Source organism: Pan troglodytes, chromosome 18 (genome assembly GCF_028858775.2).
Source record: "Pan troglodytes isolate AG18354 chromosome 18, NHGRI_mPanTro3-v2.0_pri, whole genome shotgun sequence".
NCBI classification, from domain to species: domain Eukaryota; kingdom Metazoa; phylum Chordata; class Mammalia; order Primates; family Hominidae; genus Pan; species Pan troglodytes.
Window position 1 is genome coordinate 55,993,847 of NC_072416.2, and position 112,904 is coordinate 56,106,750.

The following is a 112,904-nucleotide window of genomic DNA, read 5'->3' on the forward strand; positions in this document are numbered from 1 at the left end:
CCTGTGGGCAGCTGGCAAGCATGGACCCAGATCAGGATAAATAGCTACCAAGCTAGAAATCTACCTGCATAGGACTTCTCGTCCTGAAACCTGGGGCTTCAGGGACCCACAGACCTCCTGAAATCATGTACAGAATCATGTGTCCACTTTGGGACTGCACTTGGGAAGCCACTGGCAGAGCCGCCTGGAGTGTCAGAGCCACATTCTGTGCCACCCAGTGTCCCCTCCAAATGACAACTCAGAGAAGAGCTGGACTTGCCCAGGGCTCACAGCAGGGATGCTAGAATCCTGGCCTGGGAGAGGTGGGCCAGCCAGAGAACCCCAGCAGACATGCTGAAGCCTGCCAGATGGCATCAAGTGACTGGGGTGTTTTTCCTGGCCCTGCTTCCTTGTATGACTGGGCAAGTCCCTGCCAGAATACAGCCCAGTGAACACTAAAGAGCTTTGCCTGGGCCAGGCCCTTTGCTGGTGCTGGGAGGACACAGACAAGATGCCCTCCCTGCCTTTGAAGTGCTTCCAGCCCAGCAGGCCCAGCCAATCAGAACCTGAAAGTAGAGGTGATCACATGAGTACACACATAGACCATGTTCTCCCAGCCCAAACCCCATGAATGGCAACCCACACCAGCAATTTAATTAAAGCTTCTTGCCCACTGATTGTAAATTTAATCCTGATTTCAATAATATAAATATATTATAAAATATATAAATATAAATATGTATATGTATATATGTAATAATATATATTTATATAAAATATAAATATAAAAAATGTGTGCCTAAGAATAAAGGAAATGCAGAGTAGATAAGCATAAATGAGTCTGCTTTCACGTACAATTTCTATTTTTAAGTGGAAGGCAATGCATTAACCAGCTTGCAGGCCCCATGAGATGGGTAATTTTACACCCATTTTACAGGTGATGAAATGGACTCAGGAAGGTTAAGTGGCTGGCCCAAGATCTGGTGATTGGCAGAGCTAAGAATTGAAGCTGGCCTGCCTAAGCCCCCCATCCCCATCCCCCGCCTGTGGCCACCAGGCTCTACTGCCTGCCTGCTACCGGACAGATCCAAACCAAGAATGGGGAAGAAACCAAAGGGGGCTTCCTGGGGGTGGGGGCATCTGACCAGGGCTTAGAGGGAGGATAGGACGTCCCATCAGAAAGCTCTCTTGGGGCCGGGCAGGCTGGCTCACACCTGTAATCCCAGCACTTTGGGAGGCCAAGCGGGCGGACCACCTGAGACCAGGAGTTCGAGGCCAGCCTGGCCAACATGGCAAAACCCCATCTCTACTAAAAATACAAAAATTAGCTGGATGTGGTGGTGCACACCTGTAATCCCAGCTACTCTAGAGGCTGAGGCAGGAGAATCACTTGAACCCAGGAGCCAGAGGTTACAGTGAGCCGAGATCGAGCCACTGCACTCCAGCCTGGGCAACAGAGCAAGACTCCATCTAAAAACAAACAAACAAACAAACAAAAACAAGAAAGCTCTCTTGGAGTTGCTGGCAGTGGCAGAATCTGCAGGTTGAGAATCCCACCCGGAGGCCAAAGGCCAGAGGCTGAGAGATGGAAAGCAGCCCATCCCCTCCCAGATGGGGCCATTGTGTCCCAACATGTTGACACCCCCTCTCAGTCTCCAGGGACTCTTGGCTCATCAGAGTATCAGAGCCACATTCTGTGCCACCCAGTGTCCCCTCCAAATGACAACTCAGAGAAGAGCTGGACTTGCCCAGGGCTCACAGCAGGGATGCTAGAGTCCTAGATCACATCAGAAATCTTCCCAGCAGCCATGGCCTTGGGGACAGTCCAGCCTCCATGGCCTCACCTCTAGGCCTTCCGGGGCCTGACCCCAATCCACTACGGTGGCCCTTTATCCCAACATGAAGCCCCCTACAGCCTCCTTGCAGTTCCAGAGGCTCTGGGCTTCTGTCTGCCTCCAACCTTTGTTCAGAGCCTTCCTCTCACCAGAAATACTTTCCCCCACCTCTTCCTACCCAAATCCCACCCTGCGTTCCAGGCAGGCTACTCTCAAGTCCTCCCTTCTCCCCCCAACTCTTCTCTCAAATCACAAAAACAAGGACCATAGCTGTTCTCACGGGCTAACTCATGCCCTCTGGCCCACCCTGGGCTCATTCACTGGCTCTTTTTATTCTAACTGGACCTGGGGCTCAGGAATGGGGCCTGTGGTCTCTTCCAGAACCAACACACCAATCAGGACTAAATTATTAACTACTACAGAGTTATAGCAGTGTCGATTACAAAGTCACCTGCAAAATGATGTCCTAACCCAGGGCCTGGGGCTGGCAATGGGGAGGTTCAGGGATAGGGTGAGGGTCCAAGCTGCGGGCAGGGGTGGGGTAGGGGTCAGGGAGAACTCGTGAACATCATATTTTGTACTAGATATCAGCAGTTTTGACATTTTTTGACTGTACCTTTTGATTCACAAAAACCTCAAAACCGTCTCACCTGAAGTTCGTGCCTTGTGCCCTGTAGCACCTGCTCAGTGCCTGGCAAACAGTAGGTGCTCAGTAATGCTTGTGGATGAACAAAGGCAGGAAGGCAGACCCAGGGTGGGGATGGAGAGACACACAATAAAGAAGGAGCCCTCCCCTTGGCTCCATTTCATGGCCCTGAGGAAGACTGTGTATTCTGGCTGGAATCTTTGTAGATGAGAAAATCAGTAGTGGCCAAGGCTTTTCTAGGAAGCACCACCTTCAAGGAACCAAGAAGCCACCTGCTTGAGGATCGGATGTGGAGCTCATGGGAGAGTCTGGCCCTCCTTAGGCTGGGGGGCCTAGGGCCTTTGTGGCGCTGCTTCTGTCCATCTGGGAAGATGGAGCACAGTGGGCTTTAATTCTTCAAGGAGTTGAGAGGGGGCCAGAGGGGTTGGCCACGCCATCTGCCTGCTGCTGAAGAGCTTTCCTACTGCCCTGCCCAGCCCTGGACTGGTCCAGGCCATTGTTCCCGGCTTTCTGGCCAGTAAAGAGTGAGCAGGAGCTCTGCATGGCTCAGACCCCACTGCCTCTCCTTCACCCGTGTGCAGGTACCAGGCTCACCTGGCTAACCCCCACAATTCCAGGCCGCTTTCGTCACTGGGTGGCTGTGAACAAACCCTGGACCTCTTAAGCATCTGCCTCGCCCCCTTATAAGTATGGAGTGAGGCTCAGACCTGCTGGCGGATGGGAAAAGGCTTCTGAACAGTGCATGGCAGGCAGGTGGGAGGGCTGACTCTCAGATGGGAGGGGTGGGCTGGCTTGCTCTTGCCTCTGACCTCCCAGCGCTACAGTCCTTCTGGGTGGTTACTATATGCCAAACATGTCACACAGATCATTCCACTGTGCCCTTACCCTAAACCTCAGAAGAGAGCACTATTGACTCCATTCCACCGATGAGGACATTGAGGTTCAGAGAGCTCCAATGGAACCAGTGAGTGGAGACGCGGGACTCTAGCCAGGGCTGCCTGTGGTGCTCTGAACCAGGACACCGCACTCAGTCTACTATGGTTCACGAGTACAGGTTCCACCCCCAGAAAGCGGCATCCTCTCCCCCGTCCCCTGCAGGGCCAAGCATAGAGCAGAAACAGTGCATGGTGGGAGTTTGGAAAAGCTGTCAGGATGATGGGCTTCCTAGGAACATCCCCTTTGGGGGGCCCAGCCTGCCCTGGCACCAGCTTCTAGGACCCAGGAGAATGGCCCCCTCCCCTTCCCACCCCTGGTGTCTCTTTCACTAGCCAGGGGGAATGACTACCTCCCAAAGACGAGGCTGTGTCAGTCTCTCCCTCCTCCTTCCTTCTTCTTCCCAGCCCTAGCCCTCATCCAGATGTCACCCTCATCCTAAAGCACCACACTTCCCATCCTCCCAGTGGTTGAGCCAAAAGGAATGATTAGCCAGAGGCTAAAGATATAACACTAGTTTATACTCCTAGTCACGACATCTGAAGCTCCCCTTTAAGATGCTATGCTTGGCTGGGTGCAGTGGCCTGTAATCCCAGCACTTTGGGAGGCTGAGGCGGGTGGATCACTTGAGGTCAGGAGTTCAAGACCAGCCCAGCCAACATGGTGAAAACCTGTCTCTACTAAAAATACAAAAATCAGCCAGGCATGGTGGCATGTGCCTGTAGTTCCAGCTACTCAGGAGGCTGAGACAGGAGAATCACTTGACCCTGGGAGGCGGAGGTTGAAGTGAGCTGAGATTGCGCCACTGCACTCCAGCCTGGGTGACAGAGTGAGACACGGTCTCAAACAAGCAAACAAAAAAATGCTATGCTGTAAGTGAAGGAGACACTCATCAGGTTTGGGACACAGGAAATTGGCCATCCTGTAGGTCAGCATTCCTGGGCCGGTTGGTGGGAGAAGTACCTGTATGACCAGGTGCAGTGAGCAGCTGCTTAAGCCGGTTTGTGCTGTTTCTGCCACTTACAACCAAGAGAGGCTAGTCGGAGATACCAGAGGGGAGCAGGCTGGAGGCCAGGAGGGGCAGGGAAGGGAAAATGGGCCATGGGTTGATCCTGGCGCCTTCCCAGAATCAGAGCACCAGGCCTGCTTCAGATGGGGAAATGAGGCCTGAGAGGGGCAGACAGAGGCCTTAGGCCATGTGTTACCAAAGGGCCCGGCCCTGAACCCGAACATCTGGGCTCCCAGACCAGGGACCCATTGGCTGCCCTGGTTTAGGCCCAGGCTGGAGCCTAGAGGCTGAGGACCTGGTGGGAGGTGTAGGAACCCCACTGCTTTGTGAGGTGGGTAGGGGTGGGGACAAAGGAAGAAGCCACTGCAGGCTCCATGTGAGCTCAGCCATGTCCAGCCAGGGCCCCTCCTGCCCTGGCCCATGCATGCTGTCACTCACTCACAAGGGACAACCTGCGGCAGTAATTATAAAGCCCCACACACACGCTAGCACTTTCCAGGGGCCTCTCAGGATGGGTGGGTTTTGCCTAGGTCACATGGCGAGAAAGCAAGCTGGGACTTGAGCCTGGCACGGAACCAAGGCCCCGGGCATCCTCTTCCTGGGAGGTAGAAGCCTGTGGGAAGGAACCACATGGTTTCTCAAGGGCAGGTTCCTCCCGTGACCACCCAGAGGGAAGAAGAGGAGCATGGGGACTGGGTCACATCTCGGTCCCCTGGCCTTTCGCACCTTCTGTACCCAGCTTTCGGGCCACCTGCAGTGTGGGCAGCTCCTTGTCCTTTTAACTCAGGGCAAGGGGCCCCTGCTGACCACTTTCACTGGCTCTCAGGTGCCCGGGCCTGGGAGGCTGTTTTTCCCTCTCTCTCCCCTACCCCTATCCCCACCTTTGAGCAACAGACAGAGCCTGAGTTGCAGCTGGGCCACGGGGGCAGAGACGGGGTGCAGGAGGAAAGGTGTGCTGGAGGGGCTCAGGTGGGAGGCAGCTGGGCTGACCATGCAGAAGGGTCACTGTGTGACAGGGTGGGTGGTCGTGGGGTGACAGCAAGTCCTCCCCCTCCTCTGGGGCAGGGCCGGGCTGGCTGCATCTGCTGCTGCTACAGGCAGGCCCTTGGTTTTCCATCGGGGCTGAGCAAGCTCTCATGCTCACCAGGCCCAGTGCCTGGCTTCCAGGCTTCCATGAGCTGCTGCTCTCTCACAGGTCAGCTCCCACTTCGGGGGCTGTGGTTAAAGCCAATGGAAGTGAGGAGGCCTCAGGCTCATTCCTGAAAGTCCCAGGTGTCCTGGAGTTGGCACTGTCAGCATCTTCAAGCATCCCCACCAGGGACTCTCTATAGGGCTCTATTTAATTCTCACAACAACCAAGCAAGGCAAGGTGAACCTCCCCATTTTACAGATGAGGCAACTGAGTCCCAAAGAGGTTCCCAAGGCCACACAGCCAGAACGTTCAAAGCTCAGGATTCAAACCCAGCCCTATGCCCCAGTCTCCAAGCCGCCACTCGGGCCTGTGCCCCTCTCTGCCTCTCCATGTCCATCGTTCCCCTGTGGAAGAAGGAGCAGAACAAGCAGTGCAGTGGTCTGTGACGGTCAATGTCTTTACTTCTAAAGCATACATTGGACTCACTATATATTAACATCAAAAGTGGCTACCTAAAATGGAGTCATTCTTTTTAAAAATCCAAATCCTCACATTTTTATATAAGATCCAAAATGACATGAAATTAAACTCTACAATGTTATGAATAGTATAACAAACTGCTTTCAGAAAGCAAAATGAAAGGAAAAGAATTAGCAGTTGGGACGGTTGTAGGCCTGGGTTCCATGTCTTTTGAGGCATTGTGACAGAGAGCCAGCACCGAGGGGAAGGACCAGCCCCTCCCTGTGGCCACAGGAAGGAACTCAGTCAGACAGAGGAGGTGGGCGTGGCTGGTCAGCCTTCTTACGGTGACAGAGAAGCATGGTGGCATCTCCCTGCCCCTCGGGGCCCTTGGTGTGCCCACTGATTAGTCTTCTTTCAAGACCAGGGAGGGGTGGGGCTGGAAGAGGGCAGGGGATAGAGCAGGGTTCAAAATGATTATTTTAATAATAAAGGTCCTTCTGGGCTTCCTAAGGAGGGCTGTAGCCACCCAGCGATGTTGGTCAACTCCATCCGCCAGGTCCCCTGCAGGCTTCCTTAACCCACTTGCTCTTTCTGCTCCCTATGACTGGGATACCCTCTGCTTCATGAGCCTCATGGGCAGCCAGAGACCTAGGGGGACTCTAGGAGGACCCAAAGGACCCTCTAGCCTTTGAAGTAGCTGGATGTTGTCCAGAACATCTTGGCTGTACCAGACCCCTGGGGTCCAGGCCAGCAGCCACATTGATGTAGGGAGGGTACTGGGGGGGTCCCCACCCTGGCCTAGTCTTGGCTCTGCAGCAGGACTGGGGTGAGCTGACTGGGGCTGTGCCCCAAGCCCCTGACGCTTTGGTTCACACAATTCAGGGGAGGACACTTGTTTGCATCTGCTGGGGAGATCCTAGGCCTGGTCCTGCTTCCTCCCAGCCTCAGGTGGGCTAACGATCCCTGCCTTTCACACCAGCAGTTCTGTCTGCTGAGAGCACGGCACATTCCCCACCACACCTAGGAACCCCACTACAAAGGTGGGAGGGGCGCTTCCAAAACCAGAGGATTTGCCCTTAGCAGAGACAGGCTGCTTTTCCTCCTGTCCCCAAGGATGGCACTGTCCCTTGGCTGAGGGTGTCACACGAACTTCTCAGCTTCCCCCTTCCCCCTGGGCCCACTGGTCTCCAGGCAGACCCAGCCCCAAGACCCACCCTGCACATCTCCCCTGCCAGAAACCTGGGGACACGTCTCCCCTGGCTAGAGCAGACGGAGAGGGCTGTGACTCACCCTCTGCCCTCCCAGTCCCCAGGACTACGTCTTAAAGCTGGCCTTCTCCCCCACACGGCAATTGATGCCTTACACCTAGCCCACCTCTGGGGCCCCAGCCCCACCATGAGCCTCCGCTTTCCTAACCTATGTGGCTGCTAGCTTGAAAGATATGGGAAGGCTGGGCTGGCATCACACCCTCCTTAGGGCAGGGAGAAGCCACTTGACTTCCAGCCTGGCTCCAGTGCCCCGGAAATAAGGGGGGGGGCTGATGGCTCTCAAGAAAGCGAATCTTGTCATGGGAAAGAGGTTTGTGGAATCAGGATGGGCCACAGCAATCTGGCTGCCCGCACTGCCCGCTGGTGCCAGGAGTACGAGCAGCACACCCTCTCCCTGCCTCATACCCCTGCGTCCTCACTCCCGAGGTCTCAGAACACCGAGCTGGGTGGGGCCCTTGGTGCAAGGCAGCTGTGAGGAGCTAGGCTGCGCGAGGCCTGCTGGGCCCACGGCGCCGACTCAGGTCAGGCTGGTAGGGGCCACAGCCGCGGAGTCAGGGCAGGCAGGCGGCTACCTGGTAGGCGCCCTCCGCTGCCGCGGCGGCGGCACTGTGCTGCGCGCTGTGCTCCTGCAACAAGGCCACGTCTAGGAAGCGCTCCCCGCACCATACACACTTGAACTGCTGCTCGCGGGCGTGCACGCCCTGGTGCTTGTTGAGATGCTCCCGCTGCTTGAAGGCCTTGTCGCAGTTGGGGCACTTGTAGGGCTTCTCGCCTGTGTGTACCCGCCGGTGCCGCTGCAGGTCTGACGCGTACTTGAAGCGTTTCTCGCAGTCTGGGCACTTTAGTGGCTTCTCGCGGGCCGGATCGCAGCGGTGCTGCACGAACTCGGAAGAGGAGAAGAAGCGGCGTTCGCAAAGCGTGCAGCGCAGGGGCTTCTCTGCCGCCGCACAGTGGGCCAGCTGGTGCTTCTGCAGGGCCGACGCGCGCTTGTAGGCCTTGTTGCACACAGGGCACTTGAAGGGCCGCTCGGCCGCGCCGGGCAGGCACTTGTGCCGCAGCAGCTCGGCAGATTGGTCAAAGCCTTTCTGGCACACGGGGCACTTGAAGAGAGTCTCGAGGGTGTGCACGTGCTGGTGGTAGAGCAGGTGGCTGGGCTGCCCAAAGCCCTTCTCACATAGGCCGCATTTGAAGGGCTCCTCGGTCTTGTGAGTGCGCCGGTGGCGCATCAGTGCGTACTGCTGCTTGAAGCCCATGGGGCACAGGTCGCACTTGAAGGGCCGCTCGGCGCTGTGTGTGCGCTCATGCTGCCGCAGGTCCGAGGGCCGCTTGAAGGCCTTCTGGCACTCGCCGCAGCGGAAGGGCCGCTCCCCACTTGGCGTGCACGGGTGCTGCAGCAGCTCCGACGACTCCTTGAAATGCAACTCGCACACGTTGCAGCGGAACAGGTGGTGCTCGCCCGAGTGCGCGTACATGTGGCGCACCAGGTGAGAGCGGTGTTTGAAGGTCTTCTCGCAGACTGCGCACTTGTAGGGCCGCTCGGAGCTGTGCGTGCGCTTGTGGTGCACCAGGTGCGACGACTGGCTGAAGCTTTTGTCACACAGCGTGCACTTGTAGGGCTTCTCACCGGTGTGGATCCGCTCATGCCGAGAGAGCTCCGACAGGTGCTTGAAGGGCTTTTGGCAGATGGGGCAGCTGTAGGGCTTGTCGGCCTGTTCAGCAGGGGTGACAGTGGAAGGCGCGGGTGCTGCGGGAAGCGACGGGGCGGCTGTGGTGGCCGGCTCCGCTGCCTCAGCTGGCTTGTAGGTCTTTTCACAGATGGAACACTTCACCAGGCCACTGTGGGAGCTGTGGTGCTGTGCCAGTGAGGTGAGTAGTGAGAAGCCCATCTTGCAGACCCCACAGACGAAGGGCTTCTGCTCAGCCTGCACGCACTGGTGCTCCAGCAGGTCAGTGGCCTGGTGGAAGATCTTGAGACACTGTGTGCACTGGAATGAGCGGTCATGGCCCGCCAGACACTGGTGCTCATGCGGACTGGACAGGTGCGCCAGGTCGTGACCACACACGCCACATTTGGGGCCTGGCTCTCCTGCTGCCTGCAGGGGTGCGTGTTGTGGGGGCTGCAGGCCGGGGTCTGGCTGCAGGAGGATGCCATAGACGGCACAGCCCAGGGGGTTCTCCGCCGTGCCCGGAGGCAGCGTGTGCTCTGCCAGGGCTGGCGGTGGCTCTGCATGGTGCTGAGGCTGCGGTGGCTGTGGCTGCTGCGGCTGCGTCTGTGGCGGCTGTTGCCAGCTTTCCGACATGCTTGGGAAGATGAAACAGGGTTTGGAGAGTAATGGCTTCAGTTTCCCGCTTCACGTGACCCAATCCAGAGAGAGAAGCTGCCCGATCACAGAGATGGACAAGGACCTCAGACAAGGCACAGAAGAGGGGCTGGTCAGACAGCCCGAGTCAGTAACCAAGCGGACAGACTACAAGGCTCTGCCTACAGGACATGGGGGCTCTTCAAGGGAGGGTCCCAGCAGTGCCGGGGAGACTCTGCCTTCCCCAGTGATCCGTTCTGTAGAGAAGAGAGAAAGTATAAGCTCGAGGAAGGAACAAGCAGCAGTTTCCTGGGCCCTCTCCCTGTCCTGCCCGCACTCACCACACCATCACAAACCACACATCGGGGAAGGCAGAGGTGCTCAGGGCTGCAGGACTCCTCCCTTCTTAGGCAATCAGAGAGGTCTGCAGCCAGCTCAGCTCCTCCAGGCAGAGGAAATGGCAGCGGCCTCCACCCCCACCCACCTCAGTGCCCCGCCCCTGGGCCAGGACATCCCAGCCTCCACAAGTCCCCTCCAGCTTCCTGCCAACCCTTTAGCTGAGACTCACAGGTGAGAGTCCAGGGTTATCTGCCTACAATACAGAATCCTCCTTAAGGCCCACGGCTCCTCTCTTGTTGCTACCCTGAGTCTCAATACGGGCCACACCACTTAGAGCTAAGGAGGCCAGACCTCCCAGGTCTGAGAGCCCAGTGGCAAATGGCCTCTGACAGTCAATATTTAGGACAACTACGTGGAATCAAGGACCATTTCAAAAACTCTCACCTATGAGGGACTGACCACACCCCTTCAACTATCCCTGACCACAGGCCCATTCTCTCTCCGCGTGACAGGATGGGTGGCCCTACAGGAACCAGAGCCCATAGGTGATGGGGGCTAGATGAGAGGGCCACAGAACCACCCAGGCTTGATGTCCACACAGCAGAACTTCCTCACTCTGGTTCTCTCCCAGAACTCACACACACACACACACACAAAGTCCTAAATCCTCTGAATCTCATAGTGTCAAGGCCTGCAGGAAAATGTAAGAAACTGCCCTGGTCTGCCTTGGCAATGCAGGATGCAGCATGCTAACCATAGAGCATTTCTCATCACCTCTCTAGAGACAACTCCATTCCCTTACTCCAAGCGTATAAAGTTCTGGGTAATTGTTGGAAGGTAAAGCCCACCCAGCCCAGGCAAATCTCTAACTCACCACTTTGTGGCAGCATAAGGTAATGCCAGCGAGAGGGAGGAACTTTCAGAGTCAGATGCAACCCACTTCCAGGTTCCCAGCTCATCTGCCTCTTACATTTAAAAGTTTGTAAGTTTTCTCCTGAGCAGAGGAAGAAGGAAGGAGAAGCCTTCACAGGACAGTCTGGCCTCTAACTGCTCTGCCAAAGAAATGTAAGAGTCAGGCTAAAAGCTGTCATCCTCAGCATCTTCCGGAAGGGAGGGAGGAGAGGAGCGGCTGCTCTGGGTGGAGGCAGCAGGTTGCTTGAGCAAGCAGGTACCACTCTAAGCCTTCTCGGGACAGAGAGGGGGAAGGTGGGCTTCTCTGAGCGCCTGTCGGTCCGCTGTGCCAACCTACTGTTTTGTTTGCTTTTTCTGGCATGAATGGCTGTCAGACAGTGTCCCCTGGCTTGGTCTGCAGCACCCCCTGCCCACCCTGGCCCTCCTGCAGCAAGGTGCAGCCAGGAAGCCTCTGTGATCACTCCGCAAAGGGGAGAGAGGAGGCAAGGAGAGGCAGGGGAGGCCCCCCACCTGCGCCCCACCCCGTCTCTTCCTCCTCCCTGAGAAACCGAATGAAAGCCGATCACCTCCCGCCGGCCCTGCCTGCAGGCCCAGCTGGGCTGCGTCCTGTCAGCCCTCGTCCGGGATGGCCCGGCCGCTGCGACCCGAGGGCGAGCCCCGAGGGCGGCCGGGCTGGAGAAAGGCCCCAGGGCTACAGGCCGGGCCCAGGAAGCGGCTGCGCCTCGAGGCCCGGCCTGGGCCGCCCAGAAGCTCAAGAGGCCGCTAGGTCGCGGCGGAGGGGCGCGGGGGGGCGGCCGGGCCGGCAGAGGAAGGGGTGCGGCGGGCGCGGGGGTGGCCCCCAGATGCGGCCCCGGGCGCCCCGCCGCTCACCTGCTCCAGGCCGCCTGCAGGGCAGGCGCGGGGCGAGCGGCGACCAGCTGCTCTCTCGGCCGCCCCTTTATTCCGGCTCCATCCGCGGCGGCGCGGCCTACGCGCGCTGCCAATCCCCGGCCTCGCGTAGCGGCTGCGGCCGGACCGGGGGCGGGGGACGGGCTAGCGGCGGCCGGAACGGAGGAAGCGACGCGCGCTGCCGGAGTAGCGGGGCCGGGGCGAGGAGCGCCGGGAGGGCGGGCGGACGGACCGATGGCCTTGCGGAGACGGGCGGACGGGCGGGCGGCGCGGGGGCCAGGGAGGCGGGGCCGGGGGAGGAGCGGCATCCCGGGCGGCGGCGGCGAATGCGGGAGGAGCGGGCGGCGCGGAGCGAGGCCGCCCCCTGCCGGGGACCCCGTGGCCGGGCCAGGTCGGACAAGCCGGGTGCTCCGGGCGGTTTTCGAGTCGCCAGGCCTGGGCGCCTCGACTAACCGAGGAAGGGCGCTCTGCTTCCGGCCACCCCGCTCGGGCTTAGGGGAGGGGGCTCCGGGTGACCGCCCTCGGCCCGGCTCTGCGCAGGAGAGGAGGGGCCTCCTAGAGGCTCTGGTCTGCCACAGTTGATCCGCCCCTAACTGCTCAGCTTGGCTTTTAGGGGCTTGGACTTTGGGCTGGTTTGAGGAGGGGGCTCCAGGACCTCTGATCCTGGCCGGGCTCGGGGCAGGCAGGGGTCTCCGCTGGGTCTAGTGCGCTGACCCGGGACTGTCGTGTCTCGTATGTCTGGTCCCGGGTGGCTGCAGACAGAGCAGCGGGCAGAAAGGTGAGGGCCCTGAGCGATATGTGAAATGGGTACACGAAGGCTGGGGAGGTCCCAGCGGGGTGCCGGGAGGCTGCAGGTGACCAGATCCGCGTGTGCAGCCGGCAGGCAGCGTGGAGTCGGTGGGCTGAATCTTCACCACTGTCCTGCCGGGTTCCGCCCCTCCCGGCTCCGCCCGGAGGCGGTGCCAGCCCAGGCCCCGCCCCTGGGAGGGCGCTTCCGGCACAGCGGAACTCCGGGTGCCGGTTGAGGTTGCTGGTGGACCTGCTCTGGTGGTCTTGGATGAGGCCCCATGAGCGCGGCGCCCCTGGTGGGCTACAGCAGCAGCGGCTCCGAGGATGAGTCCGAGGACGGGATGCGGACCAGGCCGGGGGATGGGAGCCACCGTCGGTGAGGAGTGAGGAAGTCTCTCCGGAGGGCGCGCGCATTCACCCTAGAGCCAGACGGGACCCGAATGTCTGGGGGTGGAGTGGGGAGGGAGGATGCGGGGCGGCTCTGGGAAGGAAAAGGGGACGCAGGAAGAAAGGAGGATCCAGAAGATATACCCTCCCCCGACCCCAGACAAAGCTCCAGAGTGGCCCCACCTGGCTAGGGCCAAGTTGGGAGGCCAGACCTGGGTTCGGGTCCAGCCTCGCGCTGGCCCACTCTATCGCCTGGCACACATCCCTGTACCATCCTAGGTCCGTTTCCTGATTTGAATACAATTGCGATAGTAATACTTGCTAAAGCGCACTGAGCACCCACTCCCTGCCAGGCTGGGGTCTGGTAATTCAGTGGTGAACAAAACCGTCGGCCTTACTTCCTGGGGCTTAGATTCTTAAATGCTAGGCCTTATCTTTGCTGAGTGCTTTACAAGCAGTAGCTCAGTTGATCCCACAATTGCTCTATCAGGTAGACATATACTTTCGGATGAGGCATTTGAGGCCCAGAAAGGGGACATGACTTGCCCAAGGTCATAGAGCTAGAAAGTGCTACTCCAGCTGCAGCCTGTCCAGCTTGGAAATGTGACCCCTGAACCACATTGTTGCATGCCCTGTTGTTTCCCATGGGGACCTTGTGCCCCAGAGTTGGAGACCCCAATGAGACAATACTGGAGAAACAATTTTGCTATCTAGAAGCTGCTTCCAGCACCAGGCTGGAAACACACACTCAGAGCCACCATATATAAGGGGTTACAACTTTTGTGGTATACACAAAGGTAGAGAATGCTAACAGGATAAATGTACTCATTTTTCTTTTTTTCTTTTGCAGTGGCCACAGCCCCCTTCCCAGGCAGAGATTTCCAGTACCTGACAGTGTGCTGAACATGTTCCCGGGCACCGAGGAGGGGCCTGAAGATGACAGCACAAAACACGGGGGACGGGTGCGCACCTTCCCCCACGAGCGAGGCAACTGGGCCACCCACGTCTATGTACCATGTGAGTGATGTGTGAAAGGCAAGTTGCCAAGACCCACAGACCCGTAGGTGCCTCATGAAGGGCAGAATCTGGCCCCAACTAGAAGGAAGAAACCAGAAACCTCTAACACTGGTGGTGGGAAAGTCATTGACTTAGCAGAGAAAGAGCAGGTTTCAAGAACTGGGGATTTTTCTGTCATCTTGGTTTTGAATTCGTAGCCTAAAATATGTATTAACTCTGGGTATAATATTCTCCCTGTTCACGAGGAGGTGACTAAAGGAGAATCTGGAGCAGGGTGTCAAGGTCATGCCAGGCACTTTATTTCTGAGAGGGCCCTGGGTACGCTGGGTGTGCAAGGTTCAAATCCCACCCTAGCTCTGATCAGCAGGTGGCAGACAAAAAATGCCCAGGCTTCAGAGTCAGACCTCACTCTGCTGCCCACTACTCTGAGTGCCCTTTATAAGATACTAGACTTCTCAGAGCTTCAGTTTCTTCAAATCTAAAATGGGGGTAGCACTGGCTAGGCCAGGTGGCTCACACCTATAGTCCCAGCACTTTGGGAAGCGGAGGCAGGCAGATCACTTGAGCCCAGGCGTTTGAGACCAGCCTCGGCAACAGGTAGAAACCCTGTTTCTACCAAAAATACAAAAAAATTAGCCAGGTGTGGTGGCACACGCCTATGGTTCCCACTACTTGAGAGGCTGAGGTAGGTGGATTGACTGACCCTGGGAGGTAGAGACTGTGGTGTGCCAAGATCGCTCCACTGCACTCCAGCCTGGGTGACAGAGTGAGACTCCATCTCAAATAAAATAAAATAAAAATCAATAAATAGATAAAATGGGGAGAGTAGTAATACCAGTCTTCTAGGACTTTCATGAAGATTAAATCAGATAATCTATGTTAAGTTCTTAGCAAAGTACACAGAGTAAGTTTAGGTCTTGAAACCTCCATTTCCCCATCTGCACAAGGAGTATGAGATGATTCTCTCTGCTGCCTATCCACCAGGGGATTTGGGCAAATTGAATAGGATGCTGGGTGTGAGAAGACTCTGGTGTTTTTTTGTTTGTTTGTTTGTTTTTTGAGACGGAATTTCGCTCTTGTCGCCCAGCTGGAGTGTAATGGTGCGATCTCGGCTCACTGCAACCTGCACCTCCCGGGTTCAAGCGATTCTCCTGCCTCAACCTCCCAAATAGCTGGGATTACAGGTGCCCACCACCACGCCTGGCTTATTTTTGTATTTTTAGTAGAGACAGTGTTTAACCATGTTGGCCAGGCTGGTCTCGAACTGCTGACCTTAGGTGATCCACCCGCTTCGGCCTCCCAAAGTGTTGGGATTACAGGCGTGAGCCACCACGCCCGGCTGAGAAGACTCTGTTAATCATGCAGCTGCAGTCACATATTTGGTAAAAAAACAAATAATATGTGAACATACAAGGGTGGTCATTGTGGTGTTCTTTGTGAAAAATTGGAATCATGCTAAATGTCTATCAATAGTAGACTGATTAGAGAAATGCTAATCTATTCTGATTAATAGATTACTATGGAGCTATAATAATGAACTTGACTTCTCTATACTGAGGGGAAAGATGTCCAACATGTAATGTTATATGTAGAAACTAGCTCCAGAACTGTTTAAATGGTATACTCTCTCTTTTTTTTAAACAAATAAGATATATAAATTAGTATATGCATATGGAAATAGGCACCAAAGTTTAACAGTCTTTATCTCTAGAGGAGTTGGTGTTGAAAGTGGGTATATGCCCCTAGGGGAGAGGTCAAGATGATCCCATACTTTAGGATGTAGGAGAAAATTGTTAGAACTTTTAAATGTATTTCTTTTTATCTCATCTTTTTAGATTTCTGTTTTTGAGAGTGCACATTTTATAACAGTTTTACAGAGTAGCACACACTTGTAATTTATAAATATATTTTTATTAGCATATACGTACAAACTTGTTTTACTAATGGGCTGTGTGATCACAGTAGTTTAGAGACCATTGCTTTAGGTGACAGAATTTCAGGGGCTTCTGCTTTTTCCTTTGCATTTTTTAAAACATTTTTTTGTCTTAATAGACTTAATTTATTTGTTTGTTTGAGACAGAGTCTTGCTCTGTCGCCCAGGCTGGAGTGCAGTGGCACAATCTTGGCTAACTGCTATCTCTGCCTTCCAGGTTCAAGCGATTCTCCTGCCTCAGCCTCCTGAGTAGCTGGGACTACAGGCACGCACCACCATGCCCAGCTAATTTTTTGTATTTTAGTGGAGATGGGGTTTCACCATGTTGCCCAGGCTGGTCTCAAACTCCTGAGTTCAGCCAATCCACCCACCTCAGCCTCCCAAAGTGCTAGGATTACAGGCATCAGCCATCGTGCCCAGCCTCAACCTTATTCTTTAAAGTAGTTTTAGATTCACAGCAAAATTGAGCAGAAGGTACAGAGATTTCCTCTATACCCCGTGCCCCCACACAGGTGTAGTCTCTCTTTTTATCAATTACCCCCCACCAGATTGGTACATTTGTCACAATTGATGAACCTACATTGACACATCATAATCACCTAAAGTCCATAGTTTACATTAGGATTCACTCTTGGTGTTGTATATTCTGTGAGTTTGGGCAATACTATAAAGACATGCGTCCACCATTATAGGACCATGCAAAGTAGTTCCACTGCCCTAAGAATCCTCTGTGCCCTGCCTATTCATCCTTCCCTCCTTTTAACTCGTGGCAGCCACTGCTCTGTTTACCGTGGCGGCAGTTTTGCCTTTTCCAGAATGTCATATGTTTAGAAGCATACAGTATGTAGCATTTTCAGATTGGCTTCGTTCACTTAGTAAGATGCATTTAAGGTTCCTCCATGTCTCGTCATGGCTTGATAGCTCACTTGTTTTTATTGCTGAATAATATTCCATTGTCTGGAAGTACCACAGTTTATTCATTCACTTACTGAAGGACATTTTGATTGCTTCCAAATTTTGGAAATTATGAATAAAGCAATCAAAACAGTGTGGTATTGATGAACAAATAGATGAATGGAACAGAATTGAGAACCCAGAAATAGACCCACATCATAATACAGATATCCATGTGTGGGTTTTTGTATAGACATAAGTTTTTTTTGTTTTGTTACATCATAATACAGATATCCATGTGTGGGTTTTTGTATAGACATAAGTTTTTTTTGTTTTGTTTTGTTTTGTTTGAGACGGAGTCTCACTCTGTCGCCCAGGCTGGAGTGCAGTGGCACGATCTCAGCTCACCACAACCTCCGCCTCCCAGGTTCAAGCAACTCCTCTGCCTCAGCCTCCCAAGCAGCTGGGACCACAGGCGCGCACCACCACGCCTGGCTAATTTTTGTATTTTTAGTAGAGATGCTGTTTCACCATATTGGCCAGGCTGGTCTCGAACTCCTGACCTCGTGATCCACCCACCTTGGCCTCCCAAAGTGCTGAGAGTACAGGCGTGAGCCACCACACCTGGCCTGGACATTAACTCCTTTGGGCAAAAACCAAGGAATGTAATTGCTGGATTTTATGATAAGAGTATGTTTAGTTTTGTAAGAAGCCACCAAACTGTCTTCAACAGTGGTTGTACCATTTTGCTTCCCATCAGCAAAGAATAAGAGTACCTGTTGCTCCACATCCTCACCAGCATTTGGTATTGACAGTGTTCTGGAGTTTAGCCATTCTAATAGGTGTGTAGTAATATGTCACTGTTGTCTGTTAATTTGCATTTCCCTGATGACATATGATCCAGATCATCTTTTCAATGCTTTTTGCCATCTGTGTATCTTCCTCAGTGAGGTGTCTGTTAAGGTCTTTTGCCCACTTTTTAATCATTTTTGTTTATTAATATTAGTCATTTTTGTTTATTAATAAATTTTAATCATTTTTGTTTATTTAATATTATGATGTGGGTCTAATATTGGGTCTTAAAATATTGAGTTTTAAGAGTTCTTTATATTTGAAATAATAGTCCTTTATCAGATACGTCTTTTGCAAATACATTTTTTTCCCAGCCAGTCGCTTGTCTTTTCATTCTCTTGACGTTGTCCTTCACAGAGCAGAAGTTTTTAAGTTTAATGAAGTCCAGCTTATCAATTATTTCTTTCATGGATCTTGCCTTTGGTGTCATATCTAAAAAGTTGTCACCAAACCCAAGATCATCTACATTTTTCTCCTATGTTATCTTTCAGGAATCTTACAGTTTTGCATTTTACATTTAGTTCTGTGTCCATTTTGAGTTAATTTTTGTGAAAGGTGGAAGGTCTGTGTCTAGATTGCTTTTCTTATATATGGATATCCAGTTATTCCAGCACCATTGGTTGAAAAGACTCTCCTTTTCACATTGTATTGCTTTTGCTCCTTTGCCAAAGATCGGTTGACTGTATTGATGTGGGTCTATTTCTGGGTTCTCAATTCTGTTCCATTCATCTATTTGTTCACCAATACCATTGGTGAACTGTTTTGATTGCTGTAACTTTACATAGTTAAGTCTCAAAGTTGGGTAGTTTCAGTCCTCCAACTTTGTTCTTCTCCTTCAGTAGTGTGTTGACTATTCTGGGTTTTTTGGGGGGTTTTTTTTAGAGATAGGGTCTCACTATATTGCCCAAGCTGGTCTTGAATTCCTGGGCTCAAGCAATCCTCTGGCCTCAGCCTCCCAAAGTGCTTGGATTACAGGGATGAGCCACAGCACTTGGCCTGTTTTGGTTTTTTACCTCTCCATGTACACCTTAGAATCCGTTTGTCAGTATCACAAAATAACTTGCTGAGATTTTGACTGGGATTGTATTGAATCTGTAGATCAAATTGGGAGGAACTGACATCTTTACAATATTGAATCTTTCTGTCTATAAACATAGAATATCTTGTAGGGTCCAGCCCCACTGGGTCGGTGGGTTTTCTCCCCGTGTGCGGAGACGAGAGATTGTAGAAATAAAGACACAAGACAAAGAGATAAGAGAAAAGACAGCTGGGCCCGGGGGACCACTACCACCAAGACACAGAGACCGGTAGTGGCCTCGAATGCCAGGCTGCGCTGATATTTATTGGATACAAGACAAAGGGTCAGGGTAAGGAGTGTGAGCCATCTCCAATGATTGACAAGGTTACGTGAGTCACGCCACTTGGACGGGGGCCCTTGCCTGCCTGGCAGCTGAGGCAGAGAGAGAGAGGGAGAGAGAGAGGACAGCTTACGCCATTATTTCTGCATATCAGAGACTTTTAGTACTTTCACTAATTTTGCTACTGCTAGCTAAAAGGCAGAGCCAGGTGTACAGGTGTGAAGGCAGACTAGGAGCATGACCACTGAAGCACAGCATCACAGGGAGATGGTTAGGCCTCCGGATAACTGCGGGCGGGCCTAACTGATGTTAGGCCCTCCACAAGAGGTGGAGGAGCAGAGTCTTCTCTAAACTCCCCTGGGGAAAGGGAGACTCCCTTTCCCGGTCTGCTAAGTAGCGGGTGTTTTCCCTTGGCACTGACGCTACTGCTAGACCACGGTCCGCTTGGCAACGGGCATCTTCCCAGACGCTGGCATTACTGCTAGACCAAGGAGCCCTCTGGTGGCCCTGTCCGGGCATGACAGAGGGCTCGCACTCTTGTCTTCTGGTCACTTCTCACTGTGTCCCCTCAGCTCCTATCTCTGTATGGCCTGGTTTTTCCTAGGTTATGATTATAGAGCGAGGATTATTATAATATTGGAATAAAGAGTAATTGCTACAAACTAATGATTAATGATATTCATATATAATCATGTCTATGATCTAGATCTAGTATAACTCTTGTTGTTTTATATATTTTATTATACTGGAACAACTCGTGCCCTCGGTCTCTTGCCTCGGCACCTGGATGGCTTGCCACCCACAACATCTCTCCACTTACTTAGTTCTTCTTTGATTTCTTTCATCAGAGTTTTATAGTTTTCCTCATATAGATCTTATACTTATTTTGTTAGATTTATACTTAAGTATTTCATTTTGCTGGTGGTGCTAAGGTAAACCCTGTATCTTTAATTTCAAATCCTACTTGTTCGTTGCTGGTGTATAGGAAAGCAAATATACAGAAGTTGACTTTTGTATGTTAACTTTGTACACTGCAACCTTGCTATATCATTTATTACTTCCAGGAAATTTTTTTTGTTAGTTCTTTTGGATTTTCTCCGTAGACAATCATGTCATCTATGAAGAAAAACACGCTGGGTGTGGTGGCTCACACCTGTAATCCCAGCACTTTGGGAGGTCAAGGTGGACAGATTACCTGAGGTTGGGAGTTCAAGACCAGCCTGACCAACATGGAGAAACCCCATTTCTACTAAAAATACAAAATTAGCCAGCCGTGGTGGGACATGCCTGTAGTCCCAGCTACTTGGGAGGCTGAGGTAGGAGAATCACTTGAACCCAGGAGGCAATGGTTGCAGTGAGCCAAGATTGCACCATTGCACTCCGGCCTGGTCAACAAGAGCGAAACCTCGTTTCAAAAAAAAAAAAAAAAAAAAAAACGGACACAGTGGCTCACACCTGTAATCCCAGCACTTTGGGAGGCCAAGGCGGGCAGATCACAAGGTCAGGAGTTCAAGACCAGCCTGGCCAACATGGCGAAACCCCATCTCTACTAAAAATACAAAAATTAGCTGGGCATGGTGGCGCATGCCTGTAATCCCAGCTACTCAGAAGGCTGAGGCAGGAGAATTGCTTGAACCCAGGAGGTGGAGGTTGCAGTGAGCGGAGAGTGCACCACTGCACTCCAGCCTGGGCAACAGAGCAAGACTCTGTCTTGGGGAAAAAAAAAAGAAAAACAGGCTTATTTCTTCTTTGCCAATCTGTATACCTTTTATTTCCTTTTCTTGTCTTATTGCATTAGCTAGGACTTCCAGTATGAGTTGAAAAGCAATAGTGAGAGGAGGCATCATTACCTTGTTCCTGATCTTAATGGGAAAGCTTTGGAGTTTCCTATCAGTTAGCTATAGGTATTTTTAGACATTCTCTATCAAGTTAACAAAGTTCCCCTCTATTCCTAGTTTTCTGAGAGTTTTTATCTTGAACGGGCATTGGATTTTGTCAAATACTTTTTCTGTATTTATTGATAGGATCATTTGATTTTTCTCCTTTAGCCTATTGATTGGATGGATTACATTAATTGATTTTTGAATGTTGAGCCTGCTTTGAATACCTGGGATAAATCCCATTTAGTTGTGGAGCATTATTCTCTTTATATGTTGTTGTATTCAATTTGCTAATATTTTCTTGAAAATCTTGCATCTCTGTCCATGAGAGATATGGGTCTGTAGTTTTCTCGTAATGTCTTTTTCTGGTATTGGTATGAGGATAATGCTGGCCTCGTGGAATAAGTCAGGAAGTATTCTCTCTGCTTTTGTCTTCTGAAAGATTATAGATAATTGGTTTAATTTTTTCCTTAAATGTTTGGTGGGATTCTCTAGTGAACCGAACCCATCTGGGCCTGGTGCCTTCTGTTTTGGAAGGTAATTTTTGTTTGTTTGTTTGTTTTTCGGAGACAGAGTCTCACTCTGTTGCCCAGGATGGAGTGCACTGGCATGATCTCGGCTCACTGCAACCTCTGCCTCCCAGGTTCAAGCTATTCTCCTGCCTCAGCCTCATGAGTAGCTGGGATTACAGGCACCTACCACCACGCCTGGCTAATTTTTGTATTTTTAGTAAAGACACAGTTTCGCCATGTTGGCCAGGCTGTTCTCAAACTCCTGACCTCCGGTGAACCACCCGCCTTGGCCTCCCAAAGTGCTGGGATGACAGGTGTGAGCCACAGAGCCCAGCCGGAAGGTAATTATTTATTTATTCAGGCTGGGTGCAGTGGCTCACGCCTGTCATCCAGCACTTTGGGAGGCCAACACGGGCAGATTGCCTGAGTTTGAGACCAGCCTGGGCAACATGGTGAAACCCTGTCTTTACTAAAAAAATACAAAAAAATTAGCCATGCTTGGTGGCGGGTGCCTGTTAATCCCAGCTACTCGGGAGACTGAGGCAGGAGAATCGCTTGAACCTGGGAGGTGGAGGTTGCAGTGAACCGAGATTGCACCACCGTACTCCATCCTGGGCAAAAGAGTGAGACTCTGTCTCAAAAAAATAATAATAATAATTCAATTTGTTTAATAGATTTAGGCATATTTAGATTATTTCTTCTTTTGTGAGTTTTAGCAGATCGGGTCTTTCAAGGAATTGTTCCAGTTCATCTAGGTTATCAAATTTGTGGACATAAAGTTATTCATAGTATTCTTTGATTATCCTTTTATTATCCATGGGATCTGTAATGATGTCCCATCTTTCATTCCTGATTTTAGTAATTTGTGTGCCCTCTCTATTTTTCTTAGTTAGCCTGGCTAGAAACTTGTTGATTTACTGATCTTTTCAAACAACCAGCTTTTGGTTTTATTGATTTTCTTTATTGATTTCTTGTCTTCAATTTTATTGATTTCTGCTCTAATTTTAATTATTTCTTTACTTCTGCTTACTTTGGATTAAATTTGCTGTTGTTTTTCTACTTTCCTAAGATGAAACTCAGATGATTGACTTTAGATCTTTTTCTTTTTCTTTTTTTTTTTGTGAGGGAGCCTCGATCTGTCACCCAAGCTGGAGTACAGTGGCGCAATCTCAGCTCACTGCAACTTCCGCCTCCCAGGTTCAAGTGGTTCTCCTGTCTCAGCCTCCCAAGTAGCCAGGACTATAGGCACGCACCACCGTGCCCAGTTATTTTTGTATTTTTAGTAGAGACGGGGTGTCACCATATTGGTCAGGCTGGTCTCGAACTCCTGACCTCCAGTGATCCACCTGCCTCAGCCTCCCAAAGTGCTGGAATTACAGGCATGAGCCACCATACCCGGCCTAGATCTTCTTTTCTAATATATGCATTTGATGCTATAAATATTCTTCTAAGCACCTTTTGCTGCATTCCACAAGTTTTGATAAGTTATGTTTTCATTTTTATTTTGTTCAAAATATTTATAAAGTTTTCTGGAGATTTCTTCTTTGATCCGTGTGTTATTTAGAAGTGTGTTGTTTAATCTCCAAGTATTTTGGGGATTTCTGTTATAGACTTTTAGTCTAATTTCATTGTGGCCTGAGATCAGACATTGTATGGTTTCTAGTCTTTTATATTTAAGGGGTTCTGATGCTTACTATTTTTCTTCAGATTGTATTTTTGCCCTTTAGTATGTCTTGTAATTTTTCCTCGATAGCTGGACATGAAGTACTATGTAAAAGGAACTGTGGTAAACAGGCCTGTATGAATGTGGTGGTGAGGTGGTGGGGGACAAGAATCCTTCTGTAGTCCTATGATTGAGTGTCAATCTTTTGGTGAGCCGGTTCTTCTGGACTGGGAACTTCCCACACGCTTCTCAGAATTTTCCCCCTCCTAGGTGGGACAGGATGGCCAGAAGGTGCTGCAGTTTGGTATTTCACTTCCCCCAGGTCAGTTAAGAGTCTGATAAAACACTTTCAGGTTAGGCTGTAATTCAGTAAGTTTCTCCTGAGGGTAGACCTTGTTAAGAAAAACTGGAGGCTGGGCGCAGTGGCTCACGCCTGTAATCCCAGCACTTTGGGAGGCCGAGGCAGGCGGATCACGAGGTCAGGAGATCGAGACCATCCTGGCTAACACGGTGAAACCCCGTGTCTACTAAAAATACAAAAAAAAATATTATCCAGGCGTGATGGCGGGCGCCCGTAGTCCCAGCTACTCGGGAGGCTGAGGCAGGAGAATGGCGTGAACCCGGGAAACGGAGCTTGCAGTGAGCCGAGATTGCACCACTGCACTCCAGCCTGGGCGACAGAGCAAGACTCCTTCTCAAAAAAAAAAAAATAATAATAAATAAATAAATAAATAAATAAATGAAAATAAAATTATATTAGAAGACATAGACATAGGCTGCTGTCCAAGTAATTTTCTCCCCAAACCCAGAGTAATAAGGACCTCCCTCTGCCTTCTGGGCTTCTTCATTCAGCCATGGCACCTTGGCTGAGAGAACGGCCCGCCCTCTTTACTCCTCCCCTCCAGATGAAGCCAAGGAGGAGTTCCTGGATCTGCTTGATGTGTTGCTGCCCCATGCCCAGACATATGTCCCCCGGCTGGTAAGGATGGAGGCGTTCCACCTCAGCCTGTCCCAGAGTGTGGTTCTGCGCCACCACTGGATCCTCCCCTTCGTGCAGGCTCTGAAAGCCCGTATGACCTCCTTCCACAGGTGAGTGCTTCTTCCCTCTGCCTCTCCGCTCCCTCCCCTCCAAGGCTTCTCCTCCTCTCCTGAGCTACTGCGGGCATTACCCCAGCAGGCAGGCAGACCTAAAGATAGAACACGGCCCCTCTCCTGGGGCTGCCTGCTCTACTTCTCATCCTCCGTGACCTTGGGCATGCCGTGGAAGCTCTTGACACCCCTGATGCCGTATCTGCTCTGTAGGAAAAGCCAGCTGTTTTTCTGTAAGCTCTTGCTCAGTACTTCCAGCACTTCTGTGACCAGATGTGTCGAGTTTTTTTCCACACCAACAAATTATCCAACTCTCCAGACACCCACTGGGTGTCCTATAATCGAACTCAATTCTGACACTAATAACCCAGGGTTAGTGCAGACTTCATAGGTTAAGGACTCAGTCCCACAAGACTGTGCTCCATGTCAGACACCATCTGCAGTGTTGAGCTCTCAGGTTACCCACAACATCTGTCTGATTTCACTACAAATCAGAGGTTCTGTGGACCCTCTCCTCAGGTTTGATCATTTGCTAGAATGGCTCACAGAATTCAGGCAAACAGTCCACTTACTAGGTCGCCAGTTTATTACAAAGGATATGTTAAAGGATACACATGAACAGCCAGATGAAGAGATAGGTAGGGTGAGGTCTGGAAGGGTCCCGAGCATGGGAGCTTCTGACCCTGTGGAGTTGGGAGTGAGCCACCCTCCCAGCACATGGGTGCGTTCTTATTCACCAAGGGAAGCTCCTCAAACCCTGTAGTTCCAAATTTTTACGGAGGCTTCATCACATAGGCATGATGGATTATTAACTCAGTCTCTAGCTTCCCTCCCATACCAGGAGGGTAGGGGGTGGGGCTGAAAGTTCCCAGCTTCTAATCATGCCTTGCTCTTTCTGTGATCAGCCCCCATCCAGGACCTCATTGCCTCATTGGAACCAAAGATGCCCCTGTCACCCAGGAAATTCCAAAGGATTTAGGAGCTCTGTGTCAGGAGCCAGGATCACAGACCAGATAATAGAACAAAAGATGCTCCTAGCACCCCTGCTGCTTAGGAAATGACACAGGTTTTAGGATCTCTGTGTCAGGAACTGGAGGCTGAGACCAACACATATGTTATCATTTCACAGTGATAGGTCAAACAGGTCATGGTAATGGTGGGAGCTACCTCACTGGGGGCCTATGGGGGTGAAAGGAGATCATGGGTGCCCTCAGCACACCACTTGGGTGAAGGGTTAGTACCAGACCCCACTTCTGGTTTTAAGTCTGCCAGCCTGGGGCTTTTTTTTTCCCCTTACCTATTGGATTATTTCATAACTCTTTTCCTACCAGAAATGCATCTCCTGCTAGACTGGTCCAGATCAAAACCCTGCTCTTTCACTGAGGCTCTCCCGGTTGGCATATCCTGCAGAATCCCCCCGTCCAGAGATCAGTCAGTCCTGTGGTTGTTTCACAGGTGACCCCTCTGTCCAGAGATCAGTCGGTCCTGTGGTTGTTTCACAGGTGACCCCTCCGTCCAGAGATCAGTTGGTCCTGTGGTTCTTTACCCCTGGTGGTCATTTCACTCACCCTCATATGCAGTCATTCCTGTGTCCATCTTCCTTCCTGGAGCCCACGTTCCTCCAGGCCAGGACTGTGGCTTCTCTCTGAATTGCCCCACAGCTTTTTTCCAAGTGCTCTGCTCACAGTAGACATCAAATAGATGCTTGTTGAGTCATGGAGCGGGAATGAGGGAGCCCAGAGAATAGCTTTCTGGATCCTCTACTGTTGATACTAGAAGGAGCCTAAGAAGCCACCCAGCTGATGGTTTTCTGACCCTGCCTTTATTAGCAGAGCCTTTTTTCAAATGAGGTGTTGCACAAAAGCCTGATGTGTGGCTGTGTAACACAGAAATAAACAGTCTTCTAGCCAAAGCCCCGTTCCCACAGTTCAGGGGGCCATAGGCCCAGGAATTCCATAGGATGTCACTGCCCAACTAGGAAACTGCTCAGTTAGCTGAACCCCTTCTGAGGGCCAGAGGAGGACAGGATTTGTCCCAATCCAGACACTTGGCCAGGGAATAAGGGCTGAAACTCATCTCTCAACCTAGTCCAGCCCTCCCCCTCTTTGGATTGTCATTATCAAGTTGATTGATTGTATATTATCAGGACTCTCTTAACCACAGGTGCCAGAAGCCCAACCCAAAGTGGCTTAAACCAAAGAGAAATTTATAGGCTGGTATAACTAAAAGATTCAGAGGTAGCACTGGCTCATGCATGAGTGGACTGGGGTGACAAGATATCAGATGGCACCTGACTGTCACCACCACAGGCAGACTGTTCACCATCTCAGCTCTGTCCCCTTCCTTTGTCACAATGACGAAGCCACCGCATCTCCCGGCTAATGGTGTACCAGCCTGGAAAGACAGCCTCCCTCTCTGATTGGCTTCAGCACAAGTCACAGGAATGACTGCCTGGTCTGACCCGTCTCCTGTGTGCTTTCTTTGGGAGTAAACAGTTAACAGGCCCTTCCCCCTTTCACAGAGAGTGCTTCCCTTATCCTGCGGAAGCTCTGCCCCTGGATAAAGGAGGAGAGCGGCTATGTTAGTGCTGATGACTGGCACACTGCACTTGTGCTAGGAAGACAGCATGAACTGCACCCCTCCAGGGAAGTCACGGCCTGGGCTCCCCTGCGTACAGTGGTTCCTTAACTGGGCACGAGTCCCTTGCTGGGACTTAGGAAAACTCTGCCTAAAGTCCATTGCAAGAAATACTGATCCCTGTGGGATGTATATGTGGCTGGTTCCCTTGCTCACTGAGAGACTAGAAAACAGCACCTGGACCCCTGGGCTGGTTCCCTCTGAGGAAAGGATCTGTGTCATGAGTGAAGCCCGGGCAGGTGTGGTCTGTTCAACTTTGATCATCTGGTTGAGCCTAAGGTGACCAAGAGTGGGCGGTGCACCCCTGATTCTGTTGCTGTGACTGAGGAAATGCTAAGCTCTGTTTGGCCAGGCCTGGGCAGCCTGCCTCTGGAGTAGGGGTGGAGAGCCATCCTGCAACACGAGGTTACCAGGAGAAGGAGTTTTGGTTGGGCACAGACATCCAGTGTCCACTCCAGGATGTTTGGGAGACACCTTGAGAACTCTTCCTAAAAGCTGCACTTAACCAAGCTCCTGGTGGTTCTGTGATCCCTTACGTTTTCTCCAGAGGCAGAGAGTTGGCTGACTGACTTTTGCCCTTGGGCAGATTGTGAGGCTCTACCCAGCATGCTGGTATATTATGTTCCCTCAGATGGGGGTGAGACCCTTGGCCTGGGGCTGTAAAATGATCTGTTTCTGTGAGGAGACTTTCCATGGTGAGATTGCTAGTGTCTCAGAGAATAAAGGACAGAACCAGTCCAAGTCAAAGCACTTACCTAGCTGAGCCTGACTCTTCCCGTGTTATTGATCTGAGGGGTGGGTGGGTTGGGGCATCTGTCTCGACTTCACACCAACAGACCTATTCCCCTCACGAAAGCGTCATAGGTGACAACAAGGACTCTGGAAACAGGCAGACTGACTGTTCCAATCCTGGCTCACCAAATTCAGCTTCACCATGCCTCTGTTTCTTTGTCTGTAAAATGGGCATAATTGTAGGCCTGCTCACAGAGTTGTGTGAGGATTCGAGAAACAGAGTGTGCAAAGGCTTGAGCTCAGCCCTGACACACGAAGAAATGTTGTCGTGATTGCTTAGATGAAATCGGAGTCATCTATTTTAAAAACTGCAAGAAATGAATCAGCTGTTAAGTGGTCCATTATCACCTACTTGATCAATAAGGCTTCCTCAGTTCCCATCAGTGAAGTTGAGATAGTCTCAAATTGTTTATCGAAATGAACTGCTATTAACAAAGTAAAATTTTTACTAGCACCTGGATGATGTTGTGTGTTACTCGGGCTGGGTGATTTTAAGGTCTTGTCCAGCTCTAATGTTTAAGGTTCAGTATACCACCTGCATAATGGGGTGATAATATGAAGTGCAAAATGAGTTAACTATATTTTCAAAGTGCTGTTTTTTTTTAACATAAGCTATTTTTTCTGCTTTTTTCTTACGATTTTTCCTGAAATACGGTCTTCTAAATTTCAGATTCTTCTTTACTGCCAACCAGGTAAAGATTTACACCAATCAAGAGAAAACCAGGTGGGTCCTCCCAACCCCCAATCACCATCAGAGGAAGATTCTTTGGTGCAAAAATTGAGTGCTTTGTTTCTGGACTTGTTTGTGCCATTTTTTGTTTGCTTTTAACCAACTCTATGACTATAAAGGCAGCTATCCCCAAATCTGAACCTTTCTTTAAGAAAAATAACTGGGAGATCCCAGGCACAGTAGCACATGCCTGTAATTCCAGCACTTTGGGAGGCTGAAGCAGGTGGATAGCTTGAGCTCAGGAGTTCCAGACCAGCCTGGGCAACATGGCCAAACCCTGTCTCTATGAAAACTACAAAAATTAGCTGAGCATGGTAGTGTGTGCCTGTAGTTCCAGCTACTTGGGAGGCTGAGATGGGAGGATCGCTTGAGCCCTGGAGGTCGAGGCTGCAGTGAGCCAAGATTGCACCACTGCACTCCAGCCTGGGCAACAGAGTGAGACCCTGTCTCAAAAAAATAAAAGGCCAGGTGCAGTGGCTCACGCTTGTAATCCCAGCACTTTGAGAGGCCAAGGTGGGCAGATCACCTGAGGTCAGGAGTTCAAGACCAGCCTGCCTGACATGGCGAAACCCCGTCTCTACTAAAAATACAAAAAATTAGCTGGGTGTGGTGGCAGGCGCCTGTAATCCCAGCTACTCGAGAGGCTGAGGCAGGAGAATCGCTTGAACCCTAGAGGAGGAGGTTGCAGTGAGCCAAGATCACGCCACTGCACTCTATCCTGGGTGACAAGAGTGAAACTCTGTCTCAAAAATAAATAAATAAATAAATAAATAATGACTGGAGGAGCATGTAGGGGGGTGGTGCCCAGAGATTGAGAGAAGCATCTTGGTTTAGTGAAAACCTGTGAAAGTCAGAAAACCTGTTTCTGCCCAGCTCCATCCCAGTTGTGGTGTTTAGTCCGTGTCTTCATCTCTGTGACCTTTCATTTTCACACTGGCACACGCCTCCCAACATCCACTGTTGGGCAGTTGTAAGGCTCAAATGAGCCCCAAGGCCTTTGAAAAGTTAAAAGTATTAAAGTGTTAGATGAACATAAGAAGAAATGATTATCCTGCCTTCAAAGCGAGCCTCCCTGTCTGATGCACTCACTGGGCCACCTTCTCTGAGCACTTCTGAAAGGGGCCTCATTTATTCGTTCATTTATTCCATGCTGCACAAGTTTGTTAAGCACCCACTTGTGCCAGGCATTTGCTGTACACTAAGGATTCATCAGTGAAGAGGTAGACACAGCCCCTGCTCTTTTCAATCTCATATTCAGAGGGGAGACAGATAATAAACAAGTAATGAGAGTGTTTGTTAATAACTGTGGTGTGATATGATGGTCAGGAGTGGGTAGTCCAGGAGGGTACCAGGGAAGTGGCCAGGGAGATGGCATTTGATGGTGACCTGAGAATGAGAAGCCAGCCTTGGGAAGAGCTGTTGCAAGAGCTTCAAGCAGAGGACATAGCAAACTAAGTGACTCCGAGGCAGGGAAGATTTCAGCATGTTTGAGGAGGCCAGTGAGGCAGACCCCAGAAAGCACGAGGGAGAATGATAGGAGATGAGATGGGTAGGGTTAGCCCATCCAGGGGCTGCAAGCTCAAGTAAGGAGTTTGAATTTTCAGTATAATGGAAGCCATTGGAGGGATTTCAACAGAGGAGAGGCATGACCTGATCTATATCTGGGGATGTCAGTCTGGCTAGTGGTGTGTCTGTGGCCATGGAGTCTGGGGGCAAGATAGAAGGGAGCAAGAGTGGATGCAGGGAAACCAGAGAGGAGCCAGGTGTCATTGTCCAGGTGAGGGACCATTGGTGGCCTAGATTAGGGTGATGGCCATGGAAGACCAAGAGGTGGACGCATTGGAGATACACTAGAGGCAGAAGCAACCAAATTACCAATGGGTTGGATTTATGTGAAGCAAGGGGAAGACGAACATTGATTCCTGGGTTTGAGGCTAGAACAACTGGCCCCGTTTTCTGTGATAAGAGACACTGGTGGGATGAAAAGCAAAAGTTCTGCTTTGTACCTGTTTGTTTGTACCTGCTAGGTTTTGCTGTCTATTGGACCCCTAGGTGGAAATGTCACATATACAACTGGGTGTTCAGGAGAGGGACCAGCTGGAGATAGAAATGTGGGCAGTGTTGGCCTGTGTGGGAAGTGGGGCTGGGTGAGATCAGCCTCCTGGAGAGTGCAGATGGAGAAGATCCAGTGATCTTCACCACGGGGAGGCTGGAGAGGAGAGAGGGTGGCAGAGGACACTGAACCGGGAGACAGGAGGCAGGATTAAACCAGGACTGCGTGGCAGGTGATGTCTTGGGAGCCAAGAGAGAAAAGGGTTTCAAGGAGGGAAGAGTCCACTGTGTGAGATACTGCTGGGTGCGTACAAGGCGGACAGCGAAGTGTCCCTTGGATTTGGTAATGTGGAGGTTGTTGGCAACTTTGACAAGAGGACTCCCAGCAAAGTGGGTTGAAGATGGGAGGTGAGAAAGAAATAGTGATGGTGGACAAATCGTCTTTTTGAGAAGTTTCACTGAGAATGGGATGGGGACGTGCTGAAACCGTGGGTTCAGGGGAGAGTTTTTAAAGATGAGAGAGCATGCCTGAGTGCTTGTGGGAGGCGTGGCAGATGCCTGGGAGCAAAGTCCTCGAGAAGAGGCCTCCTTGAGGACAGGAGTCGTTTGCAATTGGAATGATGATGGAGAATGGGGGTGCAGAAGCTTCTGGGTTTGTGACTAGGCAGTGGTGGGTGAAGGCGTTCCTGGAAGGGTTATTAGATCCAGAGAAGGGAGGAGAGCTGTGTGGGTGAGAACTGGGAAAGGAAGATTTACAGACAGAGAATCTGAGGACTGAGAGAGTTGGCTCATGGAGCAGGAAAGCGAGTGTACCAGGGAGACGGTGAGACCCACGGCCCAGGCCTCTTGGCCTTCTGCCTGGCTCCTGCTCGGCTGCGCAGATGGCTGTGTTCTCAGAGGCTACATCTCATGCCTGCGTTGTCTTCCTCTCCCCAGGACCTTTATTGGGCTTGAGGTCACTTCAGGGCATGCCCAGTTCCTGGACCTGGTTTCAGAGGTGGACAGAGTCATGGAGGAATTCAACCTCACCACTTTCTACCAGGTAATGAATGGGGCTGCTGCTTCTCCATTGACCCATTTCTAACGAGAATAAAACTGTCTTTAAAGAAGCCCTCGTAAGAGGCAAACCGAAGACCCTTCAGAACCTCCCGTGTCAGTGCTCCGAATGCCAGCCTTCTGAGGATGCACACCTCGGGAGGTGAGGGCTTTGAGGTGTAGTCAGATGCAGCCCACCCAAAGTCCAACATTTCTTAGAAATCTTGCTTTATATCCTAAATACGCCCGAGATTTGTACCTTCTGCTCCATAATGTTCCCATGTTGTTTTCACATTTTTTAAGTAGATGTCCCTAATAATTTTTGGTCAGATTGACCCTCAGAGAAGAGTTGTAGCTTCACACACCTTCCTGCACCTTGCCCAGGCCCTCCAAGGGCACTTGGACTCTAAGTCGACTATCAGGGCTTTGAAGGGCCATTCATTTTATTTGATATATGTTTTTAAACCGTGCTGAGGGAGATAAGTATGAATTTGAATGGAGACAATTATTGTTGCTTCAAAACTTGAGACTTTGGGGATTTTGTTCATGTCATCTGAAAAGTATGGTGTATACTGGAATGTCCTAGATCAGAATAGAGGGTGGATTTTCTTTCACGTCACAGATGTAATGACCCTCTATGATACTTCAGGGAAAGCCTCTGTGAATACGACTGTCTTAGCTCAGGCTGTCATAACAAAATACCATAGACTGGGTGGCCTAAATAACAGAAATTTATTTTTGCACAGTTCTGGAGGCTAGAAGTCCAAGATCAAGGTGACAGCATGGTTGATGTCTTTTTTTTTTTTTTTTTTTTTTGGAGACAGAGTCTTACTCTGTCGCCCATGCTGGAGTGCAGTGGCGCAATCTCAGCTCCCTGCAACCTCCGCCTCCCAGGTTCAAGCAATGCTGCCTCAGTCTCCCAAGTGGCTGGGACCACATGTGTACAACACCACGCCCAGCTAATTTTTGTATTTTTAGTAGAGACGGGGTTTCACCATGTTGGCCAGGCTGGTCTCAAACTCCTGACCTCAGGTGATCTGCCTGCCTTGGCCTCTCAAAGTGCTAGGATTACAGGTGTGAGCCACTGCACCCGGCCAAGCGTGGTTGGTTTCTGGTGAGGGTTCTTCCTGGCTTATAGATGGCCACCTTCACATGGCGGGGCAGGGGTTGGGGGCTACAGAGAGAGAGAGCAGTGCCCAAGCTCTCTGTGATTAAAGGGCACTAATCATGAGGGTCCTGCCCTCGTGGCCTCATCTAACCCTAATTACCCCTCAAAGGCCCCATCTTTACATACTATCACATTGGGGGTTAGGGCTACATGAATTTGGGGGAGGTGACACGATTCAGTCCATAGCAAGGACCAGTCCTGTGCTGTTTTGTCTGTCTGTGGAGGGTGCTTGGGATCAACACTGAGTATCTTGTCTCCCACTGGGCAGGCCAGGGATCCAGCAGGGATGTCACGACAGCTCTGTCACAGACCTGCTGTGATGGCAGGGCCTGCCAAGGCGTCCGGGTGACTGCCTGCCTCTCGTTTCCCTCCCCAGGATCCTTCTTTCCACCTCAGCCTGGCCTGGTGTGTGGGTGATGCACGTCTCCAGCTGGAGGGGCAGTGCCTGCAGGAACTACAGGTGAATTTCCAGGGCGGGAGCACAGAGGGCGCTGAACTCCAGAAATGACAGGACAGATGCTGGAGAGGGGGAGGATGAGGCACCCAAACCTGAATCCCTGGGAAACAAATGACATGGCAGGAGACCCCAACCCCTTCCCTTGTGACTCAAGGTGTGGCCCCTGGACCAGCAGCTTCAGTGTCACCTGAAGCTTATTAACAATACAGATCTTTGCCCCCACCCCCACCAAGACCTAAGAAATCAGAATTACATTTTAACAAGATCTCTGGGGATTTGTGTGCACATTACAGTTCTAGGGAGCACTGCCCTAGAACACTGATCTGCGAGGAGGCTGCAGGCTTTCCCTGAAGTCCTAGCCACTTGCCCAGAGGTCAGAGGCTTGGGCCTGGCACTGAAAATGGGTGAAATGTACCAGGGGTAAGGAACATCCAGCCCCCAGAGTCTATCAAATTTTGATAAGTAGCTGAAAGATTCCACTTTCCCGTCTGCGCCCTTGGAGGAGAACCAGCAAGTTACATGAAGTGGTAAGCGGCGGCTGATACTCCAGCCCTGGATGGGGAGACAGTAGGGAGCGTGGCCATGCGGGAAGATTGGCCTAGAGTTGCCAGCACTTCTGCTTCATAAGAGAAGCCAGAAACCTAGATTTTTACATGTAATCTGTCAGTTTTCAAATGTCAGCAACTAATTTGGATGTTTAAAAAACATTTTGCAAGCCAAACCAAACATGTGCAGGCTGGATGCAGCTGTGGTCCCTCGTTAAGGAGCCACCTTGCTCTTGGCCTGATGTTGCTGGCGGTGGCAAAGAGCTCTAGTTTGGGCTCCGGCAGACCTGGGTCCCAGGCCTGGTTTTATTGGTTTCTGTGATCCAGGGCTCTGAGCATCTGTGTCCTCTTCTGTAAAGTTGAGATGATAGGACCAACCTCAGAGATTACAGAAGTGATCAGACAAGATCACCAATGCAGAGCCTGGAGCCTGCAGCCTCAGCCTCGCCCAGCCTCTGAATTTGGGTGAGCTGGTTTTGTTTGCAGTGCCCTGTGGGTCCCAGATGCCCCTTAATGTGACTGTCCTCCCCTGGCTGCTGTTTTAAGGCAATCGTGGATGGGTTTGAAGATGCTGAGGTGCTGCTGCGCGTGCACACTGAGCAAGTCCGCTGCAAGTCTGGGAACAAGTTCTTCTCGATGCCTTTGAAGTGAGCACCAGAGGCCTTCCTCCTCCAGGGCCCTCTGCAAACCAGGCTGAGATGGAGGAACCTGCTAAAATCGATGGAGATGCTTCTAGCCTCCCAGTAGGAGGCCCCAGCCATGCCTTCAACCTGGCAGGAGGTGTAGCCACTCCTCATCCTCCCTGAGTGCTGATATTCTCTCTCTCTCTCTTTCTCTTCCTCTTCTTTCTCTCTCTTCTCCTCTCTTTCTCTCCTCTCTTCCTCTCCTCTCTCTTCCTCTCTTCTCTCTTCCTCTCCTCTCCTCTCTTCCCCTCCTGTCTCTCCTCCCCTCCTCTCTCTCTTCCTCTCCTCTCTCTTCCTCTCCTCTCTCTCTTCCTCTCCTCTCTCTACCCCTCCTGTCTCTCCTCCCCTCCTCTCTTCCTCTCCTCTCTCTCTTCCTCTCCTCTCTTCCCTTCCTGTCTCTCTTCCCCTCCTCTCTCTCTTCCTGTCCTCTATCTCTTCCCCTCCTCTATCTCTTCCTCTCCTCTCTCTCTTCCTCTCCTCTCTCTCTTCCTCTCCTCTCTCTCTTCCTCTCCTCTCTCTCTTCCTCTCCTCTCTCTCTCTCCCTTTCTTCTCTCTCTCCTGTCTCGGCTGTTGTGGGTTGCAGGTTGGGCGCTGCTGTTGTGGTCCTTCCCAGAAACTGCCAGTAGAGGGCAGCCTGGGCATCCTAATGCTTACTCTGGTTGTTACACAAAGAAAATATTGGGGTCACTGGCGAGCCCACCCACACTCACCAGAATCTCCACCGTAGTCCCCCTAACAAACAGCCCTTCACTTCCTCTCCCACTTCAGCAATTTGTATTTTGATGCCATTGGCCTCAGATCAGAGTGTTTTAAATCATCACGCCCTGGCTTATCCCTGGTCAAGCCAGGACACGGGGTGCTTCAGTGGGTCTGTCACCCTCTCTCCTTGAAGCATGTTGCTTTTATTTATTTACTTTTACTCTCACCCTGCTCCTGTACCAGCAGGGGCCACTTCAAAGCCAAGGTACAGGGTGATAACTTGTGGTCCAGCATCAGTTTTCTCCACTTCTTTCTCCCACTCACCCCCAGCAAGGTGCCTGGGGAGACTTGAGCAGATGTTTCATTTTGGCCTGGCCAGTGGCTGAAAGCCAGGCCTCCAATGCACTGTGACCTCTGGCTTCCCCAGCAGCTTTCCCAGAGAGGCAGAGGGGCCTTCCACAGCCCGGGTTCTCCTGCTGCCTCCTGCCTGCTGCAGCTGCAGGCATTCTGAGGGGCAACGTGGAGGAAGGGCCAGGGATGCATGGGATTTTAATTTTTTCATCACACCTTCCCCGTGGCAAAGAAACAGTCAGTCCTCTTCAGGTGTCTTCTGGATTTCTGGTGATGGACAGAGAAATCTTTTTACAGTTTTAAATTATGTTCAACAAATAAAAATTGCATTTTTTATTTTGGATCTTTTTTGGACTACTTGTATTTAACCCAGTGAAAAGATGACTGTCACCTTCCCCTACCCTGTCCAGCTGTGTCTCACAGTTTGGGAGGATTCTTGGAAGTCTCTGCTGTGACTTCCAAGATGGCCTTGAGAGGCATTAATGATGCTTCAGTAAAATAAGGGTAGAGAGGGGTCACCCAGCCTGCCAGGTGTACACACAGAGTTCTCACATAGCACATCTAGCCTGGAGCTAGGTGGCAGGGGTCACCACCCTCATCCCTCACCCACATAGGCAGACATTGAAGCCTTATACTGCTGTGACACTGAGCACTTCCCAGAACCTTCTCGTGTCTTCCTCCCAGTATCCCCTGAAAGGTAAACAGGGTGGGAATGTCTAGTCCTCTGTTACAAGAACAGGTTAAGTGACTTGCTTGCATGAGAAATAGGGCCGTACTCAGCCCTAACCTCAGGTCCTGTGCTGGGGTGGCCCTGATCCAGCCCTGCACACCACCTCGTGGTCAGGCCTGGCATCTGGGTGGGGACATAGGGCTTCAGGGAAAGGTGTGGGGAGAGGGGCCTGTTGCCCAGTCTCCCATGGTGGCCCCTGCAACCCCACCTTTCCTGAAAGGGGCAGCCTCCCAGCCACTGCACTGAAAGACACAGGCACATTCTGTGCCTTGTTCCTGCTCCCCACTGCATTGATCTGCTGACTCCGACTCATCATTAGTCTGGTTCTTCTGGAGAGGAGGAGGATGCCGGGCATACTTTCTGGCTTGCAAGCAACATGGCAACTCTGGCTGTGCAGCCTGCACTTAACTGACACCTGCCCTGTGCCAGGCCCTGAACTGGGCACTTGGTGAACCAGACTAGGTCTACCCTCTGGGTGCTCACAGCAGGGCTGAGCAGGCAGGGAGCACAGAGAAGAATCCCCATCCTCAACATGGTACTTCCCCAGACTTGGGTACTGGCTCCTATTGGGAGGGGGGCAGGTGTGAGGTAGGGCCTCCATCAACAAGCCCAGGAAGAGGGACTGGGCCATTCCCCTGGGGGAGGATGTGGCTGGGGAGTCTGTCTGTGCTGAGGATGGAATTTGAGTGCAGCAACTTTGAGAAATGGGCCAAGATCAATAACTGGCTCCTCAATGGAGAATGGAAGGTGGCAATGGAGGAAGGAAGCAGGAGTCTCGCTGAGGGGGAGGGGTGGGCAGGCTGGGCCTGAGGAGGAGGCTGGCGGCAGGAGCTTGGCGGGCACCCAGACACTGAGTGTGCCTCTGGAGCAGAGTAAGCCCGTTGAGCGAGCGCTCCCGCTGACAGTGCAGAAGCAGCCGGGGCTCTTCCATAACAGGAGATTCTCCATAAGAGGAGAAACATGGGAGACAACTCTGGAGACAGAGGGAAGACCAGAGAAGGCTGCGGTCCCCCCCAGGCAGGCTGGCCCAAAGAAATGCTCTTGATGAGGATTTTATCACACCAGGGAGAGTACAAAATCAACACATCTGGCCTCGGTGTCCTCAGATGTTCCCCGCAGGGCAGGGAAATCATCTCACGCCTGTTTGGCTGATTTCCACCTGGCACTCTCCAGCGCCTCTCCAGACCACCCCAGCTTTGTTTCCAAGGGAGAGGGAAATTACCTTGGCTTGTTTGTTTATTCCTTGTCTTGGCACCAAGAGTCCCAAGGCCTGCTTCACCTTTGATGGTGGGTCGGGTGGGTGCATCGCCCGAGGGGCCCCTGGAGGGGAGAGCTGGGGGAGGGGGTGTCCTGGGCCTAGTTCCATCCCACAGCTACTTTCCTTCACTGAACAGGAGACCTCCCCTACGACCTCAGAACTCTCCTTTTGCAAATGAGGAAACAAACCCAAAGAGGGGAATAACTTGCTCGGATTGCCCAGTAAATTACAGCTGAGGCAAAAAACCCAGGGACCTGGCTTCTGATCCAGAGCTTTTTACAATCCCTCACACCACATCGGGACCTCTAAATGAAACTGCTCTGAAACACCATGTCTGGGCTTTCATTCAAAAGACCAAGAAAAAAAGGTGTGTGGTGGTGGGCGGGGGTGTCAGGGCATAGATGAAACGGTATTGGCAAAATATGGATAAGGTTTAAAGCTACTTGATGGCAGGGCTGCAGTTCACACATCTCAGTCCCACTGACTAGTCCTTTCGGGCTTTGGGTGCTGTCCAGACCCAGTAGAAACCCAGCTATCTTGGGTTGGATGTAGATGCAAATCCACCTTGGACTCCCAAAGTACCTATAGGAGCCAGAACCAATAATTGGGAGCTTCAAGATCTGGTCACAGGGGATGTCATTTCCTTAAGGCATTATTGGATCCCAAGAGAGGAACCTCCAACAGAGAGAAAATCACCAGACTTGACCGACCCAGGCCTCAAAGAACGTTGCTCCACTCATTCCTGGGCTCCTCTCACTAACAGCTAGCCCCTTAAACCCCAACTTTTTTTTTCTTTTTTTCTTTTTTTCTTTTTTTCTGAGACAGTGTCTCGCTCTGACAGCCGGGTTGAAGGGCAGCGGCATGATCATAGCTCACTGCATCCTCAACCTCCTGGGTTCAAGTGATCCTCCCACCTCAGCCTCCCAAGTAGCTGGGCTTACAGACGTACACCACCACACCTGGCTAATTTTTGTATTCTTTGTACAGATGGGGTCTTGTCATGTTGCCCAGGCTGGTCTTGAACTCCTGGGCTAAAGCAATCCTCCCACTTCGGTCTCCCAAAGTGCTGGGATTACAGGCTTGAGCCACTTTACCTAGCCCCAAACTTTTTAAAATTGGCTAATCGGGACTAAATATCATGAAAGAGTGCAACGTGGTCGGTTAAACAAGGACAACCCCGTTGTCCGTGTCTGAAGACCACTGCACATTTCCCAAAAGCAAATTTCGAAGTGGAGAATTTAGAAACCCACTTCCCAGATGAAGGATCCCACAGAGAAGTGAGTCCGTGGAAATGATAAAATTGCCCGGTTCCTTTCTCTAAACTCCGACTTCCTTTCCCCAAGGACATCCCAGGAGGGTTCAAACGCGCCCTCTCTAAGGCACTCTGCCAGGTCTCCTGATTTCCAGTTTCCGGGAGGTGAGGCCGGCTAGGGTGCCCCGAGGGCCTGCTCTAGAGAAAACCGCCCTCAGGTGAGGACGGCTTCCATTTCCGGGTCTGAAGATAAGGAATAGCTTATCTTCGGTCTCCGCCCTCCTGCCTGCAACCCTCACCCACTGACCACGCCGGCCAGTCCGCCGCGCCAGGGCTGCCCTTGGCCTGGTCCCCGGGTCTCGGTGGACCTTCGACCCGGGCCTCCCAGCTCTGGCCTCCTGCATCCACCCCGCCCCGACCTCAAGCTGCTTCCGGAATAGAATGAAATCCAGCTCGTTAAGCTTCGCGGGGAGGTGTGTCCACCCGCCCCGCGCCGACTCCGGCCGCACTGTCGCACTTCACTCGCACCAGCCAGTGGCCAAAGTGCTTGGGCACCTATTGCGCCAGGCCAGGAACCGGAAGCCTTACCTCGCCCTCACCCCAACTCTTTGCCCCACGTTCCCGATAAGAACATGGAGGCTCGGAGAGATTAATTTGCCCACGTGCAAGCGGCAGCTAAGGGGCGGACGCGGAACTTGAACCGTGTCCCTCCTAAACCTGCCCCTTGTCCGCCGCAACGCGCCCTCGACGCGCACAAAACCCTCACTTTGCTACTGAGGAAAGTTATTCAATGGCCAGAGACACCCTGCGGCTTTTGAAAAGAGGTTTCAGGCTGACAAATATCCATATATATATACATATATATATATATACACACACACACACACACATATATATATATCTATATATAAGCCTAAAACGACTCTTTGATCCCTCCCCTAAGACCTCCTTCCCGTCCGCCTAGGCCTCGGTATCCCCCACCAGGTATGAGAAGGAGGAGTCTTCATTCTTCCCAGGCGGGGAGACCACGCCTTCCCTGCCTCCTCCCTCCGCGGGGGGTCGCGTTGGAGGTCACCCCCGCCCCCTAGGCGCTGGGTTGGGAGTGACGCGGGGTGGGCTGGAGAGGTTTCCTGCCGTCTGGGAAGCGTAAACGGACCGCCCACCTGTCGGGCCTCGGCCGCCCGCACCTGCTTGTGAGAAGCCTGCGGCTGGGGCACCGCCCCCGGTCCCCGCCCGGGTCCGCGCACTGGGAGCACACTGGCCCTTTAAGAGCGCGGCGGCCGCGGCGCGCGGGGAGGAGGGCTGGGAGCGCCCGGAGCCGCGCTGAACTCGCCGGGGACGTCGGGCGCCCGCTCCTTGGCTGGCTGGCTCGCTCGCTCTCTCGCTCGCTCTCTCGGGTCGGCTCCCTGCGCCTCCTCCCGGGACTGCTTGGGGACCCGGGCCCGGTCGGGCGCGGCGGCGAGCAGAATCCCCGTGCAGGAGGCGCGCGCTCCGGGCAGCGCCCGGCCCCGGGCATGGACAGAGGGAGCTGGGCGCGCAGGGGGCGCCGCGGGACCGGGCGGCCGGAGCGCTGAGCCAGACAAAGGCTCCGGAGTTGCGCTCGCTCTCGGGAGCCGGGCCCCAGGCGCTGGGCGCCGAGGCTGCGGAACCTCGCCGGGGGCAGCTCCGGCCGGCCCCCTTTCCCGCCGGCTGGTTCCGAGCTCCTGGACCTGCCCTGCCCGCTTCTCCTCGGGCTTGGGAATTTGCCGAGGCGACCTAGGCGGCTCCGGCGGGGACCGGGAGCCCGAGGTCCGCGGCGCGCCTGCCGGGCCAGGAGCCAGGGAGCGTCGCAAGTTTCCAAGGCGCGTGCGAGGATCCGGCGTGCAGTGTTCCGAGCTGGGCTGGGCGCCGAGAGCATGGGCAGCGACCGGAGCGCGCCCGGACGGCCGGGCTGGACGGGCAGCGTCCTCGGCGACCGGGAGGAGGCGGCGCGGCCGCGACTGCTGCCGCTGCTCCTGGTGCTTCTGGGCTGCCTGGGCCTTGGCGTAGCGGCCGAAGACGCGGAGGTCCATGCCGAGGTAAGACCCCCGCCCTGCCCTTTGGCTGCGGGCTGGGGGCTTGGAGGGAGAGGCGCCACGTCCGCAGGCTGGGACTTGGAGGTGGAGGGAGCGGAGACGCGCCCCCTGTTCTGGGCCGTGGCGGGGAAGAAAGCGGACTTGGCAGTCTGCCCCTCCCCAGCTCGCCCTCTGCAGCGCACCTCTTCCCAAACCCTGGAGGGCGCAGGGCCTCGCTCCTCCCCGCTACTCCTACAGCCCTGTTCTGGGCACTGAGCCCCCACCCCGACCCCCTTACATTCAGCCTGTGTCCCGGGAGCCGCTTCCGCCGCCCCCAGCCCTTGCCTCCCCTCCTTCCTTCCCTCCAGGGCAGCCGATTCCTCGAGAGCCCGGCTGGCGCGCAGTGGCGCTCTTTGCGAGTGGGGAGGGGGCTGCTCTCGGGGACAGCCACAGGCGGAGCAGGAGCTGGGCGGCTGGGCAACTGCGCTCCTGCCCAGGTGGCCTCCCGTCTGGGTGATACCGAGCCGCGCACGGCGGGCCGGGATGGAGGCGGGGGGATGGGTGCAAACAGCTGAGGCAGCGGACTCGGGTTGCGGGGGCGCTTTGGCGACTTTCTGCGCTCTTGCGAGGAAGCCTAGGCACGCCCGGGCGGGGTCCTAAGGACGGACCCTGCCTCCCACAGCGCTTCCTCCCAACAGCGCCCCTACGCCGAAGCCCTGGATTGGAGAGGGTGGACCCCGCGCCTCTCTTCGCTAGGAGCCCGCTTGGCGTCCCTCCTGGGGCCCCGCTCTGGATGGGTCCCGCGGGTGACCAGGCGCGACATCCCGGCTAGAGCCGAGTCCAGCCAGCGCCCCAGCTCCATGGTGTCTCCCGAGCGAGGACACCGAAGGCGCCAGCTTTCTTGCCCCAGAGCAAGAGCAGGGTCCACTCTTCCCCGACTTCTAAGACCTGCGCCCTGCCCCAGATAGGCGGGGAGAGGAATTGGGCGGGGAGTAGGGAGAAAGAACCACCCCGGAGCCGCTTCTGAACGGTGCTCAGGCCTTGGTGCCCTTGGGCTGCCCGGGCTGCGGGCCTGAGCGCCGTTTCTATTTGCAGCTGGGCTGGTGCTCCCTCCCTGGCCCACGGCGGCTTTCCCACCTCTCCGGGCTGCCTGGGAGATTTTTCCGATGGAAGCTTGCCCTTCCCCGCCCTACTTTAATAAAAGCATAGAGGAAGGGCAGGGAATTCCTCCTGGGCTCGAGTTACACCTCCCAGCCATTTCCCCACCTGCTCTGCCCTCCCTCCCTGGCCTGGCCAGGGAGAGCTGAAGGAGGAGCCAGGCCCTGGTGGGAGGCAGGATAGGAGCCCCGCCCCGACCCAGTCTGGCCACCCTCCCCCACCCCATTCACACAGGCAGGAGGAGCTTTAGGGGGCTCCTGTTGGTGAGGATTATCCCTCAGCCTGTGACCCAAGTACTGGGCGGAGAGTGCCATTTGGGCCCACCTGCCACTCTGGGCTGGAGTGCCAAAGAATTTCAAGTCACAGTCCCACCATTGAGTTTCTAATCTACTTAGGGATGGCGTCTATACATAGGAAGCAGTGATGGAATTCAATGGCCGTGCATTGCTAATGGCATCCTAGCTGGCCAGGAGCTCAGGGGTGCAGGGACCTGTAGTTGGAGGGGCTTCACTCTCTCTCTCTTCTGCTTTTCCAGTTCCATCTCACCCCTACCCCAACTCCCCAGCTCAGGGAGTGCCCACAGCTCGATGCCGCCAGGGAAGAAGCCATGGTTGCATTATCACAAACCGTGCTCCTGATCTGGAGGTTGTGACTGTCCTGGAGCCCTACTCCTGGGGAAACACTTGGGTTGGACCTGGGCAGTGACTGGAAGAGACCCCGGAAGGTTTAAGGAGCCTTGAATGTTGGCAGCCATGCAGATAGAGGGCTAGAGACAGGTGGAGTGTCCCAGCTCCTACAGTTGGCTTTGGGTACAGGCTGCTTCTAGGGTCCCATCAGGTCTGGCCACATGTGGGCCCAAAGAGTCAAATGGCCTCAGCAGCCAGCCCATCTGCCGGGGGCTGTGGCCTCAGACTCCTGGGCCTGGCCTACACCCTGTGTTGAGCCTCCCTTCCTTGGAGAAGGGCTGGCTCTCTCATCCTCACCCCAGCATCCACACAGCCTCAGGCCTCCAGTAGGGTCACGGCTGGGACCTTCTCAGAGCAGCTTGGCAGTTGAGCCAAGGCCAGGCTCTCTCCACTTCCTCTCTTCCCTCCCAGGGTGGAAGCCACAGGACTTTCACAAGGCTGAGACATCAAGGAGCCTGGCATGTGCTAGGAACTGACAAACACCTGCAACCTGCCAGGCCCTAGCCCACTACTGAGCTGCCATGTCCTATCCCACATTCTCCCTTGGATGTCCAATCCCAGTCTGTAGCCATTCCGGGCCAGATCCCCACCTGGCTGAGGTGCTCACTGTTGTTCCTGCCCTGCAGGGCTGAGAGTCTCCAGGTTCAGCAGGGGAGCTCTTACCTCACCTGCCTCCCCCTACCCCCTCCTCCCAGGCACAATTCAGGTCCTCAGCCTGCTCTGTGGAGGTGACTCAGGCTGCCAGAGTTCACAGGGGTGGTGCCACCACCACCAAAACAGATCCACCCGCCTTTCCTGAACAGGCCCACGAGTATCTTCCTAGCCCCTACCCAGCCACTGAGTAGATCAGGCAGCGGGGGTGGGGGCGTTGGGAGGGGGTCAGCGTGAATTACCATTTTGACCTTCAGGTGAGCCACAGTCTTGGGCTTCCTGCACTTCAGTCTCTACTAGCACTTCCATCCTGGCTCCGGGGGGGCCCCACTGGTCCCCTCTTTCTTTTAAACAGAGCAAAACTACAGATGCCATCTGTGCCCACCAGCTAAGAAAAGGGAGTTAATAGCGGGGCCTTGTCATTGGGAATCTGCAGAAGCTGAATCTTCTCCCCCTCCCCTCTTGTCTCTGCTTTTTACTCTGTTTTCTTGCTAGTAGTAAATCACTCCTCTCCATGCTCTGTCAAGACCCAGAGAGAACTGGTCTGATTGGCACAGCCAGGGACCTAGATCTCATTGGGCCATGCCCTTCACACCCAGCCCTTGCCATGTTTCCGAGTTGGGGCTGCCCTTGGGTCCAGCCAGTCATCTGTCTCCTTGCAGAGAACAGCCCAGTGTAAGCTCCTTGTCTGAGCAGTGTATTGGCCTGACCTTCCCATTGTGACCTCTGAACATAAATACCTCCTTTGCCCCACCCCAAGGGATGTTGATACTTAAAAGATATCCATGAATGTGGAGAGGAGCAACATGGAAATACACGCTATCCCCACCCCCAAAAGAAGACTTTCCCCAAAAGCCCAGTGCCCACTGCTATCTCTTATGCCCATTCAGGATGGCTACACTGCAGGCGTGGAAAAGCCCCTCCCTGCCGAGCGGTTTGTTCTGCTGTCCCTCTGTGGCCCTTTTGTTGTTTGGTCCAGATGTTCCCTTCCATCATCACCTCTGCCCTGCTGGGAGTTTGACCTCTGCCTCAGGCTAGCTGTGGTGGTCACTATGAGAACCACTACTTTCCAGATCAAATCAGAATGGGTATCCTCCATATCATCCCAAGGCTTAGGTGGCTCCCTGTCTTGGACACTCCAGCAGGAGCAATGCTTTGGTCCTGGAGATGTGTTTTCTGAGTCAGCAAAGACAGAGAGGGGTTGTGGACTCTGCTGCTATCTTTCTCCTTTACAAAGAGGGTCCTGGGAGAAGCCCACCATTGAGTGTGAGGACCGGGACCCTGAAGGTGGCTGAATGCTCCAGACCTGAGACACAGTAGGCACCATCTGGCTGGACAGCCCTGAGTGACGGCTCAGATAGGGCTGCTCCACAGTCAGACACAGGTTCCAGGGATTCCTGAGACCAGAGGCCATGGAGCTGGGCCTGGATCCCAGAGGCAAAGAGGGATGCCTCTTCCCTAATCCCATGGCCCTCGTGGGAATGGAAGAAAAAGTGGGAAGAGACCCAACTCAGCCTCCAGTGTCAGGACAGGTGGATAAGCCCCTGGTACCAGCCATTAGCCAGCCCCTGGAGATGCCCCCCATCCTGCTGCCATCGGCCGATGGTGATGCAGGCCAAGGTCTAGATCACCTCTCCAGGGCACTGGCACTGCCTTGTCCTTCCCCTAGGAGTGACTGTCACCCTGTAGGGGTGAGAGTCCAGCTCCACGTTCAGTGTTTCTGAGCATGGCACTTGATACATAGTGCACAACACGGTGGCCTACACCCTGTGTCCAGAGCCTCCCTGGCAAAATAGTGCAAAACAGTGACAGAAGCGAATGGCATTTACTGTTGGGCAAGTCGCTGAATCTGTATGAACTTCAGGATCTCTATAAAAAGGGAATAGCAATGGTCTATCTGCTTGATGGAGTTACGGGGAGATTCATTGCATTTATGTGCAAAACACTAAACGCTATGCACAATGCCTGGCACAGGGGGCCTAAGGAGGCGCAGGTGTTATTTTTGAGCACCTTCAACATACTTGTGTCTGTTGTGGACACAGACTAGGGATGTTTTGTAAGCGTTTTCACATTTAATCCTTGTATTAACTCTTCAAGTGTAGATGCTGTCATTACTCAATCTACAAAAGAGGAAACTAATACTGTGAGTTGAGAGAAATGACCCCCGCATTCCATAGCCAGGGAGTGGCAGAGCTTGGATTTGAACCCAGCTCAGTCTGGCCTGGAGCCCAAGTTCCCAACCCCCATGCGGGGTTGAAGGCTATAGGTCAGAGCCTAGGGTGCCATCCTGTGGAAATTCCACCAGGCAGAATTCTGCTGGGCCCGATCCAGGTGGGAAAGAGGTTTCTGAGGTGGAGCCAGGGCTGCCTGAGCTGTGTGAGCCAAAAGCCCTCCCCCGGCCCACCCAGCCTTGCCCCCATCTGTCCAGCCACCCAAGCTCTGCCCTGTGGACAGCCCCGTCTAGGAGGCAGCACCTGCAGGGAGGTTTCCAGGTGAGGACCCAAGGCCGGGCCCCCAGCCAGGCCCGAAACTCCTGGCTAACAGAGGCCTCTTCACCCCGCCCACTGGCCAGGGAACCCGGTTGTTTTTTCCTCCAAGTTAAGGAGTGTGGGGCAGGCTGGAAGGCTGCTGGGTAAAGAAGTGGTCAGACCTCAAGACGTCTTCCTCCTTCCTGCTTCTCCTGCTGGACTTCCCCACCACCCAGAGTCCCAGCCCCCACCTGCAACTCGCTTTAAGACCCATGGGAGGGAGCAGATTTAATCCCAAACTAAGCATGTGTGTCCTAGAACTGCTGAAATGTGGACCATGCTGCCTCTAAAGGTAGTGAGCAATCCACCAAGGATGACCTGGCTCGATGCCGCCTTTTTTTTTTTTTTTTTTTTTTTTGAGACAGAGTCTCGCTCTTGTGGCCCAGGCTGGAGTGCAGTGGCGTGATCTCGGCTCACTGCAACCTCCGCCTCCCGGGTTCAGGCGATTCTCCTGCTTCAGCCTCCCGAGTAGCTGGGACTACAGGCGCCGCCACCACACCTGGCTAATTTTTTGTATTTTTAGTAGAGACAGGGTTTCACTGTGTTAGCCAGATTGTCTCAGTCTCCTGACCTCGTGATCTGCCCGCCTCGGCCTCCCAAAGTGCTGGAATTATAGGCGTGAGCTGCCATGCCCTGCCCATGCCACCTTTCTTTACTGGCCTTGGGGGTAGTTGCGCCATCAGCGCTCTCAACGCTGCTTGGTGGGTTGGAGTGATGATCTTGGCCCTATTTTGCAGAGGAGGGAACTAAGGCTCAGAAAAGTTATCCTAGCCGTCTTCCGTTGCTGGGAGGCCTGTTGTGTGGACTAGCAGTCAGGACCAAGGGGCAGCCTTCGGGGGCTGACTTCCGCTCAGCCTGAGGAAGAGCTAACAGTCCTTGCTGTCCAGAGAGAGAATGGGGGGCCTTGAGTGGCAGTGAGCGCCCCCTGTCTGCAGGATACAGGCTGATGAGTTTTTGGCCAGCTGTAGTCCGTGGAGGCCTGGCGGGTGGCTGGGCTTGGTGGTATTGGGGCCACCCAGCTGGTGAATGGACTCTTGGCTCAGGTCCGCTGATCCAGGTGGGCCCTGTGGGCCTGGAGTGTGCACTCTGCCTTCTGCAAGCTCCCTGGCTCCTCCAGGACTCGTCCCATTCAGCACAGGCTCTGTGCCTAGTGGCTGGGAGTACAGAGCTTGGCACAGCCTTGGCCTGCTCCCTAGAGCCCTCCATACCAAGACTATAGGGTAGGGGAGATGGGCATGGTAAGGACCTCACAAGGCCACAAAAGGTCCGGGGGCCGGATCCATCGCTGGCAGCCTTGACAAGGCTTCTTTTGTGCCTGGCTGGGCAACTCTGCCTGGGTCTGCTCAGATTGCAGACAGAACCTGGGTGACAGAGACAAAGCAGAGCCCAGTAGAAAGTGTCCTTATCGCCTGGGGTCTGATAAGGGCCCCGGGGAGGGGGCTGCCAGCCAGCTCCACAGATCTGAGTGCTGGAGGAGCTGGAAGGGCCGGCTGGGGCGGCTGCAGCAGACGCTTGCCCCCTCCCCCACCCCACTCCCACTCCCCCACCGCGGCGGCTGCTCACTGCACAGTATTGATCTAGTGGCTTCTTACACCAACCCTCTCGGCAGCCAGTGGGGGAGGGTGGACTGAGATGGCCCAGCGCCCAGACCCGGCCAGAGATGTTGGGTGTGGGGAGGATTAGGCACCCTTCCCCGTGCTGTGCTGGGCACTGCTCCTGAGAAAGGTCCAGTGTCCCCAGCCTGAGGCTAAGAGGAGCTGGTGATACTTCAGAAGCAGCCTGGTCCGATAGCCCCAGCTCCAGCCCAGATCAGCTCTGGGACCCTGGGTGAGGCACTCACTATCTCTGAACCTTGCCGTCTGTATTATGGGAATGGTCACAAATCTACCCTTCAGGAGTGGCTGTGAGCATTCAGTGGGGGCTGGAATGGGTGGCTGGCCCATGCCAGACTCAGGTGCTGCGGTTATGACCTCTCCTGTGTGCCAGGGGCCAGGAACCCCCCTTCTGACTCCTGGTGGCCCATATCTCCTTGCCACTTACCTGAAGTGTCAATAAATACTAATGGGATGGGGTCTGGAAGTCAAGAAAGAAATCGGCCAGGCGTGGTGGCTCCGCCTGTAATCCCAGCAATTTGGGAGGCCAAGGCAGGCGGATCACCTGAGGTCAGGAGTTCGAGACCAGCCTGGCCACTATAGTGAAACTGTGTCTCTACCAAAAATAGAAAAATTAGCTGGGAATGGTGGCGCATGCCTGCAGTCCCAGCTACTCAGGAGGCTGAGGCAGAAGAATTGCTTGAACTCAGGAGGCAGAAGTTGCAGTGAACCAAGATCATGCCACTGCACTCCATCCTGGGTGACAGAGCGAGACTCCGTCTCAAAAAAAGAAAAGAAATGGCTGAGAGAACCACAGTGGCAGGTGCCCCCCACAGCAGCCCACACCTGAAGCTGCAGAAGGGAGGGGCCCTCATGGCCCCAGAGCCCTCCTTCCCTCCCATTGGACAGTGGCCTTGGTGGCAGAAGAAACCAAGTCCTGCTTCAAATTCTGCCCTACTCTGCCACTTACAAGACTTTCTGAGCCTCAGTTTCCTCACTTGAGAAGCAAAGCTTCACCCGCTTGGCTCACCCCACCTGTGACTCTAGGTGACAGGAAGAGATTCCTTGTATTAGGGACAGTTTTTACAGTCACCAGGAGGAGCAGCAAGGGCTTGAACACTGGGATTGCGAGTCATGACCTAGGGACTCATCTGCGCCTTTTGCCCAGTGGCAGCAGAGCAGTTCAGCAAGCTCCCCACGCTGCCCACCTGGAGGCAGCAGCACCTCTGGCCCACCCCCGCGTCCCCGCCCCCTGCTGTCTCTTCCCTCCTGTGTTCCCCTGAGCTTGTCCCACTTAGTGTGGCAGGAAGGTGCCAGGAAACTTCTTCCTGGACCCTGGGGAAAGGAGGAAGCTCACAGTCCTATGGGTGGTATTGCTGCCACCCGGGCAGATTTTTGGGCACTTGGCGTTCAGCCACCCTGAGCACACTTTCACCGGTCAGGCATGCTCTGTCAGCTTCGCCTTGTTATCCAGAGGTTTGGGTGGTCTGCGCCAAGGCCGTGTTTCTGCCTACCACCCCCCAGCTTCCCCAATCACTGCCCAAGGGGTGCCCCCATCCTCAGCCTCTGGCTCTTCACCCCAGGTGGCTGAGGGTTCAAGCTTGGCTGATAGCGAGATGGAAGCTCTTGACTTCCCTGGAACTCAATACTGTTTCTCTGTGTGGAGGGTCCATAGTGCCCTTGGGACCCTCCTGGCAGCCCCTGAGCTGGCCCCGGGGTTGAAGGGGCCCCTCTGCCAGTCTCTGGAGCTCTTCACTGCAGACAGGCCAGCTCCCTCGCTTTCCTCCCCAGGGCCCCAGCCTGATCCTCCCCCACCCTCCCCTCCTGTCGCTCCGCAGATACCGCTAATCAGCCCCTCCATGGCCCATGATTGCGCTCCCAGAGATATTTTTACCTTATGCAAATAGGTGATGTAGAGGTGCCCTCATCTGCCGGCAGCCAGTCCCCCGCCACTCCCCCGGCCTCCAGCTGCATTCCCTTTGCCGTTAGAGCTGGCTGAGCATCATGGCCTCGCCTTCTAGATCTCCCTAAGCACCTTCAGGGAAACTGTCCTTTAAGGATGGTGGATCTGCTGCTCCACACCTTCCAGCACAGGAGCCTTGGGAGAGGTTTCCCGTGCTTGGGAAGAACAGGGAGGGTACCCACGACATTGCCAGTATCTTATTGAGCTGTGGGAATGTGCCCTGGGCCAGAGGTGCGGAGTGCTAGTGGAGGGGCCCTAGGGGCCTCCTGCCTCCCTCCACTCTGGGGTCCTGGTGGAGCCTGGCCCATCACCAGTCTTGGGAAGTCCAGACCCATCAGCCCTCTTGGTCAATGATGGGTCAAGGAGGCCGAAGGCTGCCTGCCCCAGGGACAACCACACAGGCCTCTGGTCTCTGTCATTTGCACGTTTGTCGAGCACCATCTGCTGCCCAGGGTGGTGTCAGGCACTAGCGTGCACTTTACGATTCCTCCTCACAGGAACCCAGGAGATGAGGCAGGTCCTGGTGCAACCCCCCTTTTACTGATGACCGACTGAGAGATAAGGAGGTGGAGTGACACCTCGGAAATAGCCAAGCCAGGGTCTGCCTAGCTCCACCTGTCCCCAGAGCTGGTGGTGGTTTCTCAGCTCTGCATTTCCACCTCATTGCTCTGGGGCTGTTTCCCGGGTCCTGAGAGGCCTCAAAGCTGTGGCTGCGCATCCAGTCTGCGACCCTGGCAGCTTCTCCATGCTGCCTCTCCTTGGGTCAGCAGCTGCTCCGTCTATTGGCAGCCTGGGTACCACTGAGCTGGCCTGCCCAGCCACACCAGGGACCTGGCCGGGTGCCAGGGCTGGGCTGGTGGATGGTACCAGAAAGCAGGTGCCTGAGGTATTAGATGTAACACTGGTGGCAGGCAGATATGTGAGTGTGATCTGGCCAGCCAATATGGCTGTCAGCCTAAAGCAACCACCGTGTCCAGCTACTGCCCTGCTGCCTGGGCCCTCGGGGTGCAGCCCTCACCTCCCAGAGCACTCAGAGTGCCAGCCTTAAGGGCTTCTCACTCTGGAGACCCCCAGAGACCCAGACAAGTCAGACACAGACACTTGCAGTGTCCAAGGTCCAGGGCAGCCCCTGGCCTCTGCTCACTGCCTCCCATGGCGGTCACCGTGCTCTTGAGGGCTTGAGGACATGAAGCAGGCAGGGCAGAATCCCCTCTCTACCACAGCTCGGCCTGGCTCTGCCCTCTGGCTTGGCCGTGCAACCTGTGGGGTGTGGGTTCCTTGTTTTATAGGTGTGTTGGGTCTCCCAGGGAGACTGTAAGTTCCTGAAGGCCAGGATGCCTCAGCCTAGTCCTCCCATGGCCCCCAGCTGGCACAGAGGGTGTTCAGAAACATCTGGCAGGGTGGGTGGTGGATGGATGAGAAGACTTGCCAAGCAAGCCCTAGAAAGGGAAGGGCACACCCATTGTGTACCAGCTTTTTCCAAGGCTGTTTTCCTCAAACCTCACCCCTCAACAGCCCATGGTTCCCCATTCTATAGGTGAGGAAGCTGGGGCCCAGGGAGAATAAAGAGTTTGTAGCAGAGCAGGGACTGGGCTTCAGGCTTCTGTCCTGCCCTTGAGCCTGGATGGGTACCTGCATCTGTCCACTCCTTCCAGGAGATTTAAGGTCTTTGGGGAGCAGTGCCAAAGAGTGAGGCCTCAAGAGGTCCTGAATCCTTTTGGGTCCTTGGCCTGGTAGGGGCCCACCCCAGAGGGGCTAGTGCAGTTGTCAGCTACTGTGGACACAGCTTCTGTCCTAATGGGGGAAGACAAATAGCAAACACCTAATTGAAATATACAGTGCATCAGATGGGTGATAAGCATGGGAGGAAGGAGGGGGTGCAGGGTATAGCTGATGGGGCCTTTTTAACGTGTCAGAGAAGACCTCTTAGATAAGGTGGTATTGAAACAGCCACCTGAAGAAAATGAGGATGAAAGCCACACAGTTGTCTGGCGGGAGAGTGCATCAGGCAGCAGAGGCAGGAAGTGCAAAGGCCCTGCGGCAGGAGCATGCCCAGCTGGGGTGGATGGTGGTGAGGTCCAGCTAAGGTGGGGTGACAGTGAGGGCCTTGTGGCTCTTGTACAAATGGCTTTTCCTTTGCAATGGGAAATCTTCAGAGGGTTCTAAGCAGAGGATTGACCAGACCTGACCTGGCCTTTGTTCTGGCTCTTATGTGAGGAGGGTGCTGAGGCTCACACGGTCACCTGGGCAGGAGGTGATGACGGCTCAGATAGAGCAGCGGTGGTGGAGGTGGTGGGAAGTGGTTGGCACAGGCTGTGCATGTTTGGAGGTAGCAGTGCCAGGACCTACTGACAGAGTTGCGGCTTCTTTGCAGAACTGGCTGCGGCTTTATGGCTACCTGCCCCAGCCCAGCCGCCATATGTCCACCATGCGTTCCGCCCAGATCTTGGCCTCGGCCCTTGCAGAGATGCAGCGCTTCTACGGGATCCCAGTCACTGGTGTGCTCGACGAAGAGACCAAGGAGTGAGTTCCCCCCACCATCCAGACCCCACAGGCACCTGCCTTCCATCTGGCCTGCTCTCAAGAGGGCTCAGCATGTGGAGTTTCCAGAAAAGAGTGGCCTAGATAAGAGATGCCAAATGGTTTGGTCCTCCATGTCACTTCTGATTGGTTGGAGTGGCTGCCCAAAGCCTTGTATTGAGAAAGCTCCAGGGGCAGAATCCAGGTCTTAGCAGTAAGAAGCACAGTGATTGATTAGTGATGTCTGACATGGCCAGGGGAGTGTGGAGGTACAGTACAGGAGCTGTGGAAGGGAAATCGTAGCTAGGCATGGCTATGAATCTAACAAGTGACATGACCTAAAGCCATGTCCCTGAAAACAATGCACAGAGCATAACGTATCCAGGACAGAAGGCCTTGAGCGAACCCTCCATTACTGGGTGATAAGGAGAGAAGGGCTCACCTTGACTGAACCACTCCTGGGCACTCAGTCTTCCAATACAGGCATTTTGCCCATTTTACTGGAAGTTGAAGCTGAGAGTCCCCCATCCCCACTGTGTCATAGGAGGGGCGGCTGGGAAGCCCGGAAGTGGCGGAAGTGGCAGTGCCAGAACAGGCAGGTGTGTGGAGGGGAGGCTCCGTGCTCACCCCTCTGTGTCCATGTCCCAGGTGGATGAAGCGGCCCCGCTGTGGGGTGCCAGACCAGTTCGGGGTACGAGTGAAAGCCAACCTGCGGCGGCGGCGGAAGCGCTACGCCCTCACCGGGAGGAAGTGGAACAACCACCATCTGACCTTTAGGTAGGGGGCTCAGCTGCCCAGGGAAGCATCTGCCCTCGGCAGGCCGAGCCTCAGGCCTCCTTTCCCAGAGCCCACCTCGGCGCCCAGCCTTAACAGTCCAGCCCGCTTTCACGCTGATGAGACCAGCCACACACGCCAGGCAGTCTCCCTCGAGGGAAGGTCAGGACACTTCAAGCTACTTCCACCCTGTCCTCCCCCACCCCCCACCTCCCTGCAGGCAGGGGCTGGCCTCACTGGGCACAGCTGGGCTACTGCCCCAGCACAGACTGCGGCAAGGGATGGGGGATGGCTGGGGTGCAGGAATCCAGGTATCCATCAAGTGAACAGACAGCAAGTCACCTGCAGAATCCTTGGATCAGGGGCCCTCATCCTTTTTGCTGAGTTCTTGAGCAAGAAAACCCTCCAGCCAAGGGTGCCTTGAGCCATGTGGTTGTCCCCAAGGGCTCCCCTTCTTGTTCCAGTCTGGCTCTGTCCTGACTCCAAGCTCCATCTCCCAAGGAAGAGTGGTTCCCATGGTCACTTAGACCTCAAGCCCCCAGAGTGAATTCAAGGTCCAACCAGCTAAAATATTCCCTTCAGGTTTAATGTCTAGCACACAGAGCTGAATCTGATTTATATAGGTAAGAGCAGGCCTCATCATACGTCATCAAATGCAGTCTCTGGCTACAACTTACTTCCTCTAATCCTCACTGGAACCCTGTGAAGAAAGTACCACACACACACACACACACACACACTCTTTTCTAACTTAACAGATAAACTGGAAATCGGCCAGGCATAGTGGCTCACACCTGTAATCCCAGCACTTTGGGAGGCCAAAGCGGGTGGATCAGCTGAGGTCGAGAGTTCGAAACCAGCCTGACCAACATGGAAAAACCCCGTCTCTACTAAAAATACAAAATTAGCCAGGTGTGGTGGTGCATGCCTGTAATCCCAGCTACTTGGGAGGCCGAGGCAGGAGACTCACTTGAACCCGGGAGGTGGAGGTTGCAGTGAGCCGAGATTGCGCCACTGCACTCCAGCCCAGGTGACAGAGGAAGACTCCATCTCAAAAAGAAAGAAAGAAAGAAACTGGAAATCAGAGAGTCACTTACCCAAGGTCACACAGATACTGTTAGAGCCAGGCCTTGAACTCAGGTCTGCCTGACCCTGGAGCTCAACATTGAGAACTGCTCAGCCTGTTTCCCAAACCTCACTCATTTGCATCCCATTTTCTAGGTCTTTCCCCCAGCCACATAGCACCTGTATTTTAGTTTACTTAATGTCTCTCTTACTTAAAATCAGTTTATTTGCCACAATGCAATCTTAATTTAATGATATCTTCATGATCTCCTGGATTTGACAAATTCAAATTATGATTTACATCAAAGCAAACTGCCAATTGATAATGACGGGCTTGTTGGTGACCTTGCGTGCACTCTTGGGAACATGCCAGCAGAGGATAGTAGGCCCTTGGCCCTGCATCCGCTCACTCATCTCCCACCCACCCCCAGCATCCAGAACTACACGGAGAAGTTGGGCTGGTACCACTCGATGGAGGCGGTGCGCAGGGCCTTCCGCGTGTGGGAGCAGGCCACGCCCCTGGTCTTCCAGGAGGTGCCCTATGAGGACATCCGGCTGCGGCGACAGAAGGAGGCCGACATCATGGTACTCTTTGCCTCTGGCTTCCATGGTGACAGCTCGCCGTTTGATGGCACCGGTGGCTTTCTGGCCCACGCCTATTTCCCTGGCCCCGGCCTAGGCGGGGACACCCATTTTGACGCAGATGAGCCCTGGACCTTCTCCAGCACTGACCTGCATGGTGAGGACAGCTGGCCAGGGTGAGGGGCAGGGCAGGTGGCCCCGGAGCTGGGCAACAACACCCTGCTGAGTGGGTTCAGCAGCCGCGGGGCTGGGAGGAGAGAGTTCCCCTGTGTTTGTCTCCGGATCACTACACTCAATTTCAGTCTGTTGTCCCACCATCTCCAAGGGGAGGCGAGAAAGGATGATTGTACCCATTTCTCAGATGGGGTTGTTGTAGGCCGAAAGAGCTCAGCCTCTTCCAAGAGGGAAGCAAGGGCAGGCTCTCTGGCAGCCTCAGCCTGGAGGGTCCAGGGTGATTGGGTCCTGGGACTGGCCACAGCTGACTGTGCTGCCCTCCTTCTCTCCCCAAAAGGAAACAACCTCTTCCTGGTGGCAGTGCATGAGCTGGGCCACGCGCTGGGGCTGGAGCACTCCAGCAACCCCAATGCCATCATGGCGCCGTTCTACCAGTGGAAGGACATCGACAACTTCAAGCTGCCCGAGGACGATCTCCGTGGCATCCAGCAGCTCTACGGTGCGTGGGCTGTGACCAGCGGGCTCTGCATGCCGCTCTCAAGTCCCTGGCCAATGAGGAGTAGGCATTGCTGCCATCCCCATTTTGTAGATGAGGAACCCAAGGCTCAGTGAGGATTAGTGACTTGCCCACATCATTTGGGGAATAAATGGTGGTACTGGAAATGAAACCCAGGGCAGGCTGCCTCCAGGGCCTGGGCCTCACTCGAGGCTGTGGCTGCAGGCTAGAGGCCTTGAAGGGACACAGGTTCTTCATGACCCTCCTCTCCTCCTCACCCTTGGCAGTATTCTTACTAGACCACAAGTGCCTGGGGGATCCCAGGACCCGCCCCCTCCCACCGTCACTCCCAGCCTGAGCCTGTCACAGCTCTGTCCACAGTGCTGCTGGTTTGTCACTTCCCAGTGGCTTTGAGGAAGTGCCACCCCCCCACCCAGGGCCCACCCGAGAAAGTCTCCAGCAGTGAGGTCCCCTGGGCCAGTTCGGTGGGCCAAGGCCTGCACTCTGTGCCCACACCGAGCCCTCCTCGGGGCTGGCAGCTCCTGCCGTGCTGGGCACTTGACGGGCACCCCTTGCTGCATCCCCAGCAACTTGGAAATGCAGAGTCCAAAACGCCTGAAGCCAGGGCCTGGAGCCTCTGCTGGAGCAGGCTGGCATCCCAAGGGGAATGTCCCCAAGGGGACATGCAGGCAGACACCCTCAGGAGCACAGTGACCCAAGGTCAGTGTGGGGAGGTCGAGGAGGGGCTAGAAGGAGGAGGACCCAGGTCCCACCGAGGATGGAGGCAGGTGTTGGGGAGGGGTCTGCTGTAGATGGACAGGATTTTACTTTCCGCCTGGGTGGGCCTGTGCTGGGGGCCCCGGGGCCCAGGGTTCTAAGTAGGAACACAGACCTCACTTCTGAACCCCTGCCTCTCTGCAGGTACCCCAGACGGTCAGCCACAGCCTACCCAGCCTCTCCCCACTGTGACGCCACGGCGGCCAGGCCGGCCTGACCACCGGCCGCCCCGGCCTCCCCAGCCACCACCCCCAGGTGGGAAGCCAGAGCGGCCCCCAAAGCCGGGCCCCCCAGTCCAGCCCCGAGCCACAGAGCGGCCCGACCAGTATGGCCCCAACATCTGCGACGGGGACTTTGACACAGTGGCCATGCTTCGCGGGGAGATGTTCGTGTTCAAGGTCTGGCCCCGCCTCCCATGCCTGTCCCTGAGCCTTTTCCCTGGCTGCTCTGGGCCCCCTGTCCCACCCTCACTCAGCAGGCCCGGGGGAGCCATTAAGCCCTCAGCTCTAGATGGCGAGGAATCCAGCCCAAGAGGTTGAGGGACTTGCCCAGGGTCACACAGCAAGCCCTGGTGCCAGCTCCCCAGCTCAGGGCTCTGTTTCTGTGTAGCCCTGGCTTTCCAAGCCACTGCCTGCCTCAGTATCTCAGTGTCCTCCCCTTGGGCCCACCCTCACCTGGGAAGGGGTGGTTTGAGGATGGCACCTCTCCCAGCCAAGGCAGCTTGCCTGCGCTGCCCGCTCATACCATGCCCTCCCCAGGGCCGCTGGTTCTGGCGAGTCCGGCACAACCGCGTCCTGGACAACTATCCCATGCCCATCGGGCACTTCTGGCGTGGTCTGCCCGGTGACATCAGTGCTGCCTACGAGCGCCAAGACGGTCGTTTTGTCTTTTTCAAAGGTGAGCAGAGGTAGGGTTAGAGGGTTGGGCACGCCTCCTGCCATGACCTCTGACCCTGCTGGATCTGAGAGAAGAGGAGGTGAAGGGTTGCATTGCATGTCTGGTCCTGTGCCCCCACTGTGGGCTCACTCTGGGAGGATGAGGACACGGCAGCAAGGCAGGACGGGAGGAAGATAGAGGCTGGAGGCAGGGTTGGACCTGCAACCCGGAAGTGCCTGGCCACCTTGTGCAGCACAGGGCTCAGCCCTGCTTCCCTCTGTCCTTGCCTCTTTGCCTCCTGCAGCCCCATCCTCATAAGAACGGGTGCCCCCAGCCCACTCCGGGGCCAGATTTCTGTGGTCTGTCTGCAGAGACGAGGTCTTGCAGGGCAGCGCCCCGTGATGGATCCACCAGGGCTCTAACCCCACTGTCCTGAGCTTCAGTGAGGCAGGAGCTCCCTGAGGACAGGGCTGGCCCCAAACTAAAAGCAGGGAGCCCTGGGCCACACACTGTGAGGGCTGCAGGTGTGCTCCAGGGACACAGCCCCCAGACCCAGAGGCCAGGCAGCCCCCTCCCCATACAAGAACTATATGTGCGGGGGTGGATGTGCACATGGAAGCGAGGGCTGTGAGTGGCATGTGGCGTGTATGGGTGTGAGCGGGTGACTCTTGCTCACGGGAACAAGTGTGCCTCAGGTATCCATGAGTGCAGCGTGTGATGCGCGGGTGACCTCATTGTATGTTGTCTTGAATATGTAGAGGGGTGTGAGTGTGATTTTGTGGGCCCAGAAGAGCATTCTTTTCCCGCACACACCCCTCAGCCCCAGGCCTGACCTCACTGTGCCTGCCACCCCTCCTGTAGGTGACCGCTACTGGCTCTTTCGAGAAGCGAACCTGGAGCCCGGCTACCCACAACCGCTGACCAGCTATGGCCTGGGCATCCCCTATGACCGCATTGACACGGCCATCTGGTGGGAGCCCACAGGCCACACCTTCTTCTTCCAAGAGGACAGGTGAGCAGTGCATCCCTCCCCTAAGGGGAGAAGGCCCCAGCTAGGCCCCCCTCAACCTCAGGCCTACCCAGAAAGAATCCACTGCCTGTGGGGAATGGGTCCTGGCCCAAGCAGGATCTCTAGGTCCACAGCCTGGTGCTTTTGTTCACAGGTACTGGCGCTTCAACGAGGAGACACAACGTGGAGACCCTGGGTACCCCAAGCCCATCAGTGTCTGGCAGGGGATCCCTGCCTCCCCTAAAGGGGCCTTCCTGAGCAATGACGCAGGTACCTGGCCAGCCCCTCCCAGTTTGCCCAGCACCTAATATCCCCTGCTACACACACCACAGGGCAGGGCTTGCCCAAGGTCACCCGGCACTGTGATGGTGTGTATGGGTGACACGCTGTGTCACGCTCTGGGCTGGGAGCTTACCTAGCTTGACACCCTGGTCCTTCCTGCATAGTTAAAATTCCCTTTTTACAGACAGGCAAACTAATAAACCAGAGAGCTTGAGCAGAGTGCCCCAAATTCCACAGCCAGGAAGGTGCGGAGTCAGGATTCCAGGCCAGTCCTGCCTGCGTCCGGAGCTGGAGCTTGGAACTGCCCTGATGCCCACAGAGTCCAGCCACCCCCAGGCAATCCCAGGGGAGCCTTGAGCCTGAGTGGGGCAGGCTTGGCTCAGAGTGTTAGGGGTGAAAATCCTCCCAGGGCATCACTCATCTACCTACAAGGAAAGCCCTGTCTCTGTCATTATAACCAAGAGACAGGGAGCTGTGCCTCTTCTGTTTCTCTAGCAAGGTGTCTAGTGCATTTAAGAAAAACCAGCCAGGTGTAGTGGCTCACGCCTGTAATCCCAGCTCTTGGAGAGGCCGATGCGAGAGGATCGCTTGAGTCCAGGAGTTCGAGACCAGCCTGAATAACATAGTGAGACTCTATCTCTACAAAAACAATTTTAAATCAGCCAGGTGTGGTGACTTGCACCTATAGTCCCAGTTATTTAGGAGGCTGCGGTCGGAGGATTACTTGAGTCTGGGAGGTCAAGGCTGCAGTGAGCTGTGATCGCGCCACTATACTCCAGCCTGGGTGACTCAGGGAGGACCTTGCCTGCTTTGCCAGTGCTCAGGCCAGTTACACAGCTTCTGTATGTGAGCTTGGCACTCTGCAGCCGCTCTGATCTCTTGTGCTCACCCCTTGATTGAAACCTGGCCCTGCCTGGTATTGATGGGATGCTGGCAAGGTGCCCAAGGCCAGAGAGCCAGCCCAAGGCAGCACCAGGTTCCTTCCGCTCTAGAACAACTGCGGGGTGCTGTGTGGCCTTGAGCAAGACCCCGAACCTCTGTGGTGTGAGGTGAAGCCAGTTCTGGGAAGGGGCAGCAGGATCCCTGACTGCAGCCCCCAACCCAGCAGGCTATAGGACCCTTCCAGGCCCTGCCCCAGCTAATGTCAGTCTGGTCAGGAAGCCCAGGGTTCTAGTCGTACCCTTAGCCCAAAGCCCTCTGAGCCTCAGTCTGGCTCCTGCAAGTTGAGAAGGGGCAGATTTGAAAATACTCAGGGAAGCAAATGAGAAGAAGGGTGTTTTGAAGCCCTCAGCATGTCCTGGCCTTTGATGGTTCTCACTGGTGGTTCGGCTCAACCTGAAGCCACTCTGGCCTCCTTGCCCCTGCAGCCTACACCTACTTCTACAAGGGCACCAAATACTGGAAATTCGACAATGAGCGCCTGCGGATGGAGCCCGGCTACCCCAAGTCCATCCTGCGGGACTTCATGGGCTGCCAGGAGCACGTGGAGCCAGGCCCCCGATGGCCCGACGTGGCCCGGCCGCCCTTCAACCCCCACGGGGGTGCAGAGCCCGGGGCGGACAGCGCAGAGGGTGACGTGGGGGATGGGGATGGGGACTTTGGGGCCGGGGTCAACAAGGACGGGGGCAGCCGCGTGGTGGTGCAGATGGAGGAGGTGGCACGGACGGTGAACGTGGTGATGGTGCTGGTGCCACTGCTGCTGCTGCTCTGCGTCCTGGGCCTCACCTACGCGCTGGTGCAGATGCAGCGCAAGGGTGCGCCACGCGTCCTGCTCTACTGCAAGCGCTCGCTGCAGGAGTGGGTCTGACCACCCAGCGCTCCTGCTAACGGTGCTCAGGGGGCGCCTGTGGTTCTGAGATGGCTCCCAGGGGCTCCCTCCGCCCCCAGGTAGGGGCCCCTCTCAGCCCTCACACACCCTGTCTGCCCCGCCCTCATTATTTATGTCCAGGTGTTTGTTTTGTTTTGTTTTTGGCACCTTACTTGACCATTTGTTTCTGTTTCCCCGACTGGGGCAGGGTGTTTAGAATTTTCTAAATGTAGTTCTGCTCCAGACAGGGAATTAGGCCCCCATCGTCCTCTGGCTTGGCCACAGCCAGGGGAGCAGAGGGGCAGAGGCCCACATTGGAAGAGCAGCACCTCCTCAGCCTGAACCCCAGGGCTGTAACTGCCAGGCTCTCTTTGCCCAGTTGGAGACTGTCTGGCCCCCGGGTCCCCTCCTTCCCAAGTGAGTCTCTCTGGGCCTTAGGAAGAGCCTTCCACCCAGGGGCAGCCCCAGGCCAAAGGGGACCTTGGAAGGGAGGTGGGCCGTGGCCCTTGAGTCCCCGTTGAGGCTTGGTTCCTTCCCAATCCAGTGGACTTCCCAGTCCACTTCTGACAGCCTCAGTGACCCTGGCTCCTTGTGCCAGAGAACCCAGCCCACCCCCGGCAGCAGCTCCCAGCTCCCACCTCCCCTTGGGCCCACACCTCCTTCCCTCTCTGGAGAAAGGGCCCTGGGCCTGCCTCACCACGGACCAAAGGGAGTCTGCCAGGGCCCCTCTCCCCAGGGAAGCAGCAGCCTCGCCCCTGGCAGAGATGCCTCCCTGAGCTAGAACCCTCTGTTCCTTCCCTGTGCCTCCTCCCTCCCTCTCCGACTCACACCACTAGCCTCAGGGGTCTGAGCTCCAGCTCCTTTGGGCTTCAGCTGCCAGTGTCCTGAGCCCCAGGGAGAGGGGGCTGGTGGGTGCCTAGGCCTGGGCAGTGGATGGCCGTGAATGGGTGCCCACAATGTCCAGCACTGGGCATGAGGGGTTCCTCCCCTCCAGCTCCCTGTGCCCCCAGGGTCCTGGGAGGAGAGACACTGGTGGGGATAGGCCAGCCGCGCATCAGACTGTGAACCCCACGAAGGAGCCCTTTGTGGCCTAAGAGGCTGCCCTCCTGCGCTCAGCCCTGAGGACAGATGCCTCCTTCCTCTTTTCCTTCCCAAAGCAAGCAGGAGGCCGTGGCTGCTGTGGGAAATGGTACTGTACAGCTGGCTCTGCTTCCCCATGGCCCTGAGCGAGTGGAGTCTGCCACCCAGGATCCCCAAGGCACTTTGAGGGGGAAGGATTCTGCTGGCCTCTGCGAGTGGTTTCTTGTGCACTGGCACCAAGTGCGGGTCCGGCAGCTTCTGCCCCCTGCAGAACCGGAGAGCCAGCTAAGGGGTGGGGCTGCGGGGGTTCCGTGTCCACCCCCGTACATTTATTTCTGTAAATAATGTGCACTGAATAAATTGTACAGCCGGCAAATGTGTCCTTGTTTGTAAGGCCTTGGGCTGGAGCCTCCAGCTGGAAGGGCGTGCAGGTGGTGGGGGTCCAGCCCATGCTAGGGTTAGGGGGCTTGACCTCAATGCCAAGGAGACCTTGTTCCAATTCCATGGGGGCTCCTTCCCGATGGCTCTTGGAAACTATGCCCTGGGAGGGGCAGAGCTTAGGGCTGCCCTCAAGAGTCCAGAAGAGGGAGAGGCAGGGCACCTGGGGTCACCCTGCCGGGGTGGGGCAGGGAGGGAGCATGGAGTTAGTTTGGCGTTTGTTCCTGCTGAGAAAAGACAACTGAGTTTGCCACAAGCCCTCCCCGTCTAGGAGTGGAGGAAGAGCCAGGCCAGTCCTCCCAGGCTGGGTTCTGAGCACTGACGGGAGCCCAGAGCCAGGCACAGAGAGAGATGGGAAATGGTGGCACTTTGATTCCAAAGGTTCCCTTCCCCACACATGCTGCTCAGAGTGGCAGGCACCCAAGACCTGCCCTTTCATCTTTGAGAAGCAGAAAATCCCACCCAGGCCTGTGCAGGGTGCAAGTGATACCCCAGGAGGGCAGGAGACTGAGGTGTCACCGTCCCTTGAGTCTGAGCATGGCTGTGGACCCGGGAGGTCCTCCTTAGCCCCCACATCCATGCTCTTGGCCAAGCCTCTTAGGTACTAGCCTGAGCCCTCAGGAAAGTGATGATTTGCTGCAGTAGGGGTCGCACCCCCACCACGGAGCAGGCCAGGCCTCTGCAAGTCCTCAGGCAGGGTCGTTCCGCCTGTTCCAGGCCCAGCTCCCACTCCCACAGCCAGTCCCATCCCGTCCCGCCCCTTCCTCTCTTTGTGTTGAAACTGGCTGGGGAGAGTAGGAAGTGCTGGCCCTTGGAAACCTCGAAGGCCTCTCAGGCTCATCTAGGAAACAGCCGGTGAGCTCCCCCACCACAGGGGCCTTGGTGGCAGCAGGGGGGATTCCAAGCAGCCGCCATCTTGTCAGCTTTCCTGTGGCAGAAGCCACGGGGTCCCTCCCGGGTCTGCCTCCTACCTGAGTCCCTAGGGTCCCCCAAAAGCCCAGAGGTCGCCGGGCAGGTGGAGGGCAGTGTCGGGGCCCAGGGATGAGAGGAGAGTTTGAAAGGCCTTGAGTCAAGCCCTTCCTCAGAGCCAAGGCCAGGGGAGAGAGTTGGCAGAGGCCTCAGCTCCTCAGGAAACTGCCTAAAGAGGCTTCCTCCCCCAAGCTTGCTGCTAAAATCTCAGAGGCCCAGTGGCTGAAGGCACGGCCCATCCGAGAGCCCTATCTATCCTTGCGAGAGCCCTATCTATCCTTGCGGGGGGGCTTTGCATGAGGAAGGGTGGGCGGGGCAGCTAGGCCCTGACTCCCCCACGTCCAGAGAGCCCAGATCCCAGGCCTGCCTGAGGCCTAACCCCCGTCCCTTCTCCCCAGGATTAAACAGGAGCCTGCACCTTTAAATCGTTTTTTTGTTTGTTTGTTTTTTAATGTGACTGTAACCTAAACTCACCTTGGGCCCCTCACAGCCCCCATTCCCTCAGCACCCTTTTTTCCTTTACATTTTTACTAATTCCCAGCTGCAAAAACTAAGACATTAAAGATAAGCAAAAAGAAGAAAAGTCTCAGTTGCCATAATCTCTCAGCCTGTGTTGACAATTTGACATGTTTCCTTACAACTTTATTTTCCTGCATTTGCAAAGCTTGGAGTTTTAGAGTCTAAAACATCCAGTGCCTGAGCCCTGGTGCTGCAGCCTGTGGGAGGTGGACAGAGGTTGCTGGGTGGCTGCAAGGTGTTGGCAACCTTGCAGGCAAGGGCCTGGCACTGGGCACGTGCTAAATGTGTGATTGTGACCCCAAGGCTCACAAGCTCCCCATCTACATTTTACTCAGGAGAACAGAGGCTCAGGTGAAGTGACTTGGCCAAGGTCACACAGCTAGGAAATGGCCATGCCAGGATTAGGACCCAGCTGGACCAACTTGCACCACAGTCCAGCTCTACCCGACCCTGGTGCTGCCGGAGCATCGGGACAGGGGCAAGGTGGCCCCTGCCCATCAGCCTTCCTCCCCGCACATTCTATGCATCGAAGACCCCAGGGCCACCAACAGAGCCTTCTTTCAGGCCGGGGCAGGGGCTGAATTGGCTGCTTTCTCCCCCTTCAACTTGGCAGAAAAGCCTTTTTGTTGTGGCTCACACAGAGGCCATTCTCCTCCGGCTCACGGGAAGGAATGCCGGCTTCCTGCGCATCCACAGTGCCCAGGCCACAGTGGGGTCCTGCATGTAGGTCCCAGAGGAGCCCCTCCACACCCTCCAGCCCTGCCTCTGGGGACTTCAGCTCCCAGACTTTCTTCCTTACCCTTGACAATTTGAGGAACCACACAGGGAGGTAGGGGACAGCGCCCCTCGGCTACCTCGGTAAATGCCGGGGATTTTAAGCCTCACAGCACTTTCAAGACGCAGCAGTTCCACCCTCAGCTGACTTCTCAAGTGGCCTCATGACCCACAAAGTGCTGGCAGAGGCCCCTGCCAGGCTTCTCGCCTTGTCTCAAATGTGCCCTGCACTTGCCTGCCTCTATGCCTTTCCTTACACCGTTCCCTCCCCTGGAAAACTTTTCCCTGTACATCTCATCCTGTGCAAATGGCATAGACCCTTCAAGACCCAGTGTGTGGCTTCCGCCTCCCAGCTTCCTGCCTGCCTTCCTCAAGGTGGTTGTTTCCTTCTGCCTCTGGCTCCACAGCACATGGATCTCCTCAGCTCTAGCCCAGCCTGCCCCTTGTTCCAGGCACCCAGACACTGACCATGGCTCCATCACTCAGGGTGGGGGTGCGTCCTTGGGCAAGTACCTCCACCTCACTAAGCTGATTCCCCACCCGTACAATGGGCACGCAGGCATGCCTATTCCATCATGTGGCTTGGTGGAGCTGATGCTTAGGAACACGTACAACAGCTCCTGGCTTGTGAAAGGCTCTCGATGGTTCATTACCAATATCCTTACTCTAAGTGCAGGTACCTGGTAGGCACTGGGGTGGTGTCTGTTTCCTGCCTGTGGGATGGGGTCACAGGTCGGCCAGCCTGAGGACAGGTGCCTGGGAAGAGTGACATTCCTGTCCCACCCGCTTCCCTCCCAGCTGCCGAGGCCTCACCCCACTGGGCCCTGGGGACAGGGCTGCCCTGCCCCAGCTCCTCCCTCACCGAAGCACTTGCCCTTCTTCCCAGACTCTGGGCTCCAAGCCCCAAGCTCAGGTTTCCTCTCCAAGCACCTCTGACACCTCCCATCCCCACGTCTTTCACCCACTCCAGTCTTCGCCAGAAATAGCCTTGCAACTCCCCTCCACTGACAGTCAAGCTCAGAGGCCTCTCTTGGACAAATAATATTACTCCCCTCTCCACACGGGTCACAGCATGATTTCTTAATGGGATCAACTGGATTCCATTTAAAACTGTTCAGAAACAGGGCAAGGTGGTGCATGCCTGTAGTCCCAGCTACTCAGGAGGTTGAGGCAGGAATTCGAGGCTACAGTGAACTATGACCATGCCATTGCACTCCAGCTTGAGTGACAGAGCAAGACCTCGACTCTTAAAAAAAAAAAAAAAAAAAAAAGAGAGAGAGAGAAAGGCTGGGCATGGTGGCTCACGCCTGTAATCCCAGCACTTTGGGAGGCCGAGGCAGGTGGATCACCTGAGGTCAGGAGTTCAAGACCAGTCTGGCCAACGTGGTAAAACCCAGTCTCTACTAAAAATACAAAAATTAGCCGGGTGTGGTGGTAGGCGCCTGTAATCCCAGCTGCTCAGGAGGCTGAGGCAAGGAGAATTGCTTGAACCTAGGAGGCGGAGGTTGCAGCTAGCCCAGATCTCACCACTGCACTCCAGCCTACGCGACAGAGCAAGACTGTCTTAAAAAAAAAAAAAGTCAAACTAAAAATATTTGAAAGAGATTTATTCTGAGCCAAATATGAGTGACCAATGGCCTGTGACACAGCTCTCAGGAGACCCTGAGAACATGTGCCCAAAGTGGTCAGGGCACAGCTTAGTTGTATGCATTTTGGGGAGACATGAAACATCAATCAAATACAGTTAAGATAAACGTCAGTTTGGTCCAGAAAGGCAAGACAGCTCAAAGTGGGGGCTTCCAAGTTATACATAGATTTTAAATTTTACTGCTTGGCAATTTGTTGAAAGAGTTATTATCTATAGAAAGGAATGTCTGGGTTGCAATATATGGTTGTGGAAACCAAGGTTTCATCATGCAGATGAAGCCTCCAGGTAGCAGGCTTTCCGAGACAGTGGATTGTAAACTTTTTTTTTTTTAATCAGACTTGAGATCTGTGTTGATGCTAAATGCTGGTTGGCTTTTCCTGAATTCCAAAAGGGAAAAGGGTATAAGGAGGCATGTCCGACCCCCCCACCCTTTCCATCATGGCCTCTAGCAGTTTTTCAGGTTAACTTTGGAGTGCCTTTGGCCAAAAGGAGGGAGCCCATTCAGATGACTGGGGGGAGGGGGCTTAGAATTTCATTTTTGGTGGAAGAAAGGAAGGAGGAAGAAAGGAAGGGAGGGAGAGAGAGAGGAAAGGAAGGAGGAAGAAAGGAAGGGAGGGAGAGAGAGAGGGAAGGAAAGAAGGAAGAAGGGAAAGAAGGAGAAAGGGAGGGAGAGAGAGAGGGAAGGAAAGAAGGAAGAAGGGAAAGAAGGAGAAAGGGAGGGAGGAAGGAAAGAAGGAAGGGAGGAAGGGAAGGTGGGAGGGAGGGAGGGAATAAAGAAGGAAGGAAGGCCGGAGGGAGGGAAGGAAGAAGGAAGGAAGGAAGGAGGGAAGGAATTCCTCTGAGCCAGTGACGCAGCACTATCCTACAACCTGTAGACTCCAGCCTAATCAATGTCTCTTTACAAATGGGGATACTGAGGCCTGGAGAGGGGGTTGATGAGGCCATAGTCACCTACTGTTTGAACTGTGTCTTCTGATCCCCAGGCAGGACTCTCCTCCCACCCTCCCCTATCTTACCCCCCCACCCCCATGGAGGACCCCCCCTCATCTGTTCTTCTGCAGAACCAAGGGCAGTGGGTTGTGATTAATTCAGCTTTCCTGATAAAGGGCAGTCCTGTGCTTCCTGGAGCAGGAGTTTCCAGCGGCTAGTGAGGAGGAGCTCTGCTTGGCCTCCCCTCCCTCTGCCAGTGGCCCCTGCGTTGTCCTGTAAGAACAACCCCCCCCCCTCCCTCTCAGTGCATGGACTCTGGCAGAGCTGACTGCTCACCCAGTGGTGGCTGGATGGGCTTGTGCCCCAGGACCAGCCAGCAGCCCCCGAGTGCCTGGTGCAGGGGTAGGGAGGAAACCCAAGCCTAGCCCTTCAGGGCCTCCCTGGGACTTTTCCTGGAGCCCCTGGGAGAGAGAAACCTGTGTCCACTGGGATTGCTGAGCTCCTGGGATGTGAGCCTGGAGCCCTTGACAGGTCATCTTGCCCCCACAGGGAGAGAGCCTGCCCCGGAGCGAAGCCAGTACAGAAGAAAACTAAGCCTTGAAGTGGCACAGAGCTGTGGAAAGGGATCATCTGAGCACCTGGATCCAGCCGTGCCTAAAGGCTCGTGGCCCGACTTTGCAGTTTCATGTACTGATCAACTCACTTTCTGAAGCCAGTGTGAGCTGTCAGGTTCTGGTTTGGTTTAGTTTTTTTGTTAGTTTTTTTGTTTGTTTGTTTGTTTTTTGTTTGTTTGTTTGAGATGGAGTCTCACTCTATTGCCCAGGCTGGGGTGCAGTGGCACGATCTCGGCTCACTGCAGCCGCCACCTCCCAGGTTCGAGTGATTATCCTGCCTCAGCCTCCCGCGTAGCTGTGACTACAGTCACACGCCACCATGCCCACCCGGCTAATTTTCTTTGTTTCTTTTTTTTTTTTTTTTTTTGTATTTTTAGTACAGACAGGGGTTTACCATGTTGGCCAGACTGGTCTTGACCTCCTGACCTCAAGTTATCTGCCCGCCTCAGCCTCCCAAATTGCTGGGATTACAGGTGTGAGCCACCATGCCTGGCCCCAGTTTGGTTTGGTTTTTAAATTTTTGCCTTGACGATGTCCTAGGGTAGCTTGAGTTCCAAATTCATGCCTCCCTTCAGGCATTTTTATTGGCCACCTAAGACTCCTCAGGAGCTTGCCAAACTCCAGGACCACAAGGCGCCCATCTCTTCATCCGTCAAAAGTATACTGAGAACCAGGGTTCCCTCTGGGGTCTCTGGCACAACCCCACAGTTGCTCTTCGCAAGAGGCCCTGGGGATCAAGTAGACAAAGGGTGGAAGGTAGGGGGTGGGGCGAGGCAGGAGACATCAAGTTAACTGTTAACGTGGGCTTTTTTGTTTGTTTGTTTTGAGACGGAGTCTCGCTCTGTCTCGCAGGCTGGAGTGTGGTGGTGTGATCTCCGCTCACTGCAAGCTCCGCCTCCCGGGTTTACGCCATTCTCCTGCCTCAGCCTCCGGGTAGCTGGGACTACAGGCGCCTGCCGCCATCACGCCAGGCTCATTTTTTTGTATTTTCAGTAGAGACAGGGTTTCACCATGTTAGTCAGGGTGGTCTCGATCTCCTGACCTCGTGATCCGCCCGCCTCGGCCTCCCAAAGTGCCGGGATTACAGGCGTGAGCCACCGCGCCCGGCCACATGGGCTTTTTCAGATTACATAAAGAAATACGTGGTCAGCCACCACAGACAGTGAGGAAGCCACAAAAAAGCCAGAAATGGCCGGGCATGACTCATGCCTGTAATCCCAGCACTAAGGGAGGCTGAGGCGGGAGGAACCCTTGAGCCTAGGTGTTCGAGACCAGCCTGAGCAACATGGCAAAACGCCATCTCTACAAAAAAAAAAATATTTTAAATTAGCTGGGCATGATGGCATGTGTCTGTAGTCCCAGCTACTCAGGAGGCCACAGTGGGAGAATCACGTGAGTCCAGGAGTTTGAGTTTGTGGTGAGCTGTGATTGCGCCACTGCACTCCAGCCTGGGCAACACAGCAAGACCCCCCGTCTCAAAAAAGAAAAGGCAAAAAAGACCATGAAAAATGCGAGCAATCTCTACTCTCCCACCAAACATCCTTGAAACTTTAATGTAAATCCTCCAGGCTTTTCCTTATGAGGATATACTAATGTATATATATAGAGAGAGAGACAGAGAGAGAGAGTCTCGCTCTGTCACCCAGGCTGGCATGCAGTGGCACCATCTCGGCTCACTGCAACCTCCGCCTCCTGGGTTCAAGCGATTCTTCTGCCTCAGCCTCCTGAGTAGCTGGGACTACAGGTGCATGTCACCACACCCAGCTAATTTCTGTATTTTTAGTAGAGACAGGGTGTCACCATATTGGCCAGGCTGGTCTCAAACTCCTGACCTCGGCCTCCCAAAGTTCTGGGATTACAGACGTGAGCCACTGCGCCCAGCCATATTTTATTGTTTATGTCAGTTTGTACTGTGCATATTGGGGTTTTTTTAACCTGCCTTTTTCATTTAATATAGCATGAAATTTGGATGAGAAATTGTGGGATGTAGGAGACTCTCACTTTGTATTTGATTCATTGCTTGAATTTTTATGAGCATGCATCATATGCCCATGATGATAAAATACGCGAGTAAACAGTGTGGTGAGTCTTCACTTAACGTCGTTGATAGGTTCTTGGAAACTTCAACTGTTAAGCGGAAACAACAGAATGTATAACAAAACCAATTTTACCGTAGGTTAATTGGTATAAACAAGAGTTAAGTTCCTATAGCATGTAGTTCCTCCTTTCACTTAAAGTCTCAGTTTCCAGGAACCTATTGGCAACGTTAAGGACTCACTGTGTACTTTAACTCTGTCTCCCAGGCTGGAGTGCAGTTGTGCGATCTCGGCTGACTGCAACCTCCACCTCCTGGGCTCAAGCGATCCTCTCAGCTCAGCCTCCTGAGTAGCTGGGATTACAGATGCACGCCAACATGCCTGGCTAATTTTTGTAATTTTTTTAGAGACAGGGTTTCATCATGTTGGCCAGGCTGGTCTCAAACTCCTGGGCTCAAGGGATCCACCCACCTCGGCCTCCTACAGTGCTGAGCCACCGCGCCCGGCCCGTAGATCATTTCCTACTACATCCTTTTGGTGGATGCACTCTATGGATGCCTGGAGTTCCTCAATCCATGGCAGCACAATTACAGATAAAATTCAGAGAGGCCTGTAATTATCACAAATGATCCTCCAGGGTCACACTGTACCAGACTTGATATGCTTGCACATCCCCGTTGAGGGAGTTCTTCTGCTTGTACTTCACAGCAGAGGAGCCCAAGGCTCAGAGAGGTGAAGGAACTTACACAAGGCCACACAGCTAACCAGTGCTGGAACTGGGACTCAAGCCCACACCTGCTTCTGACCCCAAAGCTCATGCTCTTAACCTTTCATGTATTCAGTTAACATCTACTGATGTCGGGGGTCAGACCAGGGGTCTAGCAGTGAATAACATAGAGACCCTTGGCCAGGCGCAGTGGCTCACGCCTGTAATCTCAGCACTTTGGGAGGCTCAGATGGGTGGATAACCTGAGGTCAGGAGCTCGAGACCAGCCTGGCCAACATGGCGAAACCCCGTCTCTATTAAAAATACAGAAATTAGCTGGCCATGGTGGCACATGCCTATAATCCCAGCTACTTGGGAGGCTGAGGCAGGAGAATCCCTTGAACCCGGGAGGCGGAGGTTGCGGTGAGCCAAGATCGCGCCATTGCACTCCAGCCTGGGCAACAAGAGTGAAACTCCATCTCAGAAAAAAACAAAACAAAACAAAAAACATAGAGACCCTCCTTACTGAGGTCACATTCTAGGGAGGTGAGCATTCCAGGCAGAGGGAGGAGCAAGCACAAAGATCCTGAGGCTAGACCAGGCCTGGCCTTTCTGGTTTGAGGACCAGAAAGGAGACAGACAGTGGGTGAAGGGGGTGGAGGTGGGAGGAAGGGAGCAGGACCAGGCTATGTGGTAGAGTCGGAGTTGTTCTAAGCCTGATGAAGAGAAACCCTGGGAGTATTCTAAGGGGCAGGGGGAAGCTGACATGATTTGATTCATAATTTTTTTTTTTTTTGAGACGGAGTCTCGCTCTGTCGCGCAGGCTGGAGTGCAGTGGCATGATCGCGGCAGTGAGATCACTGCAAGCTCCGCCTCCTGGGTCCACGCCATTCTCCTCTCTCAGCCTCCGGATCAGCTGGGACTACAGGCGCCCGCCATCACGCCCGGCTAATTTTTTGCATTTTTAGTAGAGACGGGGTTTCACTGTCCTAGCCAGGATGGTCTCAATCTCCTGACCTCATGATCCGCCCACCTTGGCCTCCCAAAGTGCTGGGATTATAGGCGTGAGCCACCGCGCCCAGCCCTGATTCATAATTTTAATAACACATCCTGCACATCCTGGCCAGGTGTGGTGGCTCACGCCTGTAATCCCAACACTTTGGGAGGCCACGGCGGGCGGATCACTTGAGGTCAGGAGTTCGAGACCATCCTGGCCAACATGGTGAAACCCTGTCTCTATTAAAAATACAAAAATCAGCTGGGCTTGGGGGCACACACCTGTAATCCCAGCTACTCGGGAGGCTGAGGCACGAAAATCATTTGAACTCCAGAGGCAGAGGTTGCAGTGAGCCGAGATCACACCACTGCACTCCAGCCTGGGTGACAGAGCAAGAATTGGTCTCAAAAAAAAAAAAAAAAGGATACATTGTTTTTGTTTTGCTAAATGACTTTTGCAAACACCCACAATCCTTGCCTTCAGAGAGAGTCCGAGAAGCGGAATTGCCAGCCCACAGCGTCCCAAGGCTTAATACCAACAAATTACTCCCAGGAAGAAAATAGCACCTGTTTCTATTCCTCCCTGAAGTGGCTGAGTGCCTATCCTCTCCACTAGCTGTGAGATCACCTTTATCAACATAATTGGTGAGACTGCTAAAAATAATGCTTTGTTGGCTTTATTTGCAGTTCTTTGATTACCACTGAATCTGAACATTTTTGCCTATGTTCGTTGTTAACCCTTTTCGGTTTGAGGGTTTTGGGGGGTTTTTTGGTAGGGGGAGGGGATAATGGCCTACTCATCACCATTGCCCAATTGCCTTTTGGGATGTTTCTTCTTATTGATTTGTAAGCATTCTCTCTAGTGTGAAGAAATTGACCGTTTATTACTCAATGAATTTTAGGGCTAGAAAGTTCTTAGCCCAAGCTCCTGGGCTGCTTGTGCAACATGTACAGATAGGGAAACTGAGGCACAGACAAGAATGGGTATTGGCTCTGGTCAGTTCGGTCAGTTCTCTGGAACCATGCTGGCTCCAGTGAGAACTCTCTGTCAACTTCATTCATTACGTGAGAGAGCCTGTCCCTTCCTCTATGCCCTCCTGGTGTCTATAGGGCTCTTTCTCTGCCCCTACCCCCAATTTCCTATCACAGCCTCTTATTCAGTTTCTAGTGGAGGGGAAGGCATTCTGCAGACAACTGGCTCTGTGTGCAGATGCCTCCCGTGGAGGAATGGGCTCCTGAAAGCAGAGCTTTGTTTCCTGGGGTGGGGATGAGCTGTCCTCTCCTTGTCCCCAGATAACAGGAGGGGGGCACAGAATGTGATTAGGAGGCTTGCTGCATGCACGCATGCCTATGCCAGCAGTCAGTTCAAGGTGGTGCAGGGCTGCAGAAGCAGGCTTCAGACATTAAAGGAGCATCAGAGAAGAGGCAGTGGGTGAATGCGACTAAGTCCTGGATCAGGTCTCAGAAATCCTGGGTCAGAGTCCAGCTCTGTTTGTGCAACTTACTTGAGCTTTCAGCCTCTGCTTCCTGTGTTATAAGATGAGGATCCCAATGGTGCTAAGAATCAGTGAAAAGATGGGCTTAAGTATGTGCAGACATGAGGTTCCACTGGCTGCCCAGCACCCATCTTCCCATCTCTTGGCTACACACCTTGATTTTCCTCTTGGAGCTGCCACTCCTTCAACTCTGAGTTCATGAGTTGCAGAAAGGTTGCCTCTCTCCTCAGCCTCAGGGGCAGGTGGGGCCCAGGTGGAGTCAGTTCCCTATCCCCAAATCTATTCCTACCAGGGGTGGGCAGTGGTACAAGTCATCTCTGGCCTTTGTCTATCTTAAAATGAGCACCACACAAAAGAACAGAGGCACAAGACAGAAAGATGACATTGTCTCAGCCCCTGGATACAGCCAGACCTGAAGTCAACATCCCTTACACATTTGCAAGAGCCAATAAATACCATCTCTTTAGTCAATCCAAAGGGTTGAGTTGGAATTTCTGTAATTTGTAACTGAAAAAAATACAAAATGCAATCGTCACTTAATCAGATCCTTGCATTTCGTCACCCAAGTCTGAGGCTCAAGGAGGGCAACAGACCTGTCCCAGGTCACATAGCAAGTTAGCATCAGAGCTAGGGCTCTAGAAGTGCAGAAACTCCCATTCCAGCCACATTGCCTTGCCCACTGGGGTCTGCCGAGTTACACAACATGCAACTGCATCCACTCTCCCCAGCACCCATGTGAACTTGCAAGTTAACAAACAGCTTTGCAAACACGTCTTGTTCAGTTTCATAAGCCAATCCTGCAGAGTTTAGAAATCAATATTAAGAAAGCATATTTCCAAAACATGGGAAAAACTTTGTGTACCAAACTGTTCATTCAGCTTTATTTGCAACGGCAGTAACTGGAAGCCACCAGCCCAATAATGGGACACTGGCTAAACAAGTTGCAGCATATTCTTTGATGAAATATACCACAGGTCGGGTGCGGTGGCTTACCCCTGTAATCCCAGCACTTTGGGAGGCCGAGGCAGGTAGATCACTTGAGCCCAGGAGTTAGAGACCAGCTTCAGCAACATGGTGAAACCTCATCTCTACAAAAATTAGCTGGGCGTGGTGGCTCACGCCTGTAGTGCCAGCTACTCAGTAGGCTGAGGTGGGAGGATTACTTGAGCCTGGGAGGTTGAGGCTGCAGTGAGCCGTGACTGTGCCACCTGCACTCCAGCCTGGGCAACAGAGTGAGACCCTGTCTCAAAAAAAAAAGGGGGGGGGGGAAGAAATACCATACAATAATATTTATTTATTTATTTTTGAGATGGAGTCTCACTCTATCACCTAGGCTTGTGTGCAATGGCATGATCTTGGCTCACTGCAACCCCCACCTCTCAGGTTCAAGCAATTCTCCCGCCTCAGCCTCCCAAGTAGCTGGGATTATAGGCACCTGCCATCATGCCCGGCTAATTTTTGTATTAACAGGGTTTCACCATATTGGCCAGGCTGGTCTTGAACTCCTGATCTCAGGTGATCCACCAGCCTCAGCCTCCCAAAGTGCCGGGATTACAGGCATGAGCCACCTTGCCCGACCCCATACAACAATTTTTAGATGGTGATTCTGGAATTAGTTCATGCAACAACATGGAAATAAATTTGATACAACTTTAAGCGAAAAAAGCAGGCTAGAAATTGAACAATGGTGGTCTTTAAAGTGCAAATGAGCAGGATAAAGATTGGGAAGAAAAATTGCTGGCAGCGTTAGATTTTGTATTAGATGCGCTGGGATAATGGGCGGCTTTTCTTCTCTCTTTGATCTTTTCCAAACTATTAATAATGTGCTTTTGCTGCTTTTACTACGGAAAAAGTCCACTTGTTTCAATTTTTTAGTTATAATTAGGCCTTTCATACAGACATATCAGCAAAATGATGCTTCAATTCTTTCATGGAACGAGACAGCGTAAATACTTTGATATATATATATATCTAAATAAAACAAAAAGACTGATAAGTATAGATGTAACTGAATACCAAAGTTCTCAGGGCAGTCAATCTGTGCTTCAGGGCAGTCAATCTGTGCTTCAGGCTGTCAAGTTGGCCTGAGTCTTACAGGGTGGAAGGATCTGGAAGGTTAAGGAGAAAGGCAAGACGGGTAGAAGAATGGCGCACATCAGTGCGTGGCGGCAGGACTAAATGGGGAATCTGCAGCCTGGCTGCATGTGACCCAGTGCTCATGCTGTGGGTGTATCAGAGGCACTTTGGGACATGTAAAGTTAGGCCAGAGTACTCAGGGTCTTCAAGGCTGTGCCAGCCCCCAGCCACTCCCACCTGCATTTTCTTTTTTTTTTTTTTTTTGAGACGAAGTCTTGCTCTGTCGCCCAGGCTGGAGTGCAGTGGCGCGATCTCGGCTCACTGCAAACTCCGCCTCCCGGGTTCACGCCATTCTCCTGCCTCAGCCTCCCGAGTAGCTGGGACTACAGGTCCCACGCCTGGCTAATTTTTTTATTTTTTAGTAGACACAGGGTTTCACCGTGTTAGCCAGGATGGTCTCGATCTACTGACCTTGTGATCTGCTCGCCTCAGCCTCCCAAAGTGCTGGGATTACAGGCGTGAGCCACCGCGCCTGGCTCCACCTGCATTTTCAGAAGTGTGCAGCACAGCCCTGATTGGGGCTGACTCCCTGAACAGCCAAGGAGAGAGACTGGGAGGGAGGGAGACCCCAGGGCCCTGCAGGAGTGGGCCAGGTGAAGGCCCATCCCAGACAGTCTTACAGTGGTGCTTGGTGCTTGGGCTGTGTGTGATGCCAAGTGGCCACCAGGGCAGGAAGGCTCTGCTGGCGACTAACAGAGGACAGAGGGGAGAGGAGATGGGAAATGAGCACCATGGGGGCTCTAAGTGGAAAGGGGCCTTCAAGAGCACCTGGTCCACTTTCCTAATTGGGCAAACTGAGATCCAAAAGGGGCCCATGACTTTCCCAGGGTCACTCAGAAAGTGAGTGGCAGAGTTAGATTCAGACTTGGTCTCTGGCCCCGAGGAGGGTGCACCTGCCACTCTTCCTTACTCAAGTGCAGTATATGCATACATTCTGTGTGTCTAAAGTGAAGACATTACAGAGGCTGGATGCGGTGGCTCATGCCTGTAATCCCAGCACTGTGGGAGGCTGAGGCGGGTGGATCACTTGAGGTCAGGAGTTCGAGACCAGCCTGGCCAAGATGGCGAAACCCCGTCTCTAGTGAAAATACAAATATTAGCCAGGCCTGGTGGTGGGCGCCTGTAATCCCAGCTATGCAGGGGGATGATGCAGAAGAATCACTTGAACCCAGGAGACAGAGGTTGCAGTGAGCCAAAATTTTGCCACTGCACACCAGTCTGGGCAACACAGTGAGACTCCGTCTCAAAAAAATAAAAGTAAATAAAAATAAATAAAGTTAATACATTACAGAGAAGGCTGAAACCCAGATCCCCTTTCACTCACCAGAAGTAACCCGTTTTTCTGTTTGCAATACATCATTCCAGACCCTGTCTATTCACTAAATATTATGTATCTATATATTCATAACGTACATAGCATTTGTTTTGTGACTGAATTTTTTGCTTAACAGAAATGTTATCATCGTGTGCAGTGTTCTGCAACTTATCTTTTCACCCAATATTTTATTCTGGATATCTTTCTATGTCAGCACCTAAAGATCTACCTCATTGTATTTGTTGTTGTTTGTTTTGAGATAGAGTCTCACTCTCTCGCCAAGCTGGAGTGCAGTGGCATGATCTTGGCTTACTGCAACCTCCGCCTCCCGGGTTCAAGCAATTCTCCTGCCTCAGCCTCCTGAGTGGCTGGGATTACAGGTGTGCACCACCACACCCAGCTAATTTTTATACTTTTAGTAGAGACAGAGTTTCACCATCTTGGCCAGGCTGGTCTTGAACTCCTGACCTCAGGAGATCTACCTGCCTCGGCCTCCCAAAGTGTTGTGATTACAGGGTGAGCCACCATGTCCAGCCCCTACCTTATTGTTTTTAGCTGCTACCTGTTTTGTGCAATAGATTACCAGGGATAAAGGTAGCAAAGGGATAAAGGTACTCCCTGAGTACACAGGAAGGCATCCCACCTCCTTTGTAGGGGGCTAAATGACTACATCTGGCCAATGGGCTACTAGCAGAAGTGACAAGGGTCGCTTCTAGTGAAAGGCAGTTAAAAGAAAGGCAAATTTATGGCCAGGCACGGTGGCTCATGCCTGTAATCCCAGCACTTTGGGAGGCCAAGGCAGGTGGATCACGAGATCAGGAGATCGAGACCATCCTGGCTAACACACGGTGAAACCCCGTCTCTACTAAAAATACAAAAAAATTAGGCCGGGTGCGGTGGCTCACACCTGTAATCCCAGCACTTTGGGAGGCTGAGACGGGTGGATCATGAGGTCAGGAGATTGAGACCATCCTGGCTAACACGGTGAAACCCCGCCTCTAGTAAAAATACAAAAAACAAGCCAGGCGTGGTGGCGGGTGCCTGTAGTCCCAGCTACTCAGGAGGCTGAGGCAGGAGAATGGCCTGAGCCCGGGAGGCGGAGCTTGCAGTGAGCTGAGACTGCACCACTGCACTCCAGCCTGGGTGACACAGCGAGGCTCTGTCTCAAAAAAAAATAAAAATAAAAATAAATTAGCCGGGTGTGGTGGCGGGTGCCTGTAATCCCAGTTACTGGGAGGCTGAGGCAGGAGAATGGCGTGAACCCAGGAGGTGGAGCTTGTAGTGAGCCCAGATTGCACCACTGTACTCCATGCAGCCTGGGCGACACAGCGAGACTCCGTCACACACACACACACACACACACACACACACACACACACACACACAAAAGAAAGGCGAGTTTCAAGCCCCTCCTCTTCCCCTGAGGCTTTTTCCGTCTCCTTATCCCTAAAGCCTCTTGTTGAGATGGTGGGTCATTATGAGATAGAGAATGCCTCAGCCTGAGCTGGATACATAGCCTGAGCTAAATACAACTTTGTGTGTTACACCATGGAGATATCAGAGTTAAGTTGTTTCTGCAGTTTAACCTTGTCTATCCTGACTGACACAGTTTTGGGTGTAATCGTTTTTTCAAACAATTCCTTTCACTGATTGGTTGCTCCTGTTACCGTTACAGACAGTGGTACAAGTAATCTTCCTGTCTGCGCCTCCTCATGCATTCTTAAGCGCCTTTCTCTAGTTTTTTTTTCCATTTACATCCCTGCATGCATCTCCGCTCTGCTCCACCATCCTGGAGGCCTGGCCCCTGTAGGCTGCATTTTCCTGCCAGCTCCCTTGCCCTCTGGCTTCTGTTGGGTTCTACCAGTGGGAAGTGCCGGCAGGAGACTGGAAGGCTGGAGAGGGAGGTCATCACTGCTTCCCTGTGGAGTCTGGCAGTGGCTGTGCCTTCCATGAGTACAGCTCCAAGCAGGCAGACCCTAGCCCACAGCCAGCTGCAGCTCCCACTGGGGTCTCCCCTCCACTTGCCCTCTAAGCCTGGGGTGACAATGGCACCCCGTTGTGCTTATTGGGGGGGGGTACCTTGACAACCTTTGCAGGGTCTGGTGACGCTGTCTACACCACACAAGTCATGAAAACTCTACTGTTTATTTGGCCCACCTGGAGTGAATTGTGTACCTTGCCAGGAATCTAAGTAATACACCTGACATTGGTGTGTTGTCAGTTTCAATACATGCTTCCAGATTGCCCGTCCAGGTCACAATACAGCTTGCCTGACCAGGTCATCTGGTGGCCCTGTGGTGAGATGGGGACATGGGGCTTCCTCCATGGGGCTGGGACTCTGGCTGCTGAGAAGCAAACTCCAGCTTTAAGCGGGTGTCCAGGCCAATCAACAGTCCTCACACTGGGGCACCAGGCACCTTCCCCTGTCCTGCTCAGAGGCAGGATAGAAACCTGACAAGGGTGTTTTCACCAACCTGAGAGTTTCGGCCCCTCTCTGGGGACTGTTTGCGTTTCGGGTCACAGTGTTGGCTGCCCCCACCCCCTTCTTTCCTCTGCCAAATTGACATTCCCCAGGCTGTCAGGCCTCCAGGAAGCGGGCAGTTCCTGCCCTGTGCTGCCGACAGGGAATCTCCTCTTTCTATTCCAAGCCCTTCCACATCCTCATGACATTTCATCCCCTTCACACAGTCCAGCAAATGAGAGGTGCTGCCCTCATCCCACAGACAGAGGCTGAGGCCCACCAAGGGGCGACAGCTTGCCCAAGGTCACAGAGCAAATTAGGGGCTGAAGAAACACAAAGAAAACTGACCGCCAGCCCAGTAGCCACTCCCTGTTATTCTCCTCCCTCCCCTAACTCAGCCACCGGACAGGGATCAACCTCTCTCCAGTTCCTTCATGCATTCAGCAAATACTGTGTTGGCATTTACTGAGTACCAGCTGCAGAGGCTGCAAACTATGGCCCTCTGACCAAACTGGGCCCACTGTCTGCTTTTATTTTTTTATTTTTATTTTTAATTAATTTATTTTATCAATTTTTTTTTTTTTTGAGACGGAGTCTCACTCTGTCACCCAGGCTGGAGTGCAGTGGTGTGATCTCGGCTCACTGCAACCTCTGCCTCCCGGGTCAAGCGATTCTCCTGTCTCAGCCTCCCGAGTAGCTGGGAATACGGGCACGCGCCACCACGCCCAGCTAATTTTTGTATTTTTAGTAAAGACGGGGTTTCACCATGTTGGCCAGGCTGGTCTCGATCTCTTGACCTCATGATCCGCCCACCTCGGCCTCCCAAAGTGCTGGGATTACAGGCGTGAGTCACCACAACCGGTCGTCTGCTTTTATAAAGTTTTATTGAAGCACAATCACTCCCACCCATTTGTGTATTGTCTATAGCAGCTTTCTGCTACAAGGGCAGAGCTGAGTTGCAGCAGAGACCATCTGGCTCCCAAGTCTGAAAATTTATTATCTGTCTCTTTGCAGAAAAATTTGCCCATGAACCACATTATGATTTTCTAGGCCATTTTGTCTTCATGAGCCCTTTTTGTGAAAAAAAAATTACAAATATATGTAATATATGTTATATATATAATTGTATAATTTTTAAATTATAAATATCTACAGCCAGGCATGGTGGCTCACGCCTGTAATACCAGCACTTTGGGAGGCCGAGGCGGGCAGATTACGAGGTCAGGAGATCGAGACCATCCTGGCTAACATGGTGAAACCCCGTCTCTACTAAAAATACAAAAAAAAATTAGCCGGGTGTGGTGGTGGGCACCTTGTAGTCCCAGCTACCCGAAAGGCTGAGGCAGGAGAATCACTTGAACCTGGGAGGTGGAGGTTGCAGTGAGCCAAGATCATGCCACTGCACTCTAGCCTGGGTGACAGAGTGAGACTCTGTCTCAAATTAAAAAAAATATATATATATATATATATATATACATATTTACAATTTGTATAATTTTTGTATGCATGTACAAACAAAATTATATGTTATAACTGTGTTGATATCAAAACAAATACAACCCAGGCCAGGCACAGTGGCTCACATCTGTAATCCCAGCACTTTGGGAAGCCAAGGCAGGTGGATCATTTGAGGTCAGGAGTTCAAGACCAGCTTGGCCAACATGGTGAAACTTTGTCTCTACTAAAAATACAAAAATTCTCTGGACATGGTGGTGCGTTCCTGTAATCCCAGCTACCAGGGGGCTGAACCAGGATAATCGCTTGAAACTGGGAGGCGAAGGTTGTAGTGAGCCAAGATCGTGCCACTGCACTCCAGCCTGGGTGACAGAACAAGACATTCTGTCTCAAAAAAAAAAAAAAAAAATTACAGGCTGGATTGGATTCTTTCTTGTTTTGTTTTGTTTTGTTTTTGAGACAGAGTCTCATTCTATCACCAAGCTGGAGTGCAGTGGCGCGATCTTGGTTCACTCTCTGCAACCTCCGCCTTCTGGGTTCAAGCAATTCTCCTGCCTCAGCCTCCTGAGTAACTGGGACTACAGGCGTGCGCCACCATGCCCAGCTAATTTTTTTATTTTTAGTAGAGACGGGGTTTCACCATGTTGGCCAGGATGGTCTTGATTGCTTGACCTCGTAATCCGCCTGCCTCGGCCTCCCAAAGTGCTGGGATTACAGGCATGTGCCACTGTGCCCGGCTGGATTTTTTTTTAGCTGACTAGAAAAACTTACAGGCTGGGCACAGTGGTGGCTCATGCCTATAATCCCCGCACTTTGGGAGGCCGAGGTGGACAGATCACTTGGGGTCAGGGACTCGAGACCAGCTTGGCCAACATGGTGAAACCCTGTCTCTACTAAAAATACAAAAATTAGCCAGGCATGGTAATGTGTGCCTATAATTCCAGCTACTTGGCAGGAGAATCGCTTGAGCCAGGGAGGCAGAGTTTCCAGTGAACCGAGATCATACCATTGCACTCCAGCCTGGGTGATAAAGCGAGACTCAGTCTCCAAAAAAAAAAAAAAAATTACAACATGTTTGTGGGTTCCTAGAAATATTGTAGGCCCTAGGCACTGGGCCTGCTGGGCCTCATGGAGAAGTGAGCCCTGAGTTTGTCACACAGGGGTCCTCCCATTGCTGAGAATAGAGCCCCCAAAGGAGACACCCACTGTGGTTACCCCCTCTCCTTAGTCCTTATCCCAATAGTAGGGGGCAGGGGAAAATTTTGACAGCTTTGAGGGGAACCATTAAGGGCTTAGACAAAATGATTGCATACAATTCTTGGGATGAAAATTTTAATTCTTTTTCAAATGCCTACATTTCATAATTTAAAAAAAAAAAACTTTTGAGACAGGGTCTCCCTGTGTAACCCAGGCTAGGGTGCAGCAGCATGATCACAGCTCACTGTGGTCTTGAAGTCCTGGGCTCAGTCGATCCTCCCACCTCAGCCTCCCAGGAAGCTGGGACTACAGGCACATGCCACCATGCCTGGCTAATTTTTAAAAATTTTTTTGTAGAGATGAGGGCTCACTTTCTTGCCCAGGCTGGTCTCAAACTCCTGGGCTCAAGCGATCCTCCTGCCTTGACCTCCCAAAGTGCTGAGATTAAGGCATAAGCCACCATGTCCAGTCTTACATTTTAAATTAGTTTTTTTTTGGAATAAATAATAAATGTATGTGGGTAAAAACATGTTTTGAAAGCCCCAAATTATCTGCAAAGCTGGGTAACTCTCCCTCCCACCACAGCAACCCCTCCCCTTCCCATCACTGACTACAATTCCTTCCAAATAGATTGTGTATATACAAAAAGAGATGCATAGTTCTTAAGTCTATAGTCTTATGCAGAAATTCACCTTGATTTTGTTAAATTGCCCTTTAGTATTCCATTGAATCAAATAACTCAATTAGGATATTTGGGCATTTCCAATTGTTTTCTATTACAACAATGGAACAACAAATACTTCTGTACAGACCCGCTATTCCTGAATATTAGGCATGCTTTTTTTTCCGCTTCCAAAATAATTACTCAGAAAAGATAGAGTCCCTGTATGTACGAGTTCTCATAAAAGGTCTTGCATTACCTGATGTTTTCTGATCATTTTAAACAAGGAAGTACTATTTGGGGAAGACACAATAGCCTGAAATGACCTCAGAGAATTTTAATTTGGGATGTTTATGGCAGTCATCCAAAAGAATTAGTTGGGGTGAAAAAGAGGCAAATTTAATGCAGATTTAGTAATTTTTCCTGGGGATATGACTTCACAATTCCAAGTGTTAAGTAACACTGTAAACAAGTCCTTTCAAGATTACTTTGAAAGTGGTACTTTAGGCCAGGCATAGTGTCTCACGCCTGTCAATCCCAGCACTTTGGGAGGCCAAGCCGGGTGGATCACTTCAGGCCAGGAGTTCGAGACCAGCTTGACCAACATGATGAAACCCCATCTCTACTAAAAATACAAAAATTAGCCAGGCATGGTGGCAGGTTCCTGTAATCCCAGCTACTCAGGAGGCTGAGGCAGGAGAATCGCTTGAACCTGGGAGGCGGAGGTTGCAGTGAGCCAAGATCATGCAACTACACTCCAGCCTGGGTGACAGAGCAAACAAACAAACAAACTCAAAACAAACAAACAAAAAACAGACTAAATTAGGTAAAAGGTAAAAACAGTCCAAGTGTCCATGAACAGATGAACAGATAAAATGTGATCTAGCTATACAATGGAATATGATTCAGCCATAAAAGTGATGAAGTTCTGATACATGCTGCGACATGGATGAACCTTGAAAACATTATGCTGAGGGAGATACACCAGACACAAAAGAACAAATATTGTGAGAACTACCTAGAATAGGCGAATTCAGCCTGTGTGGTGGCTCATGCCTGTAATCTCAGCACTTTGGGAGGCCGAGGCAGGTGGATCAATTGAGTCCAGGAGTTCAAGACCAGCCTGGGCAACATGGTGAAACCATATCTCTACAAAAAAAAAAAAAAAAAATTAATTAGAATAGGAAAATTCATGGAGATAGAAAGGAGATTGGAAATTCCCAGGGGTTGGGATTATGGAAAAATAAGGAGTTATTGCTTTATGGTTAGAGTCTCTAGGGTGATTTAAAGCTTTGGAAATGGTGATGGTTGTATAACATTATGAACGAAATTAACACCACTAAATTCACTCTAAAAATGGATAAAATTGCAACTTTTAAAATATATAAAAACCACAATGTAAAACATCTTTTAAGAGAAACCTATGTAAAAACAAAAAATAAAGAAAAACAAGGACGGGCACGGTGGCCCACGCCTATAATCCCAGCACTTTGGGAGGCCAAGGCGGGCGGATCACGAGGTCAGGAGATCGAGACTAACCTGGCTAACATGGTGAAACCCCGTCTCTACTAAAAATACAAAAAATTAGCTGGGCGTGGTGGCGGCGCCTGTAGTCCCAGCTACTCGGGAGGCTAAGGCAGGAGAATGGCCTGAACCCAGGAGGCAGAGCTTGCAGTGAGCCGAGATCGCACCACTGCCCTCCAGCCTGGGCGACAGAGCAAGACTCTGTCTCAAAAAAAAAAAAAAAGAAAAGAAAAGAAACAAAACAAAACTTTATATCATAAAGAAAGAAATGAAGTCAAGGCCGGGCGTGGCTCACACCTATAATCCCAGCACTTTGTGGGACCCAGGTGGATGGATCACCTGAGATCAGGAGTTGGAGATGAGATCACGCGTTGGAGATGAGATCACGCCACTGCACTCCAGTCTGGGCAACAGAGTGAGGCCCTGTCTCAAAGAAAAAACAAAAAGAGAGAAAGAGAGAAAAATAGAAAGAGAGAAGGAAGGAAGGAAGGAAAGGGAGGGAGGTAGGGAGGGGAGGGAAGGAAGGAAGGAAAGGGAGGGAGGTAGGGAGGGGAGGGAAGGAAGGAAGGAAAGAAGGAAGGAAGGAAGGAAAGGGGAAGACAGAAAGGAGAATGAAAGAGAAAGAAATGAAGTCAAAACGGAAAAACAACAACAGGCCAAACCAACCAGCGATGTTGGAAGTAAAGACAGTGTTTCTCCTTGTGGTGGGGGATAGTGACCAGGAGGAGCATGAGGGGCATTCTGGTGAACTGGGCATGTTCTGTTTCTTTTTTTTTTTTTTTTTGAGGAGGAGTCTCACACTGTCCCCCAGGCTGGAGTGCAGTGGCGCAGTCTCAGCTCACTGCAAGCTCCGCCTCCCGGGTTCACGCCATTCTCCTGCCTCAGCCTCCCGAGTAGCTGGGACTACAGGCGCCGCCACCACGCCTGGCTAATTTTTTTGTATTTTTAGCAGAGACGGCGTTTCACTGTATTAGCCAGGATGGTCTCGATCTCCTGACCTCGTGATCCACCTGCCTTGGCCTCCCAAAGTGCTGGGATTACAGGCGTGAGCCACCGCACCTGGCCTCATGTTCTGTTTCTTGATCTGGGTGCTGGTCAAATGAATGGGTTCTCTTTTGTTGGTTGTTTGGTTGGTTGGTTGTTGTTGTTGTTTTTTTGTATGTTTTTTGAGACGGAGTTTTGCTCTTGTTATCCCGGCTGGAGTGAAGTGGGGTGATCTCGGCTCACTGCAATCTCCACCTCCTGGGTTCAAGTGATTCTCCTGCCTCAGCCTCCCAAGTAGCTGGGATTACAGGCGTGCACCACCACACCCAGCTAATTTTTGTATTTTTAATAGAGACGGGGTTTCATCATATTGGCCAGGCTGGTCCTGAACTTCTGACCTCAGGTGATCCACCCGTCTTGGCCTCCCAAAGTGCTGAGATTACAGGCGTGAGCCACCTCGCCCACAGAATGGGTTCTATTTGTGAAAATTCATCAAATGGTTTGTATATATGAAAAAAATGAAATATACCTGCAGGATGTAATATTTTGCAAGTAGATAATTGTGACTTGTGTTAAATTTCCAGGGACAGCATCTTAGGTGTTACAAACATTTAGATGGCAGTGACACTGGAAAGCTGAGAGACACTCAGACAGTGAGCACAGTGACAATGACGAAGAGAGGCAGATGCATGTGCAGAGAGTCATGTACAATGTAGACATACTCATTTAATGGAATATGACAGAGGGGACAAAGCTACATTTCTAAAGTTTTACCTAATATGTGATTTTAAAGTATATATGTGGCTGGGCGTGGTGGCTCATGCCGGTAATCCCAGCACTCTGAGAGTCTGAGGCAGGCAGATCACTTGAGGTCAGGAGTTCAAGGCCAGCCTGGCCAACACAGCAAACCTCCATCTCTACAAAAAATACAAAAATTAGCTGGCCTTGGTGTCACAGGACTGTAGTCCCAGCTACCCAGGAGGCTGAGGCAAGAGAATCACTTGAATCCGGGAGGTGGAGGTTGCAGTGAGCCGAGATCACGCCACTGCACTCCAGCCTGGGTGACAGAGTGAAACTCTGTCTCTAAATAAATAAATATAAATAAAAAGAAATGCAGGATCTGGCATTTGGGAGTTGGGCCAGCACACCTGGGCCAGTAAAGGCAGGGGCCTGACTGCATCTGCCACACCCTAAAATCATGTCTCCCCAGTGTGTCTTCTTGAGTGAATGAGAGAGCCAGCTGGTATAGGAAAGTGTGTTCCAGCAAATCATTTCACATTAGCCACAGGCCCAGTGACAAGAGCTGTTTCTGGCTCATGGCTTTCCAGAACCCATCCTGCCTTCTTCTCATACCAGTACCTGGATTTTCCTTGGAGGAATCAAAGCCATGCTCAGTTTTCAGTCCCCTTGGGTGGGGGAAGGGTTGGCTTGACCTCTCAGATGCAAGGCTGGTCACATGATCCAGGCCTGGCCAATCAGCAGATTCCACCCTGCTGGCTACAGTGATTGGTTCAGAGATGACCGCATGACCCAAGGTTGCTGTGCCCCATCAAAGCTAACTTTGCAATGGCGCAATCTTGGCTCACTGCAACCTCCACCTCCTGGGTTCAAGCGATTCTCCTGCCTCAGCCTCCTGAGTAGCTGGGATTACAGGTGCCCACCACCATGCCCAGCTAATATTTGTATTTTTAGTAGAGATGGGGTTTCACCATGTTGATCAGGCTGGTCTCGAACTCCTGACCTCAGATGATCCACCCGCCTAGGCCTCCCAAAGTGCTGGGATTACAGGCGTGAGCCACCGGGCCCAGCCAGAAAGGTGGTTTTCTGATGGGCTTGTGGATTCAGAGCTGCTGGATGCCATCCCACCTGGCTGAGCAGTGTGCATGTTGGAGATGTGGCCTGCCTGAGAGTTCCTGCAGGGGAAGTGAGATGGATTACTGGTGACACTGAAACCTGGATGCACTTAGGCCTAAAGTGAGATCTACCTCGCCACTGTTCAGATACCAGGACCAATAAGTGCCCTTTTAAACTTAAGTCAGTTTGAGTTGGGCTTCAGTTGCTTGCAACCAATAGAGGGCTGACCAGTGCACCAAGGCACCTTGACATATGTGGTCACTGAGAGTAATTGTGGGGCTTCCCTTTTTCAGATATTTTTGAGGAAGAATCACCAAACTCCATCTCCTACTGGGAGGTGCCCAGACTTGGATGTTCTCCCCCATCATGGAGGTTCACAGCAGCAAAGCCTGGGGAGACTGGCAGCCCATAGGCCAAAGAGGCCCCTACCTTACCTGCACCATTCCTTCCCTTTTCTCTCCTTTCTCTACAGGCCATTGGCCAGTGGCAGCAGCCTCCTCATCCTCTCCAGACACACTCTGGATCTTGGTTCTGCTCTTCTTGCCTCTGGAGAGCCCCAACACTCCCCATTCCCAGTTGACTCAGCTCAGATATGTCCTCTTTGTGATGCCTACCTAGACAAGACACCCAAACAGAACCAGAACCACTGATCCCTCCTTTGTGTTCCTACTGCATTGTTTGTATCCTTTTATTTAACGCAGAACTTGGCACTCACTATGATCAGTCATTTATTTCTTGCTTCTTTTTATTTACTGAATGTCTTCTGTGTTCCCAGGACTGTTTTGTGCATTGGGAATACAGCAAAGAACAACACAGAGAAAATCTATTTTCATGGAGTTTATATTCTAGTAGGGAAACAGACGTAAAAATCAATACATCAGTGAACTACACATGGTGTGCCTGAGAGTAAGTGTTACTGAGAAAAATCGAGCAAGGAGAGAGGACAGTGATATGGTTTGGCTGTGTCCCCACCCAAATCTCATCTTGAATTGTAGCTCTTATAATTCCCACCTGTTGTGGGAAGGATCCAGTGGGAGATAATCGAATCATGGGGGCGGTTTCCCCCATACTGTTCTCGTGGTAGTGAATAAGTCTCACAAAGTCTCATGGTTTTATAAGGGGAAACCCCTTTCACTTGCTTCTCATTCTTTTTGCCTGCCACCATGTAAGACGTGCCTTTATTCTTCCATCACCTTCCACCATGATTGTGAGGCCTCCCCAGCCATGTGGAACTGTGAGTCTATTAAACCTCTTTCCTTTATAAATTACCGAGCCTCAGGTATGTCTTTATTAGAAGCATGATAACAAACTAATATAGACAGGGAGGGCTGGAATGTGGAGGGAGGGTATGCTTTGAAATAATGTGGTTGGCCACACAGTGGCTCATGCCTGTAATCCCAGCACTTTGGAAGGCCGAGGTGGGCAGGTCACTTGAGCTCAGGATTTCAAGTAGCCTGGCCAACATGGTGAAACTCAATCTCTACTGAAAATAATCCCAACACTTTGGGAGGATTGCCTCAGGTGGATTGCCTCAGGTCAAGAGTTCCAGACCAGCCTGGCTAACATGGTGAAACCCCATCTCTACTAAAAATACAAAAATTAGCTGGGCATGGTGGTGCACACCTGTAGTCCCAGCTACTCGGAGGCCCAACACTTTGGGAGGCCAAGGTGGGTGGATTGCCTGAGGTCAGGAGTTCAAGCCAGCCTGGCTAACATGGTGAAACCCCATCTCTACTAAAAACACAAAAATTAGCTGGGCGTGGTGGCTGATGCCTGTAGTCCCAGCTACTCGAGAGGCTGAGGCAGGAGAATAGCATGAATCCAGGAGGTGGAGGTTGCCTCCGGGGTGCAGTGAGCTGAGATCGTGCCACTGTACTCCAGCCTGGGCAGCAGAGCAAGACTCCATCTCAAAAAAAGAAAAAAAAAATTAGCCAGTCATGATGGTGGGTGCCTGTAATCCCAGCTACTTGGGAGGCTGAGGCAGAATCATTTGAACCTGGGAGACAGAGGCCGCAGTGAGCCAAGATCGTGTCACTGTGCTCCAGCCTGGACAACAGACTGAGTGAGACTCCATCTCAAAATAAATAAATAAATAAATAGATAAATAAATAATGTGATCAGGGAAAGTCTTCCTTAGAAGGTCATCTTTGAGTAAAGGCCTGCAGGAGATTAGGAAGTGTAGTGGGTTGAACGGTGGCCCTGAAAAGATGCATCCACATCCTATTACCCAAAACCTATGAATGTAACCTTATTTAACAAAAGGTCTTTGAAGATGTCATTAAGGATCTCAAGATGAGATCATCCAGGATTATCCAAGTGGGCCCTAAGTCCAATGACAAGTATCTTACAAGAAAAAGACACAGAGGGGTGGGCATGGTGGCTCACGCCTGTAAGGAGGCCGAGGCAGGTGATCACTTGAGGTCAGGAGTTCGACACCAGCGTGGCCAACATGGTGAAACCCCGACTGTACTAAAAATACAAAAATTAGCCAGGCATGGTGGTGCACACCTGTAGTCCCAGCTACTCAGGAGGCTGAGGCATGAGAATCGCTTGAACCCAGGAGGCGGAGGTTGCAGTGAGCTGAGATCACAGCACTGCACTCCAGCCTGGGCGACAGAGCAAGACTGCGTCTTTAAAAACAAAAACAAAAACAAAACAAAAAACCACCACACACACGGAGATACACAGAAAGGCGAAGACCAGGTGAAGATGGAGGCAGAGATTGAAGTGATGCAGCCACAAGCCAAGGAACACTTGGAGCCACCTAAAGCTGGAAGGGACAAGGAATTATTCTCCCCTAGACTTCAGAGGAAGTGTGTCCTTTGATCTAGGAATTTGGGGCTCCAAAACTGAGAATAAATTTCTGTTCTTAAGTCACCAAGTTTGTGGTAGTTTGACATGGCAGCCTGTCTTAGTCCCTTTGTGTGGCCATAGGGGATTACCTGAGGCTGGGTAATTTATTGAGAAAAGAGTTTTATTAGGCTGACAGTTCTGCAGGCTGTACCAGAAGCATGGCGCCGGCCTCTGCTCAGCTTCTGGGGAGAGCTTTGTGCTGCTTCCACTTATGGCAGAAGGCTAAGGGGAGCCAGCATACAGCGATCACATGGTGAAAGTGAAATGGAGAAAAAGAGGAGGAGGTGCCCAGCTCTTCTCAACAACTGCTTCTCATGGGAACTGAGTGAGAACTCACCCACTTCCATGAGAATGGCACCAAGCCAGGCCGGGCGCAGTGGCTCACGCCTGTAATCCCAGCACTTTGGGAGGCCAAGACGAGAGGATCACGAGGTCAGGAGATCGAGACCATCCTGGTTAACACAGTGAAACCCCGTCTCTATTAAAAACACAAAAAAATTAGCCGGGCGTGGTGGCGGGCGCCTGTAGTCCCAGCTACTCAGGAGGCTGAGGTGGGAGAATGGCATGAACCCAGGAGGCGGAGTTTGCAGTGAGCCGAGATCGCGCTACTGCACTCCAGCCTGGGCAACAGAGCAAGACTCCGTCTCAAAAAAAAAAAAAAAAAAAAGAATGGCACCAAGCCATTTACGAGGGATCCACCCCTGTGATCCAAACACCTCCCACCAGACCCTACCTCCAGCATTAGGGATCAGATTTCAAGATGAGACTAGGCAGGGCCAAATAAACCATACCCAACCACAGCACAGTCCTGGAAACAAATATGGATTTCGGTACTAGGCGTGGGTTGCTGCTGTAACAAATACCTAAAATGAGGAAATAGCTTTGGAATTGGATAATGGGTAGAGGCTGGAAGAATTTGGAGGTACATAATAGAAAAAAGCCTACATTGCCTTGAGTAGACTGTTGGTAAAAAAAATATAGATAGATAGATAGATAGATAGATAGATAGATAGATAGATAGAGATATTAAAGATGCTGATGTTGGCTGGGTGCGGTGGCTCATGCCTATAATCTCAGCACTGTGGGAGCCTGAGGCAGGCGGATCACTTGAGGTCAGGAGTTTGAGACCAGCCTGGCCAACATGGTGAAACCCCATCTCTACTAAAAATACAAAAATTAGCCAGGCATGGTGGGGGCGCATGTAATCCCAGCTACTGGGGAGGCTGAGGCAGAGGCTGATATCGCGCCACTGCACTCCAGCCTGGGCGACAGAGTGAGACTTTGTCTCCAAAATAAAATAAAATAAAAATAAATAAATAAAGATGCTGGGTGGGCGCAGTGGCTCACACTTGTAATCCCAGCACTTTGGGAGGCCGAGGTGGGCAGACCACAAGGTCAGGAGTTCAAGACCAGCCTGACCAACACGGTGAAACCCCGTCTCTACTAAAAATACAAAAAATTAGCTGGGCATGGTGGTGGGTGCCTGTAATCCCAGCTACTCGGGAGGCTGAGGTAGGAGAATCACTTGAACCTGGGAGGTGAAGGTTGCAGTGAGCTGAGATGGAGCCACTACACTCCATCCTGGGTGCCAGAGCTAGACTCTATCTCAAAAAAAAAAAAAAAACAGATGCTGATGTTAAGGGCTCAGAAGGAAATTAGGAGCATGGAAGAGAAAACTTCCATAAACTTAAATAATATATAGTTATGAACAGAATGTTGGTAGAAATATGAACATTAAAGGCATTTCTGGTGAGAGTTCAGAAGGAAAAGAGGAACATGGTTTTGTTCTGTTTTGTTTTGTTTTATTTTTGAGACAGAGTCTTGCTCTGTTGCCCAGGCTGGAGTGCAGTGGTGTAATCGCAGCTCACTGCAGCCTCAACCTCCTCGGCTCAAGCAATCCTCCCACCTCGGCCTCCTGAGTAGCTGGGACTACAGGCACAAACCACCATGCCTGGCTAATTTTTTTTTTTTTTGTAGAGAGAGTCTCCCTATTTTGCCCAGGCTGGTCTTGAACTCCTGGCCTCAAGCAATCTTCCCACCTTGGCCTCCCTAAGTGCTGGGATTACAGGCAAGAGCCACTGTGCCCAGCTAAGAAATGAGGAACATGTTATTGAAAACTGGAGAAAAGGAGATCCTGGTTATATGGTGACAGAAAACTTGGCTGAAGTGTGTTTCACTGTTGTGTGGAAAGTAGAACTTGTTAAGCAATGAACTTAGATATTTAGTGAGGAGAATTCCAAGCAAAGTGTTAAAGGTATGGCCTGATTTCTCTTTGTGGCTTATAGTAAAATAAGAGATGAAGGAAATAAACTGAGGAAGGAACTGTTAAGCAAAAAGGAACCAGTGCTTGTGGATTTAAAGTTTTCTTGGCCTATCCAGATTGCAAAGGATGTTAAAATGAGGAAATTTACTGTTGGAAAAGCATGCTGTGGAGAGAGAAACAAAAATATATCTAGACAACTTTGTGCTGAAGAGATTAGGTGTGTGACTTATGCATGGATTTACTCAATCATTTTCACAGAAGCCAGGGATAAAATAGAGATGAACTCAACCAGGAAATATACGTGGAGGTGCCTCTTGTCTAATGGCATGAATCCCTGTTAAATACATGGGAGACCCACAAGGTTTTTGAAAGTATTATACCAGCAGAAACACTGCCAGCTTAGACCAAAAGGGATGGAGACAAGACAAAATGAAAGAAGGCTATCGGACCTGCAAAATTCTACAGACAACAACTGGGCTGGACAGGGCTGCTGAGAGTGGATCATTGAGCCAAAGAGAATCATCCTCAGGCCTTGGAACCTATCGGAATTGGACCTGATGGATTTTGGACTTGCTTGGGACTCATAACCCATATAATCCCTCTGCTTTCTCCATTTTGGAATGGAAATATCTGTCCTATGCCTGTCCCCCATGATATTTTGGAAGCATGTAATTTTTTTCCTAGTTTCATACGTCCATAGGTGGAGAGGAATTTTGCCTTAGGATGGAACATATCCCAGTTCTCACCCATTCCTAATTTCCTAATGAGATATGGGACTTTTTTGAGATAATTATCTTTAGATGAAATTTTGGATTTTGAGTTAATACTGTAATGGGCCCGCATGTGGTGGCTCACGCCCGTAATCCCAGCAGTTTGGGAGGCCAAGGCTGGTGGATCACCTGAGGTCAGAAGTTTGAGACCAGCCTGGCCAACATGGTGAAACCCCGTCACTACTACGAATACAAAAATTAGCTGGGTATGGTGGCACGTGCCTGTAATCTCAGCTACTTAGGAGGCTGAGGCAGGAGAATCACTCGAACCTGGGAGGTGGAGTTTGTAGTGAGCTGAGATCATGCCACCACACTCCAGCCTGGGAAACAAGAGTGAAACTTCATCTGAAAACAACAACAACAACAACAAACTAATGGATGGAGACTTAGGGGATGTTGTGATGGGGTCAATGTATTTCACTCATGAATTTGGGGGCACTTGAGAATGGACTGTGGTGGGTTGGATGGTGGCCCCCAAAAAGATATGTCAGTGTCCTAGTCCCCAAAATCTGTGAATGTAACCTTCTTTGGGAAAAGAGTTCTTGCAGTTAAGGATCTCTAGATGGTAGATTATCCAGGTGGACCCGAATCCAACGACAAGTATCATTATAAGAAACACACAAAGGAAGACAGATGGAGAGGAGAGGGCCATGTGAAGACAGAGGCAGCCATAAGCCAAGGAACATGGAGCCACCAGAAGCTGGAAGATGCTGGAATTCTCCCTTGGAGCCTTTGGAAGGGGAGTGATTTTGGACCTCTGGCCTCCAGAACTGTACGAGAATGAAATTCTTTTGTTTGAGCCACCACGTTTGTGTCATTTGTTATGGCAGCCGTGGGAGACTAATACAGGAAGAAAATAATGTGGCTCTGTGGTGAGGAATGTTCCAGGAAGAGGGACTGGCACGGCCAGAGGCCCTGAGGCAGGGATTGTGCTTGGTGAGTTATGGAAAAGCAAGGAGCCACAGCAGCTGGAGCTGATTGAACGGGGACAGTGGTGGGAGTGAGGTCAGAGGGGCTGCCAGGGACCAGATGATGTGAGATCCTGTAGAACCTTGTTGGCTTTTACCTGGAGTGAGGTGCGGCAGATGAGTGACACAGTTGGACTTTCAGCTTAAATAAACAAAGGAATAAATGAGCACACAGCAGCCATCCCATCACATCCCAGTTACTTCCCCGTCTGTCTACCCTGCTAAACCATGGATGCTCCCGAGGGCAGGGGCTATGCCTTAAGATTTTTTCTTTTGCATCCTTACGGTCCAACACTAACAATCAAAGAGCTCCTACAAATCAATAAGAAAAAAAAATAGGTAAAAGAAAAAGAAAGTCAAGTGTCTAACAAACATGAAAAGAGGCTGGCTCGGCTGGGCGCGGTGGTTCATGCCTGTAATCCCAGCACTTTGGGAGGCTGAGGTGGGCAGATCACGAGGTCAGGAGATCGAGACCATCCTGGCTAACACGGTGAAACCCCGTCTCTATTAAAATACAAAAAAATTAGCCGGGCGTGGTGGCAGGTTCCTGTGGTCCCAGCTACTCAGGAGGCTGAGGCAGGAGAATGGCGTGAACCCGGGAGGCGGAGCTTGCAGTGAGCCGAGATCGCGCCACTGCACTCCAGCCTGGGCAACACAGTGAGACTCTGTCTCAAAAAAAAAAAAAAAGAAAAGAGGCTGGCTCAATTACATTCCTAGAGAAATTGCATTCCAAGAGATACAAAAACGTGCTCACAAAAAGACTTGTATATGAATGTGCTTATAGCAGCTTTATTAATAATAAGTAAAAATGTAAGCAGACTAGGTGTCCATCGACAAGAGAATGAATAAACAATGGTCTATCTATACAGTGAAACACTGTTTAACAATAGTAGTTAACTATTGCAATGACTATCACAAATGGGTAAACCTCACAGACATAATGTTGAATGAAAGAAGCCAGACACAAGCAGGCACAAGTGGCATGATTCCATTTATAGGAAGTTTCAGAATAGGCAAAACTAATCTATGATGAAAACGTAAGAGCAATCAGACATTCCTGCTTGCCTCAGGAGAGTGGAGGGTTAGATATTGACTAGGTAGCAGGTGATGGGGATGCAGTTTTCTGGGGGTCACGTTCTATATCATGATAGGGAACTGGGTTACACAGGTGTATGCATTTGTCATCACTAATCAAATAACACACTTAAGATTGTTACATTACCAGACGAGGTGTGGTGACTCATGCCTGTAATCCCAGCACTTTGGGAAGCCAAGGTGGGAGGATTGCTTGAGGCCAAGAGTTCGAGACCAACCTGGGCAACATAGTGAGAGCCCGTCTCAAAAAAAAAGAAAAAAGAAAAAAAATTGTTATATTATCATATGTAAATTTTACCTGGGGTGGGGGAAGAACTATGAACAAATATTCAATTCTAGTGAATAATACGCATGCCCAAGTGTTTAGGGATGAAGTGTCTGATGTCTGTAATTTACAGTGAAATATACATTTAAAAAGTAGTCATGGATGGATAGATAGATATGTGCTAAAGCAAGTCTAGTAAAATATTAATTGCAGAACCCATATGGTGGGTAGATGGGTGTTCACTGTACAATTTTTTTTTTTTTTTTTTTGAGACAGAGTCTCACTCCCATCGCCCAGGCTGGAGTGCAGTGGTGTGATCACAGCTCACTGCAGCCTCGACTCCCCAGGCTCAGATGATTCTCCTACCGCAGCCTCCCTAGTAGCTGGGACTACAGGCACACGCCACCACTCCTGGCTAATTTTTTGTGTTTTTAGTAGAGACAGGGCTTTGCCACATTGCCCATGCTGGTCTCGAACTTGTGGGCTCACATAATCCACCTGCCTCAGCCTCCCAAAGTGCTGAGATTACAGGTGTGACCCACTGCGCCTGGCCCATTGTACAATTCTTTCCACTTTTCTATATGCTGAAAATTTTCATAATGAAGCATTGAGAAGAAACACGAGGCTCAGTGATCAAGGACGTGCAAATTACAAGACACTATGTTCCATGCACTGGACTGCCAAAACTGTTAAAAACTAGTGGTATGCAGTGTATGCAAGGGTGTGGGCATTGTCCTATACTATAGATGACGGGGCCTGTGGCGATAGCCCCACTAAAGTCAGCAGCTCTAATCTTGTGCGCTTCCTTCCTGTCCCCTCCTGTCCTGAGCATCCCCTGCTTTACATACCATGTATACAATGTCGCATCCTGTTTTCCCCTCAGTGTTACAGTTTCTATCAGTATTTATTTCCCCGCTGCTTTAAAAATTCTTTGTAAACATGGTACTTAAAAGAAAACAGGTACTGTAGGATCTGGGTGTTGTTTTTTTTCTTTAAAAACTTAATTTTTTTTTTTTTTTTTTTTTTTACGAGACACTCTTGCTCTGTTGCTCAGGCTGGAATGCAGTAGCATGATCGTAGCTCACTGCAGCCTCTATCTCCTGGGCTCAAGTGATCCTCCTACCTCAGCCTCCCAAGTAGCCAGGACTACAGGCGCACCTCACCACACTCAGCCTTTTTTTTTTCCCCTTTTTTTAAATGATTACAAAGTTCACTGTAGAAAATTTAGGAAGTCCAGAAAAGCACAAAGAAGAAAATAAAAATCCCCACCACCTTGACATGTGAAGCTTCTCCTTCCTGCCTTTTCCATGCACATGCATGTGGACACACACGAACACAGATTGCTGTTTGTATTATTTTTTTCTTTTTTTGAGATGGAGTCTCACTCTGTCATCCAGGCTGGAATGCAGTGGCGTCATCTCGGCTCATTGCAACCTCTGCCTCCCAGATTCAAGCAATTCTTCTGCCTCAGCCTCCTGAATAGCTGGGATTACAGGCATTTGCCACCAAGCCCGGCTAATTTTTTTGGTATTTTTTAGTACAGTCAGGGTTTCACCATATTGGCCAGGCTGGTCTTGAACTCCTGACCTTGTGATCTGCCCACCTCGGCCTCCCAAAGTGCTGGGATTATAGGCGTGAGCCACCGCGCCCGGCCTGCTGTTTGCATTTTAACAGCATTGGGATCCTATAGGATTTTGTGTTTTATTACTTGCCTACTTAATAGAATTTTTCTAGAGCATAGTTTTACAGGCTACCTGGTTCTCTATAGAGGGACTACATTATGTCTCTGTTGTTGGGGTCCAGGGAGGGTCAGCTTGGGGCTTACTGTGCCCTTGGGGAGCCCTGGTTGGAGACAGGTCCACAGACACAGATATTAGAGGTGTGCAGGCCCCTGGGCTTGGAAGGCCTGGCAGAAGCACTCACTGACCCTGGAGGGGGTTCATCCATTCCCTGGCCCCCACCTGGCTACGGCGGCAGCCCCCACCAGCGCCTAGTGCCAGGGCTCAGCTGGGAGCCGGGCGGATAATCGCTGTCCCCTCAGTGGAACACTGCCTGTCCTGGCTCATCCTGAGCTGTCCTGAGCTGCCCTCGCTGGGCTGGGTGGGGTGAGGCTGGGCCTTGAGTCCCCCTGAGAGCCGCGGGAAGAGCCAGTGCCTGGGGCCAGCAAACAGGAGTCTTGCTTCAGCAAGGCTTTTGGCCCAAGAAGCATCCTCAGTCCGGCCCTCGGCCCGGAGGAAACCCCTGCGCAGCAGGGCTTATTGTGTTTCAGGATTTCCCGTTTCCTGACCGCCTAACCTATTTATGGGCCACAATGGTTGCTTCCCCAGGGAGACCCCTACTGTACTCAGGAGGCCTCAGGACTCAGCCCACATCTCACAGGTCCAGCCTGGGCTTGGCCCGGGGCAGGGATAGTCAATGGGTGTCACCTCATGTGGTAATTCCATCAGTAGATAGAACCTGCCAAGGTGAAACGTTGAGGATTCTGAGGCTCTGTCTGGGCTCTACAAGAAAGAGTGTGACGGTCCATCAGCCGTGACTGTCTGTGTGTGCAAGACAGAGGGGTGGTGGGTGGTGTGAACTCACAGCCCCTGGCTTACATGGTGACAGGCATTCTCTCTCTGTGCCGGCACTAAATTCCTTTCTTTCCTTATTTTTGAGACAGAGTCTCGCTCTGTCACCCAGGCTGGAGTGCAGTGGCATGATCTTGGCTCACTGCAACCTCCACCTCCCTGGTTCAAGCAATTCTCCTGCCTTAGCCTCCCAAGTAGCTAGGACTACAGGCTGACACACACCTGGCAGATTTTTGTATTTTTAGTAGAGATGGGGTTTCGCCATGTTGGCCAGGCTGGTCTCAAACTCCTGACCTCAAGTGATCCACCCACCTCAGCCTCCCAAAGTGCTGGGATTACAGGTGTGAGCCACCATGCCCGGTCTAATTTTTGTATTTTTTAGTAGAGACAGGGTTTCACTATGTTGACCAAGCTCATCTCAACTCTTGGCCTTAAGTGATCCACCCACCTAAGCCTCCCAAAGTGCTGGGATTACTGGCTTGAGCCACAGTGCCCAGCCTAAATTCCTTTCTAATCTCATCTCCTGCCTCCCTTCCATATCCCTGCCCTCCAGCCACAGGTCCAATCTCTTCCTGTCTGTGCCCTGCCTCTCCCTGCCTCAGGCCCTTTGCTCAGGCTGCCCCTTTTCCTAACCTTCCTTCCCCTCATCTTCAGCAATTACAGCAGGCAGCTTTATCTAATGCAGCAGGCAACTTTCAACTGAGCAATTCCTTTTTTTTTTTTTTTTTTTTTTTTTTTTTGAGCTGGAGTTTTGCTTTTGTTGCCCAGGCTGGAGTGCAATGGTGCGATCTCGGCTCACCGCAACCTCCGCCTTTGGGGTTCAAGTGATTCTCCTGCCTCAGCCTCCTGAGTAGCTGGGATTACAGGCATGAGCCACCAAGCCTAGCTAATTTTGTATTTTTAGTAGAGATGGGGTTTCTTCATGTTGGTCAGACTGGTCTTGAACTCCCAACCTCAGGTGATCCACCCGCCTCAGCCTCCCAAAGTGCTGGGATTACAGGCGTGAACCACCGCACCTGGCCCTTTTTTTTTTTTTTTTTTTTTTTAAGCTGGTCAGGTGAAGCAGTGAGAGTAGAGAAGGAAAAAGAAATCTGCTACTGGTTGTGATCGATTAGTTGTAAACACCACTGGACTTGGACCAGCCAACTGGGCAATTCTTACTGAACCTTCAAGACCCCAATTCAAATGTCACCTTTTCTGGGAGGCTTTCCTGTGCCCTCAAGATTGGGCCACACTCCCCCGCCCCCTCGCATCTCTTTTTTTTTGAGACCGAGTCTTGCTCAGTTACCCAGGCTGGAGTGTAATGGCGTGATTTTGGCTCACTGCAAGCTCCGCCTCCCGGGTTCACGCCATCCTGGTGCCTCAGCCTCCTGAGTAGCTGGGACTACAGACGCCCGCCACCATGCCCAGCTAATTTTTTTTGTATTTTTAGTAGAGACAGGGTTTCACCATGTTAGCCAGGATGGTCTCGATCTCCTGACCTCGTGATCCACCCGCCTTGGCCTCCCAAAGTGCTGGGATTACAGGCGTGAGCCACCGCGCCCGGCCACTCCCTCCCATCTCTGATGTACATTCAGTGGGAGAGATTGCCAAGTCTGTGGGCATCAAGCTCCCCAGAAGCAGAGCCAGAGATGGGAAATCTTGTGTAGGAGTTTTACTGAGATCTCAAGAAACCTGTGAGAGTGAGAAGCAGGGCAGGGCTGGGCCAAGATGTGATTTTGGGAGAAATCTTGCCCCAGCCTGATATGAAGGGGAGTTTCAGGGCACCAATGGCACCAAAGAGGCTGTGAAATCAAGAGGCAAGGGGACTGGGTTGCTCTACACCCCCACCCCGCACCCCCACCCAACCCACACTGCTGGCCTTCAACCATCGCTCATAACCTCCTGGGCAGGCCCAGTAGCATGGATCCCATCAGCCAAAGGCGTCCTCTGGAGAGCGTCTAGCTCCTGGCAGCTCACAGCTGCAGCGGCTAAGGGAAGTCGGCACCAACCCGGGGAGATGGGGGCAGTGTCCATGTCCCCACCGAGTGTCAACTCCCCAGGGCAGGTATGGTGTCCGCAGAGCTCAGACTGGGCACCAGAAAGCACAGAGTTTAGCGTCTGATAAGCTAAGCTGAGTCCAGGGAGGGCAACAGCTTCTGGGCTGCTATTGAAACTGCCTTTGCAAACTTATGACTGAGACAGTGAAACAGATCTAACTTAACTGACTCCATCTTGCTTCTAATCTCCAAGCTGTCCTTGTTCATTTCTGGGCATAGGCTGAACTAACTTTGGGAGAAAGTTAGTTCATAGTTTATAGGTTAAACAAAGACGGTAACAGCACTTTCCCAAAACAGACCTCCTTCTCGCCTGGGGACTAGATTGCCTTTGTAGGACTAACATTAGCCACAAGATTAGAAATTATGGTTTAGGAGTCACGCAGCTGGAGATTCTGACAAGATTCTGACCTTCCCTAATCTGCTCAGTGCTTGAGATATTTTGCAGACTCTGCACTTGATGGATCAATTGGCACCACCCAGATCAATAAACTGGCTCATCTGATCTGATTGCTGTGATTTCATCCCTGACCAATCAGCACTCCTGGCTCACTGGCTTCCCCCCACCCACCAAGTTATCCTTAAGAACTCTGCTTCCCTAATGCTCGGGGAGACTGATTTGAGTAATAATAAAACCCTGATCTCCCGCACAGCTGGCTCTGCGTGAATTACTCTTTCTCTATTGCAGTCAGCTCTGTCTAGGCAGCAGGCAAGGTGGACCCCTTGGGCAGTTACAGTATTGGCTGACTCTGTGGCTGGTGGAGGCCCCCTTCCACCCTAGTACCTTCCCAGCAAGCCTGGGGCCTCATCTTGTGGCTGCGTCCCATCCTCCCAGCCCTTGGTTGTGCTGGCCAGCCTGGCTGGGTGTCCAGCAGGCTCTGGGAAGGCGGTGGGCCTCTGGGCAGATGTTCTGGTTTGGGATCTTTCCCCCGCCCCAGCCACCTTCCACTCCCCTCCCTGCCTTAGGCATCATCCCTAAAAAAGTCACCTCTAGACTGGCACACAGCTCCCCAGAACCCCTCCTCCTGGAAGCCTCCCCAGACTGGCTCAGCCCTGGGACTGCTCAGCTCCGTTTCCCACCCCAGTGACAGCTTTAGGGTTTACACCATAGAAGACTATGTGGATGCAGAGCCTCAATATTAGAAGTTTCAAAATAGTTTAAAAGGCTTTTTTCTGGGTCACCCATTTTTACAACCATACACGGCAAAGGTAGATAGCCCTGCTGTGGCCACGTGAGGTGGTGAGGCCGGCCCACCTGGGGCGTGCTGGCCTGTGAGGCCGGTGTCGGACAGGGGCAGCAACCGCCCAGCATCCTCTGACACAATCTGTGTGGTGCTAGCCGGTTGTCATATGGGCTTGCACCGAGTCTCGCACTGTTGCCAGGCTGGAGTGCAATGGAGCAATCTCGGCTCACTGCAACCTCCACCTCCCAGGTTCAAGCGATTTTTCTGCCTCAGCCTCCTGAGTAGCTGGAATTACAGGCACCTGCCACCACGTCTGGCTGATTTTTTTTTTTTTTTTTTTGTATTTTTAGTAGAGATGGGTTTCGCTCTGTTGGCCAGGCTGGTCTCGAACTCCTGACCTCGTGATCCGCCCGCCTCAGCCTCCCAAAGTGCTGAGATTACAGGCGTTAGCCATCGCACCTGGCCCTTGGGCACCACTGTTCTTGCCACTTCCTGCTGGCCCAGCATCCCCCCGACCCCTAGTGGTGCTGGGTTGGCCTCCAGCCAGACCAACCAGGGGGCTGGTTTCAGGTACCTAGGTTTACACGATAGAAGACGGTGTATGCAGGAGCCTCAACATTAGAAGTTTCAAAATAGTCTAAAAGGAGTTTTTCTGGGTCACCCATTTTTACAACCATACACCATAAATGTAGGTGGACCTGCTGTGGCCGTGTGAGGCAGTGAGGCTGGCCCACCTGGGGCGTGCTGGCCCGTGAGGCCGGTGTCAGGCGCAGGCACTAATGTCCCGGTGGTCCTCTGACACCTTCCGTGTGGCGCTGGTTGGAAGTTATGGGCTTGCTGTTGAGAGGCTGCGTGCCCCTGGGCAAATATACATTATTAACCATGGTGTTTATACTGGGAGGAGCGGGCAGAGATGAGCACTGGGGAAGGCCTGAGTCCCTCTGAGCAGCCTGTGGGATCCATGAATCCGAACAGGGATCCATGCCCAGGGGCAGGGAGGGATGTCCGGAAACCTCAGCTTCTCCTTGCAGCTGAGCCCCTCATTTAAGGAGGGCAGGGAAATGGCGGTGGGGCTTGGGGACGGCGGAGGAGAGAGAGGAAGAGGGGTGTGTCTGTGCTGATAGCCCCTCCACGAGCCAATCTGCCTGGGAGAAGGAAGAGAGGAAAACAGCCCATTCCTGGACCACCAGGCAGGGGGCTGGAGCCCCAGCTCTGGCCGGATGTGCTTTGCAACCTTAAGCACTAGGCCTGGGGCCTCAGGCTCACCAAATGAATGACAAGGGGTTGGACCAGGTGACTTGATAGGATTCTTTGGCCTGGGACAACCTGCTGAACATCCCTGAGGCAAGGAAGGGCCTCAGGTCCTACAGGCAGAGGAGGAGCAGCTAGTTGCCCAGGGGACAGGAACTGAGTCCCAGAGCCTGGAGGGAGGATGAGGGGGCCAGGCCTCGGTGTGACGTGGGGCAACAGCACAGGGTTGGGGGAGATGCCCTGAAGTGAGGCAGACCTGGGTTCTGGTCTCAAGTCAGCTACTTGCCAGCTGCAAGCCACTTTACACCCCTGAGCCTCGGGCTCCCCACGTGGGATGCGGGGACAATAGCAGCACCTGCCTCGAAGGTTGCTATTAGCGCAATTGGTAGCTAAGAGAACCGAGACATGTTCCTGCCCCTTTCCACGTTGGCTTCTCTGTGACACATCAGCCGTAGGGAAGCAGGGCCAGTGCCACCCCACATGCAGGTGGCAAAACTGAGGCTCCAGGGGGTCGATTCAGGCCGGTTTCTTTCCCCGTTTATACACCCTGCTTCTCTCCAGCATCCACGACTACAGGTGATGGCCACGCTACTCCCATGTCCTCACATGCACCTGGGTTACGTCAGCGGCAGCCATGCGTGCACATGCACACTCACACACGCACACTCACACTCAAACACACATGCACACTCACAAACACACGTACACTCACACGCACACTCACAAACACATGTACACTCACACTCAAATAAATGCACTCACACTCGAACACACATTCACACACGCACACTCACACTCAAACACATGCACACTTACTCGAACACACATTCACACTCAAACACACTCACCCTTACACATGGATACTCACACTCGAACACACATTCACACTCAAACACCCACATGCACACTCACACTCGAACACAAACACTTGAACACACACGTACACAAACACATTCACTCAAATGCACAATCACACTTGAACACACACACGCACTCATACACACATGCACACTCAAACACATGCACTCACACCACGTGCACATGCATACTCTAACACACATTCACACTCAAACACGTACACATGCATACCCTAACACACATTCACACTCAAACACACACGTACCCTCGCATTTGAACACACACAGCTACACATACACACACACTAACATTCACACACGCATAATCACACTTGAACACACACGTGCACACTCGAACACACATGCACACTCAAACACACATGCACACTCACATGAACACGCACATACTCGGACACATGCACTTACACTCGAACACATATGCACCCTCACTCGAACACACGTACACACAAACATGTTCACACATGCACGCTCATACTGTCACACCCATGCACACACGCAACTGCACACACAAACTACACTGCACGTGCACACACAAACATGCTCACATATGCACACATTCTCACACACATCCACGCACACATGCACACACAATCATGCACACACACCACACACATTCACTCACATACACACACACATTCACTCACACACATTTACTCTCACGCATGCACACACTCATACACACACTCTCAAACACACATACTCACACATTCACACACACACACTCATACATTTGCACACATACACCCTCACGCACCCCCGCCCCGCCTGCAGGCACCTGGGGTTGGGCAGTGCTAAGGATGGGAGCTGGGAGCAGAGCATGGTTTTTCCAGCTGCTGGGCTCCTTCTGCCAGAAAGTGAGGGAAGAAGAAATGGAGGCGGCGGCGGGAGGGGGAAGGGTGGGAGTGGGGTGGAGTAGGGGAGGTGGCACTGGCTGGCTGTTCTGTGGAAGGATCACTTTTTCCCTGGAAACATTCCGCGGGCTCCAGCCCTCCACCCCTCTCCTCCAGCTGCCTTTTCCTGCCTTTCCTGGAACAAAGGCTGGGGGTGGGGAGGAGGAGGCCCCAGGGCCCACCTGGACATGGACACGCAGCGACATCGCCAGCCAGGCTTGGGCTACAGAGCCCCCACCCTGCCCTGTCATTGAACCCAGGCCACTAACCACAACTCTGCCTTATGGAGGGAAACTGAGGTGCAGAGCAGAAAACCCACCTTCCCCATGGGGTTCCATCAACCCCGAGAAACACCATGCAGCCTGTGCCCTTTGAGAGGCCATGGTGGCCAGTCCCTTCCCTCGGGTAAGGCCAGGGCTCCTAGGAGGAGGCCCCTTCCCTATGGGACTGTTCTGCTGCTTATTTTATTTTATTTTTGTAGAGACAGGATCTAATTATGTTGCCCAAGCTGGTCTTAAACTCATGGGCTCAAGCAATCCTCCTGCCTCAACCTCCCAAAGTGCTGGGATGAGTGTGAGTACAGGCGTGAGCCACGGCACCCAGCCCATGCTCTGCTGTTTAATCGAGAACTTCCTGCTGTGTCCAACCAGGTCTCCTGGCTGTAGCTCATCCCCACTTTTTTTTTTGAGACGGAGTCTCACCCTGTTGCCCAGACTGGAGTACATTGGCACGATCTTGGCTCACTGCAAGCTCCGCCTCCCGGGTTCATGCCATTCTCCTGCCTCAGCCTCCTGAGTAGCTGGGATTACAGGCGCCCACCACCACGCCCAGCTAATTTTTTGTATTTTTAGTAGAGACGAGGTTTCACCGTGTTACCCAGGATGGTCTCGATCTCCTGATTTCATGATCCAATCGCCTCAGCCTCCTAAAGTGCTGGGATTACAGGTGTGAGCCACCGTGCCAGCCATTAATATTTAATATACATGTACATCTTAAAACTTCACCCAGGCTACTCTGGGCACACTGTCCATGGGTTAACCCTGCTCTGCAAGCAGCAGTAAAAACCAAAACACTGGGCACAGTGCCTCATGCCTGTAATCCTAGCACTTTGGGAGACCGAGGCGGGTGGCTCACCTGAGGTCAGGAGTTCGAGACTAGCCCAGCCAACATGGCGAAACCCCGTGTCTACTAAAAATACAAAAATTAGCTGGGCGTGTGCATTGCCAAGACAATCCTAAGCCAAAAGACCAAAGCTGGAGGCATCACGCTACCTGACTTCAAACTATACTACAAGGCTACAGTAACCAAAACAGCATGGTACTGGTACCAAAACAGAGATACAGACCAATGGAACAGAACAGAGGACTCAGAAATAATACCACACATCTACAACCATCTGATCTTTGACAAACCTGACAAAAACAAGCAATGGGGAAAGGATTCCCTATTTAATAAATGGTGCTGGGAAAACTGGCAAGCCATAAGTAGAAAGCTGAAACTGGATCCTGTCCTTACACCTTACACAAAAATTAATTCAAGATGGATTAAAGACTTAAATGTTAGACCTAAAGCCATAAAAACCCTAGAAGAAAACCTAGGCAATACCATTCAGGCCATAGGCATGGGCAAGGACTTCATGACTAAAACACCAAAAGCAATGGCAACAAAAGCCAAAATTGACAGATGGGATCTAATGAAACTAAAGAGCTTCTGCACAGCAAAAGAAACTACCATCAGAGTGAACAGGCAACCTACAGAATGGGAGAAAATTTTTGCAATCTACCCATCTGACAAAGGGCAAATATCCAGAATCTACAAAGAACTTAAACAAATTTACAATAAAAAAGTCAAACAACCCCATCAAAAAGTGGGCAAAGTATATGAACAGACACTTCTCAAAAGAAGACATTTATGCAGCCAATAGACACATGAAAAAATGCTCATCATCACTGGCCATCAGAGAAATGCAAATCAAAACCACAATGAGATACCATCTCACACCAGTTAGAATGGTGATCATTAAAAACTCAGGAAACGACAACTGCTGGAGAGGATGTGGAGAAATAGGAACACTTTTACACTGTTGGTGGGACTGTAAACTAGTTCAACCATTGTGGAAGACAGTGTGGCGATTCCTCAAGGATCTAGAACCAAAAATACCATTTGACCCAGCCATCCCATTACTGGGTATATACCCAAAGGATTATAAATCATGCTGCTATAAAGACACATGCACATGTATGTTTAATGCAGCACTATTCACAATAGCAAAGACTTGGAACCAACCCAAATGTCCATCAATGGTAGACTGGATTAAGAAAATGTGGCACGTATACACCATGGAATACTATGCAACCATAAAAAAAGATGAGTTCATGTCCTTTGTAGGGACAGGGATGAACCTGGAAACCATCATTCTGAGCAAACTATCACAAGGACAGAAAACCAAACACCGCATGTTCTCACTCATAGGTGGGAATTGAACAATGAGAACACTTGGACACAAGATGGGGAACATCACACACCAGGGCCTGTTGTGGGGTTGGGTAGCGGGGAGGGATAGCATTAGGAGATATACCTAATGTAAATGACGAGTTAATGGGTGCAGCACACCAACATGGCACACGTATACATATGTAACAAATCTGCACGTTGTGCACATGTACCCTAGAACTTAAAGTATAATAATAAAAAAAATACAAAAAAAAAAAAGTAGCTGGGCGTGGTGACTCGTGCCTATAATCCCAGCTACTTGAGAGGCTGAGGCAGGAGAATCGCTTCAACCTGGAGGCAGAGGTTGCAGTGAGCCGAGATTTCACCACTGCACTCCAGCCTGGGCAACAGAGTGAGACTCCATCTAAACAAACAAACAAACAAACAAAACCTCAGACTTAGTGAAAACAAGGCATTCAATGATAAATCATCAGCAGAAACTGCTTATTACCTACTAATCATTTTATTTTTATTTTTTATTTTTTGGAGGGGGGACAGAGTCTCGCTCTGTCACCCAGTCTGAAGTGCAGTGGCGCGATCTCGGCTCGCTGCAAGCTCTGCCTCCTGGGTTCACACCATTCTCCTGCCTCAGCCTCTTGAGTAGCTGGGACTACAGGCACCCGCCACCACACCCACCACCGGGCCCGGCTAATTTTTTGTATTTTTAGTAGAGATGGGATTTCACCGTGTTAGCCAGGATGGTCTCGATCTCCTAACCTAGTGATCTGCCCGCCTCGGCCTCCCAAAGTGCTGGGATTACAGGCGTGATCCACCACGCCTGGCCCTAATCATTTTATAAAGTCATATCTATATAAAGACAAACACTAAAGAGAATAAATAGATCTAACTTAAGTGACAAGAATAATTATAAACAAATACCAGATTTTAAACAAGAATCTGTAAAAGTTTTACTACCTAAGGATTTTCACTCAAAGAAGAAAAAATATGGCCAGGCACGGTGGTTCACGCCTGTAATCCCAGCACTTTGGGAGGCTGAGGCAGGTGGGTCACCTGAGGTCAGGAGTTTGAGACCAGCCTGGCCAACATAGTGAAACCCCATCTCTATTAAAAATATAAAAAATTAGCCAGGCATGGTGGCAGACGCCTGTAATCCTAGCTACTCAGGAGACTGATGCAGGAGAATCGCTTGAACCAGGGAGGTGGCGGCTGCAGTGAGCAGAGATGGTACCATTTCACTCCAGCCTGGGTAACAAGAGGGAAACTCCATCTCAAAAAAACAAAAAAACAAACCCCCCCCCCAAAAACATAGTAACACCAAGCTTGCAGGATGGTGAGCTAACAGATACATCTTATCTTAATGGAAACTCATGTAGCATTCAGTAACATTTCTGGATGAAGCTTTAAGTTACTGTTGCACATTTGTGAAAGACTGATCCAGCAGTGTGTCCTCTAATTTTAATTCCTCTGCTTCATTTAAAGTATTAGCAGGAGCATCATTGCATGGATTGTCTAGCATGTTTTCCCTTAATCCAATTGATTCCTCCTTTTGATCCTCATCAGCATTAACCTCAACTGTCTATGCCCTGGGTGCATTCATTAAGGTATCATTTCCTAGGGACTATTACTTAGCAGCTTTGCCTGCCTTCTTTCTAAAGCCAGTTGTTTATTTCTCTCAATTTTTTGTTGTTGCTCTTCTGTTAGGCTTCTACTTGACTCAGAAGCAAATATCTCACTTTCAGATGAGTTTGTCAGAAAGGGATCTAATTCAGTAGCGGTTACATCATGTCCATTATTTTCCACAACTTCATCATTCTTGCTAATAAAATCTTCAGGTAAAATAGGGAGATCAAGTCGAATTTGTTTTAAACAAGCTTGAACTTCCTTTTCATTTCCCAGGTACTCAACTCTGTCAATAAAATCCTCAAACTGCAGTTTAGGGAAGAGCCTGTGTGCCCAGTGCTCCATGTGTCTGATTAGAGTCTTCAAATCTTCACTCTCATGACCTTTACCTTTGAATTTTGCGTTATCAAATACATGCCTTAAGGCTGGAAGTCCTCTTTCTGAAATTAATATCTGAGCATCCAGCTTGGGTATACTTCTTTTAACTGTTCTCTTTGGAGGTACGGGACTCTGCTTCCTGACTCTTCATCAGGTTCAGCCCCTTCAACATCTTGTCTCTCTGGAGAGATTGGAGGTGGGAATGGAGGAAAAGTTTCATCTTCTACATGCTCATAATCAGGTAGGTCAATCATGCCATTCTCCTGTGGTTCTAGCATCTTCTCCTCTCACGCAGAAAGCAGGGGCCACAGTGTAGAGCTCCAGGGTTCTCACTTTCACCACACTTTCCCCTTTGGTTTTGTTTGTTTGTTTGTTTGTTTGTTTGGAGACAGAGTCTTGCGTCTCGCTCTGTCACCCAGGCTGGAGTGCAATGGTGCAATCTTGGCTCACTGCAACCTCCGCCTTCCAGGTTCAAGCGATTTTCCTGCCTCAGCCTCCCAAGTAGCTGGAACTACAGACTGCCGCCGCCAAACCCAGCTTATTTTTGTATTTTTTAGTAGAGACAGGGTTTCACCACATCAGCCAAGCTGGTCTCAAACTCCTGACCTTGCAATCTGCCTGCCTTGGCCTCCCAAAGTGCTGGGATTACAGGCTTGAGCCACTACGCCTGGCCTCACTTTCCTTCACTTTCTCCATTGCTTCTTTTTTTTTTTTTTTTTTTTTGAGACAGAGTCTTGCTGCGTCTCCCAGGCTGGAGTGCAATGGCATAATCTCGGCTCACTGCAACCTCCGCCTCCCAGGTTCAGGCGATTCTCCTGCCTTAGCCTTCCAAGTAGCTGCGATTACAGGTGTGCGCCACCATGCCCGGCTAAGTTTTGTAGTTTTAGTAGAGACGAGGTTTCATTATGTTGGGCAGGCTGGTCTCAAACTCCTGACCTCGTGATCTGCCCACCTCAGCCTCCCAAAGTGCTGGGATTACAGACATGAGCCACTGCGCCCAACCTCTCCTTTTCTTTCTTGCTCTCTTCTCTCTCTCTCTCTCCTTTCCTCCAACTCCCCTTACTTTTCCTCCTCCTTTCCTCCCACCCTCATCCCATTCTCTCCCCAGGCTCTCCAGCACTCGTAGCCTTATACCCATCCTGCGGGCATCTCCCCAAGTTGTTCCACCAGCTCCTCAGACTACCCCCCACCCACCCTGCTCCTCCCCAATTGCTCCCAGCCCCATTGGTGTCTCCTCCAGCCCCCTCCATTGCTCAAGTCAGAACCCAGGGTTCATCCTGAGCTGGTCACTTGACTCAACCCTTGGACCCATTACTGGCCAGGCTCATCCACCTCCTCCTCTTCCCCAGGTCCCCGCTGGCTGCTTTCTTCCTGCCCCTGCTCCTGGCTCCCATCTTCCCCAAAAATCACCTCCTAAGGGCCGACATGGGACCTTGGGTGAGGGCTTGGTGCTTTCTGGATAAAGCCCCTGCTCTGGAGCAAGACCTGTTGGCCCCTCCCCACCCAGCCAAGCATCCTCATCACTCCCGCATGTCTGTGGTAGGGCCTGGCCTCCCCAGGGCCTCTGCACATGCTGCCTGCTCTGCCTGGGAAGCCCTGTCCCTCCTCTCGCCCCTGTCATAGGCACACACTCTGTCCCAGGCAACTCGGCGGACCATGAGCTTCCCCTCTCAATAGCCACTGGGTTGTCCCTCTGTGCTCCCCGTTTCCTGCCTGCTTCCCTCCAAGGGCAGGTCCCTGTCCAGCATAGAATGTCACACTGCAGTGTGAGGGACTTGGCCCAGGTTAGAAGTAAGAAATCCAAGTAAAGGCCAGGCTCTGTGACTCATGCCTGCAACCTCGGTGCTTTGGGAGGCTGAGGCAGGAAGATCACTTGAGGCCAGGAGTTCGGGTCCAGCCTGGGCAACATAGCAAGCCTCATCCCTACCAAAAAGAAAAAAGAAAAAAAAAATTAACTGTGTGCGCTGTTGCACACCTGTAGTCCCAGCTTCTCGGGAGGGTGAGGTAGAAGGATCGCTTGAGCCCGGGAGGTGGAGGTTGCAGTAAGCTATAATCATTGTACTCCAGCCTGGGCAACAGAGAGAGACCCTGTTTCTAAAAATAAATAAATAAATAATAATTTTAAAATCCAGGTAAAGACTGGCCAGGAGGAATCCCTAACAGAGCCAAGAAGAGGCCACCGATGTGGAACCCCAGAAGAGCACAGCTGGGGAGGTCTCTGACATTACAAGCCCAACCCCTTCACACCCCGGCTGGGGAGGCTTATCTCCTGTCCCAGGATCCTAGGCAGGCACCCCTAGACCCATGGGTGCTGGGCTGTTTGCTGTGGGGCACTCCCTGAGGCAGAAGCGCTGCTGCTGGTTGGGCCACCCCGCAGGCAGTCCAAGGCTGGTAGCCTGTAGTCTCCACCGTTGTCTGGACCATCTTGCCCATACACTGAAAGAGAAGGACGATAATCTCCCTGCACTCGGTTGCTTCCCCTGCCAGAAGGAGCCGGTGCTGCAGAAGAGAAAGGGGGTCTTTATGCCCACAGGCAGAAGGGCACCACTCCCCTCCTGGTCCCCCCAGGATGACCTCTGGTGAAAGGGCTCTTTGTAAGGCTCCCCGAGTCTGGCCAGGGCTGACACAGAGCCCTCCCCAAGTTGGGGGTGGTGGCAGACAGCTGGGGGGACTCTGTCCGGGTGAGGTCACAGGCCATGGCTGGGGAGGCCTCTGAGCCTTAAGACCTGAGGAAGAGGCCATCTGACAGCAGGAAATGAGAGAGGACATGCCCCCCGCAGCATGTAGTAGTGGAGTTAGACTTCCTGTGCCTGGGTCCAAACCGGCCCTGGTCTCTCAGCAGCTACTGCAGAGTGAGTTCCTTATAGAACTGGTCACACAGGAGGCGATGCCCACCCCACCTCCTTCTCACCTACGCTCCCCTCACCCACTATGTTTCGTTGTTTGTGTTTTTTTCTAAAGATGGTGTCTCACTATGTTGCCCAGGCTGGTCTTAAACTCCTGAGCTCAACCAATCCTCCCACCTCAGCCTCCCAAAGTGCTGGGATTACAGGCATGAGCCACCACGTTCATCCGTGCTGTTTGTTTTTGTTTTTGTTTTTAAGAGACAGAGTCTTACTGGAGTGCAGTGGCACAATCACAGCTCACTGCAGCCTCGAATTCCCGGGCTCAAGTGATCCTCCCACCTCAGCCTCCTGAGTAGCAGGGACTACAGGCATGTGCCACTGCAATGGACTTTTTCTCTGTTTCTTGAATCAGCTGGCACATGCCCACCCCCAGGGACTTTGCAAATGCTGTTTTTTCTACTTAGAATACTATTCTCTGAGATGTTGGAGTTGCTCATTACCTTCTCAAAGGGGCCTGCTCAGCCCACTCCCCAACATATGCTCCCTCCTGGCTCTTTCCATTGCCCTATCACCTTCCAGCCTACCATATCATAGATCGTGCCTAGCCGCTCATCCCCCATCTAGAAGTTCAATGAGGGAACCTCCATTCACTTATTTCATGTCCCAGGGCCTGACATCCAGTGGGTTCCCAGTGAACATTTGTCTGAATTAACAAATAGATCATGTTGTTTAATTAATCCTTTCTCCCACCCCGAGATGGAGGCACAGTGATTCATTTACAGACAAAGGCTCTGGGAACTGAAGGATGTTTCCCAAGTTACACAGTGAGGAAGAGCTAGAATTGGGATTCAGATATGGGGCTGTCTGCCCCCCCCACCCCACATGGCTTTCACCAATGTGCTTCCTACCTCCCTGGTGACAGCCACCCACACACACCACGCCCCCCTGCCTGGCTAGGCTCCAAAGATAGAAGGGCTTGTCCCTTAAGGAATGTTCCCAAGGATGCCTATCAGAGGCAGCTCTGAAGTTCAGGACCACCCAATCCCTCCCTTGCAGGGTGAAAGGATCCCAACCCCAGGTCCTCAGGCAGAGCCCAGCCTGCAACCTTCCCTTCCTAGGAGAACAGGAGAGCAGCCGCATCCCTCCCCAACCTCACCCCTGCAAGCCTGACACTACCAAGCTTCGTACCAGCAGGCCAGGCTTCGACTCTCTGCAACCTCAGCACCTCATCTGTCAAAAAGGACAGTACCACCTGCCCAGCAGGTGCATCTGTGAGGAACAGGTGAGAGTGTACAGGAAGGGGCTCCCAGGACCTGAGCTGCAAAGCTGCAGGCATAAATGTCACCCCTGCCCCGCTGCCAAGGCTGGAAGCAGGCAGGAAGTGAGGAATGGGAATGCCAGAAAAGAGCTCACCCCTGCCCCACTCCCCCAAAGCTGGAGGAAAAGGCTGAGCCAGGGGCCGCCAAGGCCATGAGTCAGCCTCCCCTGAAAAGCCAGGCAGGGGGCCCAGGTCCTCCTCCATGGGTGGGGAGGGTCTCCCTGGGGAAGAGCAAAGCCACCCAGGCCAGGAGCCATGTGGAATTCATCTCTCCCAAGCCTATGGAAGGGTCTAGAGTGATGCTGACAGCAGCCGACTGGACTGCACCGGCCCCTGGAAAAGGGGATTTCCTTACAAAGGCCAAGCTTGGTGCCCCCTTGGGGGCTACCTACCCCCTTCTCTCAGACTACTTGGCATGGCCCCCTCCATCCTGCCACCCCCATCCCCCGGCAGCCCCCACAGTGCCCAAAGGGCCCCTCTGAGCCAAGAACAGGGCTTCAGAGAACAGCAAGGCAGCCCCTTCCCGGTGCAGATGGGGAAATCGCCACAGGGGGCAGCACTGAGCGGCCAGGGGCTGCACGGCCAGCTAGTGGAAGGGCTGGAGATGGGGCCCAGCTGGGCCTGGCCCTTGGCTCTGCCCTGAAGACAACTCACTCAGGTGCATCCGCCCCTTGTGCTGTTGGGTTGGACCCTCTGGCACAGGCAGGCTCTGACCCCAGAGTGGGGACACCATTCATTGCCCCGTTTCACCCGATCTCTCACCAGCCCCCACCCACCCGTTGCTCCAGCCACAGGAACTTCTTGCAGTTCCCTCAAACTGGCCAGGCTGTCTCCAGCCTCTCCAGGTCCAGGCCTTTTCGTTTCTTTTTTCTTTCTTTTCTTTTCTTTTCTTTTCTTTTCTTTTTTTTTTTTTTTTTTTTTTTTGAGACAGGGTCTTGCTCTGTCACCAAGGCTGGAGTGCAGTGGCGTGATCACTGCTTATGCAGCCTTGACCTCCCAGGCTCAAGTGATCTTCCCGCCTCAGCCTCCCAAATAGCTGGGACTACAGGCGTGCCACCACATCCAGCTAATTATTTTATTTTTTGTAGAGATGGGGTTTCACCATGTTGCCCAGGCTGGTCTCGAACTCCTGAGCTAAAGTGATCCACCTGCCTTGGCCTCCCAAAGTGTTGGGATTAAAGGCACGAGCTACAGCACCCGGCCCCTCCAGGCCTTTGTCCATGGTGTTTCTTTTGCCTAGAAATGTGTTTCATCTCCTTTCCCTGGTCAGCTTGTACCCATCCCTCAGCTCTCAGTGCAGACAGTAGACATGGCTTCCTCCGAGAAGCGCTCCCTCTTTCCTCTCACCTGCCCCCATGAAGGTGGGGTTACAAGCCCCTCTCTGGACTCCCACTCAACAGGAAAGCTACTCTGCAGGGCCCATGGCTCAGCCCCAGATCCTAGCAGCACAGCCAGTACACAGCAGTGGCTCACTGTTTGCTCACTGAGGGGACCAGTGAACAACAAGGAATGGACACTCACGGTGGGGGGGCTCCAGGATGAGAGCAGGTGCAACTCCCTCCTCTCCCACTCCCTCCTCTGGCCACTCCAGGTGCTGGGGAGCTGGAAGGGAGACTGAGAGGGGCAGGAGCTGCCACTCTCGCCCTGTGTGTGGCCTCCCCTTGGACAGGCCTACTCCACCCTCTGCTCGTCAGACTCTTTCTCACTTCTGCTCCAGAGCCCCCGCGGCTCACCTCTTCTTCATCTCTATTTTCCTCTTCAAATTCCAGAGAGAGGAATCCAACAGCCATGGCCTGGCACTGGCCAGCCCAGGAGATCATCATGCAATCGTCTTCAGCCAGCAGCCCAGGGCAGGTCCACACCCCAGGGTGATTCACTCAGAAATCCACTCATTCTTTCATCCCTGTGCCAGGCACTGTCCTGGGGGCAGGGGATCCAGCAGGGAAGAAACAGATGCAGCCCTGCCCTCCCGGGGCAGACAGTCCAGGGAGACTCTTCTCTCCTCCCCATGTTTCTAGGAGCCTCAGTCTTCC

The 112,904-nt window shown here is 52.2% G+C and overlaps 3 protein-coding genes and 1 pseudogene across 9 annotated transcripts; 2 read left to right on the plus strand and 2 right to left on the minus strand.

The window, feature by feature from the left end:
* Nucleotides 1-5,973: 5,973 nt before the first annotated feature.
* ZNF319 (zinc finger protein 319) lies at nt 5,974-12,664 on the minus strand. Of its 4 annotated transcripts, none has more exons than XM_063797186.1 (3): nt 12,359-12,664; nt 10,778-10,950; nt 5,974-9,821 (listed from the first exon to the last, which is right to left on the minus strand). In XM_063797186.1, the coding sequence occupies exon 3, from the start codon at nt 9,562-9,564 to the stop codon at nt 7,816-7,818; it is 1,749 nt and encodes a 582-aa protein (XP_063653256.1). In that variant the 5' UTR covers nt 9,565-9,821; nt 10,778-10,950; nt 12,359-12,664; the 3' UTR covers nt 5,974-7,815. The 4 variants fall into 4 exon arrangements, with proteins under 4 accessions (XP_063653256.1, XP_063653255.1, XP_016785422.1 ...); XM_063797185.1 differs by lacking the exon at nt 12,359-12,664 and adding an exon at nt 11,686-12,031 and having other exon boundaries at nt 10,778-10,955; XM_016929933.4 differs by lacking the exon at nt 12,359-12,664 and adding an exon at nt 11,686-11,995.
* On the plus strand, nt 12,635-35,569 carry USB1 (U6 snRNA biogenesis phosphodiesterase 1). 4 transcript variants are annotated; one of them, XM_511000.8, is made up of 7 exons: nt 12,635-12,868; nt 13,730-13,896; nt 23,894-24,077; nt 28,177-28,230; nt 31,225-31,330; nt 32,868-32,951; nt 34,040-35,569. In XM_511000.8, the coding sequence occupies exons 1-7, from the start codon at nt 12,771-12,773 to the stop codon at nt 34,142-34,144; spliced, it is 798 nt and encodes a 265-aa protein (XP_511000.2). In that variant the 5' UTR covers nt 12,635-12,770; the 3' UTR covers nt 34,145-35,569. The 4 variants fall into 4 exon arrangements, with proteins under 4 accessions (XP_511000.2, XP_009429159.2, XP_016785430.2 ...); XM_009430884.5 differs by having other exon boundaries at nt 12,680-12,875; XM_003315118.7 differs by lacking the exon at nt 28,177-28,230 and having other exon boundaries at nt 12,686-12,868.
* Nucleotides 35,570-39,760: 4,191 nt separating this feature from the next.
* On the plus strand, nt 39,761-60,895 carry MMP15 (matrix metallopeptidase 15). The gene is made up of 10 exons (XM_009430885.4): nt 39,761-40,523; nt 51,452-51,600; nt 52,246-52,374; nt 53,868-54,175; nt 54,530-54,691; nt 55,610-55,863; nt 56,224-56,362; nt 57,203-57,353; nt 57,505-57,620; nt 59,000-60,895. The coding sequence occupies exons 1-10, from the start codon at nt 40,362-40,364 to the stop codon at nt 59,437-59,439; spliced, it is 2,010 nt and encodes a 669-aa protein (XP_009429160.2). The 5' UTR covers nt 39,761-40,361; the 3' UTR covers nt 59,440-60,895.
* Nucleotides 60,896-106,063: 45,168 nt separating this feature from the next.
* On the minus strand, nt 106,064-107,043 carry LOC100608744 (TIMELESS-interacting protein-like; annotated as a pseudogene).
* Nucleotides 107,044-112,904: the final 5,861 nt, after the last annotated feature.

Bases quoted from the DNA above. Each gene is read 5' to 3' on its own strand.
- ZNF319 (XM_063797186.1), bottom strand. From the start codon at position 9,564: ATGTCGGAAAGCTGGCAACAGCCGCCACAGACGCAGCCGCAGCAGCCA.
- USB1 (XM_511000.8), top strand. From the start codon at position 12,771: ATGAGCGCGGCGCCCCTGGTGGGCTACAGCAGCAGCGGCTCCGAGGAT. The intron at 24,078-28,176 runs GTGAGTGCTTCT...TCTAAATTTCAG, and splicing joins CGTATGACCTCCTTCCACAG to ATTCTTCTTTACTGCCAACC. The intron at 31,331-32,867 runs GTAATGAATGGG...TTCCCTCCCCAG, and splicing joins ACCTCACCACTTTCTACCAG to GATCCTTCTTTCCACCTCAG.
- MMP15 (XM_009430885.4), top strand. From the start codon at position 40,362: ATGGGCAGCGACCGGAGCGCGCCCGGACGGCCGGGCTGGACGGGCAGC. The intron at 40,524-51,451 runs GTAAGACCCCCG...GCTTCTTTGCAG, and splicing joins ACGCGGAGGTCCATGCCGAG to AACTGGCTGCGGCTTTATGG. The intron at 57,621-58,999 runs GTACCTGGCCAG...TTGCCCCTGCAG, and splicing joins CTTCCTGAGCAATGACGCAG to CCTACACCTACTTCTACAAG.